Here is a 144,179-nt window from a genome sequence, read left to right on the forward strand (position 1 = left end):
AGCCTCAGGCTCTGGAACTCCTTTTCCATAGACGTTTCATAGACAATTAAAGATTTTTCTGTTCCAACAGGTGTTTGATAAGTGGCTATATAAGGCCTATCTCACTTAAAATATGTGCTAGATCATGCTAATTGTTGAGATGATGTGTGTGTGTTTTAAATGATTTATATTTTAATCTGGTTTTATTTTTGTGTTTTTTTATAGATTTTTTTTTAAATTTCATAGACTAATGGAGTTAGAAGAGACCTCAAGGGTCATCCAGTCCAACCCTGCTGCCATGCAGGAATAAACAATCAAAGCACCCCTGACAGATGGCCATCCAACCTGTTTAAAAACCTGCATAGAAGGAGACTCCACTACAGTATGAGGCAGCATATTCCACTGTTGAATAGCTCTTACTGCAGGAAGTTCTTCCTAATGTTTAGGTGAAATCTCATTTCTTGTAGCTTGAATCCATTGCTCTGGGTCCTATTCTCTGCAGCAGGAGAAAATGTGCTTGCTCCATCCTCAGTGTGACACTCCTTCAAATACTTAAACAGGGCTATCATATCACCTCTTAACCTTCTCCTCTCCAAGCTAAACATACCCAGCTCCCCAAGTCTTTCATCACAGGGCATGGTTTCCATACTCTTCACAATTTTGGTTGCCCTCCTCTGGACACATTCCAGCTGGACACAACATCCTTTTTGAACTGTGGTGCCCAGAACTGGACACAGTTGTAAGACGAATGAGTGAGTTCTGACTTAAACCCAGAGCTGAAGAACCGAAGAACCAAGGAATTGTGCCTTAAACATAGCTACAGGACCAAACAAGATGGTTCCGCGCAAAGCATTGATGTGACGAAGGTATTTGGCAACCGAGGCGAGGAAAGTCTGAAAACTTGGAAGCTGAAGCGGGGTGCCGTCCAGATGTGACGAACTATGACCGGGAAGAACCTTATCTCCTGAGTCGCCATGATGAGGAACTGACAGGACAATGGAGAACTTTGAACAGAACGAGTTGCTTTGAACACGGACTGATCTGAACAACCTGTCTGTCCTCCCAAAAGAGGAAGTTGAGTAATGGGCTGCAATATTGCAAGACTTCAGCAGCTAAAAGCCAGAGAGAAGAAAAAGTATAAAGACCCTGGATTTTCATCTCCATTTTGTTGGCACCAACCGCGGCAACGGTGTCATCCCCAGCCTTCAAGAACAACTGATCAATGTTCGGTGGAAGGAAAGTGTGTGTGAGTATTGTATGAATGTGTGAGTGAAAGAGCTCTTGATAATCAATGGTTGTGTTACTTGTGTGATTCAATAAATGTTACATGCATGGTGTTTAAAACCAAATTTGGTGTCTCAATGTCTTTCTCAGCCTTGCTGTGAATAGGTCCACGGAGGGAGAGGTTTTCATTACACGCTCTCAGGATAAACAGGTTGCCCTTACAATCTTGGGCATAACACAGTATTCCAGGTGAGGCCTCAACAAAGCAGAATAGAGTGGTACTATTACTTCCCTCAATCTAGAATTTGTTGTAAATCACTTTGAATCCTGAACTGGGGAACAGGCAGGCTAGAAATAAATATAACAAGAATTCAGTCGATACAAATGTAGTTCAAAGTGAAAAAGTAATTGGCACTCAGTTAATTCAGCAGGGAGCAGGAGAAAGGAGAGGGTGGAAACTTGTCCTTCCTAGTAGATTTAGGCCCAGTATAGATGGCACGAAAGTGCTGTGCTGGGGCCAAAAATAGGGCTGGGGAGCACACAGCAACCACATGCTACCCAGCCCTACTATGTATGGATGGCACCATCTTGGCATGGTGCCATCCATATGCAGTGCGCGACGATGCAGTCACGCGTGTGCCACGTCCAAATGGACCGGCGTGTGCCTGACATCATCACACCGCTGGAGGGTGCTTAGAGCGCCCTATTTGTGGCTCGAGAAGTCACTCCAAAACGGAGCTCCTTCTGGGAAGGTGCCTCGTTCTTGTAGTAACTTTCTCCTCTGGCTGCACCTGTCGGGGTGTCCACGGGGTATGAAGCCCCAAGGACACCCCTTTCCAGGCTTCAGGGAAGCGGCCTGGAAAAGTGCCAGGTTGGAGCCACAGAGGCTGCCAGTGAGGCTGCCCTGCCTCCAACCCGGCAAGAAAAGGGGCGGATGCAAACCGCCCCTTTTCTGCCATCTGTACCCCGCCTTAGACAAAAGCAAGCTACTGCAGCCTCTCTTACCTTGTGTGTTCTCCCTCGTTGATACCTTTTGGCATCTTGACCATATTCTGGTGTTGCTTGGCTATACTTGTTTTCATCTCTGAAATGTTGGAGGGTATGCAGTCTACATTCAAGAGCCATTTCCTCCTTAACAGATTTCAAAACTCAGAAAACTGAACCTTGAAGCAGACAGCCCTGGAAAAGTTTTGTTTTATACATCATAATAAGGTATTATTTTTATTTTTCAGACAATAATTTTTTAAAAAGTGATTAATTGACTCCTAAAAGGAATGGAGGGAAAATTTGTAACAGTGTTTTCCCTCCATTCCTTCTAGGAGTCAATTAATCAGTTTGGGGTTTCAAAGCTGAACAGTTAGTGAACTTGAAAACCATTTAATGAAGTGACAGCACTAATTAGAGCTAGTGGAAACAGCCCTTGCTAGAAAACAATTACCATGCTGGGAACGAGTCCTTAAGCAACCCTCCGAGAATGTTCAAAGGAAAAACAAATTTCTACCAGGAGAATAAAATCCCACTTAGGGAATAAAGTAAAGCCACTTGGGAGGAAACAATTTATGCCAGCTAGGCCTGGCTCCAAAAGAAAAGTCCCAACTAGTCCTATACCCTTCAAAAGTCTGAGTTTGGCAGGGATAGTCCTGATTAATCCTCTGACACCCCACTTTTTCAGCTACTTTTCCAGTGTCCTGGTTTCATTCTTCTCTATCCCCCACTCTCTCCTTTTGGCCTCAACTCATTTCATTTGCTGCAAATTGAGTTCAAAAAGCAAAAGGAGTTTGCACTCAATTGACTCAGCAGAGGAAAAAGGAGAGAATGAGGTGCAATCTTGCTTTTCCCTGTAGACTAGGGTTGCCAGGTGAACTAAAGGACAGGGTTAACCCCTTAATGGTTGTGTAGTAAGGGAAATTTCAGCAGGTATTCCTTGCATAACAAGCAGCACCTGCTGAAATTTCCTCTTCTGCACAACCTTTGAAGGGAAAGGAGCCATGTCTCTTATTCTACCTGGTACCTACTACAGAGTCAGGCAAAAGCAAATTTCTGCAGTATCTCCTAGCTTGCCTGTTTTTTCTCAATCACTCAATAACAGTAAGATCTATAATGATTCACTTTCTGGTGATCCACAGGTATGGATGGAACAGTAAAGGAGAGATGTTGGTTTGATATTTGGCATGGTGGTGGGAAACCCTTCTGGCATTTCTCCAACCCTCTGCCTACTCACCTGATGTAGAAAAAGGGGCTTATGACACAAAAATGTCTTCTTTTCGACTGCACTGCCCAGGATTTGGCAATTTGCTGCCTGAAGCTTAATGCAACCATTGACTCAGAGCCTTATGGCATGAGAAAAGAAAGCCAAAATGGAATGAGAGAGTTGTGGCTTTCCCCATGCTTCTCCTCATGCCATTGTATCACTTCCATTCTCTTCCTGAGGGAGATGGTTTTAAAAGCATGCCTTTTGTCATGCTGAAAAAATCCATTTGACAAAAGGCACACTTTTACAACTGCCTCCCTCAGGAAGAGAATCATAATGCTACAATAGTATGTAGAGAGGCATGGAGAAATCTCCACTTTTCTGCTCCATTTCAACTGTCTTTTCTCATGTGATAAGGCTGTCAATTTCAAAAGTCTTCAGTTCTTGCAAGGGTGAGCTGTTCTGATATCCACTGACTGGGAAGATGAAGATGAGATGCCAAAGTGTTGAGGGTGGGGAAAGGACCTTTTATTCTGTCCCTGCTCACTGCTGGCTTTGAGTCTGCCCATCACTGCCACCCCATCCAACAGACTGCTGTTGAGTAAATGTGATGATTGACACATCACAAATTCAGGATGAGCAAAAGTATTTCTCACTGCCCAACTTATGACTGTGACAGGCATCATGACAGAATTTGGAGCAGGGAAGAGAGGAAACTGGGTTTTCATACAATTCAGTCTCCTCCCTCTCCTATTTACATGTATTTTCTAAGTCTCCTTAGTTTTTGTGTGCTAAACATACCCAAACTGCGAAGGGATTAACAAGGATCAGAAAGACTTTAATAGCTGTTGCCAACTGGGGCCGGTGTATTTATTCAGCTTTCCCTGTTACTGGTGAAAGGCTGCAGTGTTACTGTAGATAACAATAATGGGAATCTGTAGAGCCCAGTTCATATCCTATTTAAACCTGAAGGAATTAGGCATAAGTAGATTTACTCCAGTTGAAATCAAATGGACTCTTGTACATCCCTTTAAAATGAAGCACCAAAGTATAACTGGGTTATGGATCAGAGCCAGATAATTGAAACACAACAGTGTATCTTAACATGAATAACCTAAAAGAAAGGCAGGGCTAAATCAAAGTTTTAAAAACAACAACAAGGTGCAGGTCATGCCCTGTACTTTACAACAAACTATGTATGAATTGCACATTTTGTTTTAATACAGTTCACAGGAAATACTGTATAGCATATGATAACGTTTAGTGATACAGAGGTCTGGACCAAATTCAAGTGCTGCTAGTGAGGAGATCAAAGCCAATAACATATATTTATGCTTCATATGAAGGAAACCTTTGCAAAGGAAGGGATTGAGATGAAGCAATAAGCATGTTTAAAGTCTAGCTAGAGGGAAGAACTATATTATAAACCCCCCAAGGAAACAAAGGAAGATGTAGTGCTATGATTTTGTTTTTACTGGAAGTCCTGTTTGTTCCAACACGTGCGTTAAGATAAACTCAGCAAAGTGTTATGTTCTTTGTGTAAATATATGTTTTCTTTGAAGCAAGGGATTAAACGGGTATGGTAAGAGGCATCATGCTTGGAAAATGCATTGTTTCCTTAACAAAATACAGAAAGGTCAAAAGCCCTTTTCCATTGAGAAATTGGATTTCTGAATTAAATCTGAAAAGCTGATGTGGCAGCTCACTGAAAGGGAATGGTGTGAGCTTTTAGCTTTAACAAGGAAATTCAGACTGCAGCTGGCTGTATCATTCCTAACAGTTGGAGCTTCTGGAGAACTTAAAAAAAAAATCTCTACTCCTTTTAAACACTGGTCATCCATTTGCATAAATATTATTAATGCACACTGGGTAAGGCCTTTTATGGAAGTTTGTACCAACCTCAGTGAGGCTTCCATGCTGCCAATGTGGAAGTTAGTAAAATTCAGTAAAACAAAAGGGTACTTTCTTGTTTAAAAGGAGTTCTGGTTCTTTGTTCTATTGATCAAAGCTTTATCATTTTACATTTGTGTCCACAAAACCAGCTTATGTTGACCTAGAGGTCTCCATCGCCTCTAAAATTTTATTTTTGCAGCCACCATGTGAGGCAACTCTGACTGCAACAAATGGATCTGCCCCATATCAGATAATGCTGTTTGCCTACATAGCTGGATATTGTCTGTGCTAACTGGCATCTGTTCTTGGAGGCACCAGGCAAAGCTCTTTTGCAGTTTTGACTACCTCTACATGCCAGAGGCTGAACCCCAGATTTCAACATGCAAACCTGAGCTCTGCCACCAAGCTTCTCATCCACTACCTTGGGAAGCTGAGAGGGCAGAAAAGAAAGACTTGGCCAAAGTCAGTTGGTGAGCTTCAAGGCTGAGCAGCATGTTAAATCCAAGTGGAGTGTGAGAGTAATTAAAAGTTTCTTTTTGGACAACAGCTCCTAAAATCTTCCTGTCAGAATGGCTACTGGCCATGTTAGCTAGGGCATCCTCTGAGCTATAGTTCAGGACAAAAGAAGAAGCTTTCCTGAGCTTTACTCAAGAATATATACCATGGCACAGTGGCTTCCATTGCAGCATTGCCTGTAGTTGCTGCATTTGTTTGGAAAAGTACTCATGTCTAATTTGTATGTGCCTTCTTCCCCCAGAAAACAAATTCCGGGGAATGTTATAATGGGCCTCTCTTCTACCTTGATACTATTCTTTGTGTGAAAAGCAATGGAGAAAAAGTCCAGTGGTAGTGGTTTGATCATTGGACTAGAACTCTGGAGATCAGAATTTGAATCCTGGTTTGGCCATGTAAGCCCACTGAGTAACCTTGGGCAAGTCATACTCTCTCAGCCTCAGAGAATGGTAATGGCAAACCCTCTCTAAAGAATCTTGCTAAGAAAACCCCATGATAGGTTTATCTTAGGCGCGTTACAGAGCGCCGAAAAGCAGCACTCTGCCTGCGCCGTCATTAGCTGCGCTGAGAAGCCCCAGCGGCCAAACCACGAGGCTTCCCGGCGCAGCTAAAAAGAAGCTCCAAAATGGGGCTTCTTCTTGCGTTGCGGAAATGACACGATGAGGCGCCAATGGCGCACTCGACGCATCATTTTCGTGATGCTACGTGCGGACACTTAAGCATCCGGCACGTAAAAATGGCCATGCCCGTGTGTATAGGACACAGCCATTTTACATTTTGCATGCATCATTTAAACAGCATACCTCCAAAGTGACCTGAAGCAGCTTTATTTTGGCAGTCTGTATGGGGCCATAGATAAGCAAAATAAGCCCCATGCTTCCCTGATAGTCCATTCCCTGGCTGTCAGAAAGTACAGTGGCTGAATAAGAACCTGAGAAAGGGTCCTTTATTTCCTTGATTCTTGTATGTCCCTTGCAGCCCAACATCTGTTTGTACTAGTTCAGGCAATTTATATTACAGTCACAATCTCCAAACAAGAATGCCAGGTCATTGTCAGTAGAGGTGCTCTAGCACACACACTTGTTCAGTCCCCAAATATTGGCCAATACATGATCTTTCCCCTGAACCCAGTGGTGCCTATTTTAAAATATTTTTTAAATTAAATTATTTTATTTTTTTAAATCTGGGGGTTTCTTCCTTTTCTTCCCACTGAGCCTTGTCCCATTCACATTATCTCTTTAGCCTTTTAAAGGCATGCTGGCAAACACCAAATCCCATTTTTGCCAAAAGGCAGATGTTTGGGAAGCAGTGGTGTCATTTGGTGCAGTCTAAACCTCCTACTGACACTTCTGACCGAACCCAACCCCCAGGCTTTTGATAGATTTTTGAGGCAGCACAGCTGTTTCTCCTTTTTCCTTACAGCCGTCAGTACAGCTGGAGATGCTATACTAGCATTTCCATGATGCACACATCGTTCTTCCACTGGCCCGTGAATATCCCATGGATACACTGTAAGATGTAGAAGAAATCATCAAGCTGTTAACTGCTGAGGGAAGCATGCATGCTTGGGAATGCCTGGATCGCCACCAGTTCTCAAACCTGTGTTTCTATTTTGTCCCCTTGGAGTCTGGCCTTTTATTTATTTAAACAACCTCAGGCTGTACCCTGAGGACTATTTTGGTCACTTCCTTTAGAGAGTTCCTTCAATTGTTTGACTACCATTGTATGAGTCACCAAGTCACCAAGCCAGATTTCCTTTAGTGTTCACTTGCAGCTGGGAAAACTGCCTTCTGCTGATTTTTCTTTATTCACCAAAGTACCCTGAAGCAATCCAGCTTTTACCTACTGTCACAAAATCATACAGACCTTTCCCCTACTACACAAGAGCCTGCAACTTGCTGCAAGTGTTTCAGAGTTGCAACCAGGCAACAACTCATCATGGAAGTGCTGGACCAGACGTTGTCAAGGTTTGAACTATGATTTTAACAAGGCCAAGTTCTTTTTCTAGAAAGTTGATTAGATTGCCAAGCTGAGCTAGCCTAAATGTCCAAAGGATGTGGTTTCCCAACAATGGTCAACTAGATGCCCCAGGATCAATTTTGCAATTATCACAATCTCCATCTCCTACTAGGATCTGGTTATTACAGATAAAGTATCTTTTAAACAGAGAGTTTAGTATCGACTGACAGCACAATATTTTACATATTTAATCTTTCTGAAGCCTATGTTAGGTGATGTCAGTCTTTTCTCCCTCACAATAATACCAATGAAAAACTGCCCTTCCCTATTCTGCTAATGAGGAAAACTCAAAAAGCCATTGAAAAAACATATTTATAGAAAAGACATAAGAAAAGTAGTCTAGAGATGGAATACCACCCCAAAAAGACCTTGATAGCTGGTCTGTTTACCCTATCTCTAGGAGAGCCCAAAGAAAACTATCCAAATAAAAGTTCAACAGCTGAGCTGTTGTAGTGCCAATTTCATTCCTTCCAATGAAGGAAACATAATTTAAAAGAAAGTTCTTAATTTCCAAATCAGTTTTCATTCGCAATCTGCTATCTTTGAGCTGTCAAGACAGCCAGGGATCACAGCAGCCATGGGCCCGTACTTTGGGCTAGCCTCTATTTTTAGCCAGGATTTGGCTGAAACTGGGAGGCCATGATGGAATCTAGAGATTTCTTTAACCTCTCATAACTCACGTGGTGGTAGTGGTGGTGGTGGTGTACCTGACTGGTCTCCCACATTGGATAGTTTAGGAAGCACTGCCTTAAAGAATCAGGTGTCAGAAGGTTGCTTAAAGAATCAGGTGTCAGAAAGTTGCTTTCCACTCAGAGCTGGGCTAGGTTGCATAAACATGAACAAGTGGCAAATTCTTGCTTTTAGAAACTGCCAATTGACTTCATGAGGAAATGGTGTAATCCAAATTACAATTTAGCAGCATCCCCAATGAATACATGAAGTTCTACTTTCTTTCGCTATGTGAAACTCTTTCTGAACCTGAGGAGGGGATTAGAAGTGTCCAACGTTTTCTTGCTTGATACCCATAGATAATAAGTCCTCTCTAGAAATAGAATTAACAGAACTAATAGAACTAATATTGGCATTGCTAGCTAAAGTAATGAACAGCATTGTTGTTACTGTTGATTCTGTCAGATATATCCCAGCATTAATCCATAAATACGAGAGTCCTTTAGAGAGTGGCATTTCATATACTGTACTGTGTAGCTGCTTATTATTGTGCATCAGAACAGTATGTTGCAATGGCAGAAAGAAAAAGACTGCGCAAAGGACATTGGTAGCCTGAGCTTTCATATATTTCATCTTCCTCTGCTTCTGAGGAAGCAGACCAAGGTCTAAAACACATTGCAGAAATAATCCAGTTCAAGACTACTTTAACAGCCCTGGCTTAGTGCTAAGGAATCCTGGGAATAGTAGTTTATTGTGGCACCAGAGTTCTCTGGCAGAGAAGGCTAAATGTCTCACAAAAATACAGTTCCCAGAATTCTCTAGCATTGAGCTAGGGCAGTTACAGCAGTTTCAAACTGGATTATTTCTGCAGTGTGTTTTGGAACCAAGTCTACAAAATCTTATGCTACAACTTCTTTCTCACATGTAAAGTCGAAGGCTTTCATGGCCAGCATCCATAGTTTTTTGTGCGTTTTTCGGGCTATGTGGCCATGTTCTAGCAGAGTTTTTTTCTGATGTTTCGCCAGCATCAGTTCTAGCCCATCCTGGGCATAAAATACTGTTTGAAAACACTGAAGTTCTGGACCATGCTAACCACTACCATGTCAGGATGCACAGGGAAGCCATTGAAATTCACAAACACCTGGACAATTTCAACTGGAAAGAAGAAACCCTTAAAGTGAACAAAATTTGGCTACCAGTCCTGAGGAATAGCAAAATAAGGACTCAGCAAATGCAAATGGGAAACCATTCAGAGTCAGGGGCTTTCCCAGCAGATAATGATCACCAGTTAGCAGACATTAATCCTCGTTTGCATTAGCCTCCCAGGCTGAGGCTGGCCATCAGCACAGAACAAGACACATGCAAATCACTCCTGCATTCCCAGGCTCACACAGTATATATATACCCACTTTTTCCAGGCAAGCATTCTCTGAAGATGCCAGCCACAGATGCTGGCGAAACGTCAGAAAGAAACTCTGCTAGAACATGGCCACATAGCCCAAAAACCCACAAAAAACTATTCTTTCTCACAGTTAGTCTCAAAGGTGCTACAAGGTGCTTTTGCATATTGTGGTTCAGCAGGAAGAGAGTCACATAAGTTTAAGGATTCATGGACAAAAGAAAGAGCTGTAGTCTTACATTAAATTGACAGATTGTTAGACATTTAACAGACCGGTGTATGACAAAGGGATACTTCTGTTTGAAATCACACCTCATCTTTCCTAAGAGGAATTTTAGCAAATGCTAAAAATCTAAAGCATCTGTGCCCAGATTCATGAGAAAATGAGGGGCTTTCCCTTCATTTTTTTGAGTGTTGGACTATGACTCTGGAGATCAGGGTTGGATTCCCCACTTGTCCATGAAACCCACTGGGTGATCTTGGGCAAGCCACACTCTCTTAGCCTCAGGGAAAGGCAATGACAAACCTCCTGTGAACAAGTCTTGTCAAGAAAACCCCATGATAGGTTTGTTTTAGGGTCGCTATATGTCGAAATGACTTGAAAGCACACAACAACAAATGTATGAGAGATTGCACTTTGTCTCTCTTTCTTTTGGAGAAAAAGAAAGCTGATACTGAGCATATCACTGGATTATCTGCATCTGAAATGAGTTGCCATTTTCTCTTTAGTTCATGCACTGAATGTAAAGTGCAGCTGTGTAACACATGTTACCTGGTCCATATATTTTGAATGAACTCACCTGGACCATATGTTTCATGTATGCCAGGAAACTCTAGCACTGATGAACTGCTATGGTATGTGTGAGCAATAAGCGTGCCTAAAAATGCACTCAGAACGCCTATTTCATATACTTGTGGAATGTGGCTTTTGAAACTGGTGCAAGAAAGAAATATTGGACGTGGGCTGAATCCCTGGTGTACATTTCTTATTTCTTTTAAAGCAAAGAAAATAAATGTATGTTTCTTATTGTCAAGATTAATGTCTTTCCTATGTAGACTGTAAACTGTGCAGACATTCAGGCCCATGCAATGAATAGGAAGGTTCCACCCCCAATCTATGTGTGTGTTCATTAGAACATCTGCAGGGAATTACCACATTTATAGCCTTCCATTCTCCCTCCATGCTTTAATTGCACACATTCTGAACATTTGAACAGGGCTTAGTTCTTTTTTAATCAGACTTGTATCCTACTGGTGCTGAGCAAAGGTCATTCATATGTGAGCTCATCCTATGTTAACAATTGATCTAGTCCAAATCGAATAAGTGTTCTTTTATAGAACTGCCTTGGGCTTTTGTATAGCCAGGAAACTATAGATTCTTCCAAGACTTTAGCCATAACTCACTGATTTCTGTATTGGCTCCTTTTCTTGTATCCATCAGATTGCCCGTGTTTTTGGATGGACTACAGTTCAGGAGTAGAGCACGTTGTTTTGCAAGCGGAAACTTTCAATCCTTGTGGGTACCTCCAGCTGCAAAGGGAATCAAGTAGCAGATGATAAGAAAGATTTCTAACAGAAATGCTGGAAAGCTATCGTCATTCAGGGTCAAAGTAGAACAGTTAAGAACAGTGGTTAAAACTCTAGAGGTTGGGGACTTCTATTCCTAGGAAGAACATGGCCAGGAATCCTGGGAGTTTATGTTTAAATATGTGGAGGACCAAAGGTCAATACATAGGCAATACTTCAGAGACAAAGCTAGAAACCACATTTTTCTTTCTTTCTTATAATGTAAGGACAGGCAACAGAGTCAGCCCCAACGTTAGGAAGAATTTTGCCTCAGGCAGCAAATTGTGGTTGTCATGAAAGGGCAGCATGAAAAGGTGATAGCAGTATAGATGGAGGAAAGGCATTTAATCTTCCTCTGGGCCTAGGCATGGTGCCTGCCTCTCCTTCTCTCTCTCCAAAGCCAGGATGGTAGCAGTTAAAATGGTGGAGGACCTTTATCTAAGAAACACATTTCTGTATCAGCACTGCAGAAACAATTCAGTTTAACTACCATGGCTCAGTGCTGTGGGATTCTGGAAACTGTAGTTTTGTGAGACATTTAGGTCTAAAACACACTGCAGAAATCATCCAATCTGAGACTGCTTTAACTGCCCTGGCTCAGCACTAAGGAATTATGGGAATTGCAGTTTATTGTGGCCTTAGAACTCTCTGACAGAGAAGGCGAAATGTCTCACAAACACTACAGTTCCCAGGATTCCATACCATCAAGGCCTGAGCCAAAGCAGTTAAAGTGGTCTCAAACTGGATTATTTCTGCAGTGTGTTTTAGACCTTAGCCTTCTCTGTCAAAGGGTGCTGCTGCCCCACAAAACTACAATCCCCAGAATTCCATACCATTGAGGCATGGCAGTTAAAGTGGTGTCAAACTGGATTATTTCTGCAGTGTGGATGCAGCCTCCATTGGAGACTGATGAATATTCAAATTCCCCCAAACCTGTCTCTGACTATACAGTTCCTGGATGCAAGTGTAGGCCTCACTTTTCCTCCCAGTGGCCTATGGCTAAAAAGAGCATTGCTTTGTGGAGGGAAGAACTTGGAAAGGCCATTTCTGGACTATAAGGGACCTGTATTCCAGAAATTATTTTTCCAGGCTTTTTTCCTGTTGTCTTTGCTATTCCAGTCTGTTCCTTTCTACTCTCCTTTATTTTCTCTCCAGATTCCAACTATCCTCAAAATCTCCTTTGTTGCTCTCTCTCCCAGTCTCTTCAGAGGCCGCTTCCACACTGCAGAAATAACCCAGTTTGACACCACTTTAACTGCCATGGCTCAATGCTAGGAACGAACTGTAGTATGTTGTGGCACCATAGCTCTCTGACAGAGAAGGCTAAATGTCTAACAAAACTACAGTTCCCAGAATTCCATAGCACTGAGCCATGGCAGTTAAAGTAGTGACAAACTGGATTATTTCTGCTGTGCAGATGCAGCCACAATCGCCTGATTCTTTTCCTCAGCTCTGTGATTAATGTCCTCTCCCAGCTATACAGCTTCCTTATCTTTTTCTAAAGTCCACAGTAGTTGCTGCTTATAGGCCCAAAAAGTCAATGCTCAAGGTTTCCTACTGCAGGTTTTATGGCACAAGATGGCACCAATGTATCTTCATACTAGTTATCATAGAACAACCTTTGACTAACATACAATTAGAGGACATAAACAGTGTGCCGGGGTCAATCCTGCAAAAATGTTTCAGAAGTGATAACAAGTGCTTGTGGCACTGGTGCTGCATCTACACTGCAGAATTAACGCAGTTTGACACCACTTTAACTGCCATGGCTCATTGCTATAAAGTTTTGGAATGTGAGCTCTTGTGAGATATTTAGCCTTCTCTTTCAGAGAGCTCTGTTGCCACAACAAACTACAAATCCCAGGATTTCATAGCATGCAACCATGGCAGTTATAGTGGTGTCAAACTGCTTTAATTCTGCAGTGTGGCAGCAACCTAAATAAGAAAGACGTACACAATTTGCATTTTCAGACACACACACACTTTTTTGTAGAATGAAATGCATTCTTTTAAAAACTTTTTTATTAGTTCAATGAAATTAAAATACAATATACTAATGGTATCGAATTCAAATACAAAGTAAATCTTCTCTTCATATAAACTTCCAAACAGTTTGTCACTCTGAATAAAGCAGATTATTTTTTTATCATCTGAACCTTGACATATTGTAATCTCCTAACATGTCCCTTCAATACATTGTCCAATTATGCAAGGTTTATATATAGAAAAATTTGCTTCTTCATTTAATAGAAAACATAATACAGTACTTGAAACGTTTCACGTTGTTTGCTATCTAATAATAATCCTATAAGAATAACACATAACTGTTATTCTTATATTACATTGTTATATTATAAACAATTTTATTATAGGTCCAAAGCGCACTGCAGAAATAATCTAGCTTGAGCCCAGTCTAACAGCCCTGGCTCAACATTAGGGAATTCTGGGAACTGTAGTTTTGTGACATTCAGCCTTCTGTCAGAGAGCTCTGGTGCCACAATAAACTACAATTCCCAGGATTCCCTAGCAGTGAGCAATGGTAGTTAAAGCAGTCTCAAACTGGATTATTTCTACAGTGTGTTTTGGACAACAGTCTTTATCATCTAGTTGAACCTCTAGTAGTTTCAGAGAAATATTTTCCTCCCAATATTTCGTAACTGGTAACCAAACTTTTTCTACTTTGGTCATTGTTTAGTTATTCACTAAAAAAAAAGTCAGCCTATCCATTTCTCTCATATCATATCACTAATTTTAAGCATCCATTCATATATTAATGGGGTTTCCCCCCTACTTAGAATGAAAAGCATTCTGAATGAAAGGCATAGCCTTGCGGTAAATTTTGTCTGAGTAATGGTTAATGTTTCTGATTCAGTTTGTTGGGCTTTGAAAAGTGAAAAGGCGAGGTGTTCCTTGAGAACACTGTCATTCTACCTCACAAGATGATAAAAATGGGGAGATAAATCTTCTTCTATGACCCTGTTGGCCTGCTTCGTTGTAATGGATGGCCCTAGGCAGGCAACCTTTTTCTGCTATGTCTTTAAAAAAGAAGAATTTTAAGATGTATTGCTAAATAAAGCGGTGAACCACACATAGCACATGCCTCAAAAAAGTGTAAATTTCATTCAGGGATGCTGTCATTGTTCAAGAATGCTCCAAGGCCTTTTAACAGGCGAAAACATATTTCCCGCTCCCAATCTCAGCTTTAGAAAGCAGAAGCTCATCACTGCTAGGTAGTAATTAAATGCTGTCAGTAGGTCTGGGTTCTTTTCCAACACAGGACTAAGTGAAATGAACCAGGTACAAAGTATTAAGGAAGGTTCAAAAGTTCAGACGGCCATAACCTGGCAAGTCACTGCCATTCATACCCTCTTGCTTCTCTTTGGTTTCTCTTTGGGAGATATTATCCTGAGGTGATTTGAGGGACCCATCAATGGTGTTTCAATGACATTGGGGGGGGGGGGGGGGGTTATTCAGCCATTGTTTTTCTTAGCATGACTATGGTCCAAAACACGCTGCAGAAATAATCCCAGTAGAATGTGGGTTGGATCTTTGTTGTTCACATGCATATCAAATACACCTGAGTAAGGTTTTTTTTGAGGGGGGTTAAAAAAAACACCCTTAACTCAGGATAATTGATCTCAGTTTCCCCCTTGGGTTTTCCTAAAAGATTTGCATTGTTGGCTGTGGGAATAACTGATGCGAAAGACCCAGGATAAACAAGGATAAAACTCTGCATGCCATGAGTGTGTTTTGAATACAGCTGCGTTATTGACTCCATTTTTATTCGAATGCTGACCTGTGTGAGCAACAGAAGTTGCAGAGATGTGCATAGATGTGGTTCCAATAAAAAATAGTGTGTACAGCAAAAACCAGAATGCATGAATGAGATTATTCATATAGTCGTGCTAAAAAAAACCAATGTCTGAATAACCCTTCAGTGACATCCATTATTCAGCTTTCTGCTTGATTTTTTGCATGGTGATGTAGTCTTGGAATGCATCCTAGGGTGCGTTTTTAAAAGCTATAACATCCTGAAATTTGCTATGAAAGTAGGCATCTCAAGTAGGAAATCCTCTTCTATGGCCTTCTAATATTTCCTAAGGCTATCCTTAAGCACTGCTGGGAAGAATACACCTCCCGCATATCATTTAACCACTTTATTTTTTCTCAGATTACACAACTGAGGCCTAATACTAAAAATACTTTTCTGAACTAAGCATTGGTAATTCCATATTCAGATTTAGCCACTCCTGCCATTAGATATGGAGGATACATTTTCTTCCAAGACATAAATCCTCATTTCATTATTGCCCCACAAAATATACAAAAAGTTGTAAAGAAAACTGAATTAAAGAGGCAATGATGTATTAAAATTGATTGCATTATATATATATATATAAAAATTACATTTTCCACTAACTTTTCCCTCCAAGAAGTTTGTGATAATGTATAACAATAACTTGACAAGAGTCCTGTAGGGTAGTATAGTCTGAGTTTGATGGTTAAAGAAGAATTTGAACCTGCTGTCCCCTATGTCACACATTGCCCCATGAAAACTGTATATTTTACTTCCCCAACTTATTCTGTTTCAACTTGATTATATGTTTAAGACTATTTTCTGCTCAGTTCTCTGTGTTTCTTTACAAAGACCATACCTTTTCTTATAAAATAATTAATGCATCAAAGATATTATATATAACTCTCTCACAAAAATAAACTTGGACATCTGGCTAAATCTTACCAAACCCAGGAAATGTGAAGGCTGGAATTATTTCTCTTAGTGTTGTTAAAATGGACCACTGTATCATCATGCCAAGGATGTTGGAGGTGTATATTATTTCTTCTAAATTTCCCCAAGATTTTTTGGAAATTGAAGTAAGGCAGTATTATTTTATAGTACCACAACTATTTTTCTACTGGACTTTCTGTATATCTGTGGTAACTCTGATGGTTTCAAGTAATGCTCTATATTCCTGTTGGTGTACTTCACATCTGTCCCCGATCTGCAGTTCTAATTCTTGCCAAATATGCAGTATTTCACAGACTCCTCTTTGAAATTCAGTATGTTCAGCCACTTAAAATGAAATCACTTGAAATAAAACCACTTCGGGTGAAGTTTCAGACAAAAGCATAGCCAATTAGTTACAGTAAATTTTTGTAGATAAGGTTTGTGACACAGAAACTTTTAAAACGAGTCTTCAATCTCTCTATGTATGGCTAATAATGGATGTATACCTTTTAATGCTGGAGTAACATCTAGGCTTGGCACTACTGATTTTTTTTCTGTTTTATCCTCCACTGGTAAAACTTCTCTGAATTGTGTGCTATACTACTATTACATATACACATCAAAGAATTGTTTTTAGGGCTATATGACCCTGTGAAAGTGCACATAATAGCAGCATGTTGCTGATAGAAATGAATGTGCATTTCAGTTTTGCATATGTTTTACATTTGGTCAGTTGTAAATGTGTTCCATTCTGGACTCCTGTTTCTGTAACAGTCTGCAGTTAAAAACCACCAAATGCATGGTTTTATAGGCTTTCCCCTTAAAAATATGAATTTTAATGTGCATTTTTCTCTATTCTGTGATTATTTTTGTGTGCTCTTTCCCCTAATATATTTTATTATACATTTTTGTGCAGGGATCAGCATCTCAACATCTATAGATGTACCAGGTTCAAAATATTACTGTGTTCCAGTTGATGTATTGTTCCAGGAAGAGTGAACCAATAAATGGTTCTGTCCATATAATGGTACAGACCAAACATATTGCTCCAGTATCCATCATTGTTCATCGAAGGCAATCAATTGACCCATGCTAAAGAAGTGAGCTGAATCTTGATTTACATTGGGACTGTGTTTCTGGCTTCAAAAGTGGTTAGAGGGGGACTAGCTGAATGGATAAGGGGAGTGGGGAATGCCTCACTGCAGCATGGGAAGTTTCCATTTTGCCTAAAAGAGGCTATGGTGAGGCTGTTATTCTGAATAATTATCGGCCCGTCTCTAACATTCCATTGCTGGGCAAATTTCTGGAACCTAGAATCACAGAATCATAGAGTTGGAAGAGACCACAAGGGCCATTGAGTCCAACCCCCTGCCATGCAGGAAATCACAATCAAAGCATTCCTGACAACTGCAACAAAAGCAATGAAGACTCATGTCCTCTTTTCCCAGGTCAGAAAAACTTATTTGTTCCCTCCAGAAGCATGTACACATGGAAGGAAAAAAAATCACAAAACAAATGTTTGTGTGTAGGTGCAGACACACATGCACATACCTCAAAAACATTAAAAAGAAGATTGGAAATGAAGGACTGGCCATGCTAATCAGTGGATTCTGGAAGTTGTAATTGAAAAAAGTAACTTTTCTGAACTTTCCCCCCTAACCTGTAGCTTCTCTTCATTATGACCTCTATCTACTTCCTTACTCCTTCATTTCTGTTCTTTTTAATGTTTTTGAAGTGTGTGTGTAGGCACTGACGCACAAACATTTGCTTTGTGTCATCTTTTCTTTTAAATGTATAAGTGCTTCTGGAAGTGGTATTGTTTTAGTTAGATAAAATAATGGGTTGTAGTTATATATATTTTTCTTGTGACAAGACTCTGCACTTAACAGTGTTAAAACCTAGCATTGTTCTGCCAAATGAAAACCTGAGTGATGCTTGACTATTTCCCCTCTGCTTGAGTCTCCCCAAGAGATCACTTATTTGAAGCAGGTATAAATATTCTAAGCAAAGGAAAATTCTTCTCCCAAATTAATCCTGAGATGGACTAGGCATGAACTCTAGAAAGCTCATCCGTATTAATAAATGTTGTGGTTCTGTAATGACTATAAATGTGGCAGCTATCCCACTGAGGATAACAAAGTACACAGATTGGCAAAGTATGTGTTCACTTTGCTTTTTCGTCAAATTAGGTGATGGTTCACAAAGTTCCATAAATATTCCTCTTTTGCTATCCAGAGAGAGAGAAGTTTATGTATTTATGTAGTTCCATTTCTTGCCCAACCCATCCCTAGTGTTTGGAATGCGTTTCAGTTTTAAAATAACAGAAGGCCAGATTAAAAAAGAACAACAGAACTTGAGTTTAAAGTCTGATCTTGCTCACTAAAGCCAAACAAAATGGTTTCGTGCTGCTTCGGAGGCAGCAAAAAAAGCTTAGATGTGTGTCCTGCTTCAAATGTTGCACATTTCCTACAAAGTACTTGTGTGTTGGGAACAGGGTGAAATCTTTGGCTTTATTCCCACTACTTTTTAAACCAGTATGCAAACTGGTTCAAAGTGGTTTAAATGACCCTTGTTCGCACTTGAGCTGAATTCCTGAAGCGGTTTGGAGAGGGGGGGGCATGCGCTAGACCCACTTAATGCACTTCTTTTTGACACTCATTTTTTTCTCGTCTTTTGCAATAAATTGATTCAGTGTAAGTGTGAATGGGATGCAGACTGAAATCAATTTTTTAAATGAAGTGATCAGATGATTGTTTGCTGAAGAGGGTCCCTTTGGAATCGAATCATTGCTCAATGTGAACAAGAAGTGGGTTATTTTACAACAAGAAAATGTGATCAGGGCAAATGCAGTGTGAACCACACTCTGCTGTTGAATTGATCCATCGATTTGGATTGCAAACTGATTTATTTGTAAGTGGGAATGAAGCCTACATGAATGTTGGTTATATGGTTTCATAGATTTTATATTGGGAAGTTTATTACATTTGCAACATGCAGAACGTTTGAAACAATCAGGAATGTTTTGAAGAGAATTCTTCTGCAGACTAGTTATGTGGGGAAGGACTTGATGGAAATATGTCCCCTCACTCTACTCCTATTGTATGAAAGGTCAGTAAATTGTCATTACTTTCCTGTTATACTATAACAGAAATGAGATGGATAGTTCCTATTATATTGCATTGTTGTGTGCCTTCAAGTCATTGCTTATGGTGACCTTAAGATGAACCTGTCATGGACTTTTCTTGGCAAGACTTGTTCAGAGAGGATTTCCCCTTCTCTGAGGCTGAGAGAGTGTGACTTGTCCAGGGCCACCCAGTGGGCTTCCCTGGCCAAGTGGTGACTGGAATCCTGGTCTCCAGAGTCATAGCCCAATATTCAAACCATTACACTACACTGGTTCTTAAATTATATTTCAGGGGATGGCAAAACAAGATTAAAAATCTGGAAACAACCTATTTTTTCCCAGCTAGACATGAAATCCTCTAAAAAACTATTTAAAACATTGTTTTTCAGAATATAGCATGCCCTTTAACTTTCCTAGTTTGTCAGGGACAACCCCGAATAATCTCCTGTACCAGCTTCTCAACTGCTTTTAAAATGTCCCTATTTTTCTCCCTCCACACACTTTGCCTCTTTGTCCTCCCTTTACTCAAAATTGCTGCAGACAGAGTTCAAAGTGCAAAAGTAGTTTGCACTTAACTTATCAGGAAGGAGAAGAGAGGAAGGGGGAATCTTACTCTTCCCAATAGGCTCAGGCAAAAGCAAACTGCTGCCCTCTTTCCTAGTTTATGTGTTCTTCCTTACTCTGATGTTGCTTGGCCACATGCATCCCAATTTTCATCTGGGAAAAGATGGAGGATATGTTGATTGTATAAAACCGTAGTGTTAGTAGGTTGTTTTTATAATTTTATTACATTTATACTTTAGAAGAAAGTTTCCCATTGTGACTCTCTAACCCAGACTCCAACTTACAGTTCTCCAGATACTTTTGTGCCACAGTTCTTTTTGGACCTACCCTGCATGATCAATGGCAAGGAAAGATGGGACCTGCCGCTCAACAACATCTGAAGGGTTCTGAGTTATCCACCCCTGCTTTCACCTCAAAAGGATCATAAGGTGAAGTCCTTGGATTTTGTTAAATCTACTTTAGTCAACTTTCCTACAACCAATAGTGCAATTGTGACCTTTTTGAAACATAAGTTTGAGTAGTTTAGTTAGCCCTTATATTTTCACCACACCAATTAATTTTTTCTATATAAATTATATTTTTGTGCCATTAAGGAGGACATATATTTAGTAGTGACTTCCCTCTTGATATCCCAGCACTTTGTGTGTGTGTTGTGTGTCTTCATGTTGTTTCCGATTTATAGCAACCCGACGGACCTATCACAGATTTTCTTGGCAAGTTTCATCACAGGTGGTTTGTCATTGCCATCCTCTGAGGCTGAGAGACAGTGTCTTGCCCAAGTCACCCAGTGGGTTTTCATGACTGAGCAGGGATTTGAACCTTGCTCTCCAGAGTCATAGCCAAACACTCAAGCACCTATGCTATGCTGGCTCTCCAGCAATTGGTATTGAGTCATATTGCCTTTGATCCTGAAGGTAACCGTCATGGTGCCCATGGCTAGTATAGCAGAAGAATTTTACCCATGTTTTTCTCTAATCCTCTTTGTTAGCAAACATGTATAATTACTGTAGCAGATGAAATACAAGTAACACAATGGAAGCAACACATGCTCAACAGAATACTGGAAATTAAAGATGAAATGCAACTATAAAATAGGAAAATATAAGTGGTTGGGTTCCTTGTTTGTTTTAGTATTGCTGAGTCAAAAGCATATGTAAAGCAAACCTGCCTACCTACATGGAAAGTGGCAGGGTTTTTCCCAATTTCCCCTACAATGTTTTTGTGGTGGATTAAAAAAAACACAATACAATAAAATGTTGAAAATTATTTTATAAAGGTCTCACATAAAAGAAAAATATTTTTCTTCTGCGGAAGTGAGATATTTAATAGCGAACTTATCAAAATAGATACATGAGCCTTCAAGCCTTTAATTAAGCAAAACACACTGGGTGGTTTCTTATTCTGGAAGCAGGGGCCGGGAAGAAAAGAAAGCAGAATGTTTTTGTTTCCTATTCATTTCTTTTCATGGTCTCCACCACACCTCCCCAGTTTCTAGTTAAATATTGAAAAGGAAGCTACATTATATATAACTCATGGAAGGGGTGCACTATGGTACAAGCCAAGTTGGCTTGGAAGCAGGCTGGCTGAGTCAGTCCAAGACTGTGAGGAATGGAAAAAGATAAATCATCAAAGGGCTCATCAAGATGGGGAAAAGTCTTTGGAAGTATCAAGGGATAGCAGTTCTTTTTGTTTTGATTTTACCTGCATATATCTAGGGTTGCATTTGAATTCTGCCTTGAAATATTCCAGGGTTCCCTCAATTTTCTCTGCCATTGTGTTCTTCTTTCTCCCCACCTATTCATTGAGCATGTATCATATCTTGCTATTATGCACCTTCAAGTTGTTTGTGACTTATGGCCACCCTTAGGGAAACCTGACATGAGTTTTTCTTGGAGAGATTTATTCAAGGGTTTTTTGCCTTTGCTTTCCTCTGAAGCTGAGAGAGTGTGATGTGCTCAACCAAGGTCACCCAGTGGGCTTACATGGTTGAGCAGGGATTCAAGTCCTAATCCAACACATTACACCACATTGGCTCTCTTTCATATCTACAATCATACAATGTATCAGAAATTGATTGTCACCCATTTCCATTGGGCCTTCTCTATTATAATTCAAGAGTTATAATCAATGTGCTAAAGTGCTGTAGCAATATTAGATTAGTTAAACATTAGGATTTGGTTGTGGTGCAAACATTTCTCTTTACCATGATTCATTTCAGTTGAATCTGTGTCTGAGAAACATCACCTGTGTTTACTTAGTGCTGGAATAATGCAAACGGACAGCTAACCAGAGATAAATTTCATTTTGGAAAATACTGGGTTAATTTATAGTGACCTGGCAAGTAGGAATGAAATGTACTTGAAAATGCTGGGAGTTCCCAGGAAATATTTCAAGATGAAGAAATCATCATGTGGATCTCCAAAATAAAGTCGGTTTGTACAGAGATAAAACCTGGGACTTTCAGATACTTTATAAAAAAAAATCATCTGGAGGGCTGAACATTCCAGTAAATGTTCAGAAAGGTTGGAAATTATTCACAGATCTTGATGTGCTTGCACAACTATCCTGACACAAGCATCCTAAAGGATTGCACCACAATACACATGCACCTTGGGGGTCATTGAGACGTCTTATTTTTTAGCATGACTATGTAAATAATCTCACTCACGATTTCGGAGTTTGTTATTTACACTATGGAACTGCATCTATGTGCATCTCTGCAAGTTCGGGTGCTCACATATGTCAGCACTAGAATAAAGATGGAGTCAACGATGCTAATGTAATGCATAAATTTATCCCGGTTTATCCTGGATCTGTTTGCATCAGTTATTCATGCTGTCAACAATGCAAATTAAAAACAAACTCGGGGAAAAACTGATATTGATTATCCTGGGATAAGTCAGTTTTTTGGTACCCCTCCCCCCCTTAATCACATGCATTTGAAATGTATCTGAACAACAAAGATCCAACCCAGTTATTTTCACTGTCTGAATAACCCCTTGGTCTTCCAGTCATATAACAGGCACACAATAATTGATAGTATTGTCCACCAAGGTGGCCTGACAGGTCGGAGGAGTAACAATAGTTCTCATTACTCAAGTACCTGCAATAACCAATAGCAGCTGCTACGGATGGATCATAACACAAGCAGGAGGCTAGCGTCAGGATCTTTGTACTTATGTGTGTGTGTACACATGCAGACATATGTAAAAAACCATGATATAGAGGCTTCCAGAAAAGGTTGCCTATGATATAATAAACAGAACAACAGGATTGTGTAAAATGGCCTTAATTCTATGTATGGCAACCTCCCCACCTCCTGGAACCACCTTTGGTCAGTCAAAACACCATCAGGAAAAACTGGAGGGTGTTCACAGAAAGGACATTTCTGGGGGCAAGCTTGTGAAAAGTAATCACTCGTGCGGATGTACTGTTTTTCTGGGAGGAGAGCGCTTTCCGTTGGCATTACTAATGCTTCTGGAATTGGCATGTTGGAACTCACTGGACTGCAGTCACTTCATTGGAAATGATCTTATGAACTGGCCCTTACAAAGGCAACTTTAATGTTCAAACTTTATTTTTCTACAGTTTTGTGTTTTTGGTTCTTGGAAATATTAGCATTATTATTTCCAGCTGTAGTTACATTGAATTATCTGGAATCCTTTGGTTAAGAGAATCTGTTTTTCAGGAATGCTTCCTGAGTCATAAGAAGGGAAGAAATAAGCATTGTGTAGTCTTAAGCTTGCTCTTGTGTTATCAAGGCGATAGGGGAAAAGGCTATGGTTCCTTCCTTCTTGACCTTGAAAAGAGTAAAGTGTTGAATAATTTCAGGCAATTTGGAGAGCTATTAATTCAGAGTATCAGTTTTCACTGTCCAGGTTTAGCCTGAGAAGCAGGATGGACAAAAGGAAGTCCTTTAGATGATGTTAGATTTCAAATTCCCATCAGCCTTGCCTAGCATAGCCAATGGTGAGAGATGATGTGAATTGCGATGCAGCAACATCTGATGGGTTGCACTTTGATTACTCTATCTGAGAACCAGAAAAAGATCTCTAGAGAGCTGCCTTTGATCCTTTGCTGATCCTTTGCAGAGGATGTTATGGAAGGGAACAGCAGCATGTCAGCGCAAGCACTTCAAAGGTATAGACAGAAAGATATAGAAACGAGGCTTTGGAAACAAAGGAAAGGAGCATTTTGCATGGGACTGGTGGAAAGGGCAGTATAGATGAATATATGGTGGTTGTTTTGCTGAATTGTTTGTTTCAAGTATCACAAACGTTTGAAAGGATGATGTGTAGAGGATGGAGCAGGCTTGCTTTCTGCCACTCTGCAGATTACAATGCAAAGCAATGGATTCAAATTACAAGAAAAGCCTGAAAAACCCACAAAAAACTATGGATGCCAGCCATGAAAGCCTTCGACTTTACAAGAAAAGACATTGCCCCACAATATTAGGAAGGGACTACCTGATAGTAAGAGCTGTTTGATGGTAGAATAGACCGCCTCAGAAGGTGGTGGACACTTCTTATTTGTAGGTTTTTAATAGAGGTTGAATGGACATCTCTTAGGAATGTTCTAGCTGTGTATTGCTGCATGGCTCAGTGTGGGGTGGACTATGGCTCTTGTGGACCTTTCTAGTTCTGTGATTCAAAGTGCAATAGGAGGAGTTCCCTCTGGGGAGAGTAATGATGTGTTGAGGGCGCTCTTCCTTTCTCTCTTTCTTGTACATAATTACAATTTTAGCAGCTTCATGACCACAAGTCCTTTTTCCTGATCTACTAAATCTCATTATTACTCTATATACTCATGTATAAGTCTAGAAATTTTAGTCAAAAAATGACCCAAAAAACTGAGTCGACTTATCCACGGGTCACAAAAAAGGAACCACTCTCTTTCTCAGAATAGAGTGGCAAAAGGCAAGAGGTTACTCCATCAGGAGCACCTAAAAGAAGTACCAACCCTTCTACTCTATCCACCATGGTTCCACTTCTGACCTTTTTGAATGCCTGGGTAGGAAAAGCACAAATAGTTATGCCTACCAGAATTTTGTAAGTTCTTTGGCATCGTTTTCCTTAGCTTCATCCTTTATATCCTTTTTTTCATGCCTCTAAGATTTCATCCAAGAATGTTCAAATCAAGGAAGATGCTTAAGTGAAATCAGTGGAACTTATAGAAAAATCCATAACCATGTTTACTTAGAAGCTTAGCTGTTTTCTTGTTTTCTAGCCCAAGGATGCAGATAATTTTTAAACGTTTTTTAAAGTTTGTTGTTGTTGTTGCAGTTGTGCTATGATACAATGGTGCCTACCACACTCTCTGAGCCCCAGAAGAGAAAAGCAAACCCCCTCTGAACAAATCTTGCCAAGAACACACTATGACAGTTTCACCTTAGGGTTGCTGTTAAGTCAGAAATGACTTGAAGGCACACAACAATAACAACACAACAACAAAATGCTGATGAAATGATATAATGCCATTTTCTTTTTTAAAACTATGAGTAGAGCAGGGGCGGGGACTCAACCTGGTATTAGCTGACTAGCTTGATGACAGCTATATAGCTTCCAAACAAGCCAGAACTGAGGAGCCAGTTTTAAACTCTAGTTTCATATCCTAGTTTATTTAGAAGATATTATTCCATAGAATTCTATGACAGCATCCCTCCATCCCTAGTCTAATTCATGGATGTCAAGGTAATGCTGAATGTGGTGCAACACCCACCATCCATCCCATGTTCTCTCTACTTAGGTTATAAGGCAGGATTAATGTGCACAATTATCTGTCCCATTAAACTTAATGGAACTTGTGAAGTCGAAAGCTTTCATGGCCAGCATCCATAGTTTTTTGTGGTTTTTTCAGGCTATGTGGCCATGTTCTAGAAGAGTTTATTCCTGACGTTTCACCAGCATCTGTGGCTGGCATCTTCAGAGAATGCTGAAGATGCCAGCCACAGATGCTGGCGAAACGTCAGGAATAAACTCTTCTAGAACATGGCCACATAGCCCCCCAAAAACCACAAAAATTTAGTGGAACTTTTAAGTAGATAAGCTTAGTCTGGGACTGTTGAGTCTTCAAAAATAGACCCAGTCAGGTTGTGCCTATGCTCCCATTCAGTATTAATGAAAGCAAAGGATTTTAGCTCAGCAGAGAAAAAACTTTCTTGGAAAATTCAGGTGACATTTTTATTCTTTAAAGGCAATGCTGATTGGATGATAGTGTATGTGTTAGTTCAGTCTCTTGGTTTATGTTTAATTGGAAATGCTGATGTATCAGAAAATCTACTGGGACAAGGAAAAGAGGGAGGGAAGGAAGGAAGGAAGCAGAAGGAAGCATAAAAAACAAACTAGTTAACAGTGGGGAATAAAAGTCTTTGGGATAATGAGTAGCCTTGAGCAATTTATTCTGCTTCTCCGTGGCTTCATTCATTATCTGCAGTGCTGGAATATTGACATGGATATGTAGGTAAATTCATCAAAGTAGGATAAACTTCACATACTTTGTGTGGAGAGGTCTTGAAGGTAACGTGGATGAAATTGTAGCCTCTAGTGCTCAGTGAGAAGGACTATAAAAGAACAAAAGCTTCCAAATAACACTAAACAAAGTTTGTTTTGGTTGTGGGCAAAAATGTAAAAGGCATGGGTGGTAGCTGTTAAATATTTTGATGCTTAAGTGGTTAAGGGAAGGCTTTCTATAACAAGGAAATACTTCTTCACTCACTCACTCACCACAGCTGTGGCTTCCGGCCCATTCACCTATTGGCCTCATAATAACTATTTGTTTACCGTCTCCACAATCGTCTTTCTGTATGCCTGGGTCCATTATAGTCCTTCAGTGGTGCGGTCCAATGGAGAGCATCAAGTTGTGGGGAGCTGCACTCTGTCAGAACTACACACAGTAAACATATATGTTATTGTCTAGAATGCTATTCTCCCTCCTGTTTCTATTCAGCTTCTGTAGACAGCTTTCTAAGAAAGTGTCTATAATGGGTTGAGCTACACAATTTTAGAACATTTTTGGAAAAATATCTTGCCAGTTTTGCTTCACCTTGGATGGATTCACAACCCACTGTTTTTTCATCTGCTATATTGAAAACATATTTAAGTAATGAAAAGAAATAATTGCTAAAAATTTCCACATATATACGTATTTCAAGTATTCCATGAATGAAATGTGCATTTTGCACAACTAGACTGCTGTTTGAGCAGGTACTCCATAGGCCTCAACTGGTTAAAAACTATTGGTGTTGCGTCCAAGATGAACTTAACCAGAACCAAACTAGAAGAGAGTTTGGAGACCTGTGAGCAAGTTTTCTTACTTTTCAGTTAGTTTAAAAACATATCCGCTAGAGGAAGTGCTTCCACTGAGTTCGAAAACATGCAGCATGTATTTTGTGCATTTTGCTTGGCCCATAAAGATACCACTGTTTGTCTATTTTGGATGTTATTGTACTTTGCTATATGGCCAACATAGCTACCCCTGGATATAATAATAATAATAATAATAATAATAATAATAATAATAATAATAATAGGATTTATTTATATGCTGCCCAATCACTGGGAATCCGGGCGGCTTACAACAGAGGGGATAATAATATGTTTCCTCTGGTTTAAACAGGACCTTTCATTATAGAACCCCAACATTTCACATTAGCTTGCTTTCACACTCCGATTGTAATGAGCTGGTAATGCTGCTTTGTCCATGAAAAGAACATTCAACCAAGTTCCTCTTGCCACTAGGTGGTGGAACAGGGCAAACTGATGCTTTGGGTGGAAATGCCTAAGACTGTGATATATCATTAAACAGATTTGGGCCCTGCCCTTAATTGGAGTGTGCTGTTTGGAGTCACAAAAAAGCTGTATATATGAGGCTGGTGTTAGCTGAGGATTGGCTCTTCTCCACCATGTCATTTTCACCAGAGTAAGAGTATTAGTCTTGACATGCTGGCCCAGTTCCAGGGTAGGTAATTACAGTCCATTCAGCCTCCATAAATCCCCCTTGTGGTTTCAGCTGGATTTGCTATCCTTTGCTCTTGACCCTGGTGGTGGAGCATTCTTGCATCTGTACACTGCTTGTCAGTAAAGAGATGCCTTCATTTGTAGGGTGGGTGAAATTATGCCTCTCTGCAAGTGGTTTTCATATTACTTGGTTATTTATAGATCTGGGTTTTGCTGTAAATGGAACTAAACCCGGGTGCTTTTGCTTCAAAGGATGGATTAGAACTGATTTGAGTTTTCAGTGTGGTTGTATTTCCTCCCCACAGACTTCTGTATTAATTTCATGTGCTTCATTTTCAAAGAGGGACATTTTTTTTAAATGACTATTAATTATAGTGATTTTTAACAATTTCTACTGAGGTGTGTATGGAAGCACAATGCTCTCACTCTGGGAAATATGATAATATCAGAGGCATATATCATCATAAGCCTAGGATCTAATACTGATGTTCCAAACCAGTTTTTCCAGCATGATCTTATCTTTGCTTTTGATTATGTCTGTAATTATTTGTAGCACACATGCCTATGTTATGACATGTTAATAGCTTCCCTGTTCTTGCAAGCCAGATCCCGTGCCTACATTCTGGCAACAAAAATGTGGAATCTTAAAAAATGTGGGTGCATTTTAATTTTGTTGTTATTAAAATTTACACAACAGATGAACAAGTTACAGTAGTGTGATTTCTGGGCTTTCCTGGCCCTGTTCTCTTCTAATGCTTCAGTCCCACCTGTTCCTTGTTGACCAGTTGCAGTATGATTACCTGCAGGACATGTGATATAATTAAGCTTTCTAGGAAAATCAGGTTGGTTTTGCATTAGATGATTGTCTACTGGGGATTGCCTGCTGGTCTTTTGTCTTCTGGTACCTTGCTTGGCTGAGGTTCTTCTCTATTTACCTCTACTGAAAGTTAGAATTGTGACTCAGCAACCTACTTGGGAGTTCTAGTATTTACTTTACTTTATTTCTTGGAGCATCATTCTGAAAGGATTGATGGATGTGATTGGGGCACAAACTGATGTAAGTCTTATGCCTCTTTTCTTTTCTTTTGTTTTTCTTTCTAGGGTCTAGCTTTGGCTGACTATGGCCTTGATAACATGTCTGTTCTGGCCAAATAACATCATCTGAGTTATGAATAAATTTTTGCATTTTTCACTAAATTTTCTGGGTGTGGATGCAAACATTTTCTCGTTTTTCTATCCTGAAATATAGCCTGTGATGATGTAATGACAGATGGAAAATCGGCATTTTCCGGAAAAATACCTCATAATCCTTCTGTCCATCCATTTGTTTGACTGCATGCCTTACATGGAACAAGCAAGTAACTATCTATGCCATCTAGTTGGGATCCAATTTGTGTAGATTCTCCAGTTCAGAGAAATTGGACTAGTGAATTTTTGGCTGTTTATTACATAAATGCAGCAAATTAAGTAAGTTGTTGAGGGACATTTTTTAGCCTCAGTAAAGGAAAGTTTGCCATTGGCAGCGGCTGCAGTGTATAATGGGAGAGGTGTGTCCTAGGATCTGTTGGATTATGAGCTGAGTGACACATACATTATTTCACCTGTACAAATGTTGCTTCCCCAAGCAACCACTGAATTTGCTTGTACATTCAGGGTAGACTACCTTCCCATTGACCAAACATAACCATAAATAGTCACTTCAGTTTAATTAAATATTAAAAATGTAGTGGGAAAATAAGTGGCTAACACAACACATTATCATTCGGCAACATGTCCACCATGGGTGGAGACCTCTCTCTGTGTAATGTACCATTTCTTACTGAGATTTCTTAGGAGACACAACATTCAATAATTAAACAGAAAGACAAACTCTCTTCATAATAAATCACTTGTTATTGTCAAGAATAGGGGTGAAACTGTCAAAATCCCATCATCATCATTATCACTAAAATTATTGTGGTTATATAGTGGGCCATTAGTAGCCACTGGGGGTTCATAGATTTGGACCCCCTCCCCCATGGATACCAAAATCTGTGGATGCTCAAATCCCATTAAATACAGTGGCACAGTGAAATGGTATCCCTTTTATAAAATGGCAAAATCAAGATTTGCTTTTTGGAATTTATATGTATTTTAAAATATTTCCAAGCCAGTGGTGATTGAATCCATAGATAAGGAATCCACAGGTATAGAGGGCCTACTCTGTTATAATTATAGTGTTGTTGTTGTCTGCCTTCCAGTCATTTTTAACTTGTGGCAACCCTAAGGCTGCCCTGTCATGGGGTTTTCTTGCCAGAACTTGTTAGAGGCAGTTTGCCCTTGCTTTCATCTGAGAGAGTGTGACTGCTGAAAGTTACCCAGTAGATTTCCATGGCTAAATGGGGATTTGAACCCTGAACTCCCATGTCCTAGTCAAACACGTAAACCACTACACCACACTGGCTCTCACTAATTATATTATACTAATGGTAAACTAAAAATTAAACATTTTTGAAAATGAACAGATTCATCAATTGTGTTTTCTCCAATGTTCAATTTTTTTAAAATCCCAAATTCTTTCTCTTTGAATTTATGAAGAAATTTGTGAATTTTAGAAAGTATAGTCAAAACTGAATAAAATTCTTAACCACATGTACTGGTCAAATTAGTAAACACAGCTATTCCCACCATGGAGAAAATAAAATTGTACCTGCCTCCACATGTAGTTGTTAAAGGAACAAACTATATGCTACATTAAACAACTGCTTTGAGCCAAGCATCATGTCTTTTTTTCCTTTAAAAAAAGAGTCAGTACGCATGTATAGCCCCAATCCAGATTGGGACTAGTATGAATGGGGAAGGTTTAAACCTTACCCTTGACTGGTTTGGGGACCAGTGTGAATGGGAAAGATTTAGGCCTCATTGCTGTCTGGTGTAAAAGTTCCCCCATAAAGTATATATAGGGTGAGGACCCCTGCTGCCCCCCCCCCCAAACTGAGAATGGGAAAACATTCAGATCAAAAGCACATTTAAGCCTTCTGTACCTACATGCACAAGTCCCAATCTGGCTGCGGTCTTACACACTTACTCAAGAATAGAAAGTGCCGTTTAACTGAATGCTTTGTGTTTAATGTAGCATGTAGTTTGACCTAAAGATGAGTGCTCTGCCAGAAAAAAAAGAAGTTGCTATTTCAATTTGCAGTTGTACAGTATAGATTTGATTACATAGATATTCAGGGCCCAGCTTTTTAAGGATGAGCACTCAAGACCCTAGGCCTGTCTGGGTTTTTTTATTCACTTGCATTCAGTGTTTTAAAAATCCCAATTTCTTTCCATTAGATTCATGAATACATTTGCCATTTTTACAAAATTTGTATAAAAAAGGGAACCAAGTGAAATTCTCACTCATCTCTTGCCAAGAGCTACTTGTGTACCTATTGTATGTGAAAATGATAACTTGGACAATCTTTCTGACAGTAAAGTATTTCTTCTTCTAATCTGGTTTTGGCTTTCTTCCCATGCCCAGCCATTGGGTCTTTCTTTACACTAGGGCTATAAGAATACTGAGACCTCATCTGGGCATCAAATTCTACCTGGATCAAATGCCCAGCTACCCATCAGTAGACACCTACAATTTAGCTGTTATTAGTATGAAAATAAGAAAATTTTGAATTAGTGCTCTCGCTTATGCATTTCTGCACTGAGCTGAAAATTCAAGAAACTGTTTTGTGAACATGCTCCAAATGTAATACTTCAAATGGACAGATGTTGGAGATGCTCTTGTTACATGCACATCTTGGTCTTTATATACAGGTTGGCCCACATGGAGTATATCTGTTCAGCTTTCCTTGGGTCAGTCTCTAGCAAGAAATTCCACACATGCCTTTTGTTTGGGAAAGAACACACACACGTTATCTTATTCCTCTGGAATTTTACAGTTCTTTAGCATGTTAGTTTAGGCATAATTGGCTTGCAGGGTCTCATGAAATGTATCTCTTGACACACACAAAAAAGTTCTTCTTTCCAGCAAGCTCCAGGCTGATCTCTTCTCATGCAGTGAACGCAAAGCATTAGATTGCAAACGTACCTAATCCATCTCTCCTCCCCCCATGACTAGAAATCCTGCGGTTAAAATAACACAGCCTCTATTCAGAGTGCAAACTTAGAGCCGCTAGCTGAAGTGGGATTGAAAGAACTCTCAGCAGACGAATCTATCCTGGTGTGGGGTTTATCCTGCTTCTTCTGATCCATGAGAGGAAAGCAAGGTGTCTCCCTGTTTGATTTTGAGGTAAAGATTTTCTCTCTCTCTCTCTTTCTCTCTCTATCTATCTATCTAATGAGTGGAAGTGGCCATAAAAATGTTTGCTAATATTTTGAACAGCAGTTCTGGCACAGTGTTCAGGACTTTGAACTGTTCAACTGATGTTATGCCTATTTCTGTACACCTAACCTTAGTGAAACAATGACAGGATACTGAATGGACAGTGTCATAACAGCACATTTGTGACACGTGGAGATAAAGGATGTGTGTCTGTGTTTAGGAAACAGTGAAGCTCAGGACAGTGGTGAAACTGGATGTTGCCTTGGCTGAGATAGTTTAATGCTCCACCACAGTCTGATGTTTTTCTTTCAGGGGGAGCGGATATGGAGTGTAGCCACTCTCCAAGTCTGCCTACCGCTGGTGTAATCCCTCTGTGCCAGCAGCTGAAGCTATGCCTGACTTGATCACACTAGCTGTGTTTACAGTGTACAGCTTAATGCTGTTATAGTAACAAAACAGCCCTGTGTTCTGGAGTATTTCTTTAATGCAACGCTGCCGGATAATTAAGCACCTCTCTGTCTGCTGAGTTGCTTTCAAAGGCACAGTGAGGGTTCATTTCTGATGAAAAACCTCTTTTATATTGAAATGCAAATAACAAAGCTGTGTTACAAATACCGTTTAAAAAGAACTCTATACGTCTATTCAACTGTGCAAACAGTACCTGCTCCCTCTTTCTTTTTCCTGTGTTGTACAGATCCTGAGAGGGAAATCCTGAACCATTTCCCCCCCCTATGACTAGAAACCAGTGACAGTTTTAAACTACAGTATGTACAGAAGACAAAGTAATTGCTTGTCAACTTTTCAAGAAGGCTTTACCATAGCTGTCCTGTCCTCAGCGACCCTCTATAGGTGAATTAATCCAAATGGTGTCCACTGTATATGACATTTCATTGTTGTGGATTTTTTTTTTTAAAAAAAGGTCATTTGTGGGGGCTCTTGTCTCTTCCTCCTCAATAAATATAGATATTATTCCCCTCCTCTCCCGAAATCTCTCTTTGAAATACAGCATTTTTGTTGCAGACATTGCATAATCCCACCACTCAAATCACATTATTTAATGCTGAGAAAATACTGTACTTCTACCAGATGGAACTAACATTATTGGTGTAATTGCCACATACCACGTGGTTGTAAAGGAGAGTTCTTAGTGGTCAGTATTGTTGACTTAATTTATGGTATATTTTAAATGGATGTTTGGTACAATCCTACAAATAATCAATGCTGTTTGCTTAATGTTCATTTCTCAGCATTATGTGGCTTTTCTAGATGATAGTTCCAGTGTGCAGTCTAACGCAAGTCAAACATCCAACCAACTTTCCAAAAAGGAACCCTTACCATTTTGTTAGGAACGTATCTTTTTATAACTTTCTAGGTGCGCCTATATTCCTCCAAACTACAGCACTAGAATGGAAAATTCTAAGTACCTTGCTAAGCTATACATCCCAAGATTGAACCTGATGGAGCCAAGGTGAAGGTGATTAGGGTACTATGAAACCTCTCTACCTGCAGTGTAGATAAAGTCTTACGTTCATTATTTTGTTGCTAGAAAATTGTGAATGTTTCTACACATTCAACTAGTCTTGATAGTGTTTTGGACTGTTCTCCTGTATGTCATTGCATGTCATTTGGTTACTGCTTGTGAATAGTTCTGGTGAACAATATCTTGTACTTTAAGTCTGAACAGTGAACTCTGTATCACTTCAGTGCTGGAGACCCTGAGTAGCCCAGGTTTTTTTTAATGTCTTTGAATGACCAGCACAGTTACTCCATATTACTGAATTAGGTTTTCATATGCCCAATCCTCATTTCTATTTTATTTTACATTTAATTGGTAACATAATAACTAACTAGCACCTTTTAAAATCAAGAAGTGGTAAGTAGGATATCTTCACTTGCTTGCTTGCTGATACATCTAAGATCTAAAATAGAGTTTTCCTAAACTTGTTTTATCCTATGTAGTAACTGGAGTAGTCCTTACATTGCATGAAGACCAGTTCACATGTGTATAATTTGAATGAAGTTATTAGTTGTAATATTGGGTTCAAGTTAGTTGTATCTGATTCCCTTTTAAATAAATAGGACTTAGGTTGTGACTCTGGCTGCTGCCATACTGCAGAAATAATGCATTTTGACACCACTTTAATTGTCATGGCTTCATCCTATGGAATCCTGGGAAGGCTAAATATCTCACAGAACTACTAATCCCAGAATTCCATAACAACAAAAGCAATATCCAACTGCATTAATTCTGCAGTGTAGATGCGGCCCAGCTCAATGACAACTAAATTCAGCTGTCAAAACCAAAAGGGGAGAGAATAACAAAGTATCCAAACACTATGGATAACTAAGTACAATGTGCTGCAAACAGTAAGGATACTATTTGTATTATATTTGCACCAGCACCTTGTGATGAACATTAAAGATATCTACTAACCATATATAAGTATATAAATACAATTACTCATGCAAAATCCAATAATTTTGCCAAGTCCAATATATATTCCAGCTCTTCAAGCTCTGGACACCCCTTTAACTGCCCTGGCTCAATTCTATGGAAAATGTGTAGTTTTATGATATATTTAGCTTTTGACAGAGAGCTCTGATGCCCAACCAAACTACAAATCCCAGAATTCTGTAGTATTGAGCCACGGCATTTAAAGCTTCACAAAAGCAGTTTTGTCAGTGGCCACTGTTAATTATCACTGTCCATATCTGTGTTTCATTTTCCTCTGAAATGTTTACAACCATCCTCTGTATGTATATACATAACTATAACTCATATACACAACTGTAACTCAGGATAAAATGTTATGCATCTGATGAAGCATCTGCAGTCCATAAAAGCTGATAAAATAATACATTAGCTAGCTTTAAATTGTTTTTCATTCTGGTTTTAATAGTTTGAAGAGACCCATAGTTGAAAAAGATGCAGAGTGTACTGAAGCTCAGGACTGGGCAGCAATAATTGTGAAGCCAACAGATTGACATATCCTTAATGCAGAGAGCAATTATTCTTTGTGCTAAGAGAAATCATACTTTAGCATTTCCCATCTTTGTAGCCAGGAAGTCAAGTTTATTCTGAATACAGATGGCCAGTTTAAATTCATATCCTATATATGGTAAGGGCTGCAGGAAAGATGCAGCCCTGAAGCCAATGTGTTCAGAACAAAGAAATGTGGTTACGTTTCAGTATAGAAAGTCAAGCTGATGTCACTTTAACTCCACATAATAGTGCCAAGAATTTTCTAACTTCCATATCAAGAGTTAATTTAAAATTCACACACATACACCCACATAGCCAGAGTCTGCTCATGTGGAAAAATGAACTTTTGTGGAAAATATTTATGGGGAACTGCCAGAAAAGTATGTTGCCCCTTTTAAAAAGGATTGGGATTACATATCTAGGAAAAACATGGGTCTTGTGTGACTTTGCTTTCTAGTTCATTTGCAAAACTTTGTTTTTTAATTTTAAGTATCTTTAAAGCCTTAATAAGCATCTTTAGGAAAATGGTATTGTTGAGTTATGTTCCATGCATTCACTAATTTGGAACTGCAGAGCAGTTTTTTGTAAATGAGAGCTTCCTTAGAAAACAGACTCTTTTGGGTTTGGGCCAGAGGAGTAAGAGCTTGACTAGGCTAGAAGGGAAATCAGTGTGCCTGGCTTTGAGCTTAACTCATAGTGTTATTGAAGGATGTCAGGGAAAAGTAGTGTTCCAGCATTTCACATCAAAAGCTACTGGTCTATTTACCAGAGTACAGTAGCTCATGATAGTCATTCTGGTAAAGGAAAACAGATTCTCTACCTCCATTATTTATTGAAAAGATGCCTAAGGCCCCATTCCCACTGGGTTATAAAGCAAATCAAGAAACGGATTATAGGAACATCATTCCCATTTGAACTCACGTTCGATCCTTGTTTAAGGAAAATCGTTCCCATTTGAATTCGCATTCGATCCTACTTTGATCAATTTCTCTAGCGAAAACCCAGATCAGCGGTGGATAACCCGACTTATCCTGACACCACTTTTCCAGCAGTTCTTTTGCCAGGGACTGTGTCCGATCTGGGGTAAATTAATGGGAATGTTGGGTGTCCGATTTGGGTATTTTGGGATGGGAGGGCCAATGTTAAAGGGGCTGGTCTGGGGGTGTCACCCACTTTGTTCTCTTTCCTGGCATTCCCGGTGCCATTTTCCCATTTGTGTAGCCTTTCCTCTGTGGTGTGGGAAGTGATTGCGTGTGTAGCAGGCCCATAGCTAGGCTGGGGCAAAGGGGCCCCAAAGAGAGGGAGACAGAGAGACTTAGGCTGTATCTACACTGGAGAAATCACCTGGTTTGGCATTGCTTTCACTCTTTCCTGGTTCTAGGCTATGGAATTCTGGGAGTTGAGCCCACAACAAACTCCAACTCCCAGAATGCCATAGCCTTGAGCCAGGATGCTTAAAAGAAGTGCCACACTGGGTGATTTCTCCAGTGTAATCTCTCTCTCTCTCTCTCTCTGGCGCACGCACCACTGTGTGCTCCCCTGCCCCTCCTGGGAGTTGGAGGTTGGTGTGGGACTGGGCACGCACACACACACACGGGAAGACCTTTGGATCTGAACTGGATCCCCTTTTATTCTTCCTCCTTCTCCTCTTCTTACTCCCCTCTTGCTCCTCCTTCCTCCTCCTCTCCTCTTCTTCCTCTTCTTCTTTCTCCTCTTCTTCCTCCTCCTCTTTCACTCTGGGCCTGACAACATACTCCAACTCCCAGAATTCCATTGCCTAGAGCCAGAAAAAGTGAAAGAGGTGGCAAGAGTGTAGATGAAGCCTCTCTCTTTCTGGTGTGTGTGCACTCCCCTGCCCTGAGTCCTGAGAGTTGGAGTTTGTTGCTGGCTGGCTGGGCCCTTCTTATTTCTTTTCCTCCTGCTCCTCCTCTTCATCCTCCTCTTCTTCCTTCCCTCTTCTTCCTCCTCCTCCTCTTCTTCTTCTATTGTGGTGGTGGTGGTGTGCCTTCCACTCCTTTCGGACTTATACCGACCCTGCAAAGTTCCCTTGGCATAGTTTCTTCAGGAGGGGGGTTGCCTTTACCTTCCCCTGCAAGGCTGCGAGAGTGTGTCTTGCCCAAGGTCTCCCAGTGGGTTTGCATGGCCAGTCTGTCTCCTCAAATTCTCTAGCCACCAAGCCAGCCTCCTCTTCTTCTTCCCTTCTTCTTCTTCTTCTTCCTCCTCCTCTTCTTCTTTCCCTCTTCCAATCACAGTGACACCTAGCCGCCCAAGCACTCAGGCGCTTCAGTAATCCATTGACCGCTAACCCCCCCGCCCCCAGAAAAACAGGTTTGAAAGACGCAAGTGGGAACAGGGCACAAAAATAGCCCGTGTCAAAATGCATCAAAGCAACTGACATCGTTGTGACGTCTAATCACCTAAGCGCTTGATTGACAGCTTAAAAAAATTGTTCAAGACAGGCAATGGGAATGGGGAACAAAAAAGTCCACGTCAAAATACAACTGAGAAATATCAATGGGAACAAAAAGATGGGTCAAGAAAAAGTTTGCTCCCTTTTGTAATGGGAATGATGGACGTGATTCGAATACGACTTGGGCATTCGATCTGAGCCAGACTCGCAGCAAGATTCACCACTTTATAGCCCAGTGGGAATGGGGCCTAACTGACTTTTCAGATTCTAATTATTATTATTATTATTATTATTATTTATACCCCACTCTTCAGCCAAAAGGCTGTCAGAACAGCTTACAAATTATTAATTAGCCATTTCCCTGCCCTCAGGCTTACAATCTAAAGAGACAAGACACAAAAGGAGAAGGGAATGGCAGTGGGGAAGGGGGAAAGTCCAGCAGATCTTCTCTCCTTCGGAGGCCTGGACCATGGCAGAAGCACTTCAGAATTTATGTGTAATAAGATCACAAAGAACATTTTCCCAAACTTCTAATGAAAAGTGACACCGTTTATTTCATTATTGACCGTGATTTTATATCACCCAATAACCAAACTTCTTTGGATGTGGTACAATAAAGAACTTCATCAGCTTTAGACAAAGTCATATTGATGATGCTTTCTATGTAAAACATATCAGTGGGTGATGGCAAATGAAAAAGCAGCATTGAGAAATCAGCATATCAATCAGACATAGGTTGAAATAGTAAAGTATTGCAGGTTCTTTTAAAGGCATGTTTTGTTAAAGTCATGCATATTTCTCTAGGGAGGGAATTCCAAAGGTCCATCCACCAAGAAGGCCTTGTTTCTGCTATACACTAAAGCTGACTTTGCCTCTGTTATATGCCAATTATAGAAAGAACCATACAACTGTAGAAAGTACAGGCATTTATTTGCACATGTGCTTGCTTCTATTTGATAGTTCATTTAGGTCTACTTCTGTATTTCTCTATTTTTGCATTTCTCTTCTGGAGCTTAAGACCTACACTGGAACTCATTTTATTTATGTGGACCTAAGAAGGGATAGTTTTTCCATTTCGGAAAGCATAGCTTTCTCATATGTCTTATTGGAAACTGTTTGGAGTTTCTGTCTTCATATCGTTCATACTGATTGATGTCTGAACTTTTTATTGCAAATGCCCTTTCCAATATTTTCTTTCCTTCCCCCTCACCTTTGTTTCTGATTCAGTTCTTTAAAGTAGTTTTGTCCAGTGGACCTTCTCCATGCAGACAAGAGTCACACTGAAATTGGCACTGAGATCCAAGTCAACTAGAATCAGGGGGATACCCATCATTTTAAATCTAAATACATTGACAATCGGGGAATCACGGGCTGGGCATTTAGACACAATTTTCTACCATTTAATTTCTGATGTGGAAAGAATTCTTCATCCAAATTGACTATCCAGGCACATTATCCTTGTAGCGATGCTTGTAGCCACTGCCTAGTCATCCCTCATGTTCAACCAAGCATCCTGTGATTATGTCAGTGTTGATTATTCTAGCCTTTCGTCTCTCCATTTGCAGCATCTACTGGAAGATTTGTGAGTCCAGAAAAATCTTTCCATACAAAGATGGGTAAAGTGCTTCAGGCTGCATACAGTTGTAACTATATGTTGCTTTTGTGGACTTGTGCAAAAGAAGGCAGTGAGAGGAACTACTTGAAGATATACTCAGTATTCCTTTAATACTAATTTGCTTTTAAGTACCATAATAATAATAATAATAATAATAATAATAATAATAATAAATCAAATCATGCCTGGCACCAATTCTCAGCACCTTATGCACCAGGATAGCAAAAAGCAACTGCATGCAGTTAAAGCTGGAACATGAGCATTATGGTCCAGAATTTCCTCAGTAACCCTATGGTGCCATAAAACAAATCCCATGGCAAATGCCTCCTATATATCTTTGAGATAAGTGACACACTTCTAGTGTGGGCATTTTTTAACTTAGGAGGTACCTGGGCAACCTCTCTGTGTTACTGGCCTGCCTGCCCACTCACCTGCTCTAGGTATGTATTATTCTTTGGACCTGACCACATAAGGCATCTTTTGTCAGAGATTTGAGATACTGAAATTTCACTGATCTTTACCAGGCGAAAGCTACAAACCGGTGACCCTGAGCTTTTTAAGACTTAAGACTTCATTCCCAGCAAGGATTAATTGGACATTAGATTTTTGCAAAGATGAGACAGAATTCACAACTGTTCACATGGGCAAACTATAGATGTTGTGACAGATAGACTTGATATCAATATTGGAACATGGTATTTTATTCCATAGCCAAGAAAGCTGTGAAATTTGGGGGTCACTTTTTCAGTTCCTTATTTAATTGATCTTGGTGGGTCATCCAAGCTTACTAATTCACATATATACAAATATGGAAATTACTTCTGTATTTATACTCTACTTCATAATTTCTCCCCATTACTCTATTTTCCTTCCCAACTTTCAAAGTGACACATTCCTCCCAAGGTGTTCTTATCCATGCTTCCAGAAATGATTATCTTGACTGGTTTGCCCTGATGCCCTGCTTCCACTTATCAGCTTGGGGTTGAAATAATCTAGGGTCAGTTGACCTTTCTTAAACCAAATGGCCTCAATCAGTTCTCCGGCACCAAATGAAAAAACAACAACAAACCTGAACTTATTTCCACCAACTAAGAGTATCTGGAGATGAACTAGCCAAGGAACAGATTTAACTTTGAAGGATCAATTTATCTGCCGCAGCACTATTTTCTATGGACCCCTTTGGACTACCCAATTGTAGCATTGTAATTTCACTTTAACAGTCATTGCTGCATCCTGTGGAATCCTGGGGTTTGCAATTCAGGGAGGGTCATTCAGAAATCTCAGGCTTTAGTGTCTCACCAAATTACAAGTCTCAGGATTCCATAGGATGCAGCTATGGCAGTTAGAGTGGAATCATAACGTATTGTAGTGTGAAAAGGCCCCTAAACTCACCCAAATACACTGCAATTTGTGTAATTCAGCACTTAAACATACTCTAATTTAGCCACCCATATATATGTTGCCTTTCCTTCTCCCCAAGAAAACCTAGATAAGAAAATCCAACTATCCTGTTTTGCAGGGACAGTCCCAATTAATCCTCTGCCATCATACCTTTCTCTAGCCTCTCTCTTTCCCTCTTTGTGCTTAGCTTACTTTGGTTGCTGCAAGAAGGTTGCACTCGGTTAATTCAGAGGGGGGAGAGGACTGGAGGAAGTGGGATCATGCTCTTCCCTGCAGATTTTAACAAAAGCAAACTGCTGCAGTCTCATCTAACTGAAGTCTTCTTCCTCATTAACAACTTTTGCCATCATGACAGCACTCTAATGTTGCTTGGCCACACATGTCTGAGTTTTCATCTCTGAAATGTTGGAGGACATGAGCTTACCATAACTGAAATTAGAGAAGCACAGAATCCCATTAAATCTATACAGATTTGCCATAAATGTAGCAAACATTTGACATATAAACACAGATATCAGTGGAAAGGATTCATTGTTGTAGGGGAGATTTGTTTTTAGCCCATAACCTTTGACTACAATGGGCACTTAGTATCTGCTGGAATTTGGTTCAAGGGCCTCCCTGTGGATACCAAAATCTATGGATGCTCGAGTCCTGTTAAATACAGTGGCATAATAAAATTGTGTCCCCTATATAAAATGGAAAACTCAAGATTCGCTTTTTGGAATTTATATATTTTGAAATATTTTGAAACCATACATGCTTGAATCTGTGGATAAAAATCCATGGATATAGAGGGCTGACTGTAATAGCATTTTTAAAGCCATTTTTAAATGGTGATAATTAAAAGAACAGTTCATATTGACCTGATATGTTTCATCAGTCTGAAAATTTTCTCTTTTGCTACTCAGAATGACTTGTTTTCCTTTCCTAAGAACTGGGAGGCAGCAGTGGGGAGAAATTACACTAAGTGTAATCAGTTAGAACTGCAGCTCCGTGAAATAAAATAAGGTTTTACCAATGGATCTGCTGAACTGTTGGTTTAGCCTGGAACAGCAGGACCTTAATGCTCTTGTTTGCTTGGTATCACCTGTTCACTGAGAAAAAAGTCATAGGTCACAGTGAGCTGAAGAAGTCCAGCTGGGAACTCTATTATCCCTCTTCTTTGACAGGTCTGTACACTTTATAAAAGGGCTGCCTGCAAAGGAGAAGAGTTCTAGCTTTGGTCATCTTCTTACCTCAGCACATTTTAATCCACACAGCATGGCTTTCTGTGTTTTTTCTCTCTGAACAATCATTGATACCTTCTACTACTATTTTGTTTCTTTTCCCCTTAAGGTTTTCTCCCCTGGAAAGAAAGGAATCACATTACAGCAAGGAAAGCTAAAATAAACTTAACAGACTTTTTCCAACTTCTATTTTCACACTGAATAGGATGGGGACAGTTTTTTTAAAAATACTTTTTAATTGGTATATACACAAACAAATACATCAATAGCCATTACAGTAAAATAATGTTTTACATTATTTACATCTTAAGTGTAGCTTATGTTTACTTCCCATCAAGTCTTGCCAGTACTTTCCCCCTAACATTTTGTTCTTCCAAATATTTTAACATTTTCTCTTGTTCTCTCTACTTAAGTGTCCTTTTTCTTGATTCTAACCCACTTGTTGTATTGTTGCTTATATATTTTGATTTTCATCATTTTCTCTTTGTTTCTCTCTATACTTTCTTTCCTATTTCAACCATCTATCTATTAGACTCTCTTCATACTATTCCTTTTAAGCTTATCCATTTTGCTTCCATAATGTTAAAACTGGCTCCCATTCCTTATCTATCTTCTCTGTAAGGCAGTACGTAAGTCTCTCTATTTCCATCATGCCTGCTAATTTGATTATCCATTCCTCAATCTGTGGTGATTTTTTAGAATTCCATTTTTGAGCATATACAATTCTTGCGGCTGTAATCATGTAAAGCATTATTCTCCAAAGTCCTTTTTGCCAGTTTTTCCCAATGTTGTCTGTCATATTCAATTTACCTATCATTTTGGGTGGGGAACAGAATTAAGTGGAAAACCACCATGACCCTTTATGTATTTTATTCATTTGTTAGCTGCATTTTGTGTGTGTGTGTGTGTGTGTGTATGCACTATTTCATTTCATTTCTATGCCACCTTTATCCCAGAAAGGGTATAAAATTAACACAAAAACATACAAAAGTTAAAAACATAATTAAACTACCCTGTTTTGGTTATGTATTATGGAGCAGATTATATATTATGAAGCATTATTACAAAGCGGAATACACACACACACACACACACACACACACACACACACACACATATATATATAAAGAGGAAAGGGATCAAGGCATTTTTAAAGGGAGCTGCTATCATCCTGAAAGGCTAAATGAGTGTGGCATTTCTTCAGTGCCACAAGTACATCCAAGGAAAGCTCTCTCTCATCTACCTCCCCCTCCCCAAAATATGACTGGAGAAGGAAGGGAGACCAGCTAGGGGTTGGTTGGAGTGGGGAGGACTCTGTGTTTTGGTACCCTCTCCTTGCCTCCCAGTCTTGTCTCTCTCTGCCAGTTACACTCACTCCAAATCCCCTGAAGGTTGGACACTTATTTTCTTCCATCCACTAGCCTTTACTTGTCTTTCTCCCCTACAAGAAAGTCTTCTGCCCCCCAAGATAACTCTAGAGTTCTCCTCCAGCCTTCCTTCCAGCAATAAGGAGGTTGAAAAGAGGCTTTTCTGTCCCCCCACTTCAACCTTTTCTGCCTCTGGGAAGCAGAGACTCTGACCTAGGCCTCCTCCCCCTATTAAAATTGCCCTACTCATGGCTTCTCTGCCCTTCTGGCATCCCATAATAGTAATTTCTCAGGAAAGTGCCTCATCTGGTCCCAGAACCAACTATCCTCCCCTAATCTGGCCAGGAAGGAGACTATTGCCTTCTGCCACATATTATGGCCCCACAGAGATCAACCCCCCAAGGGAGAAGAAGCATCAGAGTAGGGGAAGCATGGATGCCATTTGGGGGGGAGAAGAAAGGGGTCTTATTTTCTTCCACTCCCAACCCACCATGATATGCTTATCATATCATGGCATCTATCACCACCAAAGCACCCTTCTTCCAGGGGACCCTCCAGACCCAACTCCAAAAAGGGAACATCTTCCCTCTCTCCACCAAGCAGCACAAGGAATACTTATTTATTTATTTATTCCTTATCTTTCTCTTTGTATTGTTGTAATTGATTTTTATTTGTTCATTGCCCCAGGATTGTCTTGTGGGCTGGGAGGCGATAAAGAAGTGTTATAAATGAATGGATGGATGAGGTAATCATCACCACCACCATGTCAAATGTCAACCCAACATCTCTCCTTTATTGCTCCATCCATACCTGTAGTCCACCAGATGGTGGACTCCCATTATTCAGGTTATTGTTATTGAGTTAGTGGGAAAGAACATGCAAGCTAGGAGAGGCTGTAGGAGTTTGCTTTTGCCTATAGTGGGTCCATAGTAAGGTGGAATAAAGGACAGGGCTCCTTTCCTTTAATGGTTGTGCAGAAGAGGGAAATTAAATAGGTGTTGCTTTTTGTGGAAGTAATACCTGTTGAAATTTTTCCTACAACCAATAAGAGGTGAACCCTGTCCCTAACTTCAGCTGGGGAAAAGCAGATTCCACCTCTTCCTCCTCTCCTTTTCCCTTTGCTGAGTTGAATGCAAATGCCTTTTTGCTTTTAGAACTCAGTTTGCAGCAACTGAAATGAGTTGAGGGCAAAGGGAGAAAGTAACTGGGATATTTCTATTCAACCAGTCCAGCAAGCCCGCAGTCTTGGTTTTATCTTTGATTCTTCTCTGTCGTGTATCCCTCAGATCCAGACCACAGCCAAGGCTTGTAGATTCTTTTTATACAATATTGCCAAAATCCGACCATATCTCTCCACCTCTACTGCCAAGATCCTGGTCCATGCCCTAGTGATCTCATGACTCGATTACTGTAACATCCTCCTGGCTGGGCTTCCTCTTTCTCACCTCCGTCCTTTAATTTCTGTCCAGCATTCAGCTGCACACATTATCACATCTGCCCACCGCTCTGACCACATCTCTCCTGTGTTGGCATCCCTTCACTGGCTCCCCCTCCCTTTCCACATTCAGTACAAGCTCCTGCTGTCGACGTTTAAAGCCCTCTCTCGGCTGCCCCCCCTTATTTATCAGACCTTCTTTCTCCTCGCCTTCCCACTAGGGCCCTCCATTCTGGTAGTCAAGGTCTACTGTCCCAGCCCAGGATTTCCTCTGCCCCATCTCGGATTCACCCCTTTTCACTCGCTGCCCCTCATTCCTGGAACCTTCTTCCCCCGCGAGCAAGAGCCATCACTTCTTTAACCAGCTTCAAAACCGAGTTGAAGACCATCCTGTTCAGAGAAGCGTTCCCAGGCATTGCATAATTGTCACTTGCTATTTGATGTTCTTTTGTTGTCTGTTTTATTGAAGCATTTCCTGTATTGCTATGTATTTTATATGTATTATCCTACTAGAAAGGCCCCTTCCCCACCACCACTCCCTTTTCCTTTTGTGTCGTGTCTTTTTAGATTGTAAGCCTGAGGGCAGGGAACCGTCCAATTAAAAAGATTGTATGTACAGTGCTGTGTAAATTTATAGCGCTTTATAAATAAAGGTTAATAATAATAATAATAATAATAATAATAATAATAATAATAATGGAAAAGCAGCTGAAAAACTGGGATGACAGAGGACTGCTGGTAATTGGAACTGATCCTTCCAAATCAGGACAGTTGGAGAGTATGGCACACCTTACATAAGTGTGTGAAGTAGCCCTTAGGAAAAGGATTTTGATCTATAAGCATTTTCTTAACTTCTTGATAGTTGCAGTTATTAAAAAAAAAAAAATCTGAATTTATTTTTTTTTAAACTATAAGCCATGTGATTGATTTATTGTAAAGTACTATCTTGTAATATATACAGTTGTAAAGATTGTTCTGCCCTGAGCTGCATGACAAACATATAACAGAGTTCCAATGTCTGTTCAGTACCAGATGTGTATTATCACATCATATACATATGTTGTGGGGGAAGAATGCTTGGGCTTGAATCTATCTTCCTTACTGAAGAGGTGTGACTGGTACTACCAGTTAGTGCTGACATAAATAATAACCTGTCCAGCCCTCTCACAATCAAGTTGTGGGAGGGACTGAGCAGAGCATATGCTTCAGGTAGAAACATAGACAGAACCCACTCATCTGGTATTTCAGTTATGTAACTAATCCCTTTGCAGACATACCAGCTTTTCTGAGTCTGTTTAACCTCCTACTGATATGTGGATCATACACATAGAGTTTTAAAGATGTGTGGAACATGTAATTGTACTTTACCCTCTTCAATTCTCACCCCTGTTTTCATAGCCATCAGAGCCTGGAGATTCTTCCATTTCACGGATAAAGGAGCAGGATGGTCCTACCTATAGGTAGAGCAAAGCTGCCTTCTCAAGCAACAGAATGATGAGGGTCAGGCAGTTGGCAGGTGTTCTGTGTATTTGTGTATGTGTTTGTATGTGTGACATTTTGCCCTGTGCTTCCTATGCTAGCTACATCCCAGTCCTCAGGTACAGTGAAAGATGATGTCTTGACATTAATGTTGACTATTGCTTGAGAAAATTACTTTAGAAAGTAATTAAAATTGATTCTCCTTTATCTGAAATAAGGAACCAGAAGTTTTGGCTTTGGAATTTTTCCTGAAGCTTGGAATATTGTTGTTGTACGCCTTCAAATTATTCCCAACTTGTAACCACTTATCATGGCTCTGCTCTGGTGCCAGCACAAACTACACTTCACCAAATTCCATAGCATTGGGTCATGGCAGTTAAAGTGGTGTCAAACTGGATTATTTCTGCAGGGCAGATGCAGCCTATGAGAATGCCCTAGCTTCCAGACTTTAAGCCCTTGTTGATGAAATACTTTTTACATTCTGGCTTTGATAGCCATGTAGGGAGTTGGCAGGGAGGCCGTGTGTATGGCAATGTGTATTGTATACTACAAAATGTAATACATGAAATAGATATATGAAACTTCTGGATTTAGAGGAAGTGGCAGGAAAAATCAATTGCTTTATATCCTGCTTGTGTGATTCATGGAAGCATCTAGTTATGGGAAACAAGATGCTACACTTTTATAGACCACTCTTGGACCCAACACAGTTTCCTTTATGTTCTTGAAGAGATAAAAGGAAAAAAAAAGCAGATCAGCTTTCCAGTTTTCACCAAAATGAAGATGATGCAAGGCAAATTCTCCTGCAGAAGGCATTCAACAGATGGGTTGCCACAACTCAGTCCCGATTAATAACCTGTCATCCCTCTTTTTCACCTGCTTTTTATATGTCCCAGTTTCTCTGTCTCCCTCCCCCCTTTCCCCCCTCCATCCTCATCTGCTGCAAACTAACCTCCTCTTCATCCTCCAATTGGTGCAAACTAAGTTTAAAATATGAAAGTAGTTTGCACTGTATTAAGTCACTAGAGGGAGGGGAGAGCAGAGACAGGGGCAGAATCTTGCCCTTTCCAATAGACTCAGGGAAAAGTAAACTGCTGCAGCATCTCCTAACTTGCCTGTTCTTTATCATCAGTAACCTTTGCCATTTTGAGCACACTCTGATGTTGTCCCACTTTTCATCTATAAAATGTTGAAAGGCATGCTATTTTTAACAGGACCACATGCTTCAGTGCTTTTAAAAAATTAACCTCCAAGACTAAGGAGAGGGTTTTGTTTATGGGAGAATGCCTTTTACTGGAACGTTCCAAACTCCTCTTGTCTTTTTTTTCTTTTTTAAGGAAGGGAGGTGGGTCCAAATGGCTTGTTCCACTCATGTCCATCTTAGCAGAGTTAGTAAAAAGCTGGGCTTCGAGAAACCCAGTTTTGTTGGTAGTTTTACAAGACACAGCCCCCAATGAATGTTTGAAAATAAGTACACTGGACTAATACTGAGAAGGACAAGTCTGGTGGTCCTTATTTGTCGGGATGTATGATACAATGTATCTTTTAGGTTTTTGTAGGTTTTTCGGGCTATGTGGCCATGTTTACAAAGATGATGCATTAAAAAGATGAGCCATATCACTCCATCTTTCCTGGAGCATGATGATAGAATACATATACTGTATAAATAACTGCCCAGCAGCTCTGGCTTCATACTACTGTTCCAGTTAGATGCTGTGTACTGTAATCTAGAGACCACTGAAAGGTGAAATCCCTGTAGAGAAGGATTTGTGAGATTCTGCAGGAAATTGGTATTACATGTAATTATTTCCTGCTGAGAAAGATCTAAGAGAGGGTTGAAGAAAAACTGCTATACTTTTCAGCATTTCACTTCTTGGGTTTAGACTGAAAATGAGTTTCCCTTGCTGTGTGTATACTGGAGGGTCCCCAAGGCATATTTCAGTAAAGTATCAGCTTGTTATATTGTACCAGTCAAGTGCAAAATGGTATTACTAAATAAGTAAAAAATTCACAGCATCTCCAATAAGCAAGGAATTTGTGAACATTAGCTAATGAGATATATTTCTGGGGTACTTGTCTGGGAAGGAAGGGGGGGAAACCTGAGAAACAAGTTCCAGCTTCTGGAAAAAGAGTCCAGTTAGCACTTCATAAAGAACTGTTTTAGGAACATTAAACTAAGCCACTGGAAGTAGACATCTCTTCCCTCGCCTCTCCATACCAGCCCTTCTAGTGTTAAACAAAAGTGAGGAGGAGGAAGGGTCAAGGCATCCTTCAGAATGGATTTTGTAATGCAGAAAGAAAGCGGTGACTGCTGAATATTGGGCAGAGGTGCTTTGTTTGGGCAGATGATTCCCTTCCATTCCAACAGCCTACATCTTTCTACCTCTCTTGACTTCCTTCTGTGTTACATTTCCAGGGGCTGGAGTGGCTGCCACTGAAGTCCACTTTTAGCAGCCCATTGTCCATGCCTAAATCTGGTTCCACATCAAAGATGGCACCTAAATGAGGAATGGGACCTAAAGGAATTGAAAGCACAATCCTAAGTAGCAGGGAGGAGATTGTCAATGGAAGGGTTACTGTTGGAACCAGAGACCTTTTGTTTCATGGCACACAGGTTAGGAGATGTGAGGTGACTCCTTTTCTTCCTGTGGTTCTTGGAGTGTGTGTTGTTGTTGTTTTGAAGTCCCCTTTTATGAAAGGAAGAGATCTAGGTGGTGTTGGTAAGAAGACCAATCTGGGGCCTACTGTGGGGCTGAGAAGATTTTGGATCCAGTGGATCTAAGACCACTTCCATCTTCATGTACATTGTCTCAATATATTATCTCCCCTTGCAGCAGTTCTTCATGATGAATCAATATTGTGGACATCATATCATGGATCTAAGGCTGAAAGACTGTCTTGTTAAATAATGTAGCGATAGGGAGGGATGAGACTTTGGGCTTCATCTAGACAGGCCAAAAGTATTATTCTTGTGTCTGGGCCCCCTACCCAATAACCAACCACACACTATGTTAATAACGAGATCTACATTTTACCCACGTTTTCTTCCTAATGAAGAACTATAGTTAAAAAAATTGTAATGAAAATAGTTCAGATAATGTCATTTGTAAAGATTTATTTCAGTTCATTTGGGGACATTTACTGTTGAGGTGGGCTATGGTGTTAGTGGTGCATATATCTAATTTCCCTGATGCTCTTGACTTTTCCTCCTGTTTCTAGTTGTACTTTTAGTTTGGAATTTTTATAGTATACAGCTTCAGGGGTGTCTGCTTTATTTTTAATTTTTAAAGAAAAACTCTCCACTCTGGAAGGTTAAATTCTCTTGCTAGTCAGTGTAGTAATCATTTGGCTCATAGTACCTCTGCTTCATCCCCTCCTGTCTTGGCCTCCTCACGGCTGATAAGATAACTAGCATTAGGTCTCCAACCTGAAATGATGAAACAGTAAGTAACAGTAGGAGAGAAGGACAGAGGAGAAGATACACCTTGGTGATCTAGCTCTAATATAGAGAAGTGTTGCTTTTTTAAAGAAAATCTGAGGCAGCATTATGGTAATGGTGTTACCCCCTCCCTTCTATTTCTCTGTTTTAGTGATGTATCACCAACAAAGAAAGTTACAAAAAAGAAAGACCTGCTATAATTGGGATGACTTCACACTAGCTAAGTTTGGATAAATAAAAAGCCTGGTGGAAAATGTAACAGCATTTGAGAGAGAAAGTGACAAGAAGCAGCATTAAAGTCCAGACAAGACAGAGGTACTTCTGGTTAGTTGGGGAAGGCAGACCAGGGAATAGGGATCCAGCCTGTGTTAGATGGAATTACATTCCCCTTGAAGATGCAGGTTGACAGTTGGGTGTACTCTTGGTCTAAGCTTTGAACTTGAAGGCCCAGGTTACTGCAGTGACCAGCAATGCTTTTGCACATGTAAGGCTTGTGCACCAACTGCACCCATTATTTAAGATGCCTTAGTTACATCTCATGTCTTAGTTATATCCCATTTGGTCTACTGTAACACACTCTACTTAGGGCTGCCTTTGAAGAGTGTTCGGAAACCACATAATGCCCCTGCTGAAATAGCTTCACTGGCTTCCAGTTTGTTTCTGTGCACAATTCAAAGTGCTGGTTATGACCTATAAAGCCCCACATGGCTCAGGTCCAGGCTGTTTGGCAGACCATATATATATATATATTGGGTAGACCATATATGAGCTGGCCTGGACTCTGAGATCTTCAGGAGAGGCCCTTCTCTCAGGCCCAGCAGCATCACAAGCACGGTTGGTGGGGACACAAGAGAGGGCCTTTTCCATGGCTGCCCCTAGACTCTAGAACTCCCTTCCCGCAGAGACCACAATGGCCCCCTCTTTGTTGTCCTGTCAGCAGGATAGATAGTTTTATTCAGACAGGTGTTTAAAATCTTTAAAGAACTGTCTGGGGATGTTGTACTGTTTTAATTGTACAGTTTTAAAGTAGGTTTTATCTTTATAAACTGCATTTTATTCTTGTGTTTTGTTTATTCTTTTTGTGTTTTAATATATGTAATTTAATAATGTAACAGTTTAATTCTATTTTAATTATCACCTTTGTATGTTTTAATTGTATTCTTTTAATTTTTAAACTGCTTTGAGTCTCAATTTTGGGGTGGAAATGGATATACGGTAAATAAGTAAACAAATAAAGGTACAGCACAAAATACTCAAAATGACCTCTTTTGGATAACCCCTTTAAATGGGGATTCCTGATTTATAATTCAGTTTCTCAGTCAATGTGCTGAAAAGTACGTTTGAACTGTGGAGCAAAATAATGCTTTGTAAGAAGTTTTGGGAAGTCATGATACATGCTATACACACAAAAAGCAGCCATATTGCATTCCCAGGGGTGTTGCCATCTAGCTTGTCAAGATAATTTCTTGTTTGTAATCATCCCAGGATTCCAACTAAAAGATAATTAGATTATTTCATTTTCTCACAAAAATAAAGCCACAATGCATAACCAGTTTCTCTCAAGCTAGATAGCTACATTTGGATGGTGTTGGCTTATTACTCAGGTGCTGTTTCTTTCAGCTGTGTTGCAGCTTGAGGGTTACAGCAAAGGATACAGAGCAGTTTTTAAGCAGGGACATGTCCTGGGGTACATTGGCATCCACGTCTCCCTGTAGATTTGCAAAAATAGGCCATAGCCAGCCAGCTGCTGGTAAGGGTGCTCCCTCCTTGTTGAATGCAAGCACTGTATTATTTATCTCCCCATGTGACTAACTGTTCTAAACTTGAAGACTTTGAACTTGACAGAAGGAGGGGATAGCATATCACTGCTATAATTATTGCAAACAACATAATTAAAAAAAGAAACCATAATTATTTTTTTAACAATACAAGATGCTTTCTTGTTTCCAACCAATGCCAGATCTCTGTCCTCAGATCTCAATGAAAATTGCTACTTGGACCCTTTTCATTTGGACCCAAGGAAATGTTTGTTCCCAAAAAGCATCTTTGCCTGGTAATTTTAGAAGGAATTATGGTCCCTTAGAAAGAGTGAGTGCAGTGCCACAGTAGCAGAACAGCTGCCAGCTGCAGAAAACAAACTCTGTAACAAATACAGAAGACCGCAAAGCTCTTTAATCTTCAGAACTGTTCACTCTCATGCTCATCTTTTTTATTCTGTTCCCTGTTGTATCCATGTGTGTGCATATTTTATACAGGACACATTTCTGTGCTGGCTGGCAGAGAACGATGCTGAGACTGAGCATGACCCTGCAAAATAGAGAATAATTTACTTCCCTCCTGAGTTTAAGCTCATGTTCTTCTTCAAATCTCAAGTGTATTGACATGAGGATAGTTAGGGTAGCTTATTTTTAAATGAAAATTATTCCATTTCCGAAATGTTGCCCACCCAGCAGCCTGGGCTGCTGCAGTTGAGCTGGCCTCTTTGACCACATGGATGCAGATGACCTTCCTTCTGCATCCCTTATGCCTTCAAACTGTGGCTGGCTGGGGAATCCCTATATTAGCAAGCACTGCAAGAACACAAAAACAAGGCCCATGGTGCTCCTATGTTTTTGCACTGGCAGCTCAAAAACTTATATGCTATTTGAAGACAAGAGGTTAGATAATACTTTTGACATGTTATCTGCCTAATTCCCTGAATTTTATGGGATTTCAGACAATGATGTCTTGCACTTGTAACCTTCCTCCTTTTTTTTTTTACTGCTTCTACCATCTTCTTTTTCTTCTTCTTACTACAGAAATCTATGAAGGAAACTGGTTGTCTTGCTATGGTTCAGGCAACAATCTTCATAGCCACTCCAGCTATAATACTTTCGTCTAAATAAAGACCTCTCAGAGCTGGGCACTTGCAGACTGGTGGAGATCCATGTTGGATGTTTTTCAGTGCCATGTGACATTTTATTTAGTAGGAAAGCAGCTAGCATGCTTATCCACTCAGCCAGCTAGCATGCTTATCAGTTCAGCCAGGCTGACTCTCTAGAGAATCATCAACTGTCATGGCAGGAACATGGCTGGTCCAGCTATCCAGAGACAATCATGGCCAATCACAGCAAGCCCCCCTTTTGTTAGGACTTTACCACATGAGACTAAAAAGTGGAATTTTAACAGGATAAAAGCATCTTTGACTGATACTTATCACACAGGGTTGTGTCAGTCCTGCTGCTGCTGCCGCCTTGCATTCCTTTGTTGCAGTAATGCACTTTTTCATTGATGGACAAAATCTGTCAATAGGTTCTCAATCTCGCTGCTATTCCAATTCCTGTCTTCAAGTGATAGGTCCCTTCCATGCAGTTCTGCCTCTCAGGCAGTCATGTGGTATGAGTGTGTGTGACTTTGATCCTCTTTCCACTCCCACTTGGTTATTCAAGCCACCAATAGTTTCCCAAAGTTGGCTGCTGTCATACAGCAGTCAGCTTCGGGAGGCAGTTGTCAAGCGTGATCATTCATTCCCACCCTTCCTCCCACAGGGTGGAATTTGGCAGTGTGGAAAACAGATAATGAGACCATGGATTGCCAAAACGCTATCACAGGGGAAAGTGTCATAAGAAATGATACCAAACTGGTATGCTTCCATTCTTAAACTAGCACAATTGTGGTGGAACAGCAGGCTGGTATGATAAAGTCCTAAGGCTCTTCCTGTCTCTGGCATTTGCTGCCTGAGCTCTCTTAGTGATGGTAGGTTGACCAGCAGTGGGGATGTGATTTTGCTGTGTTTCTACATTGCCAGCCTAAGGCAGTGGATTTATCCTGATTCATGGTATGTCCAGCCCATGGTATGTCAGGATCTAATTTGTCTCTGTCAAAGCCCATCATAGCACTCAAACATTCCAGTGTGCATTTTAAGTTCAAGGAAGAGCCTTACTGGATCAAGGAAATCATAATGTATTTCCCATAGTGCAGTAGTTCTCAAACTTTCATCCTCCAGATGATTTAGACTTCAGCTCCCATCATTCCTGACTGTTGGCCAAGTTGGCATTGGCAGACCAAAAGTTGGAAACCACTGCTATAGTAGATAGCCAGATGTTTCGGGGACGTCCACAAGCAAAGTATGGAGACAATACTCCTAACCATTGTTATCCTCCAACAGATACCTCTGAACTTGGAGGTTCCTTTGGCTGTCAAAATAATCCAAAGGGAGAGAGCGAGATAGAGCCTTTGTATTCCCTGACATTGTCCCAAACAGAGTTTATATAGATAGGCACTAAACAAGGGCAGAAAAAGTCCAGGGCCCTGTGTAATAGAATGGATATGAAGCAAGGTAATACAGCAGGGCAGGTTTCCCAGATTTTTAAATGGAAAGATATATATTAGCATCTAAAAAACCTTCCCACCCCACACATAGAACCATTAAGTTCAGAATGTAGGTTACTCAACTGCATCATGGCATGCACACATGTAAACTAAGCTCAAGTGTTGAGTAATCTAGTGGTGGCAGATCTAATGAAAGAACTGCACGTGGGAGTAAGCCACAGTCAGAGTACATTTATAGAGACTGTACTGAAAGATCCTCAAGCTGCATGAAGTAATGAATAAAGCATATTGTTCACATAGTGTCTTACCAGAGGGAAAAAGTGCAAGAGTTGCTGTTTCATGGGTCTGTAACTGCTTTATCATATGGGCAGAGAAATCTGGCAGTTCTCATATGGCTGCATTTGAAAGCTTTCTGTCAGATCACCCAACCAGATAGCCAAATTCCAGTAAGGGAGCATAGCCAGTGGATGAAACAAACTCCCTGCTTAAGTTTCTCAACCATTCATTCCTTTGTGAGGCTCACATATAAGGAAATCACTTTTTCTCTATTCAGCCTAGTGAGAAACTCTCTGACTTAGGGTACTTTTAAGAAAGTTGGCACTTCCTCTCCCCTTCACCCACATAACATTATCCATGCTCAGATTACAAGATGAACATCAAGCATTAAAGTGGGCAAGTGCTGGATTAATGCTATACAGGTCTTTACATGTACTTAGAATCATGAAGTAGAATCACAGAATTGGAAAGGGACACAAGGGGCATTTAGTCCAATCCTTTTTGCTGCTGTTGTGTGCTTTCAAGTAATTTCGGACTTAAGGCAACTCTAAGTGAACCTATTATGGGGTTTTCTTGGCAAGATTTGTTCAGAGGAAGCTGACAGCATGTGACGGTTACCTCATGGGTTTCATGGCAGACCTGGGAAGTCCAACCACCTACCATGTAGATATTTGTTATTTGTCTCCAGGCTGTTTTCAATGCATGACAACTCTAATGTGAGAAGGAGCTGGTAAAACCACTTCTGGGTATTCCTTGCTTGAGAAAACCCTATGAAATTCATGGCATCTCCATAGGTCAACAGGCAACTGGAAGGCATACACACACATACTGTGAACCTATTCTGGGGTTTTCTCAGCAAAATTTGTTCAGAAAGTGCTTGCTATTGCTTTCTGGAGCTGAGATAGTGCGACTTGCTCAAGGTCACCTAGGGGGTTTCCATTACTGTGTGAGGATTCAAACTCTGGCCTCTTCGAGTCCTAGGAGATTATTGCACTTCATTTTTTCCTCGATCCATTCATGGGCTGGGAACTGGCTTGAACGGGTGAAAACGGGTGTTATCACATAGCAAAATGCCACCGATGCCACCAGGAGACTATAAGCCATCTCCTAACCATGCTTAGCCCTCTGATTTTGCAAGGATGGAAAGCTGCCATACTTCAAAATTGATGGGCTAAACACAGCTGGGAGATGGCTTGTAGTCTCCTGGCAGTATCAGCGGGATTTTGTTGTGCAATAACACCTGTTTTCACGCATTCAAACCAATTCTCAGCCAGTGCCCGGATTGGGTGAAAAATGAAGTGCAATAGTCTCCCTAGTCTAACGTTCAAACGACAACACTACACTGCCTATACCATACAGATATAAACAGCTTGAATCACATTAGAATGTTTTCGTGTCTTGATCTACAGTTAAGCATTCTCCTTACTTACAAAAAGCACACTGGGTGAAATCTGTATCATATAACACATGACCAACATAAACAACAATATACTTTATCACAGCAAGCTGGTAAGAGGCGTGTTTGATGTCATTTCAGATATATGGCAGTATTTGTGGAATATTCACCCATACATGCTAATTTGTTCAATTGTTCAGTAGGCTGACATTGTTGCATTGAATATTGATTCCAACAAGCCTTGAACCCTCAAGTCACAGCCCTGAGTTTGCAAGATGTGAGCAGGGTAGTTGATTAATGTTCTGTTGGATGTTTCTTGTTCACAGGGTCCCCATAAGACTTAATGACAAATAACAACTTACTTGCTAATTAGCTTACTTGCTGTTCACCGCTATGATCTTTGGAATAGCGGTATATAAATAACAATAAAAAACCTTAATGACAAATAACAACAACAATTTTCAGGCAATCACAGGTACAGTAGTCGAGACAGAATAACAACTCAGTTTGGGTGCTCTTTTTGTGGAGTCAGATTGCACATTAAAGCGCTAGATCCCAGTGATGAAAAATCAACTGATGTTCATGCACATGCAAGCATATCATGATATATATGATTTTACTGAGTAATTCCAAAAATTCTCAGGTTCAGATATCTTATTTGGGTGAACCTGGGTAAAGGGCAGTTTTGTAGAGTATTCTAAGCCTTCCTGAAATGTTAAAGACTGAGGAACAAAGGAATGATATGTTTACCTATGGTGTGGTTATCTCATATTTATATAGGCTGGATCGGGCTCTGGAGGTTAGAGTAAATCTCCTGTTTTGCCCCATCCCATTCTGGGATTACATTTGAAAGCATTATAATACATTTTATCTGGGGTGGTAAGTTTGGAACCAACCGCTATGGGAATGGAAACATATTTTGGCTGGTTTATTCCTCCTGCCTCTGCCACATTTCATTGTTAGCTGGTAAAAAGTTCTGTCACAAACTCCAGGACTTCATTGTTTAACTTCTTTGGGCATGAGGTAGTGGTGGCAGGAGCCTCCCTAAACAATGTGACATGGGGGACTGACTGGAGGAAGAGCAGATGGGATGGAAAACTTTTGTTCTGTGAAACTCCTTAAATGAATTTGGCTTAAGCTCAAAACTTTTTACTTGGTGCTAGTTGATGTCTAGGTTGCTACTTTCCTTTTCTGCTCCTGCCTAACGGTGCCCACATACCTTCTGTTGTTAAAAGCCAAGGATAAAATTATCATGAGCAGATCAGTGTAATTCACAAACTATGAAAAGTAGACAAACTTCTCTGGCAAGGAAGTGGACGTCCCATCCCTCCTGCCACTTGCATCAAAGAAATTGGCCATGGATGTTATCTGTCTAGCTACTGTTGTGATAAAATTTGCCTACATTTAAAAATCCAAATACTACAAATATAGGCCAGATCTATACATAGTTTATGGGGGGCTTATTTCACTCTACATAAGTATATGTTGTAAGCAGACTAGTAACTTTTGTTGACTCGCTTGTGAGGATTATATTGGCCCCTTCCTTTCCCAGAACTCCTTGCTTCCTGGCTGAAAAGTGAAACCAAAAAAAAGTGGAATCATTTTAAAAAAAATTGTTAAAATTATCAGCTGCATCTTAATTGAAGTACAGAGAGGACCTGAGAACTTACCCAGTGTCAACTCTGATCTAGATGATCAGATTTTGTAAAGCTTAATTACTAGTCCCTTGTTTAGGGACTAATCTCTGGGAAGACTACCTAAACAGCTCTGAGATTTGACTAGATGAAACAAAAATGTTTTAGTTAAGGCTTCCTAAACCTAACGTCCTCCCAGTATCATAGACCACAACTTTTACCATTGCTTTCTTATGACCATTCAGCAGTTTAAAGAGGACTAGTTTAGATGAAGCAAAAAAAATTAAAATGGGGTGGGGGTGGGGGGAGGCAGAGCAGCCATTTATCATACCAGCAAAAGGTAGAATCTGTAGGTGTCTGGGGATGTATTAGATTTGGGCAACATCTCTGGTTACCCCTAATTCTTCTTAGGCATTTATATGTCATTATTTATTTATATTTACAGAGAGGTACACAAAGAGTAGCTTTTTGTTTGCCTGTCTTTGGAATTTCACTGAAGCAGGATGTCCAGTCATTAAGGAATATGATATGTAAATTTTCTTACCTGCTAACAAAATAAAATCCTCTGCAGCTACATATTGTCTTCTAATTGTGAGTGGATACACCTGATTTACTATTAAAGAGGTGATTCAAAAGTATTTAATATGATTCAGGAGTTTAGCACATGGGGACCATATGTATTTCCATCCCAATAATGATTAAACATCCACATTCTGCAAAAGTGCGCAAATGCACAAATGATTTTCACACACAGAACACAACAACGCTTTAGAGGCTCATTACTAAAGTGAGAAAGAAGGTAGAAAGAGGGAGAAAGAGGTTTTCACACAGATGCATGTAAATCCCGTTGATGGTCTGAGAATAGTTTTTTAAGGTTACTAAGAAGATTCATGCGGGGTGTGTCTTCATAGTAGTTCTGAAGTAAATGATCTAAGGACTTCTCAGCCTTTTGGCTAAGATCAAGTGTAGCTCTAAGGACTGGAAGGTAAGTGCACTTTGCTTCACGTTTGAGGAGCAGTAAATAAACCTGTATAGTTTGCCAAAAAGCACATTCTCAAAATAATTCCTTGCTTGGCTTCTCTGCCATTCACAAGCTCCGGTGTTTCACAGGTGAAAGAATGTTTAGGAAGCTGGTAAAGCTGTTAAGAAATTTAATCACTGCATGACCGGGGTCAAAAATGTTGCTTTTTTTTTTTTTAAAGCAAAGTGTTACCATGGAATGTGCCTTCTTTGCACAGCAGTTGCCCTCTGTCTGCACTATGGCAGTGCAAAAATTGGCCACTCCTGTCGTTCAATTTTTTTTTTAAATGAGACACATTTTTCTAAACAGGTGGCTAGCCATTTACTTTCTTCTCAAAGAGATAGTGACAATTTTGGTTTTGAGCAGGATATGTTAAGCCTGTGATACAACAACAGCTCCTGGAAATTTTACCATGTAAAATAGGAGTGGGAGCTGGGGAAGAACAGTTATATATTTAATCTACATATGTGATAAGTTAGTTATGGTAGCCTTCAGTTGTTTGGTGGTTAGAGTGTATGTACTGAAATGCAAACCAGGCCTCAAGGGCCACAGAGGAAAACTATAAAAAGGCTTGAATGAAAAATTAACACACTTATTAACATTGCTAAGTGGAACCAGATGTGTAGGTTCACAAGTATAGTGTCAGCTCCAAACCTGCATCTACTGAACTTACAGGGTTTTACAGTTGCCCACCATATCCATGGATTTTTTCAAATTCCAAAATAATATAAATTCCAAAAAGCAAACATTGATTTTGCTATTTTATATGAAGGACACTATTTTACTGTACCATTGTATTTAATGGGACTTGACCATCCACAGATTTTGGTATCCATAGGGATCCTGGAACCAAATCCCAGCAAATACCAAGAACCCACTAAGAATATGCCAAACCCTCCAGCTGTCCCAGTTTGGCAGAGATAGTCCCAATTAATCTTCTGTCATCCCTCTTTTTCAGCTGCTTTTAAAATGCCCCAGTTTCTCTCTCCTTCCATTTCCCTCTTTGGTCCTCAGTTTACTTAAATCACTGCACACTATGTACAAAATACAAAAGTAGTTTGCACCCAGTTAATTCAGCAAGGGGCAGAGGAGAAGAGGAGGATAAATTTTGCCCTTTCCAACAGGCCCATGCAAGAGCACACTCCCGCAGCCTCTTCTAGCTTGTTTGTCCCTTCTTATTAATAGCTTTTGCTGTCTTGACTGCACTGATGTTACTTGGCCACATGTGCCCCTGTTTTCATCTGTGAAATGTTGATGGATGTGTTACACACTATTAGTATCTCTTATCCCCAGCTGAGCAACTTGCTAGAAGCATATAAACATAAAGGCATTTCCAAAAGTGCAATACTGTTAGTTATGAGCTTAGCCACAACTGTTGTTGTCATCATCAACATCATTTCACTATCATTTTTATCATGGCGCTACTAGGCATTTTATATGCCCTCTCCTCAAAATTCTGCCTAAATGCTCCTAATCTAAAATAATTAGCAGATGACAAGAAAGTAAAAGAATATATTAAGAAGCCCAATAGGTTCTGTACTCTGAAAAGGAAGGAAAATAACTGACCCTGGTCAAAGAGAGCTAAAGGTGGAACAGCACTGACAAATCTAGGTGCCTGTGTTAGGGGGATCAAGAGCAAAGAGCTGGAATATGGTTAAGACAATGGTGTGGCTCATCTATCTTGAGTTTGAACAGGCCCAGTACATAACTTGGCATCAAGTGACTCATAAAACTCATCGTGTGTAATAAAAGCATACAGCCAAGTGGGAATTATAGCTGAGTCTCTCATGCGGCATAGGAGACTCCAACCCTAACTCCCACATACAAGCCAAGCCATATTTCTGCCAGATATCAGCTGTTTCACTGCCATTTTTCAAACTATTCATTTAATAGCTATGAGATATTTACTTCTCCCCATGGGTTAAGGACACATAATGGTCTTCATCCCACTTCTCTGAAGGCAGCATTGTTTGCCTTCCCACCTCTCTTGCGAAGACTGGTTGCTAGTTCTTTCTTTTTTTAAAAAAATGAGTTTTTTCCCCTTTTTGCTGGGACAAAATTAAGCTTCACCTATGAATTCTGTAGCTTGCACAAAAAGGCATGGGACAAGGGCCATTTTAAAAAGATTTTTTGTTGAGTGCCTCCAAGTCATTTCTGATTTATAGCGACCCTATTGTGTTTTGTTTGTTTGTTTGTTTGGCAAGATTTGTTAGAGAAGGTTTGCCATTGCTTTCCCCTAAGATTGAGAGTGTGTGAGTTGCCCAAGGTCATTCAGTGGGTTTCATGGCCAAGTGGAGGATCGAACAGAGAGGAAACCTGTGGTTCTCTATGTGTTGGACAATGATTTCTATCTTCTTTCATGATTGGCTCTGCCAAATGGTATTTATGGGACTCTGGACAAACCACAGGTGAGGGAATTGGAAGTAACCTGAGAAACAGCATGGCCTAATGACCATTTCTTTGGCTTATCTGGTGAAAGTTGGATGCAAAGAGGAAAAACTGTCTCCAGGGATTTCTCAAGACACTTATTGCATTAGAAAAGAAAGCTGAAACAGAGCAGGAGAGTAGCAGCTTTCTTCATGACTCTCTTCCCAGGAGACGATAGTAAAAGCATGTCTTTTGTTGCTGTTGCACTGGAAAAATCCATTTGACAAAGGTACACTTTTATGACCATCTCTCTCTGGAAGGAGAACAGAAGTCCTCCAAGGGCATGTAGAGAGGTGCGGAGAAAGTTGGTTCTCTCCTGCTCTGTTTCATCTCTCTTTGCTAATGCAATAAGGCTTGGGAAACCCAGGGCAGAGCATTGATCTGAGCCTTTTCCCTGGGGACAGTTTGGTACAGTAGTTAGAGTGCTGAACTGAGACTGACAATCCAGGTTCTAGTCCCCACTCAGCCATGAAGCTGATTAAGTGCTTTTAGGCCAGTCATCGTGACCTTCATCACAGAGTTGGTGGAAGTATCAGATGGAGAGGAAGGGGAATATTGTGTAAACCACATTGAATTCCTTGGACAAAAAAACATGGATATTAAAAATAACAGTGAAAATGTGATCAGCAATGACTGTATTTGGGCTTGGTTGCTAGTATTAGCACTGCCTGTGATTACTTGTAAGTTACCATCTTGCTCATATTGGCATGACAAAAGGCTATTGCCCCCTGTAAAAATTGTGCATGATGTAGTGGTTTTAGCATTGGACAATGACTTTGGGAGATCAGGGTTCAAGTCCCCACTTGGCCATGGAAACACAGTGAGTGACCTTGAGCCAGTCACATTCGCTCAGAGGAAAGCAAAGGTTAAAAACCCCTCTGAGTAAATCGTACCAAGAAAACCTCATGATAGGTTTGCCTTAGGGTTGCCATAGGTTGGAAACCATTTGAAGGTAACAAGTTTGTGGAGCTCAGGTTAGTAGGATTTTGAAAGAAATGAGCTGGCCAATGCCAATGCCAGTGTTGCATCCAAAGGTGGGTTAAATTTATAAATGCATCTTTCCCTCCTCCTTTTGTTATGCTTATGCTTATGCTTGATATAGCATTCCCAGAAAAGTTAAGTTGGATGGCTTTTGTTTCTCCTTGGGCACAAAAGGACACTTGTTTCTCATCGGTGTGAGATCAGCAAATATTTGCTCAACAACCAGCTTCATAAATTCTGGCTCAAAACCAACTTCATAAATGCAAACGCTGTTCACAAATTCGTTTGTTGCTAAAATGGGCTGTGGTGGGACAAGCTGCTGCTGGTTCCGGCATGTGTGAGGTAGAGGCTTGAAGCTTGATCTCCATTGTTTTTTTCCCTAGGAGAATGGAAGCCTGCCTGCCTGGGCTCCTAAAAGCCAGGTGTTTCTGCAGCAAGTTTTTGAAGATATAGCTGTTATGGATGGAAATATGGGCTAATCAGGGCACACGACTGCTCACTTTTATTTAAAGGTCCTGATGTTGAGGGCTGTATTCTCCTCCTATTACAAGCCTAAGCCTTCTGATGAATTTTTCTATGGATTTGGATTGGAGCAAAGTTGGCATGTCCAGCTGGCAGGAAACCCATCCAGCTCCTGCCAGAGAATTTGATCTTGCTCCACATAGATAACATAAATGGTGATGCCAGACTGAGGGCAGAAGCTCTGCTAATAGGAAATGAATCCACCATAGGCAGGAAATTTTAAAAAATACAGGAAAGTATAAGACAGTGGTATTATGGCATGGAGAGATAACATTCTGTTTCCATCCATGGCAAAGCATTGGAAAGTTGACAATGAGGACCTGAAAGCAATAGTCCTCTGGCGCTAGAGCCTGGAAATGTTACCATTTTGGACTACATCTTCCAGCATCCCTCAGCCACATGGCCAGTGGCTGTGTTGGCTGGAGGATTCTGGAACGTGAAATCTCCATTTGATTTATGACAACCATTTAACTATTTTAATATCATTACTAACTTTAAAGTTATGTAAATAATCTGTGACCTATTTGATTTCTATATTGGCCATCTGTTGATGTCTACATATACAGTTGCCAGAAGAATGTGTTGGCTTCACAAAATTCTTCAAGTGCTCTCCTGCCTCCCCCCCCCCACCTTGATTCTAGGCCAAATTCTCCTACTGTGTTTGGATCTGCTCTGTTTCTTGCTTTTGCATTCCAATTGTCTGATTATCAACATACCCTGTTTTGGTGTGTGCTAAGTTTCCTCCTGGACGCCCCTTCTATAGTAATAGCAATGGCAATTACATTTCTATACCACTTATCAGTGCACTTAAGCACTCCCTAAGTGGTTTACAAAATGTGAGCTAATTGCCTCCAACAATCTGGGTACTCATTTTAGTGACCTCATAAGGATGCAAGCCTGAGTCAAGCTTGATCCCTTTTGCTGGGATTGAACTTGCAACCTTATGGTTTGTGAGTGAGTGGCTGCAGTACAGGCATTTTACCACTGTGCCACCAGTGCTCTTCTGACTTTCTTATGGGAGCACACACTTGGATAATGGTTAGCCAACATATACCAAGTACTGCTGTGTGTATGTGCTTCATTTCTTCTAGGATTTCTAGCTTCCCTGAGTCATGTGTTAGCACAGAGATTGGGAATCTTTGGCAATCCAGATATTTTGACCTACAGCTCTCATCCACTACCCAGCGTGACCAATGTTAAAGCATTACAAGAACTGTAGCCCAGAACCCACCTAGAATGCCAAAGAATTGCCACACCCATTTTAGTATATGCATCAATACTGAAATGGTTTAATCTATTACTAGTGCAAAATATGCAATATTATATGAACCGGATAAGAAGGAACAAAAACTAGATGTAAAAGCACTGGACATAATAGTGCAAATCATTAATGAATGGATTTATAAAGTTCACCTTCCTGCTGAAAAGCAACCAGGGTGATATACAAATAAAAATAGAATATAATGGTTATATCATAAAATGATAAAAGCAAGAATTCTGTGAGGGTTTTCATCTGTCCTTCAGCTGCTAGCATCATTTCTGATGTTAGTTATGGCTAATGGGAAATGCAGACCAGCAACATCTGGAGAACCACATGGTTGCCACCCCTGTTACAGATGGTGAGTCAAAAGTAATGTCATAACCTTCTGAGCTTGCCTTACAGCGATAGCAGCTTTTGAGTCAGCTGGAAGTAGGCTGAGATAGGAATTGAGAGAGATTTCATTTCTTCAATAATTATTGTATCTGCCTCTTCTACAAGTTTGAAGTCAGTTGTGATAATTCCTTTGACAGGGCAGGAAAGAGGCATCTTTCAGAGTAGTTTTATTTTCCTTACATTTGCTATCTGAAGCACAGGTGGACCTGTCTCTCCGCTTCATTTACTGTAAATTGGAGATACACTTTACTTATATGCTCAAAAATATTATATTTTGTTGATTGGTTGCCAGAGCTATGGTCAGGCATCATCTTTTCAATATAGGGATAGCCCACTTTGGATTGTTTTTTTGCCATTCTGCTGTACATAGGACGAACAGGACAAACTGGGCAGTCTCTATGTAAAAGAATAATAAATGGACACAAATATGGCATCACAATATACATTTTTAAAAGAGTGGGGCAGGGGAACATGTCATTTTCCAAGGACTCTCTGTCATGTTTGAACAAAAATATTCAAAGACAGATGCCAATAGAAAACAGCTGAACAAGACTTCAGTAAGAGGTTCAGGTCTATTTCCTGTAGCTTGACTAAGATGATGTTGTTGCTGTTGCTGTTGCTGTTATGTACTGTCCAGTTGTTTCTGACTCTATGGCGAGCCTACTTGTGCCTTGACTGTTTTTGTTGTTGTTGTGTCCCTTTCAGTCATTTCTGCCTTATGGTGATCATAACCATAGGGGTTTTCCAGAGCTGAGATTATGTGACTCACCCAAGGTCACCCAGTGCTTTTGCATGGCCAAGCAGGTCTTTGAATTCTGGTTGCCAGAGTGGTAGTCCAATGCTCACACTACTGCACCATGCTGGCTTTTGGCATGGCTATAAATAAAGTTTTTCTCTGTCACTACATCTGTTAGTCAACTAAGCTATGCTGGGAAGTTATGTCATTGCTACCCAAAGTGGTGATCCATGGACCAGTGCCAGTCCATGGGCTGTTGGTTGCCAGTCCATGATAAGTTTCCAGGAATAGTTAAGCATATTGCAATACCCCCCACACTAGAATTCATCTAGAGGTCAAACTCTCTCTTTTGCATTCTGGATAGGACAAAACCTTTTTATCAACTTGGGTGCTTTTGGCCTGAATCTTATTTGTTAAACCTGATTTGAATAGACCCATTAAATTAACTGTTGGATGGTGAATCAACATGCATGTAAAGCTGGCCAATTCATTTGATTTATTCTATACCCTAAAGGCACCAGATCCTGTCTGATCTTGGAAGCAAAGCAAGGTCAGCCCTGGTCAGTACTTGAATGAGAGAGCACCAATGAATACAAGGTGTTACAGGCTATATTTCAGAGGAAGTAGCTGGCAAAACCACCTTTCAGTGTTCCTTGCCAAAGAAAACCTTACAAAATTCAAGGGGTCATTATAAGCCAGCAACTGCAGGTGAACACACACACACACACACACACACACACACTTAGAGATGGAATTTAGGCCACACTATATTGACATGTTGCTACCCAAAGGTTTCCCACCGCCTGCCCGGATAGAAAGAGCTGTTTGACAGTAGAACAAACTGCTTCAGTGATGGGCTATATGATCATCAACTTCCCTTCCAACTTTAAAATTCCAAGATTCAGTGTTGTGTGGAAAACTCACAACTTGAAAAAGTTACTTTCTTAGACTATAACTTCCCAAATACCCCTGCTAGTATTATATTCTAGGATATATGAGGCAAAACGTAACATCTGAAGCACTGGTATAATGGGTGATTATTCCAAGCAGTTATGAGAATCATCAATGGTACACTACCAACACCTCTTTTCTGTATACAGTTTGAGCATGTCTCTTCCAAAAATCAGCAAGAATCTCATGGGAATCCCATCCCCCCAAATCTCATCAAAATTCTTTTACAGCACAATCTGATGCAATTCCACTCTGTTCAATGTGTCTTATTATTCCTTATAAGTGGGGTGATATCCTTAACATCCATGACATTTCAGCGGTTGTTCCTTCTTGACAGAATTTTCCAAATTTGTTATGAACTTTGTTTCACATGCCCTATGGTTGGTGGCTAAGTTTTAATGCACAGAAAGTCTCCAGCATTTGGTATCAGATGAGAGGCAGAAAAGCAACAAGCAAGTCTGTATAGATGCAATGATGAGAGAAGCTGCCCACACCCATGCAGTTCTTAAAGTCAAAGATCTAGAGGTGGCTCACCTGAGAAATTTCTCTATTTTTTTTAAATATCAAAATTCATAGAGATGTTGCTTTCTGCATCTCTCTCAAAATATGAAATTTGGTGTTAAAATCCATATTCACCACAGGCTAGCAAAAGACAATACAACAGGCCCTCCACATTTTGGGGTTAAGGGTGCAGGATCCCCACGAAAGTGGAAAAACCACTTTTTTTATCTGAGAGAACACCTCTCTAGGAATCTCTAGGTCCTTTAGCGCAACTCTGTAGTCAGCATTCACCAGAAGCTGACCATAGAATCATGCTGGAGGACCTAGAAATGCCTAGAGAAGTGTTTTCTCTAGGAATCTCTAGGTTCTCTAGCACAACTGTATGGCCATCCTCTGGTAGAGTTTCACTGAAGGAGCTAGAGACTTCTAGAGAACATATTCATCAAAGCTGCAAAAGTAAAAGCTGCAAATGTATTTATATATTTCATTTGTATTTTGCCTTTCTCCCAGAAGGGAGTGAAGGTGGCAAATGTGGAGGACTGACTGTGGTTTAAGTGCCTAGAGCATATACAGTATACATAATACCATCCTCCAGTGAAGAATGCTGAAAAAAGGGTGTTCTAAACTGCCGCCTTGGATGAAGCTTAGTTTTATCTTTGGCAACAGAAGAAAGCAGAAACTGAAGCATTTGGCTTATTTTATACTGTCAAGTTCTGCTTGGTAATCACCCCAACAAATATGGTATTTATTTTTAATGATTAACTTCATCCTTCTGGGATACTGAACAAACGTGAGAGAAGTGCTGTTTCGTTTTGGTTTCTAAATCACACACTTGTTCACATAGACAGGTATATATGTATATTTTTCTTTCCCCCCATCATTGTTTCTGGCCCGATTAGAGTCCCCAATTGGATGAGTAGGGTTGCCATGTAGTATCTGTAACTATGCCTTTAACAGAATCTTGGTTTATGGCGATTACAGATGAATAGTGCTTTAGCATCACCAACCTGGGAAAAACTTCCTCTGCTGATTTTTTCAAAAACCACGCTATCAAACTCTGTTGTATCATGTATTCCTGTATGTATGGGTACATCCAGCCCACTGCTGTATTGTAGCAATTAGATGTTCTGTGCAGGTTTTTAAAAATGCCTTTTCCCTCCTCCCCTAACGGTTTAAGCGTTGGACTACAACTCTGGAGTCCAGGGTTCGATTCCCAGTTTGGCCACGAAACCCACTGGGTGACATTGAGCGAGTTGCACTCTCTCAGCCTCAGAACAAAGCAAAGGCACAATTCCCTCTGAATAAATCTTGCCAAGAAATCCCCATCATTGGTTTGCCTTAGAGTTCCCCTAAATTGGAAGTGACATGAAAGCACAAAACAGTGACACTGAATTATCAATTAAACATTATTTTAATAAAAAGGAAAGGAAACCATGCTGTTGCTGTGAAGACACATAAGCAGAAAGTGTTTTAAAGAACGGCCTGGGGGTGTTGTGTGGTTTTAAAGTGTTTTAAATACTTTTCTCTTATTTAAACTGTATTTTATTCTTTGAAAATGCAATCTGTTGTAATATTGTAATTCTCTTTGAATGGATCACTTTTCTAAGTTTTTAAATTGCACTGTTATTTTTTTTAAATTGCAAGCCGCTCTGAGTCCCAGTTTTGGGGAAAGGATGGGATATTAGTTATTATTATTATTATTATTATTACTATTATTGTTGTGGGTTTTTCAGGCTATGTAGCTATGTTCTAGAAGAGTTTGTTTCTGATGTTTTGGCAGCATCTGTGGCTGGCACTTTCAGAGAAAAACCCACAAAAGACTATGGAAGCCAGCCATGAAAGCCTTTGACTTCATAATAATAATAATAATAATCATCTTCATCACACATGAATTTTTTAAAAAATTAGTCAGCTGGCTACACACAGGGAACTACAAAACCCATCTGAACGAACTATAACCATAACCCAAATTGTTGTTATCATCATTATATTTATATCCTGCCCTTCTCCCGAAGCTGGGACTCAGGGTGGCTTCCAACATTAAAAAATGTCATACAGTTAAAAAGACTCAGAAATAATATATTAAAATAGAATTCAATTACTACAATAATTAAAACAACTTCAATGCTAAAATCAAGTTTAAAAGGATTAAAATGCTTAAAAGGCATTAAAAGGTTTCTAAGATCTTGGTTGTGGCCTGCCTCTCTCTCTCTCTCTCTGTCTTTGCAATTGTGGATCAAGAAGGATGCTTTCAGAGGAGTTTTTGGTTCACTCTGGAAAAGGGCACCATGATGGCTGGGGAATTCTCCAGTAGAGTGAGCTGCAGCCTCCAGGGAGCTTTGGTTCCTCTTGAAAGGAGGCGGCGAAGGGAAGGCAAGGCAAGCTCCAAGGTGCTCCAGGAGGAGAAGGGAGGAAAAGAGGAGGAGGCTTTGGAAACTTTGCAAGAGGGAGCAAGCTGCCAGCTGCCTTGTTCCAAACCAATCGGTCGCGCTGGAGAGGCAAGGCAAGGCAAGGCAAGGCAAGGCAGGGGCGCAGCATCCTAGTCCTCGCCTCTTCCTCCTCCTTTCCCCCCAGGCATGCTCAGCAGAGAGGCTTCTTCTTGCCAGCCTGGTCCAGGGCAACCATGGGGTCCGATCCAGTGGGTAAGTGGGCCTCTCAGAGGGCAAGCCTCCCTTGGGGATGCTTTTGGTTTCCTTCCTCTGCAGATCAGGCAGCGAAGTGGTGTAGCATGTGGAGCCTGGGACTCTGGAGATCAGGGTTGGAATCCCTTGTCCTGGAATGGGAACCCACTGGGGGGTCTCACTCTCTCAGCCTCAGAGGGAGGCAAACGCCCCGACCCTCCTCTGAACAAATCTGGCCCAGAAAACCTTTTGTGAGAGGGCCGGGAATGCCTTCAAAGCCCCCAGCAAGAGGAGGCTCCCATCCTGGCGCCTCATTGGAGGGCAAGCATTGTGCCCAGAGTGCCCAGGCGTCCTCCTTTTCCAGGACACGTCCTGCATTTCAGCCTTGGGGTTTCCAACATGTCCTCCATTTTCAGCACAGGCTGAAACTGAAATTTGGATTTATGTTTATATTAATCTTCTAGCTTTTCTTTGGTAGTGTCCTACATTTTCCTGGGGTGTCCTACATTGCTCTATATTTCAACCTTGGGGTTTCAAAATGTCCTCCGTTTTCAGCACGGGCGAGAAGCGTGAATTGATGTTTATATTAACGTTCTAGCTTTCCTTTCGCAGTGTCCTACTTTTTATGGGATGTCCTACATTGCCCCACATTTCAACTTTGGGGTTTCAAAATATCCTCCATTTTCAGCATGGGCGAGAAGCATGTATTTACGTATATAGTAATGTTCTCGCTTGTCTTTGGCCATGCCCTACATTTTTTTCCTGGGATGTCCTACATTGTGCGGTGCCTTGTCCTCCTTTGCAGTGAGGACACCTGGCCACTCTGGTTGTGTGTCTTTTTCTTTTCTTTTGGGTTCTGGCACATGTTTGCTGCCAGGAAGGGATGTGTTCCTGTAGAATTGTGGTTTTGGATCCCTCTGGGCAATACCTCTATGGGGCCAACCAAAGTGTACAATATATACCGTATATACTTGACTGTAAATTGACCTCATGTAGAAGTTGAGGACATATTTTGGGGCCAAAATTATGACTTTTGATATGACCTGTGGATAAGTCTAGGGTAAACCTTAGGGACATGTAAAAAAAAAAGGATGTAAAGAATGAAGCAAAGGGAAATAATGCCAAACAACTTAGAAAATTCAAGCAGACATCACTGTTTGTGCTCACGCTAAAGGCTGGATGGATGAGAGAATAGAGGGGAATCAGTGCTTCCAAGACAGATTAAGCTCTTGCCTTTCATCAGAGGCTGGTTCCTTTTTTTGGTATAAGTTAGAGTATGGTGCTTTACACTCGTCCCTCCACATTCGCTGGGGTTAGGAGCACAGGACCCCCATGAATGTGGAAAAACCACAAATAACAAAAACACTATTACCCAAGAGAACACTTCTCTAGGAATCTCTAGGTCCTGCAGTGCAACTCTGTGGTCAACATATGGCAGACACTGACCACAGAAATTGCACTGGAGGAGCTACAAATGCCCAGTGAAGTGTTCTCTCTAGGAATCTCTTTGTCCTTCAGTGCAACATTTGGTTAAAGTTGACCATAGAGTTGTGCTGGAGGACCTAGATGGAGGATCTCTCTCCTAGAGAGAAGACATTAATAAAATCCGTGAATAATCAAATCCGCAAAAGTCAAAGCTGCAGATGTGGAGGGATGAGTGTACATTGACCAGTGGATAAGTCAACTAAGGTCAAGTTTTGACTAATATTTCTAGACTTATATATGAGTATATACAGTAGGTTGCAAACCTTTGAAGCTCCACTGGCTTCTTCAGCAGGCAAAGATGTTTAAAATCATACAGGAAAGGAAAAAAGGAGCATGAAGATGTTAGTCATAGGCCTGCGTTTTGTCCAGAAGTTGTGGTTGCTGTCCTGTTGCTCTGACTACTGGTTGACTGCCTGGAGTGGGGAAGGAGGGATGGAAAATGGGTCCCCCACAATTGTTGCCCAGGTTTGCCCTGAACACCTTTCTTTACAGGGGGATCAAACAGATAGCATTCTCCATGAGGAGTTCATAGAACTGGTTTTTTAAAAGCCATTATCCAGCAAAATAATACTGGACAGCATAGTTATTGATATCAACAAAGAGGATCCTCAAGCCAGACCACACACCAAAGCATCTATTTGGAGCATGTGCAGAGTGCCCTTCCTTCACACACCCATCCCAACATAGCAGCAGTTTCAGTGATTCCCAAACTTTGGTCCTCCAGGTGTTTTGGACTTCCAGTCCCAGAAGCCCCAGCTATCTTGGCCAACAGTCAGGAATTCTGGGAGCTGAAGTCCAAAACATCTGGAGGACCAATGTTTGGGAATGGTTGAGTTAGATGAAGGGAGGGCTGTCTTTGCAGATACTTTTGGATCTTTCTTGTTTTTTTAAAGAAGCATGCTTATCCTTTCATCCTCTTGAGTGCAAGAAGGCCTATGTGAGTATTTGGGAGAAGATGACATATTTTTGGATTTGAGAATAGAATTTTGGTTGATATATTTCTTCACCCTTTCTCTAAGGAGCTCGGGGGTACCTCCGTGACAGTCCCTCTTCTTCGCCCTGTGTTATCCTCAGTTACAACGACCCTGTGGGGAAGGATTACATAAAAGGTCATCCAGAGAGCTTTATGGAAGAGGAAGGCTGCATCTGCACTGCAGAGGTTATCCAGTTTGACACTAGACGTCTGGTGCCACAACACACTACAGTTCCCAGAATTCCATAGCAGTGAGTCATGGTAGTTAAGGGGTGTCAATCTGCTTTATTTCTGCAATTTGGCAGCAGCCCTAGACTGGGGTGGGCAGTTGTGGACTGTGGAGTGCATGCAACCCCCAAAGCCATTTTTGCAGCCCCACAGGTTTTCCTGGATTCCCTATTGCATCTTCCCATGGTTTTTTTTTGGAGGGGGGGGGTTTAAAACAAAATATCCCCAAAGGTCAGTCATTGCTCCTGGAAACCTCCAAAAATTCCAGATTTGCTTTAGTCCTCTTTCCTCCAAAATCTCAGAAATCACAACTTGCAAACATGATTTTCTGTCCACTTTGGGTGGCTGGCACCACACTCATTCTAATTTGAGACTCATCTATATCAACAACTGAGAAAAATAGTAGGAGCAGTTTTAAATTTGAGAGAGCCAGAGCGATGTAGTGGTTTGCATGCTGGACTATAATTCTGAAGATCTGGGTTTGCATCCCTGCTCAGCCATGGAAACTCACTGGGTGACCTGTCACATTTTCTCTACCTCAGATGAAAGCAAAGGCAAATCTCCTTTGGACAAATCTTGCCATGAAAACCCCACGATAGGTTTACCTCAGGGTCGTCATAAGTTGGAAATGACTTGAAGGCATACAGCAACAACAATTTTTAAATTTGGAAATCTGCAGATTTACAAATCCTGGCATGCAAATTTGTTGTGTGCCCTTGGGTCATTTTCCAATTATAGTTGCCCTAAGATGAACTCTTCATCTGGTTTTCTTGGCAAGATGTGTTCAGAGGGGGTTTGCCTTTGCCTTCCACTGAGACTGAGAAAGCGAGAATTTTGGTTACAGCCTCCCAAAGGATTTGCATCCCCAAATGGGGAATTAAATCCCAGTCTCCCAAAGTCCTAGTAGTCCAATGCTCAGATGTCTATGTTGTGCTGGTTCTCTTGGCTCTGGTATTTCTTCTTTATATACTAGCTTTTGGGGGCGTTTCCACTTGCGGTTTAAAACGATTTTAAATACAGCGATTTGTTTTAATACGACTCAAAATACAACGAGTGTTATCCCGCTTTTCAAATAGCTTTATTTGTATCGTTTCCATTTACGTAACATTTTATTTTGTTTTGCTGTAATTGACACAGTATCGTTCCCATTCATGGATGAATTGATGTATATTTAAACCGATTTTGTTACATTTTCGTTCACATTCACTTGTTTCGGCTGTGAATGTCATGTCAATCAAAGCGACGTCATCATGACGTCACAATACTTCGGAGTAGCTTGCATCAGTGTAGCCTGTACCTGCGTTCCCACTACGGGGACGTTTTTAATTCATATTAAATTTCGCGGTTTTTTTAAAAAAAGAGCCAATGAGGAGGCACTTAAGCTCTTCAGAGTTTAAGCGCCTAAGCTCTTAAGCGCCTAAGCTCTTAAGAGTCCTGTAATTTCCGGTCTCTCTTACTTTTGTTATTAGCGCTGATCGTATCTAAGTCGGCAAGGGAGGGAAAGATGGTGGCGGCGACAACAGATGGGGACAAAGAAAGGGTGACTCCCCCGAGCCAGCCCATCGCGCTCCGCTCCTCCCATCCTGTGGTACCCAAATCAGACGCCGAAACGTTCCCATTTAAATACAGTGATTCTTATATCGGTACAAGGGATAACCCGGGGTAAAACCTACTATTTTTTGCGCCGGTTTATAGGCTTCTGATCCAGTTTAAATGTTTGGATTCGAATCAAATTCGAATCACTGTGGGAACGATAGAGGGTAAATCTAGAACTGTTCTAGAGTTAATTCAGGATTGAGTGAGAACGTTACACCCTGGATTCGCTTTGTAAACCGGTGTATAAGCGAGCGGGAACGCCCCCTTCCACAGTGAGGTGATTGTTGTGTTTGTTTGTTCTTATTTGGTACAATCCCTGGAGAACTGATTCTGCTTTTTCTTGAATATCCCATGATGGGCTTACCCACAAGCCCGTGCAAAGTTCTCCAAGGGCCAAAGATTTGTCCCCCAAATGTGATCAATCAATTCAGACCATTTTTGAGCATAAGGGGAGGCTTCTGGTTTTGAAGAAAAGGAACTCTGCTTGCCCCCCTTCAAAATGGCCTGAATTTGGCAACTTGAGCCCAATAGAAAAATTACGGTACCCTTTTTTTTTTGCCACAAATATTTGTGGAGTGGAGCTGCAAAAACACCCTCAAGCAGCAGTTAGCTCACCCTTTATCTAAGTACATGTTTGGAGTACTCTTTAGCAAGGTAGTAACTTCTCAAGAATTAAGATTGATGGTCACACTTTGGTGATTGCATCATTGTGCGTAATTGTAGTTTCTTGTGGCACCAGAGTTCTTTGACAAAGAATATCTCACAAAACCACACATCCCAGAATTCTGTAGCATTGAGCCAGGGCAATTAAAGTGGTGTCAAGGGGCATTAATTTTACAGTGTAGATGCAATCATGGACATTTTCCATTATAAACAGCAGAATCAGGAGTAGGAAATAAGTGCTCTTTGCTCTTTGCATGGTCTGTGAGATACTCTGTGATAAATTGACTGAGAAATAGCTGGGAATGAGATCTTAACTCTTAAGGCCCTTTCACACTACACAATTATAGTGTTATGATTCCCTTTTATATGCCTTATGGAATCCTGGAATGTGCAGTTTAGGGAGCAGTACTTAAAATTCTCAGCCAGAGAGCTCTAGTGCCTCCCCAAACTACAATTCCTAGGATTCTTTAGGATGTTGCTATAGCAGTTATAGGGGAATCCTAGTGCTATAACTGTGTAGTGTGAAAGGGCCTTTAGATGTGCAAATTGTCTTTCTCTGACCTAATACTACTAAAAGTGTGCGAGGGAGGAAAAGGGAAGAGATAACTCTATAGTTCTGAAAGAACTATACAAGTTGTATCTGGATCTCTTTGACAACCTTCCTCTAACTTCCTAGTTCGGAATAGCTAATGGAGCTGAAGGGATTGGAGGATTGCCATCCTTATCTTAAGTTTGGAAAGATTACAGTGGTAAATTGTTTTACAGATACATAATTAGACCCTACTCTGATGATCTAAGAAACACAAGGGGGTGGAAACAAAGAACTTTTTGTTCTACAGAGGAGAAAGCAAGCAATCTTTTCCAGATTCTTCTTAGTTGTGGCAAGCTCGCTGTATTAATATTATTATATATATTTTTGGATTGCTGAAAACGACCACCTGCACAAATGCAAGCTTCCTTTTGGCCAAAGTATAAATATATTCAAGGTGATGATTACTAAAGTCATGTGGAGAATTGACCCACTCACTAGGAAATGTTGTTCACATCTCCTGTGTTAACAGATCTGGCTGGAGTCCACCCCAATTAATTAATGTTGAGCTGGTTGTGTGTGTGTTTGATGGGGGTGCTATGAGATGACCTGCAATAATTGTTGTGTTCTAACTTTTCTTTTCCTAACTGCACCTCCAAAATCCTTTGGGTGTCTTAAGCCAAGCCATGGGTTTGGATTTTAACAGATGTTGTTTTCCACCCCTTCAGTGGAAAAGGTTATCTTGCTTGCTATTGTGCATTGTTTCAAAGACTCACAGTTTAGTAGGATCCTGGGGGAAGTTAGTTTGCTTGCTTGTTCCAGCTACAAAGAAAAGGGTAAATCAGTCATCAGCAGCCTGGATGCAGTCTGTCATATCTAGCTAGAAGACTGTGTAGGCTGATGGGAATCTCAAAGGCCAGGAGTATGAAATGGAGCAAAGCAGTGATTGTAATCATATGCACAATAGTATGTATGTTGGTAACATAATTTAGAAAAACTATGCATGGGCAGCTGTGACACTCTAGATGATTTTGGCCTACAACTCCCAATTGTGAGGGATTAGATGAGTTGCATGGAGGTTTCTTGGCAAGTTTCTTTCGAGGAAGTTTGCCATTGCTATCCTCTGAGGCTGAGAAAGTGTGACTTGCCCAAGGTCACACACTGGGTTTACATGGCTGAGCTAGGATTCAAGACCAGGTTTTGAATCTCAATGTGACCTTGGGTAAGTCAAACTCTCTCGGCCTCAGAGGATAGCAGTGGAAAATTGGCACTGAAGAAAATCTAAAAATTCCCATGATAGTGTCGCCATAAGTCGGAAATGACATGAAGGCACACATCAACAGCAAGAGGTTCAAAATATCTAGAGATATTTCACAGCTTCATGTGCAATTTCCCAGTGTTTGCAGTCTTAATGACTAGGACTTGGTTCACAACTTGAAAAAGCTGGGGTTTTAAACTACTGTACAACTTCGAGAATCCCCAAAATACAGCATTTTGGATTTGTAAGCCAAAGTAACTTTTCAAAACTTGTAAAGTAAGTAAGCATCCAGATTAAGTACACTGGGAGTTTTCTACACATAAACTCTGATCCTCTGTGATACTGGGTTTGGATGTTTAGCAGACATATTCATGACAACAGCTTCATGGCAGCGATTCATTCAAGCTTGACAAAAACAACCTCCCTGTCATTTTGTTGTTGTATGTCTTCGCTGTTTCTGACTTATGGCAAACCTATCACAGTGGCGCATTACAGACGGCCCAGAAGGGGCCATCTCGCGCCGCCACCGGTTGCAGTGTCCGTGAACCGCAGCAGCCAAATGCCGTGGTTCCCGGACGCTGCCAAGAAGGAGCGCGAAAATCGCGCTCCTTCTTGCTCCCCGGAAGAGACTCCGCGAGGCGCTAGTCGTGCACTCGCGGCATGTGGAACGGCCGCTGCCATTTGTGACGGACTCAGTCCGTGCTAGGGTTAGGGGCGTCTGGAAGAGACGCCCCTTTCTAACCCTAGCACGGACTGAGTCCATCCTAGGGTGCCCGTTTATAATGGGTCAGTGTTTCCTGGGCCTGAGTATGTGATTTGCCTATGGCCACCCAGTAGGTTTCCATGACCAAGCAGGGAATCAAACTCTGATCTCCAGAGTCCTAGTCTTATGCTCAAACAACTACTGCATGCTGACTCTCCCCCATGCTACTACCTCACACAAAAAAGTGAGCCACCAACGTGGTTATTTGAATTAGCCAAGAGAACAGACCCGGCAAGGAAACAGACCACTTGGGTGGAGCATATATTCAGAATACTGTCTCAACTGTGTGTATAATTATCTGTATCTCTTAGCCCATTGGGTAATTGGTTTCAGCTCCGTCTGCATCCCAATCAACAAGTGCCTTTGAAAAACCCCAGGGATGTATTTGTTTAAAGCAGTACTACTCAAAGTGGTGGTCTGTGGATCAAAGCCAGTTTGTGAGCTGCTGATCTATGATGGATCTCTAGGAAACAATGAAATATTTGTAGCTAATGGGCACAAAAATAGTACCAGTCCTTGGCACATTAGAAACAAAAATTGCCAGCCCCCCCTCCCCCCATCAGATTGCCTTAGAAGCACTGATTTAGAACATCCAATCCCTGCCTTCTACTGTATATCCCAGCCTGAATGACTGACCCATCCTGCTGTGATTAGTAAAATGCTGAAGTGTGTGTTTCTTTTGATTAGGAAGCACAAATTCTATCACCTATGTGTTTATCAGACAAAGATCATGATAGATTTTTTATTAAAATGTTTCATTACAACTGTGGCCGAATTCAGATATGACTTTCACTTACAGGAACTGGAGAGAATGTTGTATTCTATTTAACACAGTTCATGGAAATGGTTAGTTAGGACTTATAACATGAGTACCTCTGTTAATTTTCATGGTTTTTCAAGGACTGAGAGTACTGAACACCATTTCAGATAAATGATGTGTCATATCAATAATGAATTTGGCATCAGCTTAAAGGTTTTATTTGGCACAAGCTTTGATGGACTATACATTGAGTGTTGCAGCAGTTGGCAAATACACACACACACACACACACACACACACGCTTGAGTGGGAGGGGGAAGTGAAAAGGAAAAGTTACAAACATTGATGATTATCTTTACAGTGTTCCATAACAAAAAGTTGGGAAGTAGTAAAGACATCCCGGCCTAAATACCCAAAGGCACCAGATCCTGTCTGATCTTGGAAGCTAAACATGGTTAACCCTGGTTAGTACTTGCATGGAAGATCACCAACAAATGCCATGTGCTGTAGGCAATATTTCAGATGAAGGAACTAACAAAACTACCTCTGAATCTTCCTTGCCCAAGAAAACCCTAAGAAATTCATGGGGTCACCATAAGGCTTGTGCACACACATAGAGACATCCTATGACAGATAAGGAGATGAATACATTTGTGATGAAAACTTTTCACCCAGTCCATGTTATAATAGAGAGATTTAAATGATTAGAACAGAGGTGAGAAGTACTGTACAGACTTTGAGGTGACAGAATCCTCACAATTGATTATGCAGACCAGAGCTGATGCTCATTGAAGTCTAGGAAGTTCTAAGACCCAATTGCTCTTCTTCTTTTTTATCTATCCATAATATTCTCAGCACTCCCCCTCACCACATCTGAAATGAATTGATTTTCTTTCTACCTGTTTTCTTTACTGTCCAGTTCTCACATCCATACATAGTGATGAGGAATACAATGGCTTGGGTGATCCTAATTTTAATATCCATTGCTATTGTTGTTGTGTGCTTTCAACTTGTTTTTGACTTATGGAAACCCTAAGGTGACCCTATCATGGGGTTTTCTTGGCAAGTTTCTTCAGAAGGGGCTTGTTATTGCCATCTCTGAGGCTAAGAGAGTGTGATGTGCCTAAGGTCACCCAGTGGGTTTATATGGCCGAGCCAGGATTCAAACCCTGGTTTCCAGAGTTGTAGCTCACACCACTATACCATGTTGGCTCCCAATGTCTTTGCACATTAGGATCTTTTCTAGTCCTTAAATAGCTGCCCTTCCCAATCCTAGTCTTCTTCTGATTTCTTAACTGCAATGTCCACTCTGACCAATGTTTGATCCAGGGTATTGGATTTCTTTGACTATTTCTATTTTGTCATTGTTTAGGATGTTATTTTTGTTTTCTTAGTATTCAGCATTAAACCTACCTTACAACCCTTTTTCTTTGACTTTCTTTAGTAATTGTTCCAGGTCTTTGTTGTTTTCTGCAGGTAGTATGGTGTCATCTGCATGAATACTGCTTAGAAATGCCCGTCTCCTTGCAAGAGGAAGTTGGACCTGTTTTTTTTAGTTGGAACATACCTCTTTGTCATCTTCTCCTGCTGTCAGTGCCTTTAAAAATGAGTGGAATTGATTTTGATGGTGATGTTCTACTTTCAGAACTAGCAAAAGTGGATCAGAAGTAGTTAAAAGATTTTCTCCTGAATTTCTTTCTTTAAACAGACCTTTTAACAGAGGGAGAAAAGGATACCCGCCCTGAGCTTTGAAAGCTGTTTTTTGTGGAATGATAATTGATGGGATGAGGAGAGAAGAAGGTGGCTAAAATATAAGTCTGGTGGCTACTAGGGCCCTTATAAGGAAGGATAAGATAAAATATTTGTGTGTGTGGTGATGGTGGTGGTGGTGGGGGGAATTCCCTAGGTGCTGGGGACATCCATCTTGTTCTTTGATTTGAGTTGGCCCTGGTGAAAAGGACGAAAATAATTGGTTAGAGCAGGCTTCCCCAACTTGTAGATATGATATTGCTATAATTCAGCACCACCCATTTAAGGTAGCAATCATTTAATTACAAATGAGACAAGCATTTGAGACGCTGAAAGTTTCTTGATTACAATTCCTATCAGCCCTGTCAGCCCTAGTTATCACCAATGCAGTGATGTGAAGTGAAAAGTGTAAGAAAATCTTTTCAGTGCTATATTTTTTCATGCAATTTTTTCATACTATAAGAGTACAGTTTACATTTGAGATGTGTTCCCATTTACTTTTTATTACAAGCACATAAACACACATCCATTGTAATCTGGCATCTTTTTTACTGCAGTCAAGCATAGCTTCTAGTCATTCTTCTGAAGAGGCAAGCATTGACAAATTCTAGTACAGTAAGCTCCCCACATTTGTGGTTTTGACTTGTGCAGATTTCATTATTCACAGATTTGATCAAAATGTTATCTCTAGGAATCTCTACATCCTCCAGTGTGATTCTGTGCTCAACATCTGCCAGAGGTTTCACAAGAGGACAGAGCAACACTTCTCTAGGCATCTGTAAGTCCTCTAGCGCAATTCACTGGTCAGTTTCCAGCAGATGTTGACCACAGAAATGTTCAGGAGGACCTAGAGATTCCTAGAGAGATATTTTCTCAAGTAAAAAAACAGATAGCGTTTTTTAAATTTGCAGTTTTTCCATGTAACTAAGAACACAGTGGGCCTGCCACATTTGCTGGGATCAACAGTGCAGGACCCCAGTGAAAGTGGGGGGGGGGGGGGGGGAGCAAATAAAAAAAATGGTATTTTTTTAACCTGAGAGAACACCTCTCTAGGAATCTCTAGGTCTTCCTATGCAAGTCTGTGGTCAGCATCTGCCAGATGTTGACCATACAATTGCACTGGAGACCTACAGATGCCTAGAGAAGAATTCTCTTTAGGAATTTCTAAGTCCTCCAGTGTGACTTCTGGAGGACACTGTCCAGTAGGACCTAGAGATTTTTTTTTAGAGAAAACATATTTCAAATCTGCAAAAGTCAAAGCCACAAGTGTGGATGACTGACTATATTAGATTTATAACTCTTTCCATATCTGTGTATGTACTGTTATAAGCATGCACAGAACAATACATTTCCCTCTGGTGGTGCTGTCCCTCCACCTCTTCCAGCAGGTGGCATTAACAACAGTATCCTCCCATGCTCTTGTATCTGAAGTCACTTTACATGCAGTGCAGCATGTGGTTGGATGGAAGAATAAGCCACAACCTACTGTTAACATGTAGGCTCAGAGCCCAAGCAAGTCATGCTAAAGTCACATTGAAATGAATGGGGGATAAATTAGTCACAACTGACTTGTCCTATCAATATCAATAGCATCGTAAGACACTTTCTGGAGTTGGGCCATAAAACTAAACTTCTTGGAATGCTGAATTATATAAAGACACTACTCCTCATCACCAGCATTAGGAGCAGCACCACTGCAGCGCTGGTAATTTTTGACAGGGAGAGAAAGAGCACCAAGATTGAATCTTATCCTCTGTTCTAGCCCATTTAACAACATATTGATAGCTCCTGCTTTGGCTGGAGTTTGTTGTATCTTGTTGTGTGCCTTCAGGTCATTTCCGACTTTTGGCGATCCTAAGGTGAAACTATCATGGGGTTCTCTTGGCAAGATTTTTTTTCAACAGGGGTTTGCCATTGCCATCCACTGAGACTGAGAGAGAGTGACTTGCCCAAGGTTACCCAGTGTATTTCATGGCCAAGCAGGGAATTGAACCCTGGTCTCCAGAGTCATAATCCATTGCTCAAACCTCTAGGGCTACCTGTGACCAAAGAGATGCCCAAGTGACTTGCATTTCAGCATCTTTTATTGTGGGGAAAAGAGACATCCAAGCAGTTCTTCCTCAAGCTGTCCCTTTCCTGGTGTACCACATTGCACCTTCCATCATCTACTTAATGATAATCTAATCACAACTAACCATCTAGTTAGCATGGTTGTGCTGGCTAGGGATGATGGAGTTTGTAGTCTGGGCTTCAGCATAGCCCTTCCTTTGTCTGGCACTCTCTCAGTGTTCTGCACTACAGCTTCAATCATCCAGCTACCATGTCTGTGGCTGAGGATGATGGAGTCTGTAGTCCAGTCTATCTGGGCTGCATTTGTAGAACACCAAGTGCTTTGACCTGAATGGGCATAGGAAGAAAATCCAGGCTTTTTGAGAACAATGTGCATTTTGTTTGCGCTTCTTTTTCCATCTTCTCTTCTATTTGTTCATGTATTAGATAGTATAATCGGTTAGGAGGGATGCCTTGTCTCAAGCACTCTTCCCTCAAGTGGCCTCCTTGCCTGCGAGGGCTCTTTTCTGCACAAGTGCCAAAGAGGCTGGGTGGGAATGTGTGCCTGTGTTGCTCCAGCAGGCTTGTTCCACTTTCAGACCAGTCCTCTTACATGCATGTCTTTCTCTTTCACAGAAAGCGGGGTGGGAAGATCAGTAGGGAAAGGGTGATCTCACTGCTTCCTCTCTTTCTCTGCGAGGACGGTATGTAAGCAAGTCTTTTAAACCAAAGCATATCCAGTGGAGCTTAGAGACAGCCAAAGAGGGCCTGGCTCAGTTTTCCACAGAACTGGTCTGGCTAAACCTTAACAAGTCGGAAACTCTGGGGAGATAGCAAGCATCCTGAGGAAGTGAAATCTCTCTGAAATCTGTGATGTCATTGGCAAACGAAACAAAGGAGCTCCAGGAAGGCACACGGTTTTTCCATCCTCTAAAAAATAATAATAATAATTGCATTGGATTAGGAAACCTCTGTATTGATTCTTGGGCATATCTGTATGGGAAGAGAATTTGTGAGAAAGAGGCTGCCCTCACTTGGGGTTTTGGTTTGTCTCTTTTTTTTTATCCTGTCAGGGGGCATACTCCATTGCTTGCTTGAGTCATTGTTTGCTTGAACCATGTAAAGGTGACAAACAAGATCGCCCGTGCGTGTGTGTGTGTGTGGTGTGTGTGTGAGAGAGAGAGAGAAAGAGAGAGAGAGAGAGGTGTTGTGGTTTGATCATTGGACTATAACTCTGGAGATTAGAGTTTGATTCTCCACTCAACCATTGAAAGCCAGGGGGTGCTCCTGAATGAGTCACACATTGTCAGCCTTAGGGTTGCTGTATGTCAGAAACTACTTGAAGGCACACAACATCATACACATACAAACACACACACACACACAGTTCCACATACTCCTAAGGATGAGAGAAGAATTTCATTCAGACCACATTTTGAGGCCAACTGACCTAATTGTCAATTCCTGGTGCAGTGTGCAAGTTGGAACAATAGTTATTCTTTGGGGTACAAAGTTCTTTGAATTTTCAGTACAATGTTTGACCTGAAAATATATACAAAATACACAATTAGGGGAAGCAGCACACAAAACATATATTTTATATAGTACTGGACAAACTTGCATGTTGCAGGATAAATACACCTAAAAGAGAGAGATGGTGAAAGTATGTCCCTTCAGATGTTCTTCAGCTGCATCTTTCATCATCCCTCATCAACAGAAGCAATAGTGAGGAATGCTGGGCACTGCATCCCCTAGGGGATGGTATGTTTCCTATTCCCAATCTTTCCTTTCCTTTCTGAAGTTCACATACTGATGTAGAAATGGGCCAGAATGGGTTCATCACTAAATGTGTGCAAAATTGGTATGAATCAGAAACAGACTGATTATTCAATTCATTATTCCCCTGGATATCCCAGAGACATGCCCAGAGGAATAAAATGCTCTATGATTTACTTCTGTAGAAACTGTAGTCAAGAAATCAGAAGACTGGGATTGGGGAGGGCAGCTATGTAAGAATTAGACAAGACCCTAAAGAATAAAGATATACAGCTGAGCACCAAAGTTAAAATTGTCCAAGCCACTGTATTCCCCATCACCATGTACGGATGCAAGAGCTGAACAGTGAAGAAAGCAGACAGTTCCTTTGAGATGTAGTGCTGGAGAAGAGTGCCAAGGATAACATGGACTGCCAAAAAGACAAACAAATGGGTTCTTGAACAGAGCAAGTCTGAAATATCCCTGGAGGCCAAGATGCTCAAACTGAGGCTGTCATACTTTGGCTACATCATGAGAAGGCACGGTTCATCAGAAAAGACAATGATGCTAGGAAATATGATGGGAAGTAGAGAGGAAGACTGAATGCTAGATGATTGGACTTAGAGAAGAAACGGCTATGTATTTGCAAGACAATATAGGACACTGGATGTTGGAGATGTCTCATCCAGAGGGTCATCATGAGTCAGGGTTGGTTCAAAGGCAGTTAACAACAAACAACAACAAATGAGGAAACTGGACACCTGATGCATTTTGTGATAGCTGTTTAATTCCAGATATACAGGTTGAACAGCAGCCATAGTCTTGAAAGCAGGATCAGCTCCCCGGAATCAAAGGACCTTTGCATTTACAGCCATCCAAGCCTCCTTCCAGCTAGTTCATGAGAACTCCTTAAGACTTCTCTGTGTTTTGTTGGCCACTTTCAAACTCTGTCTAGTCCCTTTACTTATGTAGGTGCAGTGTGTAACAAAAGTAGCCTTTCACTGTGTTTTCTAGCCATCAGAAGCTGTTGAACAGATATCTGCAGCAAACTCTAGAAGCATCATAGAATCATAGAGTTGGAAGAGACCGCACGGGCCATCCAGTCCAACCCCTGCCATGCAGGAAATCCAAATCAAAGCATCCCCGACAGATGGCCATCTAGCCTCTGCTTAAAGACCTCCACGGAAGGAGACTCCACTACACTCCGAGGGAGTGTGTTCCACTGTCGAACAGCCCTTACTGTCAGGAAGTTCTTCCTAATGTTGAGGTGGAATCCCTTTTACTGTAGCTTGCATCCATTGTTCTGGGTCCTGTTCTCTGGAGCAGCAGAAAACAAGCTTGCTCCCTCCTCAATATGGCATCCTTTCAAATATTTAAATAGGGCTATCATATCACATCTTAACCTTCTCTTCTCCAGGCTAAACATCCCCAGCTCCCTGAGTCGTTCCTCATAGGGCATGGTTTCCAGACCTTTCACCATTTTAGTTGCCCTCCTTTGGACACTCTCCAGTTTCTCCACATCCTTTTTAAATCATCTCATTATAAGTCATGCCCCGAAACCTGCTACCCACTCAGATATGCTAGACAAGACCCATCAGGCCAAATGTATGCTTTGAGATCTGATTCCAGTATATGAATAGACTTAAATTAACCTTAATATTTATTTTATTTTATTTCTACCCTACATTGTAGCCAAAAGGGCTCCCAGAGTGGCTTGTAAACCATTTATTCCTTGCCCTCAGGCTTCAAATCTAAATCACTAAGGAGAAGGGAATGTATGTGGGAGAGGGGATTAAGTTCAGCAGATTCTGGCTGCTCTTCTTCTCCATCAAAGGCCAGAGAAATGGCAGTTGGAACATAGAGGGACATGGAGGGAGGGCCTCTCACCAGCCACTGGATCCAAGGTGAGATGGAGCTGTGCCTGGCTGCTCTTTTCTGTCTCTCAGAGGCCGGAGCTATGGCAGTTGGAATATGGAGGGAGATCTCTCACCATTTGCTGAGACTAAAGAATGATGGAGCTGTGCTTGGCTGCTATTCTCTCACCCAGAAGTCAGGGCAGTTAGCAGTTGGGATCTGGAGGGAAGGACTCTTACTTTTGAAGCATCCAGTGTTGGCACAAGAATTTTGTCCAGTACAAATCAACTGAATCCTTTGTGTTAACAAAAATAATATGCAAAGGAGATTTTGGTATGTAAAATAATGTGATAACAAAAGTATCATTTGGATTATGTTGAGTAACGAGAAGTGAAGATTGTGCTAATGGTAGCCTTCTCCAACGTGGCGATGTCCAGATATGCTGCACTACAGTTCCCAATATTTCTAGCCATTATGGCCGTTGGCTGCCTCCTCCTTTGTTTCCTATTCTTGTTGTGTGTACCATCTTATTTTAAGCTTCTGTTTCACAGTTGGTGTTCCTGTATGTGTATAAATTTTGAAAGGTGTCTCTCTGAATCTGGTAACGTTCCAAATCCAAGGAGAAAAAGTATCTGCAAGTACTGATTGTGCTGCCATCCTTCTTTTGATTTTGGCTGTTTTAGCATTTAGAATGAGATATTCCAGATATTAGCACTAGTCATGCTTCCTATGCAGTTGGGTTTGTAGGTGCTTTCTTATGTATTAGCAATGCCAGAGGAATATGTTCTCATCTGAGCCTAATACAATTTGACCCAACCCACCTCTCCTGGATTAACATGCAGATCAGAACATGGGTATCCTTTGAATTTCACACTTCTCTGGGTACCATTTCCAACTCTGGGCATCAATTCCAACTTCAGAAAGATGAATCTTTCCTCCCTTACATCCATGAAGAGAATGCCTTTCAAAAAGTATATTTTAAATCCCTTTCACAGCTAGAAAACTAGCTAACCAGGTATCCGGAGGGACATAAAGAAAGTTTCCATCATTGTCTGGGACCCATTTCCCTCACTCTGCAGTTTTGTCTTAGGCTATTTACTTCCTTGGCTTGTCCACTTATTACAGGAACTGTCATAAGGTTCTTCTGTACTATTTTTGCCCAGACAGCATTGTGTCAATGGCCGGAAAATGGACACTGCTTAGAAAGCCATAATTGAGTTTTATAAACAGCCAGGAAAAGCACATTTCTTCCTTGCACCTGTGACCTGCCAAAAGCTATTCCATTGTTTACGGTAGTCACAGTGGATCTTCTTTTTTGAGGATGAATTGTTCTAGCAGCCAGCTGTTCCACGTTCTGTGCTTACTGTTCCTCACATAGTCCCAGGTGTTCACACTTGAAAAACAATTAGGGATGGAAAAATAATTTAAGTTGTCCTGAACCTGCTCCATCCTCTGTAGGATCATGGCTTCAGATATGCCAAGTTTTAATTCTTTCTACCACAGTCTTTAAAAAAAGGTGTGTGTGTGGGGGGGGGGGGCTCATTTCTTCCTACATGTTGCATTTCAGCGTACAGTAGTTCTCTATAATTACAGATGCCCCTTCTTTGGGACTATTTGGACTTGTAAGTGATAATGAGCTTTCTGAAAGCTAGGATTATCAGACCAGTAAACCACAGCACTAAGGATAGATTTAGCCAGAAAACCAAATTGAAAGGCCCATCCATTTTATATGATGCCAGACTCATTTGCTTGCTCAGACATTAGAGACATATTTACATATTATGACATTTCTTCCCTGTTTCTTAGATATATGGTGAGATCAAAGCTTTGACTTTGGACTACAACTCCCAGAATCCCCCAGCTAGCATGGCCACTGATCATGCTTTCTGGAGGAGACTGGGCATTCTCCAAAAGAAATATTGGAGAGCCTACTTGAGCCATCTTTGGAGGATGGCCTTTTCTACCATCACAGGGACAGAGGACTCAGGAGAGAGCTTTCTCAGTGGTTAGTCCGAAGCTATGGAACTTTCTTCCAAGAGAGTCTCAGATGGCCCCCTTTGCAATCTTTTCATTGGCAGACAAAGTCCTTCTTTAAAAAAAAAATAGGCCTTCTGCTTTTAACCAGTTGGGGTAGTGCAACAGCCATGCTGGATTTAATATTTAATAGACATTAATAGGGTTTGATGTGTTTTTAACTGTTCTAAATTAATGTTTTAAAATAAATTGCTGTTTAATGCTTTTTAAATTTTAGTATTTTAGGTTGTTTTAGCTATTTTGTTTTAACATAGAGTTTATGTAAGCCACTTTGAATCCCATAAGGGAGAAAAGCAGGATATAAAATACATACATACATACATACATACATACATACAATTTCCATGTTCTGGGTAAAATTAGACATTGAAAATTACACTCATTGGACAAATTATTATCTGGCATCTGGCATTGCCTCAGATATAACATACATGCGACACAGATGATTTATGCATTCAGCAAGGAAGGGAGAGGAAAAGCAAAAGTAGCTGCTCTTGGTCAGCTTTGCAAGGGACTCAGCACCTGGGAGTGCTTTGCTCCATCTTGCCTTTCTCAACATGAGGAAGGAGGAGGAGGAGCAGAGCTGGGTTCCCAGTCCAAGTGTGGATGGAAAAGCTCTACTCATCTTGATGCTTCAACGTGGTGGTGTTAGGGAGCATAGGTAGAGCATCTAATGTAATCCAGCCTGTGGAAGGCTCCATGATAGAGAATCTGTCATTCATTGATTTTAATAAATGACTGTTGAAGAAGATCCCTAATAGTACTGGATTGGTCTCCTCCTTTAGAGTTGATGAAATAGCTCTTTCTTTATTCACAAACTCTTTTGTCTTTTCTTTCAGTATTCGTGAGAACTACAAGGGGTACCAAGGTAAATGAAGCCAGCACAATATGTTCAGTGTAGAGGACCTCCTGATTTCTCATGGATACAAATTGTCTAAAAATCCCACCAACTTGTATGAGAACAGAAGTGATGGATTCCAGCATGAAGTCACAGATAGGCGGATTAGTCATGGACCACTTAATGGGTTTTCAACCAACTCTGTAGCCTTTGCAAACAGCAAGAAGACAGGAACCAAAAGTACCTTGAATGACAATCAAAGCAGTTATGGCATCAGAGGGAGGCAGCCGGTCTCCGTTTACCATAAAGACTTCCCAGCTTCGGACAATATGCATACTTCAGAGGCAGGGTGAGTATCCCTCTCTCCCAAGTTTCACTAGATATTTTAAAAACAAAACCTAAATTCAGCTCCATACAACTTTACCTTTACTGGGAGCATTATAGGTTGGCATGCCCCTGTCTGCTAAAAGGAAGAATCACATCAGCCAAAAAGAGAAGCCAAGAAGACATTGAACCCTATTTAGGCATTATTTATTGTAAATGTGTGGAAGCAGTGCTTATTATAAGCATTTAGAAAGATAATGTGGATAGGAGGGAAATCAACTATTTGAGATGTGGTATTGGAGAAGAGTGCTGAGGATACGGTGGACAGCCAAACAAACAAGCAAACAAATGAGTCCTTGAAGAGATCAAGCCTGAGCTCTCTCTGGAGACCAAGGCCCGTTCCGCATGGGCCTAAAGTATGTCCCCAGGACGTACTAGGGTTAGGAAAGGGTGTGCTTTACACACGCCCCTAATCCTAGTACGTCCTGGGGACGTAAAAAATGGCGGTGCCCGTTCTACACGGGCGCCGCCATCTTGACATCACGGACGCATAGCATCCGCACATCCTGTGATGGAAGTAATGTCGTGAGTGCACCATTGGCCACTTGCGGCGCCACTTCCGGAAACTTTTTGCGGCTTCTTTTTGGTGCGTCCGGGAACCGCGCAGTTTGACCGCTGTGGTTCCTGATGCAGCAACCGGCAGCGGCACCAGACCGTCATTTTCAGGCGGTCTGTAACACGCCCAAGATGATTAAATTGAAGCTGTCGTACTTTGGCTGCATTATGAGAAGGTATGACTCACTAAAAAAGACAATAATGCTGGGAATGGTAGATGGTAGTAGAAAGAAAGGAAGATCACATGCCAGATGGATAGAGTCCATCAGGGAGGCCATAGACCTGAATCTACAGGACCTAAGCAAAGCAGTGGAGGATAGGGAGGCTTAGCAATATCTCATCCACAGGGTTGCCATGAATTGGGGTTGACTTGCAGTTAACAACAAAAACAAACAGCTCTGCTCCCTCCCTTCCCATGTTGCTGGGGATGGTCTCAAAAGGAGCCATAACCATGTTTGGTTCAATGTGATTACAAAGCTTGACATGTCACCAAACTGCTCTGTCAGGGTTAGCCTGGAACTCAAATCACATCCAACAGTTACAGCTTCTTTTCAGACCTTCCTTGGCCACATAAGGAGGGAGGGACAGGGCAGGACTGGAGCACAAGCCCTTTGTCTCTACACTTAGAATAAATAGCATCTGAATAGAGTTAGAGATGCATAGAATGTGAAATGTGCTGTTTTGTAGACATAAAAACATATCTAGAAATAATTATTATCATTTAAATACAAATGTTATATGTTTGATGACATTTTATAGTATTTTTAGCTAGTTGAAATGTACATTGTTTTTACATATTATTGTAACATTTTTGAAATTATTTTATATGTGAGCTGCCTTGGGTCCCTTTCTGGGAGAAAGGCAGCATAGAAATAAAATAAATAAATAATAAATAAATAAATAAATAAATAAATAAATAAATAAATAAAAAGACATCACACCTTAGTGGGGAAGATCAGTCTGCCTTCCAGATGCCAAATATTGATGGGCAACTTCTAGTCTCCAGCTGCTTCCTCTTCTGATGTCCATATAAAAGTGTACGTGGGCTAGACATTCCTCCAAATGTAGGATTGCCTTCTGTAAAATAGGATACATGGCCACCATAACTTTATATTATTTTGTTTTGCTTGTGACAGTCAGTACAAGCTAAATGTGATGATTTCATTCCTTACAAACAATAAAGGTTTGCTAGTAATACTAATAAGCTTTGTGTATCAAGATATGAAGGAGAAAGAAAGACTTCAGAAGCATCCAGAGTGGCTCTAAATCATTGGGTCAAATGTTCAGAGTGTGGAAAACTTACCTTTTTTTGACAACAGCTCTCAAAATCCTTGTCAGCTGGAAGAATCGGGGGGTTATAGTAACTTTGTCAAATTCTGCAAATTATAATATCTTCGTAAAAAGATAATGCTGAGCATATACAGTTAAAATTAACTTTTCCTATGATGGCTTGTCAAAACTTGTCATGTGGGTGGGCAATGTAGAGAAAGGAATGAATTGTGAATGAGGTGGCGGGGCTGGAGGAAGACAAATCTACCAAGCCTATAATGACAGGTGAGCAATTTTCCTCCTCCTTAAGATTTAGGTTTCTAGATTATTCATTTATTTATGTATTTATTCATTTAACTGACACCCCACTTTTCTCCAAGATGACATGCAATACAATTAAATGCATAATACAATTAAAAAAACCTCTTTAATACAAAAGTTAAAGCACAATTAAACAAAATTTCTATTAAAAAAACCAAGCTAAAGGAGCATTAAAAACAAGTTAGCATAGTATTAAAAGATGCTTAATAATGTAAAAACACCTTCCCCCCCATTAAAAGCATGGTCTGCTACAACACATGAAAAATGATGATCTTCTTTAAATAAAATAAAAAGGCCTTTATCTGCTGATTAAAACTATAAAATTAGAAATGCTCAGGTGACACATATTGAAGCAGAAAAAGACATTTGCATTATTTTTCTGATAACATATACAGTGGGCCCATGACTCCTCATGGATAACAAATCTGTAGATGCTCAAGTCTGATTAAATACAGTGGCACAGTAAAATGGTGTCTCTTATATAAATTGGCAAAATTAAGGTTTGCATTGTGGAACTGATATTTTTTTTTTGAATGCTTTCAAACCATGGATGGTTGAATTGGTGGATAAAGAATCCATGGATATGGAGGGATGACTTTAGTTGCAATTTCAACTCAGCCTTTCATTATAAATGCATCTAGTGAGACCTTGTGAATCAGTTATGGGCATCCCTATATGAAGGGAAGCATTTCCCCCTCTTGGGTGCATTCACTTGAAGCAAACTTCAAAATCTTCTTGGAAGGTCTCATTACTGCATCTCCTGTCCAGTGCAGCCTTGTCATCACTTCATAAAATGTGTCACTGCTTTTTCACTTGCCTGCAGCCAGTCGTACATGCACCTTTGAACTGGAACAAATTAGACAGGAAGGATTATGTGTTGGGGTGAGGGTGTTTTGTATCCATTCTCTTGCAGCTGTCTATCAATTAAAACATGAACTAAAAGAAAAAGCTTACTGTAGCCTATTTCAAAAGACAAATGGTGAAAACAGAGACCGTTGTCAGTCAAACCGAGAAGCATAAATATTGCTCCAATTCCTCCCCACCCCTTTGCTTCACCGTTTCTACTGATAAAGGATTTTCAAAATGTACAGTATCAGTCTTGGGTGTGTAGATGAATCTGCCTCTTGATTCTTATGCAGTTTTAAAAGCACTTTTTAATGTGGAGGACAAAGCATGCAAAATAGATTGGATTTGGGGAAATGATGACTTATATTCTTTTCATGTTGTACTTCTTCGTATGTAGCACATATGTAGCACCTTAAAACAGAGTTAAGAAGGCCAGGTCAGGTTAGCTTATGGATAAGAGACAACTTGAGAACCCGTATGGATGCCATTTTGACTTCCATTGGAGAAAGACAAGTTTTGTTTCTTTGAGTACTTAGGCAGTGACTCCTAAACTTTGGTCTTCCAGATGTTTTGGACTTCATCTCCCAGATTGTTGGCCAAGTTGGCAGGGACTTTTGGGAGTTGAAGTTCAAAAGATCTGAAGGTCCAAAGTTTGGGAACCACTGACTTATTGCTCTCCAGCTTTCTGGTGTCATTTAGAAAGTCACACAGTCATTTTTCTCTCTACTGTTTGGCCTGTAGCTTTACTGAAATATTTCTATGTCACCTTCCTGATATCAGTCAAAGCAAGAGAGCTATAACAATTTCATAATGCTGAGTGGAGTCCACTATACACTTGAGAGAAAACATGACTTTCATCCTAACCACACTAAACTTTCTGCTTGCAATATAACTTCATCTCTATCATCTGTACTAATCTTGTATAGTATTGACTTGAGTGCTTTGCCTTTTCTGGCCCTGAAAGGAAGTAATTTTCTACCCTGAACATTTTGCCAGATGATTTGTTTTAATCTTTCTGATGAAATTTTTTATTATATTAGTTTTTGTTATGAACTGATGAGAGATGAATCCATGTACATAAATGGAAGCAATTCGAACAGAGTTCAGAACATAGATTACCAGTGGCCATGTGGGCATGCTTCATTTTTGAATCTGTTTTTAAGATGATGGGGATTCTTGGGTTCCCCACATCTCCCCAAAATCTCTTTAAGCAGTAACATAGTGTTATCTTTTAGGACTGACAGAGAAGGAAAGTAGATTCTTTCTGATCTACATGCTAAATAGCTATGGGCAATTTTATTGGCAGTAGCACACACAAGCATCTTGTGTGATTGCAGCTTTTTTGCATTTCTTACACACATGTGATTCAGAAGATGACACTGTGACTATCCGCTAGTTTGCACAAAAGCCTTCTGTGTGATAACTCTGTAATAGGTCTTCAGGATTGTTTCATTCTGGTAAATCTGGAAAAGCTGGTGGCCTAGAAGGTTTCCTTGCTTGCTTCTCCATCTTTTCTCATGTCTAACATTTATGATACAAAAGAGAACAAATCCCTTCCAATTTACATGTGATCCTTCTGCCAGCTGCCTGGAAGAGATTCTTGTTCTTTGCAGGAGATCAGGTTAGTCACTGTTTATGAATCTGGTTCTGTTGATTTCCTGCAATGTCTCAAGTGCAACCAGCACCAAAAATGCTAGAAAGAGGAGGATAAGAATAGTCTATATTATATTTTAAGTGATGTGCCTAGAGAAAGCATAAAGCATGGCGGGCCTGATTCTGAGCATCAAGCAATTCTAGGTGGTGAGTGCCAACAGAAATTAATATAAAGCAGGGTCATGAAGAGTGAAAAAAAGTATCAGCATGTTTAGGTGAAGCATAAGGAGAAGTACATTCTTTTTAACAATAGAGGCAGCTGCTTTCTTCCAAACAGCCTACTGCAAATTGAACATACTCAGTAGCTATAGACTATTGAGTGCCAGTTGGAAGAGAAAAATGGAAGGGTCTGTGATGGAATGGTCTGCTCCAGCCATCTTGCTGAAAGACATGGCTAGAAGCACTTCTGTAAGGGAGTAAAGACATGCTGCTGCAACTTTTTGTTGCAGGTCCATGCTTGTAGCTCTTAAGGAAATAGCTACAAAAATCATCTCCATGGGTGCATGCTCTAGAATCTTACTGATGCAGTTGAACATTATGGAGTATAGTAAGTATATGTAGACATACTATATCAGTTTATTGTTACCAAGGATAATAATCGAATCATAGAGTTGGAAGGGGCCTCATGGGACATCAAATCCACCCCCTGCTCAGTGTAGGATCCCCAGATAAAGCATACCTAGCAGGTAGTTATCCAGCCTCTTTTCAAAAATATCCAGAGAAGGAGACTCCACCATCTCTCTCTGCAGTTAATAATAATAATAAACTGTTTATTTATAGCCTGCTTTTCCTTGGTAGATCAAAGCGGGTTACACAGAAGTACACAAATGTACACTTTACAAACAGTACTCACATAAAAATCCAAATCAATATATTAACTATTAAAAACAGTGCTAAAATTACAAAATTAAAATCACACAATAACTAGCTTAAAGTGCTGGTGCAACGGGGAGAGAGCAGATATTACAGCATCTGGAGGAAAGCCTGTTGGAAGATGAAGGTTTTTAACCAGTTGGTTTCATTGCTACACCGCTTCCACTGTCAAGAAATTCTAATGATCAGTTGAAACCTGCTCTCCTGTTACTTTGAACCATTAGATCTAGTTGTACCCTCTAGGGCAGTAGAGAAGAGGTCTGTACCTTCTTTTTGTGATAGCCCATCTGATGTTGATTCCATATTTAATCACTTTGCTAACCAAAATATTATGGGAGACCTTAGCAAATGTTTTGTTGGAATTCAGATAAATAATACATTCAGATAAATTATAAGTAGAACTTCAATCAGAATTCCTCTGTGGTTCTTCAGAAAAGTTTTATGCATAGTTTCTGCAGAAATTGTAGGATGGTAAATAAACTGGCTGTGTCATTACAGTCGTTCCACCATATTCACATGGATTCATCCATCCACAGCTTGAAAATATTCAATATATATATAAATTCCAAAAAGCATACCTTGACTTTGCCATTTTATATAAGGAATACCATTTTCCAATGCCATTGTATTTAATGGGACTTCAGCATCCACAGATGTTGGTATCCACAGGGGTCCTGCAACCAAAACAAAAACAAAACAGCTTCATTTATATACCGCTTCATACTGAACTATCAGTGTCTAAGTGGTTTAAAACTGTAAGCTAATTGCCCCCAACAATCTGGGTACTCATTTTAGCGACCTCAGAAGGAAGGCTCAGAGTCGAGCTTGAGCCCTTTCGCTGGTATTTATGGTTTTGAGTGAGTGGCTGCAATACAGGCATTTAACCACTGCGCCACCAGGGCTCCTAACCCCAGCAGATACTAAGAGCCCACTGTTTTATAGGTTGCTCAGATTTCTTGCTATGCCTACTTTTGGTGGGGGTGTATGATACTTGCATGGACCTCTTCACTGATCCTTCCTTTCTTTTGCAGGTTTTATAACAAACCTCAGTTAGTCTGGTCCTCCAGCCCAAAGACAGAAAAAGATCTTGCCTACTGGAGAAGAAGAGGCCAGGATTTTAGTGCATTTCTGGGTTATACTGACAAGGGGGACTCAGAAATGAAGGGAATGGCTGTGCCTTGCACTTTGTATGGACATGACAAAAAAGGTCAGTGGGAGATAGAAGGTGGAACAGAGAAAATTAGAAGAGCCAACATGCAGGAGAACTGGAAACCCTCTGCTGATTATAGGTGGCAGAATTTAAGGACAGAAAGTTGGGACCAGCCAACCGTATTTGGAGGACTTGTGTCTGACATTGACAAGGAAAAGCTACTTCAAGATAAGTATTCAGGCCGACAAGTCAGTACTGCCCCTACCTCCCACACTAAGGGGAAATCACAATCATTGCCAAGAGTTCTTTCACCAGAGAACCTGCGGTGTGTTGAAATGCCCTCCCTCATTACCAAAAAGCACTCATTCAGTGGAACTAAAACAGTATCTTGCCCCCGAACTGGACAGGGCCTGGAAACGTCTAGGCACCCTGATCTAGCAGCTCACTTCCTTCCCTTGCCCAAGCCCAAATATGGCAGACCCTTGAAGCCTCCTTCCTATGAACTTCATCAACAAACCAGGGGAAACCTGGAAACCAACTCACTGCAGGATGACTTGCGAAAAGAGGAAGCCATCTCCAGTTCAACCAAAGTCAGTGACCCGATTCAGGATGTTTGCACTCAGGACTCTAGCCTGGAGCCCCCTTTGTATATTCCCCCTCCATGTTATAAATCACCAGCCCAGCAAAATACAAATCAGTATTTGTCCAGTAAAGTGCCTGATTATGATATGTGCTTTAATAATGGTATGCAGAGTCCAGTTGAAGCAACCAATCTTGGCTACCCCCCATCCACTGGTATATTTAAGAGTGGGTGTGAGCATTATCAGAATGAACCAATTCCTTATGATAAGAAAAGCCATCCAAGTCAGGTGGAGGGCTACTTGTCTTCTGTTCAGTATATTCCTTTTGATGACCCACGAATACGGCATATTAAAATAGCACACCCTGTTGGCCTTCAGGAGGATGTCAGAGCTGCTGAGGATGCAAATAGGACAAGTCTGTATACCTTCCAAGGGAATTCTCTGGAGTCAGAGTACAACAGTGCCTTTTCAAATATGCCAGACTCGCTAAATACTGCTGTGAAATGTGATCAGGTCTCTGGCAGTTCTGCACAGAGCAGCAGATGGCTAGCAGAATTGAACGTAGATCAGGACAGTTGTGCCTTGCCTAGCCAAAGAGACAGTTATGACGCAGGTAATGACTTGAATAGCAAATGCCCCAAAGGTTGGTTGTCTGCACAAAGCCCTTATGCACAACCCCTCTGTGAAACTGTGACTAAAGTGAAAACATTTGAACCTGGCACAGAGATCCAGAGCAAGAGGAGTTCAAAGAAAAAAATGAACGAAACAATATTTTGCTTGGTCTCCATCCCGGTAAAGTCTGATCTGAATCTGCCAGATACTGATAGGAACAACAACTTAACACAGGGGGGCGAAGAAAAGAATGGGCTTGATAACAGTGGGGTTCTGCAGGAACAAAGTCTCCTAAGCACTTCTTCCACTGATTTGGAGCTCCAAGCCCTTACAGGAAGCATGACCAATAAGAATGAGTTACGAAAACAAGAGTTGTGGAAACCAGAGTTCAAACAAATGAATGATCTCAGATTCCTGCAGCCCGCAAAACACAAGGAGCTCCAGTACTCTGGCTCATGGCCAGGTGATCAGTACAAGGACCAACAGACACAGACCAGTTTCACAGAAGAACCCAAAGTCATGCGACTTTTCCATGGTTTAGAACACAGGGGATCAGATATGGCAACAGCTTCCCAGTTGTTAAGACATGGCACATCTACTGCAGAGCCAACACTAACTGTGTTAGCTGCTGCCAACAAAAAGTGTAAACAATTTACCTCCAGCATGAAAGACCAAGGGTATCACAACAAAACCAGCAATAGCATATATTCTAGGACTCTTGTAGATAGTCCAAAAGTAAGCCCCATTCTGCCTTCTGCTTCACACACAGCTTTTTCTGGGCAGGAAAAGGAAACCAATTCTGTCTTCAGAGAGGAAGAAAGCACCCCTTGTCAAAGTAAGGAACTGTTTGGGCAGTTCCTTTTGAAACCCGTTAGCCGCCGTCCTTGGGATATCATAAGTGAGTTAGAAAGTTTCAACAAGGAGCTTCAGGAACAGGAAGAAAGTACTGAAGATGGTGTAGAGAATGATGGCAAGCAGGAAAGGGAAGAGGAGGGAAAACGAGGGAGAAAAGAAAGTGGAACCTTTGGGATTGATGAGATGCGCCAGGAGTCAGACCAGAGACCTGGGATGCAGCCAGAAACTGTTATACCAGTTGCTCCTATATGTACACTGGATAAGAATAAAAGCAAATCTGAAAGTTTAAGTGCATCTGAATGGTCAAACACTAGGGTCATAGCTAGTGAATCTCATGTGAATACTAGATGTTTGCAGGCCAGAGAGATGGGTGAACCTATCAGGGCAATAAATGGGTACCTTCTAGCAGAACAAAGAAAACAGGAAGTTGGGAAAAGGGTAATAAAACATGTTGTCAGTCTACAGTCAACCAAAAAAATTCCGGACGACAGCTATGATGATGAGAATCACTACAATCCATTCAATAGCTTCAGCTTCAGAAAAGAAATCCAACTGGAAAATGACAATGTAATTGACTTAGATAGGCTGAAGAAACATACAGCACCAAGGAATAACTTAGCATTGGAGAGAGGGTCAGTACTGCGATTATCTTTAACGAACAGGAGTCAAGGTCTTTCTGAACCAGATTTGAGAAGTGTGGGATTTGATGATGACCAAGGACCTGGCACTCATGTGCTGGATTGTTATGGAAAGCTTGTTGTGCCTGAGATTCCCCCCAATGAATCGCTGCAGGCAAGAGCAGCTAGGATCTTGGGAATAGAGGTACCTGTGGACTGTCTTGTACCCAATAACAGAACAGTTCATGATAAAAACATCCTTTCCGATAACCTACCCCAGAGCCCTAAATTGTCAGCTGAAAAGGCACTGGGGGATGTGACGGCAGCAAAGGTGACTTCTTACGAAGGAAGACGGAAGTGTGGCTGGGCAGAAAGCTCCTTCTTTGTTGGAGACAATATCTCATTGGAGTCTACTGAAGACCAGAACCCTGGACAAGAAACATTAATAGCTGAACATTTTGAGCAGCATGAAAGTGTTGGCAAACAAAGTGATGACCATATTCCCCCTCTTGAGTCTGTTGTGCTTCCATTTGCTGAAAGACATGAGATTCCACCTAATGCAGAAAAAAAAGGCAGAGGCACATCAAAGGTGATTGAGACCTTGCAAGGCAAACTTGCAGCTCCCCCTAACCGAGCCGCAATGGATCGCCTGGTGAGGATGAAAGAAGTTCATTCGGTTTCTCGTATGAGGCGACTAAGCATAAAGAACATGGATTCAAATGAGGATGGAGATGAGGACAAACAGTCCAAGGGCTCAGAAGAAAGAGGAAATGATCCCAGTTCTGGGCATAATGAACTGCCCCGTAAGTTGTCCCATGGAAGCTCCGTCTCCAAGCGCATCATCTCACTGGCTGAAAATGGACTCTCGGACAACAGAAATGAGAAGAAAAATGGAAAACATTCATTTTCTTTAGGTAAGATATTGATTTCTCCAGGGTTTTTACAATCAGTGCTTTAGTGGGAGATGAGTATTTATTCTGCAGGGTCTTTGAAGAGAAAGAGTATATTATTTGGTTCAACATAAGTATGAACTTGACAGTTGAACTGGGAGCAGATGAAAGACATTATCAATCAATATCAGAATTATGTGTTCTGCTCAAATCAGTGTCTTGCATGTCATATTATACATGCAGTATACATAATGTATATACTAGTCACAAGAAAAATCAAACCCCTTTGTCACTTGGTGGTTCCAGTCCCCCCCATGCATATATATAAATAGTAAATGCCAATACAAATGATATAAAAAGAAGAGTTAACCCTCTTCCTGTGCTTTGTAGTCCTGAAGAAAATGGCTCTCCCAGCTGCTCCATGTCTATTATTACATTTTAAAGTGTCTAAACATGGTTGCTAACTATGCCTTACAAGTGTCATCTGGTTTGATCTTCACCATTCACCTACTATGGTTTCAGCAAGTTGAGAGAAAGAGGGAGAGATGGCTAGGTTCCTATGAAGCTACCGGAGACTCCAGACAGAATAAAAATAATTCCCCCTTACCAGTCAAAGTGATTGTTAGATCAAGATGAGAATAGCCCCTCCTGCTGTTTCCAAGGTAGAGGCAGAGTTTCATTGATGAATCTGTATCATTTGGAGAGAAATCAATGTGACACATTCAATCATTGTGGTACCTTTGTGATTTTATATTTTTGAGTTTCAGCTAAATACAAACTGTAATAAACAAACTAACTTTAGGAGTAGATTCAGTTGTGAGTCCCAAATTAAGCAGACCCGTTGAATCAAGATTCAGTCAGGATTTAGGAGAGCTACTCAAACTGGGGTTAGCAGTGGTGTTTAGGTTTTAGTGGTGACCTAAAAGCCCATTGCCCATTGTGTAAGTTTATTTGTTAAGAAATTAATCAAACAGGCTAGTTGAATGAAACAGCCTCTTATCTTCTAGAGCAGCCTCTTCCAACCTGGCACCCTCTAGATGTATGGAATGAAAACTCCCATTATCCCTCAGTGGCAATATGGAGTGATGGGCATAACCTTCCAGCACATCTGGAGGATTAGGGGGAAACTATTCTCCTGCACTTTAAACAGGGCTGCTATCTGGGTAAACCAGTGGTGGTGAGAGATTTGAGTAGCAGAAGAGAGGGCAGGTCATTAATGAGCTTCAAAGTCTTGCCAATCAGTAGTGCATTTTAAAATTGTGTATCATGAGTGTTATTTTTATATCTCATAATATACAGTTATATAGGTAGTGCTGATCATATGTGATCTGAAAGACATGGTGAGTCCCCCGCCCCTCCCCAAAGTTGTACCCCTACTTTAAAAGCCTGGACCATTTTACAGAATAACTTTTAAGGTAACTATAAAAAGTAGCTATAATTTTGTAATGAGAGAGTTGGTCTTAGAGAAAAACCACGTCGAGGAGACCATGTTTATTTACGTAACCAGCAGTCTCAAAAAGTCTTCAGATCCTTAAAAGCACCTTTCTGTTCTGCTGCCCTTATCGGCAAACAAGCTGTAAACAGCTGATCTGCTCTAATCTTTCCCCTGGTCAAAAGGGGATGCCAATAACAATCCTCTTACAATTTTACATTCAGTCATTATTAAGCTCCTGGGTCCTTTGATGCAGCAAGATTGGTAACACATAGTTTATATGTAGAGAAGAGAAAAAAATGTAATATTTTGATGGATGGGAGTTTCTTCAAAGTAATATATTGAAACTACAATTTCAAATAGTTTTAGTGAGGAGGAACAATGGGAGGTGTCTAAAGAAACCATTCTTCATAATAAACCTAGAGGTAATCTGTACTGGCCAGAGGTGTTGTTTCTGTTTTAGGGTCCAGATCACCAGAGGTATTTGGCTGGAGTTCCTCTTCCTACTTGGGCTGATTCTCTGTATGGGGCAGAAATAATCGCTGTATTTTGTGGAGCTATCACATGGTCATGTTTCCCCTGCTATGAGTTCAGCTACCATATGTTCACCTGATTTGTGTGAAGTGGTTCACACAGATTGGGTATCTCAAAAGTTTTCTTCCCTTTCGGGTTGTTCCCACTTAAGATTTGAAACGATTTAAAATACAACGTTTTTAATAAAATCGATTCAAAATAACACTGTTCTTATCCCGCCATCCGAATCGCTTTGTTCATCGTTCCCATCTGTTTGTTTAAATCGAAGTTTTTACCTGCAAGCGTTCCTACTTGGCATGAAATCGGTGTTTAAATAAAGCGATTCTTCTCCTCCATACCTTATTTGGAGCTGTCAATCAATAGTACGTCAGAATGACATAACGTTAATCCGGAATATTTGGAAGCGATTTATCTTTTGGCATCGTTTCCATTTCATTGACAGCCAGGGAGAATCCCTTCAGAGAGCACAGAGATCAATGAAGGAGGTTGCTGGCAAAAAGCGAAGCTCTTTCCAGAGGAACTATGGGATAGGTTTTGGAGGGCAGCATCCCCTCTTCATGTCTCCCAAGACAGCCAGGGAGAATCCCTTCAGAGAGCACAGAGATCAATGAAGGAGGCTGCTGGAAAAGCAGGGAGGGAGCACTCTTCCCAAAGATTCTCTTTCCAGGGTTGGAGGAGAAGGCAGATTCCATTTGAGAAATGGAGGGAGAAAGGCTCTATTCCCCCCCCCCCATTGATCAGAGCCCTTCCTTGCCTGGGCGAGATCAGAGCCCAAGCGGGCAGGGAATGCCTCTTTGAGAGGAGCCTTCCCTTCCTGCCTCTCCTCCGTTAGAAATGGGCTCTCCCCACACAGAGGGGAGGTTGCAATCTACCGGCAGATGCAGGCGCTTGAGCAGCCGGGACTTCAGGCCGTTTCTCCTTCCCTCCCCGCCTTCCCAAACCGAAGGCATCGCTGCCTTGGGTCTGAGATGGCAAGGAGGGAAGGAGAAGTTGGCTCAGGCCATTTCTCTTTCCCTCCCCGCCTTCCCAAACCGAAGGCATCGCTGCCTTGGGTCTGAGATGGCAAGGAGGGAAGGAGAAGTTGGCTCGGGCCATTTCTCTTTCCCTCCTTGCCTTCCCAAACCGAAGGCATCGCTGCCTTGGGTCTGAGATGGCAAGGAGGGAAGGAGAAGTTGGCTCGGGCCATTTCTCTTTCCCTCCTTGCCTTCCCAAACCGAAGGCATCGCTGCCTTGGGTCTGAGATGGCAAGGAGGGAAGGAGAAGTTGGCTCGGGCCATTTCTCTTTCCCTCCTTGCCTTCCCAAACCGAAGGCATCGCTGCCTTGGGTCTGAGATGGCAAGGAGGGAAGGAGAAGTTGGCTCAGGCCATTTCTCTTTCCCTCCTTGCCTTCCCAGACCGAAGGCATCGCTGCCTTGGGTCTGAGATGGCAAGGAGGGAAGGAGAAGTTGGCTCAGGCCATTTCTCTTTCCCTCCTTGCCTTCCCAAACCGAAGGCATCGCTGCCTTGGGTCTGAGATGGCAAGGAGGGAAGGAGAAGTTGGCTCGGGCCATTTCTCTTTCCCTCCTTGCCTTCCCAAACCGAAGGCATCGCTGCCTTGGGTCTGAGATGGCAAAGAGGGAAGGAGAAGTTGGCTCGGGCCATTTCTCTTTCCCTCCTTGCCTTCCCAAACCGAAGGCATCGCTGCCTTGGGTCTGAGATGGCAAGGAGGGAAGGAGAAGAGTCATAATCCAGCACTCAACCCCCTTTCAACACGCTGGCGATTACTATGCTATGAGAAAGAGAGAGAGAGAGAGAGAGAGAGAGAGAGACATGCAGACAGACTAATTAGATAGGTACATTGGCTAGACAGAGAGATAGACTGGATAATTAGATAGATAGATAGATAGATAGATAGATAGATAGATAGATAGATGTATATGGGTAGATAAATACATACATGGTTGGACAAACAGAGAGACAGACAGGATACATAGAGATGGATAGATAAATAGAGAGATTTAAACACTGGCTAAATAGACTGAAATAGAATAGAATGGACTGTCTTGGGAGCCATGAAGCAGGGATTTCCTGCGAAACCCATCCCATAGTTCCTCTGGAAAGAGCTTCGGTTCCCTAAATTCGCTTTGTACGCCCCATGGGGAGAGACAGCCCGCTTGGGCTCTGATCTCACCCAGGCAGGGAAGGGAAGGCTCCTCGCTTAAAGCGCTGAAGAGATTAAGCGCCTGTAAACCATTAAAATAAAAAATAAAAAAAATCCTTATCTCTTATTGAAAGACCACAGCGGACAAAGGGGTGAGGGAAGCAAAAATGGCGACAGCCAGACGGATGGGGACAGAAAGGGCAACTCCCCCAAGGACAGCCCCATCGCACTCCGCTCCTCCCATTCATCTAACGCAATTTCAAAGGCTGTCGTTCCTATTTAAATGCTCCGGTTCCTAAATCGAATCAATGGAAAAACGTAGGTCAGACCCTAGTGTTTTTTTAACACGTGTTAAATGAGGAAAACTCGAATCAAAATTTTATTCCGCTCTACAATTCGATTTGTAGTGGAGACGATTGCGGGTTGCTCTAGAACCGTTCTAGGTTTAAATCGGATCCTAATAGGAACACCACTCCTTGGATTCGATTCAGAACGCGGGGTTTCACCTAGTGAGAACAACCCTTTTGTCATTCTCCCAAACCTTGTAAAGGTACTTAGAAAGCCATTAATTACATTTGCAAGGACCAAAGACCAATTTGTTATTGTAACAGCTAATGAATGGTAAAATAACTTTTACTTTCCCAGTTCCCTGAAGTAGATAATTGGTTGCTTTTTGTTCCTTTTAATAAAAACATCTTAATGCTACAAGCCTATGATACAAATGCACTCTGTTGTTGTAATTCAAACCCTGCAACAGAGTACTAGAAACATTTAATACTTCTTCTTTACCTTTTAAAGTGGCCAAAACTGTGAACCTGTAAAAGTAACTAAAAAGTTGCAGTTACACTTTAAAATCAGTGAAACTATCCCTTGCTAAGAAGCATGCATCTGATGAAATAGTTTGAGTCTTCCAGAGCTTATGCTATAAACATCATTCTCTCAGTTTCAAAAGTGCTGCAGGATTCCTTTGTATCATTTTATGCTGATATAGACTAACACAGTCATTTGAGTATCTCTTGCTAAGTTATGATCTTCAAGTCATTTAGTTATACCTTTGCTTTACTGGGTAAACAAATTAATTGCAAGTAAATTAACTCCAAACAATTATTTTCAAGCATTGGTTTTCTTGAATAAGCTGTTAGCCTGCGTGTAAAATGTGAGAAACATGCTGTCATAAGAATGAGTAATGCAAAGACTGTTAAGTATTCTATTTAAATGGAGTGTTCCCACTGAAATCAAAAGGATCTGCACAGGGATAATGAGACAGGGGAAATAGTGACTGGTACTACTAATAATGGCTGTCTTCTCTCTTTCACAGATGTGTATGATCCCACCAGAGTTGAAAGAGTGTGATACGAAAAGACAAGAGTTCTGATCCTTCTGCGGAACATTTTTGCCAAGTCCCAGTATTGGAGGATACTGACGAAGCCTTCATTTCTGTTGGGGTGGGGGTGGGGGAGATTACTTCTTATTCCACTGCTTTATGGAGCCTGCCTGGAAGACGGCAAGAGAAAGAGAGTGAGCGAGCAAAAATTTCTCATTTTGGAACCATCTGTTTTTTGTAGCTTAAGACTTAATGCCTCTACTTGGCATGGACTGGTCATTTTACAACCGGGCTGAGTAGCGTTCATCCAGGATGGTAAACAGGATGAAGATGGGAGGGGCGTGGAGGGATGGTTGGCTAATGCCTCTGTAGAAAATGTAAACAGGGGAGGTTAGCAAAATGATTTCTGAAAGAATGTGAATTTCTAAGCTAAACATCCGAACTGCTGAACTCTAAGCTTTAACATTGGCCATGAAGCAGGCAGAAAGAGAGCTGCAGCTACTGCTTTTTTCAGCTCATGGGAATGGAAGCCAATGGGAAAGGAGGCCGATTGATTGACTGTGAAATTATCTTGGACCATGTGAAGGGGCTTTGACTTTAAATGTCTTACTAGCCACATGCACAGAATAGAAGAGCAAATGCTCCACAAAAACAAAACAAAACCCCAAGGCCAAAACATCACTGTACATACATATAATTACAGCCAGTTCAGCCACTGCTACCAAACCAATACCAATGTCATGCTGGCTGCTGCTGTTTTGCACTTAACTATCACCTAGTTAGTTATATTTTCCCCCAACATTTTATTTTTTTGATTTCCTTCCATTTTTGGGCTGACTCAAAATTCTTTCCATGATGAAATTGCTCCATTACTATAGCAGACCCCTTTAAATGAAGCAACTTTTTTTTAACAGAAGGCGATCTATTTTTCTATAGTCTAAGGAAAATGCTAACTGTTGAGGTTTTTACAGGAGGAAGGCTTTTCGGAGAAATTGTTTCTTTGTATGTCTTGAATACTTCCCCATTAGGCACAGCTTCCTCTTTCTCCATTGTAAAAAGAGTTATGCGTTTATGTGGGTATGTACATATGTAGATATCTCTTCTATGGAACAAATATGTTTGTATTTAGATATAAGTTGTTCTCTTGTTGTCTGGCTTATTTCTTTCAGATAAGCACACAACTGACAATGGTCCAGGATCGTCTTCCACTTTGTAACATTCCTTTCTTGTTTATTACCAAAAACAAAACAAAACCCCAACTCAATCCTAAGGAATCTGAAGTAGCACAAATATTAAGAGGATTTAAAAAGTGCAAATCTACCTATGGAATGTGTGTCAGGGTGCATGGCCTCTGCTCTGGTTCTTGGGAGAATCCAGTTCCACCCATATGTTTATGGAGGAATATGGGATGGTGATGCATTCAAGGCATCGGTGACATATAATAAGCCACACAGAAGCTACAACACAGTTGACACTGATCTACTAAATAGGTCATTGCCAAGATACCAAGAGAAGAATCAACTTGGGAGTCCAGGATCAAATCCTGCCATAACTGACACAACAGAAGTGATTTTACCTCTGTACCAGATCTTATAAACAGATTTTATATCCAGCTAATGTCGCAGAGCCACTCACAGGAATGGGCTGTCACTCTGTGTTCACGTTTTAATATTTACACTAATTTTGTTTTTTAAAACTATAAGCCCATATTATAGACACTTTTGTGGCCATACAAAGAGAGATTTTGGAAAACCATACTCCCAAAATATTGCAAGCATATTTGAAAAGAACCTTGTACATTATTCTAGGATTAATACTGTTTTAACCAACACAACACTTATTTAAGTGTATTCCATGCTCACTTCCCCATTCTGAAAATGTATTTCTGCCAATTTGTATTGGCCTTTTTATATATTATTTTTCTTTAAAAGCCATGTTATCTGCTAAGCATTTCCAGTTCCTGAAATTTTATTTTTTGGGTCCTATCATTTGGCCAAATATAAAACTAACCCACCTGTTGTGCTTTGGCAACCACATTTGCTTATCTGTAACATGAGATTCTATTACATAGGATCATTATTAAATATTTAAAGTTTCTTATATATCAAACAACAGTGCATGGTTTCATTTGTTGAAAAAATGGCTTTTCTTTCTTCTGGGTTCTTTCAGGTGGAGGACCTCTAGCACTAGTCATCAAAAAACAATATTGCACAGCTGAACCATTTTGCCATGCTTCATGAGCACATTGTGCCCTTCCAGATGTTGGTGTGCAGCTCCCATAATTCCTGACCTTTGTTATTCTGGGTAGGAGTTGTAGTCCAACATCTCCCACAAGTCATCCCTTCCACCACCCTGATGGATTATATGTGGTTAGAAAAAAGACACAAGAAATGGAGGGAAAATATGGGTCACAAATGGAAGATGACAGTATGAAACCTTGGCAAGCTCTGGAAATAAGGCAGGGAAGAATTGCACAATAAATCCATCATTTAAGCATATGCCTCTTCTCCATTTTGCAGGATCCAACAGAAACTTGATAAGCATAAGAAAACCACCAACAGGGACAACACCAAGCTAGAGATGAGGGGTGTGGATTATGTTAATATGGTAACTCATAGGTTGAACACTGATCATATTATTGTTTTTTATTTCACATTATATGTTAATCAATATATATATATATATATATATATATATATATATATATATATATATTGATTAACATATAATGTGAAATAATATAGATTTATATAGATTTATATATATATAAATCTCCAGCCAATGGAACACTGATAGGTTGAGATCCCTGATTTAATGGTCTTAGGTAGTATCCGTGGTGGTAGGCAGGAGGCTCTTTAGATGGTAATAAAGACTACTTTACTTATTTCAATCCTTCTGTGTTTGGGGGCCCTCTTGTTAGTTCTGCTGAGGAGGACTTGTTGTTGTGTGCCTTAGTGCAATCCTTTAGTGCAATCCTAAGGTGAACCTATCATAGGGAATGACATTTCCCACATTCACTTGCCATTAACTAGATGCTGCTGATGAAGTAATAGGCCAAAACATCTGGAGGGCAAAAGCTTCCCCAGCCCTGTTTTAAATAGAATTTTTCCATGCATTTAAAACACCATGGCTGGGAAACTCACTTTGGGAAATAATTTGGAACTGGAATACAGTACTGGAAGGAAGGTAATATATGTACTTCTTTCCTTTGTTGCTTCTCTATTCTTTATTGCCCCCACTGGCAACAGTGTTCCTGCATCTAAACAGGCTGGGAAGCAACTATTAAATGCATCTGAGAACCTGTGGTTTGGATCTGTTACAGTGAAACTCTGCCTGTCAGGAGGCTAAATATAACATACCATCTTCTGGCTCAAAGGAGGTCCAAAGCTGAAAAGAGTTGTAGAAAATCCATGAAAGAGGGTTGAGGGGATGCAAGTTTTACTTCATTTTCTGGACTTTCATGACAGATGGATTTGAGTCCCACTTTGGAAGAAAGGCAAAATATATATCAATCTAATGAAGAAAAATACTGTTGAGTATAAATTTTACTGCTAGACTAACTGTAAAGCACAAGGAATGTAAGTTTTAAAAAATAGCAGTAGTGTTACATAGGATGATGTTTAAAACTGTGACTAAAATGCCTATACCTCGCCTTCTCAATACTCTGGTTTTAGTATTTTAAAAATAATGATAAGAAACAATGTGGTACCACATGTGAACAACACCCTCTCTTCCAGTGGGATCTGATCTTTTAACAGTTATCTTGAATATTCTATCATTCAGGGAACTCAGCCAAAAAGGGCATACTCAGTGGTGTCAATAGGACTGGTTTCAACTCAGAGCAGTAACTCATGCTGTCGCCCCCAGGGTACTTGGCACACACAACCAGTCCCCACTTTTTGTCAGCTGAGCAGCAGCAGCATCCCACTTCTCCACTGGTGGATGGCAGAGGTGCCAGGGCAGATGGGGGGCTTGGGACAGAGGTTGAGTGACTGCCCCACCAGGTGTTCACCTCCCCTCTGAGGTATCACCCACTGCACTCCACACACCCCTAGTGACACCCCTGAGAATATTAGTCTCCTTTTCATCCATCCTGGGATGAATGGTGAGTGACGGCCCCACTGGATGGTCACTCCCCCTTTGAGGTGTCACCCCTTGCAGGCTGCACTCCACCTCCCAGTGACACCACTGGGCATACTGGTCTCCTTTTCATTAAATGATCATTTCTTTCCTCTTAGAGAATGATTCTGGTTTCTGAGTGACAGACCATTCCTATATTGTTAGGAGAGACACTTCTTTCCCAATTAGATGCCGTACAGACTGGCACTTTGTGCCGGCCTGATTGCATACTAGGAGTGAAGAAGAGATAAATGTTCACATGCTCCAAGCTCTTCTTCCTCCACTGAGGTGCCATTTTAGTGTGCGTCCATTTACACGGGGCGTGCCACAATGATGTCGCCCAAATAGCGCTGTGCACAAGGGACATCATAATGCCATGCCACAGTGGTTATGGTGCCCCTTCTATGGCAACAAAAGAAGCCCCTTTTTGGGGCATCTTTTTGCCTCGTGCACAGGACACATCATGTGGTTGCCATGGCCTGCTTCCGGGGCTAAAAGGGGCGGCATTGAGCCGGCTGTCTATTGAGCCCCTTAGTCTTCAGATACTGGCTAAATCTCTGGAACCACTGAAGAAAAGCAGACGTAGCTTATGGCTAATTGCTTTTATGCGTGCTGTTATCCACTAAATCTCTCTGTAGAGGAGTGGAACAAATGCTGCATACCACAGTCTTTATTTCCAGCTTGCAAAAAAGTCCAACTCTCTTCCAAGACAGCCTCCCACCCTGTTTGAGCAATGTTGTTGGCAACAAGGACTGGAGAGTTGGATGTGTGTACATGGACACAGGAAAGCTGGGGATTGATTAGGCAAACTCCACTTTCATATTATTGATGGACACATGGCAGAGATTAGAAATAGAAATGAAATCCCCTAGCCAAGGAAACCACAACAATGTACTGCTTATGAAACAAATGAGGAACTTTCCATCCTAGACACCAGAAAAACTCAGCCTTCATGCTGGAGCCGGTTGGTGAGATTATCCAGAGCCATCCCAAAGCAATGAGCTGAACTCTCAGAAGAGGCAAAGACATGGAAACTTCAGACAGTATCTTGACAGTCCTTGGTACCCGAGTAAAGCAGGTGATTTTTCCAGAGAGACCTTTCACATATTTGTGACTGGTTTCCACTGCCAAAAATAATTGCTGGAGCCTTGCGATTCAAGGCAGACTGTGCTGAAGCAAGATTAGTGGGTTAGAGAGAAAGAAAAAGGCTAAGTAATCAGACTAACATTTGGATAATATCATAAAATTAATGTCATCCACACATCCATTTTTTTCTTGTGCTATATAAATAAAATCAGGTGGAGCTACTTATAATAGGCAGCATTTTTTCTGTAGCTCTTTAGACAGAGCTTTCAAACATGGTTCTGAATAGTATAAGAAAAGAAGGATTTTCTTACCCCAAGGGACTTAAGAGTTTATCAAATGGGACGGGAGGCTCAGTTTCAAAAGAGAAGATAGCGAGGTCAATTTGAAAATTCATGCAATTACCTGATTACTTATACCTTAAATTTGCTGTAATGGCCTCCCGAATGCGACCTAGATTCTGTGCAAAGTAAGCCATCACATCGGTGGGCTGTTCATTGCGAATTGGCACCCTTGCACATGCTCAGTGAGACTCCAGATGACTGGAGCATAGCATATTTAGATGAGTGAGAGAGAGGAACCAAGGAACCCCACAATTTACAAAAGAGGTTGGGGGGGCGGGAAGAATGGTTGAAAGAACATGCTGTATTCATGTTAAAACGAGCATATATTCACTCTTGTCATGTTAAAATATGAATATAATGGTTATCCAATACCTCCCGGTCCATGCCTCTTAATTAGCAGGGAGCAGCCTCCCCTCAGCAGTGCTGAAGGACAAGTGGAAGCAAAATTGAAGTGGAATTGCAGCGTGGCTTCATGGGAAACCCCCCTTCTGGATTTTTTTTGGGGGGAACACTGAGTGCGAAGTTGCCTAGGAACAGAGTTTGTGACTTCACTAGTTCACCGAATTTATTTAACTGTGGATTGACATGTGATTGTGTTCGGAGTGCATTCAGACTGCCAACGATCACGTGTGGTAACCTTTTGCGTAATAATGTGAATATGCCTGATTCCGTTCAGGATGACACTGGATTATACTTCCAATTTCAGTCGTGTGATATCATCCTTAGTGTCTGCATTGCTACAAGTATTTATTTGGCACCATAATGAGCTTTCATAGACTTCAGTCTACTTCCTCAGATCCAAATGCATCTGAGGAAGTAAACGGAAGTCTATGAAAGCTCATGCTGTCAATTTCTTTCTTCCTCTTCTGCCCAGTTATTAAAAGTGTAAGAGCATTGGTCTCTTTTTCATGCAGCAATTCCAGGTGGATTTGGTGGCTCCAAAGTAGTTTTGCACTTACTTATCTTAGCAGGAAGAGAAGAGAGGAAGAAGCAGAATCTTGCCCTTTCCTGCTTGTTGTTGTTGTTGTATGCTTTCAAGTCACAGTGATCCTAAGGTGACACTATCATGGGCTTTTCTAGGTAAAATTTGTTCAAAGCAAGTTTGCCATTGCCTTCCTCTGAAGCTTAGAGCATGTGACTTGCCCACAGTAATCCAGTGGGTTTCATAGCTGAGCCAGGACCTCTGGTCTTCAGAGTCATAGTTCAATACTCAAACCACTCTACACCAGGCGAAAGCATGCTGTTGCAGCCTCTCTTCCATATGTGTGTTCTTCCATATTGCCATCTTGACCACACACTGATGTTGCTAGGACATGTGTCCCAGTTTTTGTCTGTGAACTGTTGGAAGATATGGAACTTGTTTGTCATATAGAAGTGTCTGTTTTCCCACTCCCTGCTGTGTGACAGGTCCAGGCTTATCTATACTGAAAGAGTAGTTTAGCTGTAATAGTAGGGCAATTCCAAGCACAAAATTCAGTCATGGATACAGACTGCCTCCTCCTGACCATGCAGAGACTTGTCTACTCCCACTGGAGAAAGAAATCTCATGACAGGTAAGTTCTAAAATTTCCCAAGTTCATATTTTATTTTTGTTTTTTGTCTGTTGTCTGTGAGCCAGTATGTGTCTGCTTATGATATGTAAAAAAATCAGTACAACACTTCCTCAAGAGCTTTCTGGTTATCTCAATAGCCAGAAATTTTGTGGTGAAGGGACAGTTGGGGCATTTTTGCAGAGAAGTCAATATTAATGTGATCATTTCTGTTCAAGTTGCTTGTCTACCCATGGCGACTCCCATGAATTTCAGATGATCTTCTTCGGCAAAGGACACCCAAAAGTGGTTTTGCCAGTTCCTTCCTCTGAAATGTAGCCTACAGCACTTGGTATTTGTTGGCGGTTTCCCATCCAAGTACTAACCAGGACTGACTCAGTTTAGCTTTCAAGAATAGACAGGATCTGGTCCCTTAAGGGTATTCAAGAATCAGGACCTCAAAATATTACTACAGATAGCCAAATAGGCTTAAAGTTATTTAAATGCAGCCAATACTAAAATGTGTTTATTTGATTAATTTATGCCCCCTCCCCCTTTTCTCTCTGCATGGAAATTAAGATGGCCTGTAACTAATTAAAACAAAGTACATCTAAAGGTTATTTGATGCAAATGTTTCTTTAAATAAAAATAGAGAAACAATTTTATTGAAAACACTGAAATAAAAAAGTTTAAAATCAAAACATAGTAAAAAGAAACAAAGCATAAGACTCCCTATTAAAAGAGCCTTCTGCTACAGTAAGATAAAAGCCAAAGCCCTGTCTAAATAAAAAGGTCTTTGCCTGCTAATGGAAAGAGAGCAGATGGGGACAATCAAGCCTATTGTCCAGATTAGGCATGGACAGTACTATGTAATCCCCTGTTGTCCCTCTTTTTCAGCTCCTTTTAAAATGTCTCAGTTTCATTCTCCTTTTCCCACTTTTCCCCTTTGTCCCCAGCTTTCTTCAGTTGCTGCAAATTGATTTCAAAGTGTAAAAGTAGCTGCACTCAATTTACACAGCGGAGAAGAGAGGAGGGGATGGAGTCTTGCCCTCCCCTGTAGATTCAGGCAAAAGCAATCTGCTGCAGCCTCTCCTAGCTTGTGTGTCCTCCCTCATCATTACTTTTGCCATCTTCACCACACAGCAACACACAATGTTGCTTGGTCACATATATTCCTGTTTTCATGAGTGACATTTTGGAGGGTATGCTGTGGGAGGGAATGCACAATCCCATCCCTCCCTTTTTTGTTACAAGCATGGAAAGGATGTTCCTCCTGCAGCAATACACATCCTGGAGTACTAAATGGGTAATGGGATAACAGTCACTGGGATTGTGAAGTCAAAGGCTTTCACATCCATAGTTTTTGTGGTTTTTTTTCAGGCTAGCCGTGTTCTGGAAGAGTTTATTCCTGACATTTCACCTCTCTCTGTGGCTGGCATCTTCAGAGAATGGTGGCATGGAAATGAGTGTGTGATCCTTGGTTGAGAGGAAGTGATTTACATGTTAATCTGTGTTGGCCTGTTGGTGAATAACCAGGCCTCAAGCTGGGAGGTGAGAAGGCTTTCTTTCTATTTAATTAGTAACCCATTGTCTGCTGGGAAGCCCCCTGACTCTGGGTGATGTTCATTTGCATGTGCTGAGACACTAAGGCTTCTCACATATTCCTCTCACCCTGAGGCCTTGCCATTCAACAACAGACCAACACACAGATTAATGTGTACAGTGCGCTCTTCCCTTATGGGGGAGATCCATTCCAGACCCCCCCAGGGAAAAAAAGTGTTTGCTCAAGCCCCATTAGAAGTAATGGGCTCGTGCCCACAGCACACTTCATTACTTCTTCCTGGCACACCAAGGCTTCCTCCAGTGCAGGCTTCAAGCATATGCTGGAAGCTGCATAAACTGCGCCCGCATATAGCGCGGGTGCACTGTAAATCACTTCCTCACAATCAAAGGTCACACAGTATATATACTTCACTCACTTGCATGCCACCATTCTCTGAAGATGCCAGCCACAGACGCTGGCGAAACGTCAGGAATAAATTCTTCCAGAACATGGCCACATACCCTGAAAAACCCACAAAAAACTATAGTCACTATAGTCACTGAGATTAAATAGAGGCCAGCACTTCTCATAGTTACTGTCAGTGTTGCCAACAAGCCTCGGAGATAATTCCCGGAAATGCTTGTCCAAAACCCGCTGAATTCCCTCACATCACACTGAATTTTCAGTCACAATTCCCAGAAAATTCCCATAATGTTAAAATGGCGGATGTTTTGCAAATAAACGTAAATATAATTGAATAAAAATAATTGTAACTTATTTCAACTCTCAAAATCACCATTGAACCAAACAAAGAATCTTTCAGTCCTTTTAAGATATTTATTTTGACATGAAGGGGGTTCAGGAAGCTTTGTGCCAAATAGAAATGTGTTCGGATGCAACCGCACTGCAGAAATAAATCCAGTTTGACACCCTTTTAATTGCCATGGCTCAGTGCTAGGGAATCCTGGGAATTCTAGTTTTCTGAGACATTTAACCTTCTCTCTCAGCAAACTCTGGTGTGACAACAAACTACAATTCCCAGGATTTCATAGCACTGGGCCATGGCAGTAAAAACAGTATGAAACTGGATTGTCTCTGGAGTCTGGAGTGAAGATGCAGCCTGAGTTGGGTCCAAGACACACAGAAGAAATAAACCAGTTTAAGACTGCTTTAACTGCCCTGGCTCAGTGCTAGAGAACCCTGGGAATTGTAGTTTTGTGAGAAAGAGCTCTGGTGCCACAATGAACTACAATTCCCATGCATCTGAGGAAATACGCTTAAGTCTAGGAAAGCTCATGCTGCCAACTTTTCTTTCAGTGAGTCTCAAAGGTGCTACAAGATCTCTCTATCATCATCACCATTATTATTATTATCATTATTATCATTATCAAATCCAAATGCAGCTTAAGAACTGGACTTAAATTGGCAACACTGAATCCTGTAGACTCATTCTCTGGGGCTGTGATATGGAAGTGTGCAGGCAATTCCCTTGTTCAACCAGGGAATCCTGGGAATTGTAGTTTGTTGTGACATGAGACACTGCTTTTACCGGCAGCCAGGGCTCCATGCATGAAATTCTGGGCTTGGTGGTTTGTTGTGCCCAGAATCCCATCATCGCAGGGAGCCTTGCAGTTAGAAGCAGTGCCAAACTGGATTATTTCTGCAGTATGGATGGCAATGGAAAAGAGAACGAAAAAGAGAGCCACAAAACAAACTTCTTGGAAGACAGAGCAGGGATGCCAACTTACCAGGTGCTCTGCCCATGCTCAGAGGCATATTTAATCACTAACACACACACACAGTCTCAGGGACATCACATTCACATCACACAACTAACTAGTAGGGCAGCCCATGGAAGGGAGGGAAGATGGAGATAAACACATCCCTGATTATTCTACCCAGGTGCTCTGCCCATGCTCAGAAGCACCTTTCCACCTCTTCTTCTCCTCCATTCTTCTACTTTTTCCCTACTAGATTTTCCTCCCATCGACCCAAATGGTCCTCCTCACAGTACAACAACAACCCTGAGAGGTAGGCTTGGGGCACTCTGCCCAAGCTCAGGAATTCAGAAATTCAAACGTCACTCTCAGGCACACACAGTAGTCCCAACATCAACCCATGATACCATTATCAACTATTGCCTTTGTGATTGTGTGCCTTAAAACTTATGGCTTACTTGGAAATTCAAGGCAATTGGGATTAAGCCAGCCAAATCCCTCACTCCTCCTGGGCAACACTTTGTGCCTGGGTTGGTTGCTTGCCCAATGCCTGCCTCTCTCTCTCTCCAGCAGCCGCTTTGCCTGGAGCGGAGCCTGAATGCCTGAGGGGGGGGGGCAATCAATCACTGTCCTCCTCTCTCTCTGATTGGCTGAAAAAACTGTTAGTGTGATTCCAGAGTTGGTTGGTTTGCTCTTTGCTCCGTTCTGAACTTCTGGCTCTCAAAGGGAGTCGTTGGAGAGAGAGAGAGAGTGTGTTTTTTCTTCAGCCCTCTTTCTGATTGGCTGAAACTGTTACAATCCAAAGGGTTGGTTGCATGCTGCAGGCAGCTTTCAGGCTGGAGCTGAAAGTCGCCGAAAATGCACTGAAATAGAGGAGGGCACGGAAATCACACGAAAAGCTCTGAAAAGTCACCGTTTTCGTGTGAAAGTCGCGAAATTGGCAACACTGGTTACTGTAATTATAGCACAAAGAATAAACTATGTTCCCATCTGGAACATTTGTAAGACCAGGGAGCCCACTTACATGTTGACCCCTCCATAAATGAGGAAACACATGTTGCTATTGTTGTCATTGTTGTTAAAAAAGCAAACATGGCGTGACATGGATTTACATAAGTTCTATGTCGAGATGCAAATTTAGAATTGGCGATACATCTCACTTGAATAAAGGAGACAGTAATTTTTAAGCCTGCTAATGAATACCTTCAAGGCTCTTGTTCCTCTCCTTTCTTTTACGGTTTTTGATCTGTGTTTTTGTCCATGTCTGTGTGTGCATATGTACACCTATCCACCTACACTGGTGCCATCAAACTCCTGTCAACCTATGCAGGAACCACATTAATTTTATAGAGCTTTTGTAGACAAGGAATCCTCAGAGGTGGCTTGTCATTTCATTCCCCTGAGATACAGCCTACAGTGTCTCTTACTGTTTGGAGGTCCTCCATCTAAGTACCAACTTGGCTTCCAAGATCAGATGGGATCTAGTACCTTCAGGGTATGTAAGCATGTCTTATGGACAGCTCTTCAAAGAAAGGGTTGTCAAATGTCAGACCTCCAAGGAGAGCACTAAGTATATCCCCCATCAAGTCATTTTCAACTTCTGGTGACCCTGAGGCAAACCTATCACTGGGTTTTCTTGCAAGATCTATTCAGAAGGGGTTTGACATTACTTTTGTCTAGGTTGAGAGTGTGTGATTTGCCCAAGTACACTAACTGAATTTACATGGCTGAGCATGGAGTCAAAGCCTGGACTTTCACAATCCTAGTCCAGCAATCTAATCATGCTGGCTTGTCATGAAAAATATTGCACACTGTAAAATAGGTCACTCACCATACATGGAGCAGCTGGGTGAAAAACTTGTTATGCAAAACTATCACTCTCATCTTTCTCTCAAAACAATTATTTTTCTGTCTCCCATGAAAACATGATATGGGCAACAACATATGCCCAAATCTTGCATACAAATGTTTTTGGAAGGAAATATCCTAAATGGGTGGTGCTCCCAAGCAGAGAGGACATGACCGGAGATTATTTGCTCACTCAGATACTTGTCTTTCTCTTCAGTCCAGGTCAGGGAGTCACATTTGGCTAAACTCTGTCTAAACAAAGATTAAAGAGAACATAAATAGTGTGGCTTAGTTTTATCGTTCACTGACAACATAATTGCATTGATAACATTGACTATATAAAATGGTTTATTCCTTGGGAGGTTTATAAAAGATGCAACACAGGCTCAGAGAGGGCAGGCAAGCAGAGAAACAACTGTCTCTTTTAAAGAGCCTCCATAATGCTAATTAAAATCGTATTATCAATACACCACCCAGTGAAAGAGACAACATAAGCAGATCTGGTTTTAATCTGAGACAGAGCATTTATAGAACAACATGCTGGATGGTTTCAAGCCTAGTGAAATTGTATTTGATGGTTTCAAGCCTGGTGGAAGTGACAAAGAGGGGAAGATTCAAGGTTTGTTTATTATATATTACTATATATATTATATATATTTCTCCAGGAAGGTCAGATTATGTGGAGAAGGAGTAATTATACCATGTAATTTTTTCAATACCACTACAAGGTAAGACAGGATGAAGCAGGACAACTTGCCAATGTCACTCTGAAAAAAAAATGTCATGGTTGGGGTGTAGCATAGCTGAGGTGTTCCCATAACAGATGTTGTATTTTATTGATATTGCATAGATGCTGCTTAGTGCCCTCTGACTGTCTGGTCCTCTGAGATTCTGCCATACTAGATTACTGCACTACACTCTTATAGTGCTGCTATTCCATTGGGATTTGCAGCTTAAAGAGGGGCATTTAGAATTCTCAGGCAGAGAGCTCTTAGGCCTCACTAAACTAAAAGCCAAAGCAGTAAAAGTGGAATAGCAGTACTATAAGAGTATAGTGTGGTAATGTGGTTTTTCTCTTATCCTTTAGGATGGTAATAATATGTCCTTCCAGAGATCATTGGACTGTAATTTGCAGCAGCCTAGCCAGTTGCTGTTCTGGAGGCTTTAGTTCAACTCATTTGAATCATAGAAGAGACCATAAGGACTATCAAGCTCAATCTCTTGCCATTTAGCAGGAATACAGAATCAAAACACTCCTGACAGACTGTCATCCAGTCTTTGGTTAAAGACCTCCAAAGAAGGAGACTCCACCACCTTCCCAGGCACTCTGACCCACTGTCAAACAGCAGTTACTGTCAGGAGGTTCCTCCTAATGTTCCTGAAGTTTGAATGTGAAAGTGAGCACGGAGTAATGATTTGAGTGTTGGAATACAATTCCGGAGACCAGAGTTTGATTTCCGCTTGCTCATGAAACCTGCTGGGTGACCTTGGGCAGGTCACTTGCTCTCAGCCTCAGGGGAAGGCAATGGCAACCTCCTCTGAACAAATTGTGCCAAGAAAACCCCATGATAGGTTCACCTTAGGTTTGCCATGTTGGAACTAATTTCAAGGCACACATACACAGTTTGAATCCATTACTCCATGTCCTAGTCCATGTCCTTGATCTAGAGTGCAAGCTTGTTCCATCCTCGATATGGCATCTTTTCAAATATTTAAACATGGCTACCATGTCATGTCTTAACCTTCTCTTCCCTAGGCTAAACATACCCAACTCCCTATGTCACTCCTCATAGGGCATGGATTCCAGACCTTTCACCATTTTGGTTGCCCTCGACATGTTTCAGCTTGTCAGCATACTTAGGGTTGCCATTCATCAGGACCTCCAAACCGGGACAAATGTAGGACAAAATGTTCAAATGTAGGACACTTTTTTGTGTCCTACATTTGAATAGGAGCCTCGGAGGCTTTCCCTCTGGGCCTGGGCCCCACCCTCGGTGGGGGCGGAGCCCAGGCGGAGAGGGACTCCTCCCCTTCAGGGAGGCTTTCCCTGCAGGCCTGGGCCCAAGCGGCAAGGGAAAGCCTCCCTGAGCTAGCCATATCTCGCCCGGGAGCAGGGGCAATCCCGGGGGCGGGGCCAAACTGGGGCGGGACTGTGCGGCCCCACCCCAAACCGGGAAAGTCCCGCCCCCAGGCGGGATATGGCAAGCCTAAATACTTCATAAACTGTGGTGCCTAGAACTGAAAAGTATTCCAGGTAAGATCTGACCAAAGCAGAATAGAGCAATACTGTTCCCTCCCTTGATCTAGCGTAGACATTATACTTCTAATGATGCAGTCTAAAATTGTATTGGCTTTCTTAGCTGCCATATTACATTGCTGACTCATGTTCAGCCTGTGGTCCACTAAAACCCCTAGATCCCTTTTACATGCACTGCTGTCAGTTTTTTAGATTGTAATCCTAAAGGTAGGGGACTGTCAAATTGACAATCTACAAACTGCTGTGAGAGCCTTTGTGGCTGAAAAGCAGGGTATAAATACTCTAAATACATACATACATACATACATACATAGCCAGTTGCCACTCATTCTGTATCTGTACATCACATTTTTACTGTAGTACCTTACATTTCTCTCTATTGAGTACCATTTTATTAGTTTTGGCCCAGCTTTTTTCTGATCTTGTCTTCTGTGATATTAGCTACCCCTCCTAATTTGATGTCATTTGCAGATTTGATAAGCATGTCCTCTGTTCTCTCAGAGCTGCCAAGTGCCCAGTCTAGAAGCAGAGTCCCCTGACCTACCTGGTGCACGTTCATTGACTTTTCTGCACAGTCCAAGTATAGGCTCCATGCACATGACCCCAAAAAGAAATGGAAGTTGGGGGCAGCCCTGTGGGGTATTCTCCCTCCCTGTCACCTTTCCATGCAATCACCATTCCATCTGATCACGTAAGCAGAAATTGAGCTGTTACATGGCGGGGGGGCGGGGGGGACTCCATAGAATTTCCCACTTCATTACACCATAGAGGCTGCATTCTCATGTAATGCTAAATCATATGTTAGCCTTACCAGAGTTTGGAAATTTGTTTTTTCCCCCCTCCTATAATGCTTTGGCAACAGGCATGCCGGCTGGGTCTTCTGGGAGTTGTGGTACAGAAAAGTAACTTTTCTAAGGCGGGGTACAAACTGTCAGAAAGAGGCATGTCCCTGGCGCCTCTCTTTGTTCCGCAGGAGCACTGCAGCAACCAAATTGCACAGTGCTCTTGTGGAGCAAAAAAGGAGCACTGGGAAGCGGCTCCTTTTTTGCGGTGCACTTCCATACCCTAAAGCGCCAGCGATGCTGCAGTGATGTCGCAACTGCGCCGCCCCATTTGGAGGCGGCACAGCTGTGATGTCACCAGTATGTGCCACATCTTGTGGATGTGCTGCAGCTGTGGTGCTCTCGTCACGTGCGAGGGCTGCCGGGCGTGTAGGCGCTCCACCCACCAGGCAGCTCTTGCACATGACGAGGGTGCCTCAACTGCGTCCCTACCTGGATCGAAAGGACCTTGAAGCAGTAGTACTTGCACTGGTAATCTCTTGGTTAGATTTCTGCAATGCGTTCTACTTGGGGCTACCCTTGTACCAAATTCAGAAGCTTCAGTTGGTTCAAAATGCAGCAGCCAGATTGGTCACCGGAACATCTAGGTTTGACCATATAACACCAATACTGAAATCTCTTCACTGGCTACCAATTAGCTTCCGGGTGCAATACAAGGTGTTGGTTATTACCTTTAAAGCCCTACATGGCTTGGGCCCGAGTTATTTGTGGGAGCGCTTCTCCCTACATAATCTGCCCCGCACTCTCAGAACATCTGGGAAGTTCTTACTAGAATATTATAATACCAGGTTCACATAAGGCATTCACTGCCGCGGCCTCAAGATTATGGAATGACCTACCAGAAGAGATCCGTCTCATTACTACCTTAGAGGCCTTTAAGAAGGCACTCAAAACGGATCTCTTCTGGCGGGCTTATCCACTGAATTCCATATAAAAAGGTTATGATGAGTCCCCCTCCTTCACTCTGATTGTTGGTTAATGGATGAATTGTAATTTTTAGAGAACTAATAGGAATTCTTGGTAAATTCAGTGTTAGTATTTTATTGTTGTATTGATTGTAAATTGTACTAAGTGTCTTTTAAGGTTGTAATCCTGCCTCGATCTGTGGGAATTATTATTATTAAAGGCCTGGCTGTTCCGGGCCAGTGTTCTGATCATGCCATGCCATGGGGTATCTATGCACTGATCATAAGCATCAGTGAACTTGTGCACTTCCCTGACTTCCTTCTGTGACACAGCCTGAAGAAGGAGATTAAAAGGATCCAGTTCTGTTTTCTACTAACTGTGGTTATTAATTCTGTTGTACCAGGGCAAATTGCAGTTTGTATGAAAAGGGGCTGGGGAAAACAAGCCAACCTATGGTTAGTTGCTCTAAATCATGGATGGAACTCATGAGAACCTCTAGATATTGTGAGACTGCAGCTTCCAGCATTTATCACCATTGGTGATGCTGGCTAGGCTGATGGGAGTTGAAGTCCAACAACATCTGGAGGGCCACATGAATCCCAACCCTGTCCTAAACTATAGTAAATGTTAACCATAGTTCTGGGTGCATGCATACTATGTAATCATCGCAAAAAGTGGAAATGGAAGTGAAATCTTGCTCTTACCATAGAGGAAAAATGGAGGCACACAAATCCAAAGCACAAGTGCATAAGCAATTATAAATATGCAAAGGAATCTTGCAGCATCTTTGAGACTAACTGTGGCTGCATCTGCACTGCAGAAATAATCCAGTTTGACACTACTTTAACTGTCATGGCTCAATGCTATGGTATTCTGGGAACTGTTGTGGCACCAGAGCTCTCTGATGGAGAAGGCTAAATGTCTCACAAAACTACAGCTCCCAGAATTCAATAGCATTGAGTCTTGGCAAGTAAAGTGGTGTCAAACTGAATTATTTCTATAGTGTGGACAGCCCCTTTTTCACACAGTTTCAAAGATGCAGCAAGATCCCTTTGCATACTGTTATGCCAGACTCACACAGCTATGACTCTGAATAAGTGATTATGATTTCGCATCAGGCATGATCCAGGCCACTGTGTTTCACAAGCAATCTTTGTGACAGTCTCTGTCTTTGTGATTCAAAGCAAGATGCTGTCCCTCACCATAAAGGGAAAATTCCAATAGAAGAAAGGTTTTGCAATAGCACCACCTCCTGGATGGTCAAAAGAAATACCTAAGTATAATATCCCAGTGCTGGTAAGAGCATATCTATAAAAGTCCCCCCCCCCCCCCAAAAGTCCTTTTGCTGTTGTGTGTGAGCTCTACTCTGTATTTCATTGTAGACAAACCTCTTCAAAGAATAAGAAGTGTGGATGATCTGACCTCCAGCTACAATGAAAAAGTCATAAGATGTCCACATTCCATCCTACCTGTCATTACCTGGTAACTTTCATTTATTTTAGCAGAGCCCTTTTGTCAGTAAACTAGGCTGGGAAATAACAGGAACTGGTCTAATTCCGCAAGTTACAGAGGTGAATAAACAAAGGCATTGTTGTTTCTTGCTCTGTGCTAGACCCCTTTAAGATGCTGCCAAGGTAGCAATTAAATGCAGCTGGAAGGATCTTGAGTGCCCTGATTTAGCTGTACAATACACATCACATTGTTAAAAACCAGACATACCTTGGGCCAAGCAAGACACAGATGAAATTGAATTTAGTACTTACATCAAAGTGGAGAACATACCATCTAACTGTCTTGATTTGTCAGGGAGAATCCTGATTGATTCTTTCTTATCCCTCAGCTTTTAAAATGTCCCAATTTCTCTTCCTCCCACTTTCCCCTTCATCCTCAGCTTGCTTTATTTGCTACAAACAGAGTGCAAAGTGCAAAATTAGTTTGAACTCAACTTAGTGGAGGTGGGGGGAACAGAATCTTATCTTTCCCAACAGGCTTAGGCAAAAGCAAACTGCTGTAGCCTCTCCTAGCTTGTGTGGTCTTTCTACAGACTGCCAAAATAAAGCTGCTTCGGGTCTCTTTGGAGGTATGCTGTTTAAATGATGCATGCATCCTAAGAATCCGGAAGCTGCACCAAAGCTGCACTCCAGTGCTTAGGAATGGAGTGTGGCTTTGGCGCGACCTCCGGACTCTTAGGACCCATGCATCATTTAAATAGCATACCTCCAAAGAGACCCAAAGCAGCTTTATTTTGGCAGTCTGTAACAGGCCAGCGTTTGCTGTCTTGATGCTGCTTAGCTACACATGTCCCATTTTCCATCCATGAAATGTTGGAGGGTATGGAAGGGCACAGTTTAGTGGTGACCTCTTCTTCCATGTTTGGTTATAACTGCAAAAGTAAAAGGGAATGCCAAAGACATTGTGAAATAGTGTGCATTACTTAGGGAAGTTGCTTATCCAGGAAAGCATATGCCATAATAGGCGCCCTTTCACACCATGCAATTATAGCACCATGATTCCATTTTAATTATATTCTGGGATGGGCAGGATTTCCCATACCTGCTGTACCATGGGAAACCTGTGTAGAGTTCTGCATTTTAGGATGATCTTCCTGGGTGGAACCTGTGGCCTGAGAAGCATAGGCAATGCAATGTTCTCCGAATGATTTGGACTATGTGTATCGTCATGTTATGCCAAGCCATGTTATGTCATATCATTCATTCAGAGTATTTATATCCCACTCGTCTGCCAGAGCATTTTACAGATTGTTAATTTGACAATTCCCTGCCCTCAGGCTTGCAATCTAAAAAAGACATGACACAAAAGGAGAAGGGAATGGTAGGGGGAAGGAGATCAAGTCCATCAGATACTGCAGGTTCTTCTCTCCTTCCAAGAAACTGTCATGGAAACTGTCATCAAAAACTTCTAGAGGGCAGTTTGTTGCCTCTTTAATGGTTAAAATAATAACTGTCAAGATTTCTTTTATTAAGTCTGCAGGAACAGGGGCTTAACAATCTGGCTGGGAGCAGAGCCAGTCTCCCAGGGAGCTGGCATTAAACAATGGCTTTGGAAGCATTTTGAGTACAGTAGAGCTTACTCTCAGGATTTCAGCTTTAATTTAGGTTGTGATATAGAGGCTGCTTCCACACTGCAGTTTGACATCGCTTTAATAGCCATGGCTCAATGCTATGGAATCTTGGGATTTGTAGTTCATTGTGGCACTCTGGCAGAGAATGCTAATTATTACACAGAACTACAAATCCCATAGCATAGAATTCCATAGCATTGAGCCATGGCAGTTAAAGTGGTGTCAAACTGCATTAATTTTGCAGTGTAGATGCAACCTCTAGAGTCTACTTTTCTTGCTATAAAAATTCTTCCCTGTGAAAGACAGAGCATGTACCATAGACAGTTAAGGTTAGAATTACATGAATAGTACTCGTAATTTACTTGTTAGTTGGTTGTTAGAACGCTCCTGAAAAACCTTCCCTGGACGCCCTGGATATGAAGAACTACAGGCCTGTATCCCATCTGCCATTTTTGAGCAAGATGATCGAGAGGGCTGTCACCCTTAAACTCCAAGTCATCGTGGATGAAACCGATTATCTAGACCCATTTCACACCGGCTTCAGAACGGGATATGGGGTGGAGACTGCCATGGCTGACGATCTTTGTCTAGGCATTGACAGAGGAAGCGTGACCCTGTTGGTGCTTCTAGACCTCTCAGCGGCCTTCGATACAATAGATCATGACATCCTCTTGGAATGCCCGGGAGAGTTAGGAATCGGTGGCATTGCACTCCAGTGGTTCCGGTCCTTCCTCTGGGGTAAATTCCAGAGGGTGAAGCTCAGGGACAGTTGCTCCTTGAAAACGGAGCTTAAATGTGGTGTCCCTCAAGGCGCCATACTGTCCCCGATGCTATTCAACATTTATATGAAGCTGCTGGGAGAAATCATTTGCAGACATGGGGCAGGGTGTTATCAGTATGCTGATGACACCCAAATATATTTCTCCATGTCCTGCTCAGCAGCTATGACAACAGATGGCATTTCTCCCCTCAATCAGTGTCTTGAAGTGGTAATGGGCTGGATGAGGAAAAACAAACTCAAGTTGAATCCAGACAAAATGGAAGGTACTTACAGTAGGGGCCCCCAAAGCAGGTATAGGGTTGCAACCTCCAGTTCTAGATGGTGTCATGCCCTCCACAAAGGACTGTGTTCACAGTCTGAGGGTGCTCCTAGATCCGTCGCTTCACATGACGAACCAAGTGAATGCGACGATCAGGAACCCCTGTTATCAGCTCTAGCTGATACACCAGCTGTGCCCTTTCCTGGAAGTAAAGGACCTAGAAACTGTTGTACATTCACTGGTAACTTCACGACTTGATTTCTGTAATGCACTTTACATGGGGCTACCCTTGTGCCTAGTCCGGAAACTACAACTAGTGCAAAATATGGCAACCAGGCTGGTCACCGGAAAAACTAGGAGTGACCGAATAACACCCGTCCTAAAATCTCTTCACTGGCTGCCTATTAGTTTCCGGGCACAGTACAAGGTGTTGGTTATAACCTTTAAAGCTCTACATGGCTTGGGTCCAACCTATTTGAGGGATCGCCTGCTCCCATATAATCCGCCCCGCACCCTCAGGTCCTCTAGGAGGAATCAATTGCAGCCTATAAAACCAAAAGAACTGCTACCTCCCAGAGGGCCTTCTCTGCAATTGCTCCCAAACTATGGAATGACCTGCCAGACGAGATCCGTCAAATTGCCAGCTTAGACAGCTTTAAAAAAGCTGTCAAGATGGATCTCTTCCAGCAGGCCTTTCCTGAATAAAAGTATCCAGCCACAGAATGACTGCCCCTCACATCATGTATTAGCCCACCGCTCTGTGTTTTTAATAGATATTTTAATCTCCAATTTTAATTGTAACATGTTTAATCCTGTTTTAAGGGGGGGGGGGATTTGGGATATAATGTTGTGAATGTGGATATTTTAATGTGTTTGTCTCGTCACAGAAAAGCGGGATAAAAGTAAAAGTTTTATTATTATTTATTATTTTATTATTTATTTAATTTAAGGGAAGAAATATTATGCCTTCAGATATAGTGAATCAGATTCAGCAGTGGAGATTATTCTAATCAGATCTGCAAACTTGCAGAGATGCCTAAACCTCAGAAGAAGACTATTAGGATTCAAGATGAACTTAAAAGGCGGAAGAGCTATGCCAAAATGAACAAAACAAATTCAACAGGGGAGGTGAGATGATACCTAGCTTGGTTTGTACAAAGGATCTAGGGATCTTAGTAGGCCATAAACTGACCATGAGTCAACAGTGTGATGTCGTTTTCCCTCTTCAATCTGTTCTATCCTGGGTACACGTCTTGCCTTGTTTATTTGTTTTTTTCACTTCATATGGTAGGTACTGTAGTTTGAGGAATGCTTGTTGTAATTCCTTGAGTTTGATATCTTTGTCTTGTGGGTCTGAGCAGATGTAATTGTATCAGAGGGGTTGGCTGTAGAGTATGGATCTGGTGGTGTGTTCAGGGTGGAAGTTGGAGGGTGGAAACTGCGCTGCCATGGCCACATAAGACTTGAAAGGCTGGGATAGGTGGGTGGCTGCCTTTTGGGTCCCAGGCAGGACTCCTGAATTCTGAACCAATGGATTCATATTACAGATGAATATTAGGAGGATCTTCCTGATGGTAGAGGTGTTCAGCAGCAGAATGGACAACCTCAGAAGCTGATGGACTCATCTTTGTTGACAATTGTTAAGTAATGGCTGGAGAGCCATCTGTCAGGGATGCCTTCAACTGTGGAATTCCAGCACTGGCAAGGGGTTGGTCTAAACTAAATGTTCCCTGAAGTACCTTCCAGCTTTACAATTCTATATTTCTGGCACTTCATGCCCTAGCTTTAAAAGATACTGTTGATATGGAGCCAGGAATTTATTCTGCTATGAGATTTAATAAGCAGTTACAATAAACCTCAATTCAGTTGAGATGTTGTGATTAATATGCCCTTTCCTTTCCAGGGTATGAATTATGGGAGGAAACAAAGGGGTCCTTTATGAAATCCCATCCCTTTTGGTTAAATAGTACTCCCCCTTCAAAAGCCTTTTAATGATAGCAGTCAAAATGACTTTTCCCACACCATAGTAATCTCATACACTCCAACTGTCTTAATTTGGCAGGGAGAGTCCCCATTGATCCTCTAACATTCCACTTTTCAGCTCCTATTAAAATGTCCTGGTTTCCCTCTCTTCTTCCCACTTTCTCCATTTGTCCTCAACTTACTTCAGTTGATGCAAACTGAGTTCAGAGTAGTTTACACTCCATTAACTCAGCAGGTAGGAGGGGAGGGGAGGGGTGGCCCCTTCCCAATAGTTTCAGGCAAAAGCAAACTGCTGCAGCCTCTCCCAGTTTGTTCTTTCTTATTAATAACCTTTGCCATCTTGACCACACTCTGATAGGCCCTATAACTTTCAGAACTTCCAGCCAGCCTATCCACTGGCTTTTCTGGGTGCTGTAGCACCAAGAAAGTAGTTTTTCCAAACTCTGATCTTCAGTGCTCCATGCTCCAAAGCAATCCAAGACTTAAATAATGCTTCTTGGGGGAACATCTCACCACTCAAATGAGGATGTCGGAGCAACATGACATGCTGAGCTGCATCTGCTTCTTGCTGTCTTCCACTTCCTCCAGATTTGCCCCCCACTGTGTACACTGCAGGAAGAGCGATGAATACGACACAGAGCTCACCTCACAAAAACAAGATCTGTAAGAAAAACCCTCTAACAGCAATAAATCTCTCTTTAATGAAACAGGCCTCTCTATTGGCTTTCCAAGCTGAAGCTGAGCTGGGCCAGCTGTTGTTTGGCCCAGGCCAACAACAATACTGGGGGCTAATCATTGTCGTGAGAATATTGGGGGAGTTTTTGGGAAAGGCTGGGGTTCTGCTTCCACGCTCTCACATCTGTGTTGGATTAGAAACTCATCCAGATGATTTTGCTAAGATCAGCAGTGTTCTTGGGCATATTTACTTTATCAGACAAGAAACCACTAATTTATTTTCTCGGACTTCAGCATAAATAGATTTGAAATCCCCAATGTGAAACGCCCTATGTCTCCCCCACATACTTTAGCCCATATTTTAAGTTTCACAGTATATTTTGAAATTAATCTCTTAAATTAGGCTTTGAATACATCTGTCTATCTTCCGCTTCTTTCTTGAACAATCCTTGGCACTAGCTGGAATATCATACCTTCCAACTGTCCCAGTTTGGAAGAGACAGTCCTGATTAATCCTCTGTCGTCCTACTTTTTAAATGGCTTTCAAAATGTCCCAGTTTCTTTCTCTTCCACCCACTTCCTTCCTTTGTCCTTAGCTTACTTCCATTGGTGCAAATAAAAGGGGACATGGGAGATGAGGACTGATGTCTTATCCATCCCAGTAGGCATGGGCAAAAGCAAACTGCTACATCCTCTCCAAGCTTGTCTGTTCTTCCTCATTATTAATTTTTGCCATCTTGACCACACTTTGACATTGCTTGGCTAGAAATGTCTCCATTTTCATGTGCAAAATATTGGAGGGATATGGAATGTGAACTTGTGCATAGAGCTGTTCCAACATTGTTTGCTTCCTATGGAAAGGTATGGTACTCCTCACCACCATACACTTCCCATACAACTCATTTGAATGTTACTTCAACATTGGTAAGGCAGTATCGTCTACTATACAAGGCACACTGTTTTGTATCCCAACACATTATCACTGATCTACCCTCACCAACATCTGTCACCAGAGCCAGCTGTCTCATTCTGCTTAAAAATAGGGCTGGTTTTGCAGGTAAAGCTGCCTTATACTAGGTCAAGCTACTGGTCTCTGCACCATCTGATCTGATTAGAAGTAGCTCTCTATTGTCACAGTGGGAACTTTTTTTTATTACCTGCACTACCTGTGGTTTATTACCAGGGTTGAAAATGAAACTGGGACCTTCCATTTCCTACCACTGGACTAGAACATGCCCTCCAATCATCTCAATTTGTCCTCCTCCCACTTTTCCCTTTTATCTTCTGCTTACTTCTATTACTCCAAACTGAGTTCAGAGTGCAAAATGAGTTTGTACTCAGTTAACTAAGTGAGAAAGAGAGGAGAAAAGGGGCAGAATCCTATCTATCCCAGCAGGCTCAAGCAAAAGCAAACTGTTGCAGCATTTCCTAGGTTGTGTGCTCATTCTCCTCCATAGGTTTTCCATCTTGACCACACTCCGATATTTCCGGAGCACCTGTGTCCTGGTTTTCATCTCTGAAATGTTAAGAGGCATGCTTGGGTGTTTGCCTTATGAATTATAATGCTTCTCTCCAAGCTTGTTATTTGGGAGTTGAACATGCTAAGTGAAAGCATCTGACTACAGAAAGATTTAAAACTGGAGTGTTTAGATATTTTAGAATTCTTTATACCCTGGCCACAAAGAGAAGAAACAACATGGAAAACTAATGCTTGTGGGTAAGTAGCACAGATCCCATGATACAAACTTCCATACTGACCTTGTATCTCTACACACTGTTCTTAGGTAAACTCATTAGCTCTTTTGGTTTTTCCTACCATCTGTATGCCGATGACACCCAGCTGTATCTTTCCACCCCTGACCAAGACTTGAACAGCAAGTTTTGTCTTGTCTCACGGCTGTCTTGCAGTGGATGCGCCATTGGCGTTTGAAGCTCAACATGTCCAAGACGGAGCTTCTTGTCTTTCCTCCTAAGTCCACCCTTCAACACTCCTTTTCTGTCTCTGTGGACAACATTTCTATTCAACCAGTCCAGCAAGCCCACAGTCTTGGTTTTATCTTTGATTCTTCTCTGTCGTGTATCCCTCAGATCCAGACCACAGCCAAGGCTTGTCGATTCTTTTTATACAATATTGCCAAAATCTAACCATATCTCTCCGCCTCTACTGCCAAGATTTTGGTCCATGCCCAAGTGGTCTCATGACTTGATTACTGTAACATCCTCCTGGCTGGCTTCCTCTTTATCACCTCCGTCCTTTAATCTCTGTCCAGCATTCAGCTGCACGCATTATCACATCCGCCCACCGCTCTGACCACATCTCTCCTTTGTTGGCATCCCTTCACTGGCTCCTCCTCCCTTTCCGACTCCTGCTGTCGACGTTTAAAGCCCTCCCTGGGCTGGCCCCCCTTTATTTATCAGACCTTCTTTCTCCTCACCTTCCCACTAGGGCCCTCCATTCTGGTAGTCAAGGTCTGCTGTCCCAGCCCAGGATTTCCTCTGCCCCATCTAGGATTCACCCTTTTCACTTGCTGCCCCTGACTCCTGGAACTTTCTTCCCCTGCGAGCAAGAGCCATCACTTCTTTAACCAGCTTCAAAACGGAGTTGAAGACCATCCTGTTCAGAGAAGCGTTCCCAGACATTGCGTGATTGTCACTTGCTATCTGATGTTCTTTTTGTTGCCTGTTTTATTGAAGCATTTCCTGTATTGCTATGTATTTTATATGTATTATCCTATCATTTCTTAGATTGTACACCATAGGCAGGTTTATTCTCTTATTCTTTTATATTTGTTGTTTTTATGTAAAGCACTGTGCAAATCTACAGTCCTATATTAATAATAATAATAATAATAATAATAATAATAATAATAATAATAATCCCTCAATGGCATGGTCAGTTTGGAACAAGTAAAGACAGTGTGGTACTCTGAAGATGCCAGCCACAGATGCAGACGAAATGTCAGGAATAAACTCTTCTGAATATGGCCACATAGCCTGAAAAACCCACAAAAAAAACTACAGTGTGGTACATTCTGGAATGCAGATGAGCATCACCACTGTTCCTGTAGCCAAAAGTCAAATGAAAGGCCAAAAACTGTAGCCATCTGTGCCAATCTATCGTAACAAACTAGTTCTAGCACTTGTCATCCTGCTGGAACAGGACTTTTGTAAAGCTACATGGCCTTAACTGATGGTCTAAGACCAAACTACCTCTCAATACTTCACATTACAACTGGAATGAAATAGAGTCTGCCCTCCATATCCACTGATTCTTTACCCATTGATTCCAGCATCCATGGCTTGAAAATATTAAAAAATATATAAATTCCAAAAAGTAAACCTTAATTTTTCCATTGTATACAAGGGACACAATTTTATTTACATTGTATATAATGGGACTTATATATCCATGGATTTTAGTATCCACAGGGGATCCTGGAACCAAATCCCAGGGGGTGCCAGGGGCCCACTGTATTGTTGCTTAGAAAATGCTTTCCCTTCCAGTGACTGTGAGTATTGCATTTAAATTCAGAGGGACCAGGCAAGCTCAAGGAGTGTGCCTGATGGCATTTGTCCCTGCTAATAAAAATTGTTCTGTTGCTTCAATCCTGTGAACCCTGGCTCCATCACAGCACTAGCTAAAGGACCACTGCAGAATGAAGTTGTGAGTACAGATGAGTTTTGCCCTGCAGCGTTTAGCACTGGCTAAAGGACCACTGCAGAATGAAGTTGTGAGTACAGATGAGATTGCCCTGGCAGGGTTTAGATAAACTGAGTGATCAATGGATCTATATCAGAAAAATTACTGTTTTTAGACTACAATTGCCAGAGTTCCTCAATTGGGGGCTCTGCTGGTTGGAAGAGAGTTTGGGGTTGTGGTCTAAAATATAGCTTTTCCATGTTCTTTTGTGGTGGAAGGGTGGGGTATAAATAAATAAGCTCCAGTCTGTGTGCTGTTGAACAGGATGCCATTATGCAGCTAAGGGCAGTCCTTGAGATCTAGTTTTGAAATATTTAATAGAGGAGGGAATAACCCTTTATTACTTTTGACTGCAGCTGGAGAGTATATTAAATGAGGTGGGCAGAAGCGGTGGGAGGGAGAAGACTTCATGCCAGAGAAGCTTATGAGAAATGCATGGAGAGATTGATGCTAAAAGGCTCATGAGCAATTGTGGAAAATATTGACTAAACGGTTGGGGACCCAGATGTATTCTTAAGAAGAAGATTAGCAGGTGGTAGTATAAGGTATAATGTTCAACGTATTAAGGGTCACTTTGATACCAAGAAGCAACCTTTTCTAACTTCTAAGGAATTCAACCTGGGAACACGTGAAGCAAATGCTATTTCAATTTGTGACATAAATGTACACCCCAAGCAGAAAACTGATCTCTCTCACTTTCATCAATGGAAAAGCATTTTGGAGAATGTAAATGAGGTGAAAGTTCCTGTATTTTGGAATATTTCTTCATTAGTGATAATGTGTTTGGTTCTTCTAAGCACAACTCAGTAAGTTTGCCAACAATTGGCAAGAATACGATGGTGATGTCAATAATGAGGTAAGAGTAGAGAAACTATATATGTTGGTCCAAGGGCAAATATTACAAAATAACAGTTTTACACTTGAAAGGGTAAAATGGAGAGAACAATTAAATCACAGAATCTTAGAACTGGAAGGGGCTGCAAGAATTACAGCATTCCTGAAAAATGCCCAGCCAAATTCTATTTGAAGACCTCCAAAGAGCAAGAGGTTTGTCCGACTGAGAGAGTTGGACCCACCCAGTGAGCATCATTTCTCAGGGGAGATTTGATTTTGCATATTCCTGTTCAATAATCAAGGATGATCCTTGTTGTTTCTCTCTTCATCAGATTTCAAGGTCAGCAAAACAAAATTAAAATAAAATTGCAGATTTGAAAATAGACACACACATACAGTGCGTTCGTCCATACGCAGGCGCACCATACGCGGCTTCCTGTTTACGCAGAAGTTGCATTGCCATCAAATGAATGGCATGTGTGGCTGCAGTACTGGCATTTAACCACTGCATGACCAGGGCTCCTTTATAATAAGAGATGGAAGTGACTTCATGGGCCATGGAGTCCAACCATGTGCAGGATCTCCAGTTTAAGCATCCCCAGCAGGTACCTTCCAGCATCTGTTTGAAAACATATGGAAAGGACACTCCACCACCTCTCTCTGTGCAGTTGGTTCCATTGCCGAATCAATCTTAGGGGCTATGCACACCGGCCATAATGGCCAGCCTGGGGGCTGAGTTGAGGCGTGGCGTCCACATGACAAACACCCTGACTTCCTCCCCAGGGCAGCATGATGATGTGCACCACTCCGCACGGGTTGCAGCATCATAATATTCCTCTGGGCATCTACACAATGCAATGCCAAAGGAGCACCTTAAAGCCATGGCGCCATAGCTATTGTGTCCTTTTGCACTCTGGAAAGGCCAGATTGGGGCCACGGTGTGTGGTTGCCACGGCCCTGATCCGGCACAGCTGGAGGTGGCTGCTGGCTGAGAGTTCTCAATAAGTTCCTTCTAATGTTCAACTGAAATCTATCCTCTTATAACCTAAAACCATTAGATCTGATTCTACTCTCTGGGGCAGCAGAGAACAAACCTACTCCCTCTTGTTTGTGGCAACTCTTGAGGAATTTAAAGACTTCTAATTTTAAAACGATTCATTTTTAAAGGCCAGAATCTTCTTGGGGTCTTACATCTTCATAAGCGCACATATGTGAGAATTAGAATTGGTCATTTCATAATGACCATATCCAGTAGAGGGCTGCAGTTACATTACTACATAGCAGAATTGGCAAAGTACCCAATGCAGATTGCACACAAATGCACATTTGTCCCAATGCCTATCATACATCAATGTGAATTGAGCACCAATGGACATAACACACTTATGAACATTGATCCCAATCCACATCGGGCACTCTTGCCAGTGTCCTGAATCATTAGAAATCTGCTGGATTATTTTGAGCATTCTGTAATGCAGCCTCTGCATTTAAAAATGAACTGGTATTTCTGTGCAGTTATATTAATGACAGAAAGAGTGCAGTTGAGCATTTCTCATTAGGCACAAAGAGATCCTTCTCTCACTTTTAGAAAAGGCTGATAAAGGAACAAAACATGTTTTATGTTTAGCAGAGTTGACAGTCTCCAGCATGTGATGATTTCCAAGAGATGACCATGTGAATATTGTATCATTCCTTCTTGTTTCCATAAAAGCAGATTCACCCCCCTGGGAAATGTGCTTCCACATATATGGGGTATTTTGTTTATAATGGAGATGCAGGTCCCGTTTCTGTCTTCTCTTTGTTGGCAGCTTCCCTTGTTTTCTGGCAGCAAAGGAATGCCATACACAGATTGTTCTGCAAGCCCACAAGTGTGAGAACTTTTGTTTATCTTGGATCCCTGAAGCCAATTAGGTTTTCTGTTTCTCATTGCTTTGGAATCTGGGCTTTCTTAAAGAAGGTCCAATTGTTGCATGTATAGGTTTCAGTTAAATAGCCCCAAGTTCCAATGCTGGGTAAGCTGGATTTGTACCTCAGAGATCAGGATCTGGATCTAAGTTCCAGCATTGTCTCTTTCTCCTCACTCTCACAAGTGAGATCCTGGTCAAGGAGGGTTGTTGTTGTGTGCCTTCAAGTCATTTCCAACTTATGACAACCCTAAGATGAAGCTATCATTGCTGCACCAGACAAAGGAGTTAGAGAAAAGAAGCTGAACCAAATGAGTGAAGAAACTCTGAGTGTATGAGTGTATGAGTGTGTGCACTACCGAACTAGATATACATCTAAAGTACATACAAGTAAACTTATGAATTACTCACAGATGATAGTAGCTGAATGTGTGATTGGCCTCTGTTTGAAAGTAGCAAGTTTTGAGGTACTACTAGTGATTAGCTCGTTAAATATATATACTGCCTTTCCAGTATGCATCTTGCCTTTCCTCCAGTGAATTCAAGAGGGTATGCACAGTTCCTCTTCTTTGTCATGTTATTGGGTTTTATGTCTGGGAGGAACCTGGATCATTTAGGTTTCAATCCAAAATTCTAACTAATACACCACACGGGCATTGTCACCACTAGATTGAAGGAAACAACAACAACAATAACAACAATAGATACCTTTTGCTTATTTGCTGGATAAGACCTGGAAAAGAAATTAGCTGGGTACATGGCTGACAGGAACCTAGGCAAGGCCTAGATTCTAGAGCTACACAATTATAGTGCTGTGATACCACTTTAATTACTATGGTTGCACGCCTATGAAATCCTAGGGTTTGTAATTTATTGAGGGATTTAGGTTTCTCTGCCAAAGAACTGTAGTGCCTACATTCCCTAGGCTTCCACTGGAGGCACTTGTGGCATTAAAGTGGAATCATAGTGCTATAATTGTGTAATGCAGAAGGGCCCACATTGTCTTTCTGGTGGCTTGGGGGAGACTAACAGAGTGGTGTTTGGTGACTCTGAAAAGGCCTCTTCAGCTAACTTATACCAACAAAGACAGAAAGATGGGAAAGAGGTAAGGAAATGGCTCTGTTGAGCAGCTAGTCTGCAAGCATAAACAGTACTAGCATTTAGCTAAGGCAACTGCATGCCCTCCAAGATTTCACAGATGAAAACAGGTCACATATGGACAAGCAACATCAGAGTGTGGTCAGATGGCAAATACTACTAATAAGGACACAAGCCAGTATAAACTGAAGCTGCTTGCTTTTGCTTGGGCCTACTGGGAAGTGGAAAATTAAACTCCCTCCCCTCTCTCCCTACTGAATTGAATGTGAGCTTCTTTTGTCCTTTTGAACACAGTTTGCACCAGTGAAAGTAAGCTGAAGAAAAAGAGGGAAAGTGGGCAGAGGAGAGAGAAACTGGGACATTTTAAAAGCAGGAGAAAAAGTTGGAGGATAGAAAAATAACTAGGTCAGTCCCTGCCAAACTGGGAAAGTTGGAGGGTATGCAATTGGTTTTCCGTCAGTAGCTCTACAACTCTATAATTTTCTGTAAGTATCTCTACCACATTCTGTCATTATCTCTACAAGCTGGTGTTGCCTGAACATACAGGGTGCATCTATACTGTAAAAATAATGCAGTTTGACACCACTTGCTGTCTGGCACCAAGTGCTGTAGTTCAAACAAATTGAATCCTGGTATTTGTAGTTTTACAAGGTCTTTAGCCCTTCTCTGACAAAGAATGCTGGTGCCCCCAAAAATTACTTATTCCAGGATTTGTTAGGATGGAGCCATGGCAACTAAAGTGGCATCAAACATTATTGTGCATTATTACTATGGTGTAGATCCACCAATAGTGTATCAATAGACAGTGTGGTCACCAGGTGTTGAACATGTGAGAACTGAAAGAAAATATATGCAACTGAAATAAATTTTAGACACAAAAAGGAAACAACCCCTCCTGAACATGTTGTAAAGAGTATACTATAAATTTATCCTCAAACTGACATCAAAACATAGGCTACTTGTAATGTTAAACTCAAGAGAGCAGCCATGAAAGTTAAGGACAACTTGAGCTGCCTCAGTGGTTTTACTGCCATAGCAAGAGCAAGAGCAAAGAGCAAACATGACCTAGATCTACAACCACCATCATGAAAGTCCCCAAATTTTGTTTGAGAAGTGTTGTGGTGGTGGTGGTGGTGGTGTGCCTTCAAGGTGTTTCTGACTTATAGTGACCTAAGACAAACCTATCATGGGGGTTTCTTGGCAAGATTTCTTCAAAGGAGGTTTGCCATTGCCTTCCCCTGAGGCTGAGAGCATATAACTTACCCAAGATCACCCAGTGGGTTTCAAGGCAGAGCGGGGAATTGAACCTTGTTCTCCAGAGTCATAGTCCAACACTCAAACCATTATGCCACACTGGCTCCAGGAGCAGCTTCGCATCCATGTAAATGGAAGACTACACAGTAAACTCCCAAAGGAGTCTTAGTTTAAAAGTCAAATTAATATTTTATCATTCTTATTTGTTTTAGTTCCACTCAGTATAATTTGAAAATAGAATCATGAAAGCTTGCTTGTCCAAAAGAAGCCATTATTTCAAACAATCCTGATCATGAACTGTTCAACTTTTACTGTTAAAAGATGGTTTCTTTATCTAGCTTTCAATCTTGTGATGCTGTGCTCTATTTGAAAAATGCAAAACATCCTTAAAGGCTTATTAATTTTGCCTCATCCTGCTGTGAGCTCTCTCTATCTCTCTTTTCCTCCCCACATACTGGAGAGTTGAATCCTCTTGTTTGCCTGGCAGGCTGCTCAGAATCTATTCATGGGTAAGCAATTTAAAATAAAAGGGGCCATTGTGGCATGAATCATACACAGTAGATTATCAGGATTGAGACCAAGTAAAGTTCAGCATTTTAAGGTCATAAAGTTCATAAGACTGCTAAAACTTTTACCAATTCTCTACTTTCACTCAAATATACATTGATGGATGAGTAAATTAACAAAGAATTAAGGGGTTCTTCTGGCCCATTCCAGGGGTACAGGCAACCACTTCACACATCCTTCCTCACATAACACATAAATCATTTATGGACTCCATGACAGCAAAGTATAGCAATGGCCACTCGGTTAGATGGTTCTTCTTATATAAATAAGAAAAATAGTTGTATATTGCTTCTTCATAGTTGACAAGTGTCCCCAAAGCAGGTTAAATAATAAAACAATTCAATCATGGGGATTAAAACCAGCACTATAGAAAAACAAAGAGCAGAGTTAAAACTTTCAGATTAAAAACATTAAAAGTGAAGTACATTTTTGTTTTGCTTTGTTGTTGTTTTTAAAGATGTTCTCATCACCATTCTGAACACCATGAAGAATAGATGGAATTACACCATGAAGATGATAACACTGTAACATGCTGAGATAAAAGCATGGCTACATTAGTTGGTTGATTGGCTGGTTGGTTAGTTGACTCTAAAAGCTGCAGTGCAAGAATGTAATTTTCATAGACTCAGTTTCACCAACATTTGTTGGACCGTGGGAAAGTACCGCAGGGTCTCCAAAGATTGTCTCAGACCATGGGATGAGAAAGGGCCTGAACAGATAGGCCAAAATAAAGCTGCTTCTGGTCACTTTGGAGGTATGCTGTTTAAACAACACACACATCTTAAGAGGCCACAAGCTGAGCCAAAGCTGCACCCCAATCCTTAGGACTGGAGCATGGCTTTGGTGTGGCATCTGGCCTCTTGGGATGCATGCATAATTTAAAAAGCATACCTCCAAAATGACCCGAAACAGCTTTATTTTGGCCTGCCTGTTCGGGCCCATAGTTTTTCAGATATCTTTCCTTGGGTTATTTAGGGCTTTATAGGTGGGCACCAACCCTAGAATCAAGCCTGAAAAGTAGGTAGAAATCAATTCTACTGGCCTAATAACAACATAATGTGTTACAAAAAGCATGCAATAGTGAGGAAGCTGGTTGATTCATTTTGTATTAGCTGCAGTTGCTTCATGGTCCCATGCAGAAAGGATAGCAGTGATCTATTCACGGAATGGAATGAAAGGCATGTAACACTGTAGACAGGGACACCTTTTCCAGAAAGAGATACAGCCAGCCCACTAGCTGAAGTTGGGCAAAGGTACTCCTGGCCACAGGACTCACTTGAGTATCAGTGACCATGCTGGATCCAGGGACATAACCAAACAGGGAACCTGATCCTTCAGAACCCCATAAAGAACAGACTATACAGTTGGCCCTCCTTATGCACAGATTTTTTAATCCACAGATTTGAGCCTACATGGCTTGAAAATATTCCAAAAAAGTATATATTCCAAATAGCAAACCTTGATTTTCCATTTTATATATGAGACACCATTTTGCTTTGCCATTATAGTTAATGGGACTTCAGCATCCACGGATTTTGTTATCCACGGGGGGGGGGGGGGGTCCTGGAACCAAACCCCAGCAGACAACAAGGACCCACTGTACTACCAGTCTGAGATTAGGTAGTTTACTACTTACCAACAGTAATCCTCTTTAGTCTTGTCAACATATATCCAGTCCATCATTGCATCTAGGCAGTGGTTCAGAACTGCCACTGTTTTCTTGGCAACAGCTACAAAGGAGAAATAGAACTGGCTGGGTGTCATCTCTATATTGATGAGACCCAGCCCCCCAATCTTGGATGATTTCTTCCAGACCATGGTGGATAAAACAGAGAGCCCTGGGGCACTCCACAGGAAAATAAATAAATAAATAAATAAGAAACTGAGCTACAGTCCCTCAGCACCAAATTCTGAAACTATTCAATCAGGAGGGTCTCAGGAACTACCATAAAGTAGTTAAAAGTAGTCCCAAATCCCATCCCAGCCATACATTCCATTTGTAGACATTCCAGCCCCTGCAATTGAAATATCAGAAAGGTTCAAAGGATCCTCTTCAGTGCAACCCTCACACACTGGTGGCCTTGTTCAACAGGCCTTACCATAGGGCCTCATAAGATTTCTCTTATGCAGAAAGTGTGATGCTCTTTGTGTTGCAATTTATGAAAGAAATACAATAGGCATGCTGTTCTCTAAAGCAGTAAGAAGTTACTTGGGTAATTTAATCTGTAAAGAATGGCCTGCTATGAAGCTAGAGATGAATCATACAAAAGGCACATCTAAACCAGTATTCTGTTCAAAGAGTGGCCAAGCAGATAGTCATGGAAGGCCCACAAACAAGAAACGACGGTAGTAGAATCCATCACACTCATGCTTTCCAGAAATTGGTAAAGAAAAGAATAGTTCTTTATGCCAGTTGCTGGAGGTAAATTACCTTTTGAGACTACAACTACTGAATGGTCAGCCTTCATCAATACCAGGAAAGGTTCTAAAACAGATCATTAAACAATTGGTCTGTGTGCATGAGTATCTCAAAAGCAAGTCATGCTAGACATCTCCCCACCCCCTTTCTAAATAGTTACAGGTTTGGTAGATCAGAGAAATCTGTTTTATATACTCTATTTTGATTTAATTAAGGCTTTTCACAAGATTTTTTTTTATTTTATTTTATTCTTGTAGACGAGTTGGCAAAATGTGGGCTAAATGATGCTACTGTTGTATGGATTTGAATTAAATCTAAAGAGTGTTCGCCAATTGTCCCTCATCATCCTGAAGAGAAGTGTCACAGGGATCTGTCCTGGGTCCAGTGTTGTTCAACATTTTTATAAAAGAACTTGGATGAAGGTGAAAAAGGGATATATTCCTAAAATTTACAGATGACGGCAAACAGAGATGAGTAGCTAATATACCTCAGAAGTTAGAATCAGGATTGGAGATGACCTTAGCAAACTGGAGAACTGGAGCAATATTCACAAAATAAAATATAAGAGAGATAAACGTAAGAGAATACATTTGGGCAGGAAAAAATCAGATGCGCAATCGTTATCTGTATATTTATAGTGTTCTGTTTTATTCTCTTTGTCTTTGTATGGTGTTCCACCCTTTGGTGGAAAGGATATTATGAATAATATTATTATTATTACTATCCACCAGTTGTCTCAGAGACCTCACAATATGGGATCTTGCTCTTGAATTTTTGCATTCTCCTTTTCCTTCCCATCTCCCATTCCTTTCATGTCATATCTTTTTAGCTTTTAACTGTGAGGGCAATGACTGTGTTTCCTTTTAAAAAGAAAAAAAATGATATGATATGCAAGTCTCTCTGAGAGGCTTTCCAGCTGTATTACAGGCTATATTGCCCTAAATAAATAAAAAATGCTAATGGCTACTCTTTAAACCCAACAGGACTATTTCCTGCCTATTTAAAGTCTAAAGATGGTAGTAACTGCAGGAATATATAGCATGTAATTAATGCAGGACAGAAAAGGGGGAAACTGGTGTGGCTTTTACATAGCTTACAGTTTTCTGGGACTTACAGATTTACAATGTACTCTGCAAAGCCTATTTCTTGCACACATGGGAGGAAAAAGCAGGGCTGTTTCACATATGTTGGATTAAGGCTATTGCTCCAGTTAAACATTGTCTTCACACAGTTCCCCTCTATTAAAGTAAGGGGACTTTTAGGCAGTTTGGGGCTTTCCAGTATTCTTCTATTCTATTTCACACTGCTTCTCAAGCTTCTCTTGTGTTCAGAGACAGGTTGCAAATTAATGTTGTTGTGTGACTTCAGGTCATTTCTGACTTATTTTAACCCTAAGGTGACCCTATCATGGAGTTTTCTTGGCATGATTTGTTCAGCGGGGTTTTGCCTTTGCCTTCCTCTGAGGCTGAGAGAGTGTGACTTGCCCAAGGTTACCCAGTGGGTTTTCATGCTCAAGCAGAGATTCGAACCCTGGTCTCCAAGAGTCCTGGCCTGGTGTTCAAACCACTACACCAGCTGGTCATCAGTAATCAATGTGTCGACATAATCAGATCCTAGAAACGTCCAGGTGTCTGTAATGACACAGAGCCTCTCTCTTCCTCCTCTCTGGTCTGTTGCTGTCCTCTTCTACCAGAAACAACAACAACAACAACAACAACAATCATCATCATCATCATCATCATCATCATCATTATATTTCTTACTTGCCTTTCCGAATGGATTAAAACACAGCAACAGACAGACACATAACAAAGTTAAAATGAACATGAATTAAAATACATAATGAGTTCAAGAGAAAATTAATATTAGTTTAAAAGCGTGCATATGAAATACAACCAATTCGTAATTTTAAAAACTCAAGATTTAAAAACCATCTGGATATGCTAAGATGTCTTAATTAATTGGACAATGTTGCCTAGCTAGAACCCAAGTCTACATTTGGAATGTTTGTTTAAATGCAACTTTTCAACTATGGGGTTGTTCTCACTAGGTGAAACCCCGCGTTCTGAATCGAATCCAAGGAGTGGCGTTCCTATTAGGATCCGATTTAAACCTAGAACGGTTCTAGAGCAACCCGCAATCGTCTCCACTACAAATCGAATTGTAGAGCGGAATAAAATTTTGATTCGAGTTTTCCTCATTTAACGCGTGTTAAAAAAACACTAGGGTCTGACCTACGTTTTTCCATTGATTCGATTTAGGAACCGGAGCATTTAAATAGGAACGACAGCCTTTGAAATTGCGTTAGATGAATGGGAGGAGCGGAGTGCGATGGGGCTGTCCTTGGGGGAGTTGCCCTTTCTGTCCCCATCCGTCTGGCTGTCGCCATTTTTGCTTCCCTCACCCCTTTGTCCGCTGTGGTCTTTCAATAAGAGATAAGGATTATTTTTATTTTTTATTTTAATGGTTTACAGGCGCTTAATCTCTTCAGTGCTTTAAACACCTGAAGTCCCGGCTGCTCAAGGCTTCCCCCGGTGGATTGCAACCTCCCCTCTGTGTGGGGAGAGCCCATTTCTAACGGAGGAGAGGCAGGAAGGGAAGGCTCCTCTCAAAGAGGCATTCCCTGCCCGCTTGGGCTCTGATCTCGCCCAGGCAGGGAAGGGAAGGCTCCTCGCGAGGAGGCATCTGATCTCGCCCAGGCAGGGAAGGGCTCTGATCAATGGGAGGGGGGGGGATAGAGCCTTTCTCCCTCCCTTTCTCAAATGGAATCTGCCTTCTCCTCCAACCCTGGAAAGAGAATCTTTGGGAAGAGTGCTCCCTCCCTGCTTTTCCAGCAGCCTCCTTCATTGATCTCTGTGCTCTCTGAAGGGATTCTCCCTGGCTGTCTTGGGAGACAGGATGCTGCCCTCCAAAACCTATCCCATAGTTCCTCTGGAAAGAGCTTCGCTTTTTGCCAGAAGCCTCTCCCATTGATCTCTGTGCTCTCTGAAGGGATTCTCCCTGGCTGTCAATGAAATGGAAACGATGCCAAAAGATAAATCGCTTCCAAATATTCCGGATTAACGTTACGTCATTCTGACGTACTATTGATTGACAGCTCCAAATAAGGTATGGAGGAGAAGAATCGCTTTATTTAAACACCGATTTCATGCCAAGTAGGAACGCTTGCAGGTAAAAACTTCGATTTAAATAACCAGATGGGAACGATGAACAAAGCGATTCGGATAGCGGGATAAGAACAGTGTTATTTTGAATCGATTTTATTAAAAACGTTGTATTTTAAATCGTTTCAAATCTTAAGTGGGAACAACCCGTATGTGTCTTGGGCCTTGTCTGTACTGCAGAAATAAAGCCACCAATTTAACTGCCATGCTCAATGATACTTAATTCAGATAATAAAAATACTAAAATACATTTTTTTAAAAAAAAAAAACTCTTCCAGAACTTTAAATTCATTGATAAAGCCAGCTATAACATCTTGTTTTATCTAATTTATAACCTGTCTTATGAGTGTCTTTATGGCTGACTGTTCTATTTAATATTCTGTCCTTGATGGCTGTCTGGTGTAGTGGTTTGAGCGCTGGGCTAGGACACCGGGAGAGCAGGGTTTGAATCCCAGCTCCACCATGGAAACCCATTGGGTGGCCTTGGGCAAGTCCCACTCTCTCAGCCTCAATGCCAAATCATCTCTGAAGACACTTGCCAAGAAAAATAAGGTCAGCATAAGTTGGAAACGACTTGAAGGCACACAACGATAACAACCTTGATGCCTGAGAGGTATCTAATTCTCCCATTCCAAAGATTGGTAGAAAACAGGGAATCTTAAAGTTGAGTACATAAAGACTGAAAGTTCATTTGGTTTTAAAAGTGGCCTTGTGCCCCTCTTGTGTGTGAAAAGTGCTGCCACAAAACATCTGATCAATGCAACCAGAAACCATGTCACTTCGATTTAAAACAGTCTGTACTGTGCAGAGAGCAGGGGTCCTTCAAACTCCATGTCTTTGTTTTGCAAAGTAGATTCCCTTGCATTGTTCTCCCTGCCAGGGAAGGCAATGTTGTCATTACCCACCTAATGTGATAATGGGAGAAGCAGATGTTGGTGTTTGCCTGTTGTTTTTGTTAATCTCCACTTAAGTGGCCCCTCTGTGTCAGTCTGTCACTTTCGTTCTCTCTCTCTCCTTTCTCCTCTTTGGTTTTCTCTTATCTGGCCCCTAAGGAGGAAGGATGAGGAGGCATGGAGCGTGAGACTATTCAGAGGCAGACAGTGGGGGAGATGGGAAGAGAGGAAATGCTTCTTAGATTGTATTTAAGGCTTCCTTCAATGGATTAGTTTAAATTAGATGTCCTGGTGTGTGTATGTGTGTGTAAGGCAGATCTCAGAGGAAGTGACTAAACAGAAAAAGAGGAAAAATTGGCATGCATTTCAGACTGACCAAATATTTCAATTACATTAGGCTGGGATGGTGGGAGTTACTGCTTTGAAAACACAGGTTGGAGGTTACCTGCTGAAGCAAAGGGATAAGGAGATTCTGGAAGTTGTGTTCTGCGGAAATACCTGTTGTTTCTTCTGAGCCATCTCCGTTTTATTATGCCTTGTTTTTCATCCATTTTTGGCTCGGTGTCTGTTCACCAAGGAAATCACAAAGGCTTTGAGAGTTACAGAATTATGGCATAGTAGAGCTGGAAGGTACCCTTAAGGCCAACTAGTCCACTGCCCGCTATGTAGGAATCCACTACTGAAGCATCCCTAGAATGTGGAAATCACTATTTAAAAACCCTCAAATGAAGGAGAGGCCACTACTTTCTGAAGCAGTCTATGCCATAGTTGAACAGCTCTTAAACCGAGAAAGTTGTTCTTAATGTTGAGGTAGAATCTTGTTTCTTGCCCTTCGAATTCATTGGTGTGTGTCCTAGGCTGCTGTCACATTGTAAAATTAGTGCATTTTGACTCAACTTTAACTGCCATGGCACCATCCTATGGAATCTCAGGAACTGTAACTTGTTGTGGCACCAGAGCTCTCTGTCAGAGAAGGCTAAATATGTCACAAAACTACAAATCTCTGCCAGCCTGAATATTACAATCTTTGTGTGTCTGTGTTCGGTACCTTCAAGTAGTTTCTGAATTATGGTGACTCTAAGGGAAACCTATCATAGGGTTTTCTTAGCAAATTTGCCAGTGCCATCCTTTGAGGCTGAGAGAATGTGATTTGCCCAAGGTCACCCAGTGGGCCAAGCAGATGACTCAGATCCTGCCCTCTGGAGTCCAGCATTTGAACCACTCTGTCACACTGGCTCATCTTATAATCTTTAGGGGAGGACTTTTTGTCCCTCATTTCTCAGTGGCAGTTCATAGGCTATTGAACGCCCTCTTAAGAGAAGGCCATTTGATCCCATCTTTGCTCTTTTCACTTGGTTAGGGCTTGCATTTTAGGTGAATTTCACTTGGTTAAGCAGGCAATCAAACTATGAGGATACCATGGACAGTCAAGAAGTCAAACAAATGGGTGCTAGAACACATCAAACCAGAAATCTTTCTGGAAGCCAATATGACTAGACTAAGGTTGTCATACTTTGGCCGCATCATGAGAAGGCACAACTCACTGGAGAAAACAATAATGCTAGAAAATGTGGAGGGAAGCAGAAAGGGAGGAAGGCCGCATGCTAGATGAATGGACTCTATTAGGGAGGTCATGGGTATGAATTTGTAGGAACTAAGCAGAGCAGTGGGAGATGGGGAATCTTGAAGATGTCGTATCTATAGGATTGCCATGGGTCGAGATCAACTCGAGGGTGGATAACAACAGAGGCAGGCAAAGACTGTCCTATTTAAACAGATGTTTATCTTTTAACCACTTGGAGTAGAAGGATGTGCTTTGAGTGTGCTGCTTTTAATGTATAATAAGTGCTGTATGTGTTTTTAATTGGTTTAAATGTATGCCTTAAAGTCATGTTTTAACTGGGCTGATGCTTTAATGCTTTTTAAACTTTTGTACCGCAGATACTTTTAGCTATTATAGTAATATAACAATATAACAATAATAAATTATATTTGTTATCCATCTCTCCCCAAGGCTCAAGGCAGGGTACAACATAAACTGAAACACATAAAACAATTTGAACACATTAAGTTAAAACAAATAAACATACAACATATTGAAATAATCCAACATAAAATTTATATCAATTTAAAATTCATAGTTTAAAATTCTCTGGGTAGGCCTGCCAGAACAGATAGGTCTTTAATAGATTAACACATAGGTCTTTTTTGGATTGTAAGCCTGAGGGCAAGGAAATGTCTATGTAACCATCTGTTAGCCATTTGGAGAGCCTTTGTGACTGAAAAGCAGGGTATA

General features: G+C 41.2%; 1 protein-coding gene across 7 annotated transcripts; it reads left to right on the forward strand.

The window, feature by feature from the left end:
- The first annotated feature begins 20,164 nt into the window (after nt 1–20,164).
- LOC149310003 (junctional cadherin 5-associated protein-like) lies at nt 20,165–105,182 on the forward strand. Of its 7 annotated transcripts, XM_089533448.1 has the most exons (5): nt 20,165–20,298; nt 49,632–49,795; nt 87,047–87,394; nt 93,978–97,675; nt 103,076–105,182. In XM_089533448.1, the coding sequence occupies exons 3-5, from the start codon at nt 87,096–87,098 to the stop codon at nt 103,108–103,110; spliced, it is 4,032 nt and encodes a 1,343-aa protein (XP_089389574.1). In that variant the 5' UTR covers nt 20,165–20,298; nt 49,632–49,795; nt 87,047–87,095; the 3' UTR covers nt 103,111–105,182. The 7 variants fall into 7 exon arrangements, with proteins under 7 accessions (XP_089389574.1, XP_089389576.1, XP_089389573.1 ...); XM_089533450.1 differs by lacking the exon at nt 49,632–49,795; XM_089533447.1 differs by lacking the exons at nt 20,165–20,298; nt 49,632–49,795 and adding an exon at nt 31,985–32,092.
- The last annotated feature ends 38,997 nt before the right edge of the window (nt 105,183–144,179 follow it).

The sequence above is a fragment of the Sceloporus occidentalis genome, unplaced genomic scaffold (assembly GCF_023333645.1).
Source record: "Sceloporus occidentalis isolate IW3139 unplaced genomic scaffold, rSceOcc1.0.p SCAF_7, whole genome shotgun sequence".
Taxonomy (NCBI): domain Eukaryota; kingdom Metazoa; phylum Chordata; class Lepidosauria; order Squamata; family Phrynosomatidae; genus Sceloporus; species Sceloporus occidentalis.

Bases quoted from the DNA above. Each gene is read 5' to 3' on its own strand.
- LOC149310003 (XM_089533448.1), top strand. From the start codon at position 87,096: ATGTTCAGTGTAGAGGACCTCCTGATTTCTCATGGATACAAATTGTCT. The intron at 87,395-93,977 runs GTGAGTATCCCT...TTTCTTTTGCAG, and splicing joins ATGCATACTTCAGAGGCAGG to GTTTTATAACAAACCTCAGT. The intron at 97,676-103,075 runs GTAAGATATTGA...TCTCTTTCACAG, and splicing joins AAAACATTCATTTTCTTTAG to ATGTGTATGATCCCACCAGA.